We start from the raw sequence: 122,860 nt of genomic DNA, 5'->3' as shown, positions 1-122,860 counted from the left end.
ATTCTACTGATATATTTTTATACCATGAATGATGTTTCTGTTGCTCTTCACCACTTTATTGTAAACTCTGTATTGTTGGGATTAAAAAGACTTGTAACAGTTGGAATACTTACATTTGGTCATTTCAAGGCAGGGTGGATTGCCTTAGCATTTGTACATATGAATATATACAAATATGAAGTCATGTTCAGTGTCTTTTGTGGACATAAACCATGTATAGCAATGTTTTCCCTAGGTTTGTGGAAGACTCAGCTAGGTGCAGGGTTCATCATCTCTCCTCTGACCTTACCTTCCCTCCATTAATGACTGTGTCAGGATCCACAACATTTCCCAGTGACTTGGACATCTTCTCTCCTTTCTCACTGACCGCAAAGCCATGGACCACCAACAGATATCTTATATCAGCAAAATGAGAATATTGCAAGAGAGACTAGTGTGACTGAAGTTTTCCAATAATAAAAATGGTTTTGGCCTAAAAAAAGATGTTTTAGTCATATTTGTATGTGTTTGATTTTTGCGGATGATTGTAAATTATGTCCTAGTATAGTATGTTGAAAAAATATAGAAAAGACAGAATAGTTTGTCGAAAAAAGTCTTAGTGTAGTAAGTCAAATAAGTCTGGAAGAACATGCAAACTCCATACAAAAAGGTCCAGCCCAGACTGGGGCTCAAACCAAGTGCAGTCTGCAGTGCTTACATGGTGTTGCTAGTTGGAGCAGTGCTAACCACTGAACCAACATACCACCAAATGTTTCTGCTCATCCAGCGATTAATATTATTAATATAATTCAGTTTTGTTAACTAACATAATCGAAGGAAAGTTAAATGTACAACCCTAACCCTAAGTAACTGTGCCACCAAATAAAGTATGTTGAAAACAGTCATGCAATGGTGTTTCGAAAACAGCCATTACAAAGTCATATTATTGTATGTTGAAAAAAGTGATTAAAAAGTTATAGTATAGTATGTTGAAAAAAGTGATGAAACTGAGCTCTCTACAGCAAGGATTAACAAAGCCAAGTCATTGACTATAGACCTATGGAAAAACGCAGCAGCACAAGTATCAGCCCCAATGACCTCAACACCACAAGAGTTAGAGGAGAGCGACTAGGCAAGGTGTGATTTTTGTTTTCTTGTTTATTGGTTTGTTTTCCTCGAGACAGCAGAGGGTGGGGGTTGGGAGAGGGGTTTTGTTCTTGTTCTTGTATTTGTTTGTTCTATATGTTGTATGTTCAAAAATATAAAATAATAAAAAATGTATGTCGAAAAAAGTGATGAAAACGCCATAGTATAGTATGTCGTAAAAAGTCAAAGTATAGTGTGTGGAAAAAAGTCATACTGTAGTATAGTATGTCAAAAAAACTGATAAAAAATCATAGTATTGTATGTTGAAAAAAAGTCATAGTAAAGTATGTCCAAGACTTTTGTATGGACTTCATAGTATATAGTATAGTATGTCATACAAAGTCATAGTATAGTATGTCGACAAAAGTCATGGTATAGTACATTGAAAAAAGCCATAGTATTGTACGTCAAAAAATGTCGACAAAAGTCATATAGTTAGTATGTCATAAAAAGTCAAAATAATCATAGCATAGTATGTCAAAAAAAGTCATAGTATTGAATGTCAAAAAAGTTACAGTATAGCATGTCAAAAAAGTCATAATATAGTTTCTTGAAAAAAGTCATGAAAAAGTCATAGAATAGTATACCAAAAAAAGTCTTATTATAGTTTGTCGGGAAAAGTGATAAAAAAGTCATAGTATAGTATGTCAAAAAAACGTGACAAAAAAGTCCTGTTAGCTCAGTCAGTATAGATTTGGCTAGGGAACCGGAGTGTTGCTGGTTCAGGTCCCTGGACAGACCAAGACCAATAAATGTCATAGTATGTTGAAAAAGTCATATGACATGTCTTTTGTGTTATGTACATAAAATATTCCAAAAGAAAATTGTTGCTCTGTGGCATTCCTTCTTTGTTAGTATAGTATGAAATAAAAAGTCATAAAAAAGTCATACTGTAGTATAGTATGTCAAAAAAATAGATAAAAAGTCATAGTATAGTAAGTCGAAAAAAGACATAGTATAGTATGTCAAAAAAAGACATAGTATAGTATGTCGAGAAAGACAAAAAAAGTCACAGTATGTCGAAAAAAAGTGATTAAAAAAGTCATAGAATAATATATCGAAAAAAGTCATATAGTAGTGATAGTATATTATGTCATAAAAAGACAAAGTATAGTGTGTGGAAAAAAGTCATATAGTAGTGATAGTATATTATGTCATAAAAAGACAAAGTATAGTGTGTGGAAAAAAGTCATACTGTAGTATAATATGTCAAAAAAACTGATAAAAAGTCATAGTATAGTATGTTGAAAAAGTCAAAAAATGTCATAGTATAGTATATCAAAAAAAATCATAGTACTTACTTGAAAAAAGTCAGTATAATCAGTAAGTATAATATGTCGAAAAAAGTCATAATATAGTATGTCAAAAAAAGTAGAAAAAAGCCATAGTATTGTATGTCAAAACATTCATAGTATAGTATGTTGAATATACACTCATCTAAAGGATTATTAGGAACACCTGTTCTCGTTAATGAAATTATCTAATCAACCAATCACATGGCAGCTGCTTCAATGCATTTAGGGGTGTGGTCCAGGTCTAGACAATCTCCTGAACTCCAAACTGAATGTCAGAATGGGAATAGAAAGGTGATCTAAGCAACTTTGAGCGTGGCATGGTTGTTGGTGCCAGACAGGCTGCTCTGAGTATTTCACAATCTGCTCAGTTACTGGGATTTTCACGCACAACCATTTCTAGGGTTTACAAAGAATGGTCTGAAAAAGTAAAAACATCCAGGATGCTGCAGTCCTGGAGGGCGAAAATGCCTTGTTGATGCTAGAGGTCAGAGGAGAATCATCTCCTCTAAAAATAGGAATGAGGCTACAATTTGCACAAGTTTACAAAATTGGACATTTGAAGACTGGAAAGACTGGTCTGATGAGTCTCGATTTCTTTGGCGTAAACAGAATGAGAACATGGATCCGTCATGCCTTGTTACCACTGGGCAGGCTGGTGGTGGTGGGGGTGTAATGGTGTGGGGGATCCCTTTTCCCTTCAGAACTGCCTTAATTCTTTGTGTCATTGATTCAACAAGGTGCTGGAAGCATTCTTTAGAAATGTTGGCTCATATTGATAGGATAGGGTCAAACACGGTATTAGTATGGTGTTGCTAGGTGAGTGTAGTTATGGTATATTATGTCAAAAAAAGTATAGTATGTCATAAAAAGTAATAGTATAGTATGTCATAAAAAGTAATAGTATAGTATGTCAAAAAAAGTCATAGTATAGTATGTCATAAAAAGTCATAGTATAGTATGTCATAAAAAGTAATAGTATAGTATGTCAAAAAAGTCGAAAAAAAGTCATAGTATAGTATGTCGAAAAAAAAAGTCATAAAAAGTTATAGTATAGTATAGTATGTTGAAAAAAATTTAAAAAGAGACTTAGTACTGTAGCTCAGTCAGTAGGGACTTAGCTTGGGAACCGGAGGGTTGCTGGTTCACAGACAGGCCAAGTTAAAGAATTGTCATAGTATGTTGAAAGAGTCAGTATAAACAGTCTGTATAGTATGTCAAAAAAGGTCATAGTATAGTATGTTGAAAACAGGTCATAGTATAGTATGTTGAAAAAAGTCATTGTATAGTACGTCCATAAACAGTCATAGTATAGTATGTTGAAAAAGTCATATGAAATAAAATATTCCAAAAGAAAATGGTTTCTCTGTGGCATTCCTTCTTTGTTAGTAAAAGTCATACTGTAGTATAGTATGTCCAAAAAATAGATATAAAGACATAGTATAGTATGTCGAGAAAGACAAAAAAGTCACAGTATGTCGAAACATTTTTTAACCAGTAATAGTATAGTATGTTGAAAAGAGTGATAAAAAGTCATGGTATAGTATGTCAAAAAAAGTGATAAAAAAGTCATGGAATAATATATCGAAAAAAAGTCATAGTATATTATGTCATAAAAAGTCTAAAAATGTCATAGTATAGTATGTCAAAAAAAGTAGAAAAAAGTCATAGTATAGTATGTCATAAAAAGTCATGGTAAAGTATATTGAAAAAAGCCATAGAATTGTATGTCCATAAAAGTAGAATAAAAAGTCATATCATAGTATGTCGAAAAAAGTCATAGTATAGTATGTCAAAAATGTCATAGTATAGTATGTCGAAAAGTGTCATAGTATAGTATGTTGAAAAAAAAAAAGTCACCTAAAGGATTATTAGGAACACCTGTTAAAATTCTCGTTAATGCAATTATCTAATCAACCAATCACATGGCAGCTGCTTCAATGCATTTAGGGGTGTGGTCCAGGTCTAGACAATCTCCTGAACTCCAAACTGAATGTCAGAATGGGAATAGAAAGGTGATCTAAGCGACTTTGAGCGTGGCATGGTTGTTGGTGCCAGACGGTCTGGTCTGAGTATTTCACAATCTGCTCAGTTACTGGGATTTTCACGCACAACCATTTCTAGGGTTTACAAAGAATGGTCTGAAAAACTAAAAACATCCAGGATGCTGCAGTCCTGGAGGGCGAAAATGCCTTGTTGATGTTAGAGGTCAGAGGAGAATGGGCCGACTGATTCAAGCTGATAGAAGATCAACTTTGACTCAAATAACCACTTGTTACAACCGAGGTATGCAGCAAAGCATTTGTGAAGCCACAACATGCACAACCTTGAGGCGGATGGGCTACACCAGCAGAAGACCCCACCGGGTACCACTCATCTCCATTAAAAATAAGAAAATGAGGCTACAATTTGCACAAGCTTACAAAATTTGAAAGTTGAAGACTGGAAAATTGTTGCCTGGTCTGATAAGTCTCAATTTCTGTTGAGACATTCAGATGGTAGAGTCAGAATTTGGCGTAAACAGAATGAGAACATGGATCCGTCATGCCTTGTTACCACTGGGCAGGCTGGTGGTGGTGGGGGTGTAATGGTGTGGGGGATCCCTTTCACCTTCAGAACTGCCTTAATTCATTGTCATTGATTCAACAAGGTGCTGGAAGCATTCTTTAGAAATGTTGGCCCATATTGATAGGATAGGGTCAAACACGGTATTAGTATGGTGTTCCTAATAATCCTTTAGTTGAGTGTAGTCATAGTATACTATGTCGAAAAAAGTCATTGTATAGTATGTTGAAAAATGTCAAAAAAACTGACATGGTCCTGTAGCTTAGTCAGTAGGGACTTAGCTTGGGAACTGCAGGGTTGCTGGTTTAAGTCTCCAGACTAGACATATGATAGTATGTAGAAATGAGTTGAAATTTTTTTATAGCATGTCATAGTATGGTATGTTAAAAAAAATCAAAACAGAGACCTGTAGCTCATTCAGTAGGGACTTGGCTTGGGAACCGGAGGGTTCATGCCCCCAGAAGGACCAAGTCGAATAAATGTCATAGTATGTTGAAAGACTTGAAAAATCATAGTATAGTATGTCGAAAAAAGTCATAGTATAGTATGTCGAAAAAAGTCATAGTATAGTATGTTGAATAAATATATAGTATAGTATGTTAAAAAAGTCATTGATTCAACAAGGTGCTGGAAGCATTCTTTAGAAATGTTGGCCCATATTGATAGGATAGGGTCAAACACGGTATTAGTATGGTGTTGCTAGGTGAGTGTAGTTATAGTATACTATGTCGAAAAAAGTCATTGTATAGTATGTCATAAAAAGTTGACAAAAAATCATAGTATAGTATGTCAAAAAAAGTCATTGTATAGTATGTCATAAAAAGTTGACAAAAAATCATAGTATAGTATGTCAAAAAAAGTTGACAAAACGTCATAGAATAGTTTGTCAAAAAATTCATAGTATATTATGTCGAAAAAGGTCAAAAAAGTCATAGTATAGTATGTTGAAAAAGAGTCATTGTATTGTATGTCGAAAAAGTTATAGTATGGTATGTCGAAAAAGGTAAAAAAAGTCATATTATAGTATGTTGAAAAATGTTGACAACAAGTCATAGTACAGTATGTCGAAAAAAAGTCATAAAAAGTCATAGTATAGTATGTCGAAAAAAATTGAAAAAGAGACTTAGTACTGTAGCTCAGTCAGTAGGGACTTAGCTTGGGAACCGGAGGTTTACTGGTTCACAGACAGGCCAAGTTGAAGAATTGTCATAGTATGTTGAAAGAGTCAGTATAAACAGTCTGTATAGTATGTCAAAAAAGGTCATAGTATGGTATGTTGAAAAAAGTCATTGTAGAGTATGTTGAAAAAAGTCATAGTATAGTTTGTCGAAAAACTCATAGAATATTATATCAAAAAAGTCTTTGTATAGTTTGTTGGAAAAAATGATAAAAGAAGTCATAGTATTGTATGTCAAAAAAAGTCACAGTATAGTGTGTTGAAAAGACATAGACATAGTACTGTAGCTCAGTCAGTAGGGATTTATCTTGGGGACCGGAGAGTCGCTGGTTCAAGTTCAAGTCCAAGTCCATGTCGAAAAAGAGTCATACTATAGTATGTTGAAAAAAGTCAGTATAGAATGTTGAAAAAAAGTCATAGTACTTACTTGAAAAAAAGTATAATCAGTATGTATAGTATGTTGAAAAAAGTCACAGTATAGTATAGACATACTATACTATGAATTTTTTCAACGTACTATAGTACGTTGAAAAAATTCATAGTATAGTATGTCATACAAAGTCATAGTATAGTATGTCGACAAAAGTCATGGTATAGTACATTAAAAAAAGCCATAGTATTGTACGTCAAAAAATGTCGACAAAAGTCATATAGTTAGTATGTCATAAAAAGTCAAAATAATCATAGCATAGTATGTCAAAAAAAGTCATAGTATTGAATGTCGAAAAAAAGTTACAGTATAGCATGTCAAAAAAGTCATAATATAGTTTCTTGAAAAAAGTCATGAAAAAGTCATAGAATAGTATATCAAAAAAAGTCTTATTATAGTTTGTCGGGAAAAGTGATAAAAAAAGTCATAGTATAGTATGTCGAAAAAAATGTGACTAAAAAGTCCTGTTAGCTCAGTCAGTATAGATTTGGCTAGGGAACCGGAGTGTTGCTGGTTCAGGTCCCTGGACAGACCAAGACCAATAAATGTCATAGTATGTTGAAAAAGTCATATGAAATAAAATATTCCAAAAGAAAATGGTTGCTCTGTGGCATTCCTTCTTTGTTAGTAAAAGTCATAAAAAAGTCATACTGTAGTATAGTATGTCCAAAAAATAGATAAAAAGTTATAGTATAGTAAGTAAAAAAAAGACCTAGTATAGTATGTCGAGAAAGACAAAAAAGTCACAGTATGTCAAAAAAATGTTTAACAAATCATAGTATAGTATGTCGAAAAGAGTGAAAAAAAGTCATGGTATAGTATGTCAAAAAAAGTGATAAAAAAGTCATAGAATAATATATCGAAAAAAAGTCATAGTATATTAAGTCAAATACATGTCAGAGTATGTTGAAAGACTTGAAAAGTCATAGTATAGTATGTCGAAAAAAGTAACAGTGTAGTATGTCGAATAAATACATAGTATAATATGTTAAAAAAGTCATTGTATACAATGTCGAAAAAAGTCATAGTACTTACTTGAATAAAGTCAGTATAATCAGTATGAATAGTATGTTGAAAAAAGTTATTGTATGGTATGTTGAAAAAAAGTAATAGTACTTAAAAAAAGTCAGTATGATCAGTATGTATAGAATGTTTAAAAAAATTGAATTATACTACGTTGAAAAACGTTATAGTACAGTATGTCGAAAAAAGTCATAGTATAGTATGTCGAAAAAGGTCAAAAAAGTCATAGTGTAGTATGTTGAAAAATATTGACAAAAAGTCATAGTACAGTATGTCAAAAAAAGTCAACAAAAATTCATAGTATAGTATGTCATAAAAAGTCATAGTATAGGATGTCAAAAAAGTCGAAAAAAGTCATAGTATAGTGTGTTGAAAAGACCTAGATATAGTACTGTAGCTCAGTCAGTAGGGATTTATCTTGGGGACCGGAGAGTTCCAAGTCCATGTCGAAAAAGTCATAGTTTAGTATGTTGAAAAAAGTCAACAAAATGCCATAGTATAGTATGTCGAAAAAAAAGTCATAGTATAGTATGTCAAAAAAACTCATAGAATATTATATCAAAAAAGACATAGTACTGTAGCTCAGTCAGTAGGGATTTATCTTGGGGACCGGAGAGTACCTGGTTCAAGTTCAAGTCCAAGTCCATGTGGAAAAAGAGTCATACTATAGTATATTGAAAAAATTCATAGTATAGTATGTCGACAAAAGCCATAGTATTGTACGTCAAAAAATGTCGACAAAAGTCATAGTATAGTATGTCATAAAAAGTCAAAATAATCATAGTATAGCATGTTGAATAAAGTCATAGTACTTATTTGAAAAAAGTCAGCATAATCAGCATGTATGTCGAAAAACATAGTACGTTGAAAAAAGTCACAGTATAGTATGTAGAAAAAGTCGTAAACAAATTTGTAGTATAGTATCATAAAAAGTCAGAGTATGTCGGTATAAAAAAGTCATAGTATATCGAAAAAAGTCATAGTACTTACTTGAAAAAAGTCAGTATAATCAGTATGTATAGTTTGTTGAAAAAAGTCATAGCATAGTATGTCAAAAAAAGGTCATAGAATATGTTGAAAATAGTCACGAGTATAGTATGTTGAAAAAAAGTTAATAGTACAGTATATTGAAAAAATGTTGAGATGATGACGTGTTATTGGCTACTTGATTAATTCAGCAGACATAACATGTTTAGAGCTAAAACTCCATATATTTATAATTTATTACATTTTTCTCATACACCTTCAACTTTATGGGAAAGTTTACAGGGAACAGGATTTATTATACAAAAAGGTAAACGTTCACAAGAACTTACCCACGCCCCAAAATAAATTCTCTACTGTTGTCACATAGTGACACCCATTGTAATGAATTTCTTTTCCACGTAGTTCCATGTATTTAAAAACAACAACTGATAAGCCCCCTGAATGGCATTCCTTCTAGACTGACAAAACAAGTCAATATCTTCAGTTCCCAACTATACATACAGTACACAATCTTGCTCATGCTTTATCACATTGTTTGGTGGTACAAGATCAAATGTATAAGCGCTGCATTCATGCCACAGCAAAGTGACCCAAGGCCGACTTAGACATTTTGGTATTAGAGTTCACACTTGCTGTTCTAGGAAAGTGTGGGAGTGCATAAAACAGTGAAGCCTGAAGCACATTTAGTGAAGTATGCGTTGTTATCTGCTATTAGGCCTTTCTTTCCCAAAGCCAACCATGTGCCAAGCTGCAGGTTCTTTTAACTGACGGTCAAATAAATGAAAGAAAACCAGAGCGAAGCGGCAGCTGATTTGGAGTCAGTTTTACATTTCTCAGGTGATGGTCTCTGTTCAGCCCTCGAGGAACTTCACCCAGAGCAGAGAAACAAAAACAGCCAAGATGGATGTTTGCTGGTCGTCATGGCGACAGCAGGTGTGGCCTGTCAGTGAGCCTGGGATACGACGGTCTGGCAGCGCGGGCACAGGCAGTCTGCAGAATCTGCAGTGTAGCGGCGGCAGCGCGGGCACCGGGCCGCAGAGGTGGGAACCGCTGCTATGCTGTAGGCACTGTCCTCGCGGATAACACCACCTGACAGGACAGATACATACACACACATACTGGGCATTTGGGAAGTCATCGCTGAGTCACTTTTTGTCCACTATAGTATAGACCATCGTGTGTTGAGCAGAAACGTTTGCTCTATCTCTGACATAATTATACTGAGCCGGGCTGTTGCTTTACTGCTATAGTGGGCACAGGCACAGGGCCCTGACACTGGCAACGTTCTTAGTGACACCTGTGTTTGACAGAAGGAAATGTCTGCTGGGAGAAAGGACATTACGCAAACTCTACTGCACCGTTACATCACTATCTTAAGTGTCAACACTCCTCACCCTCCAGGTTGATCAGGAAGGTGCCGTGGCTCAGCAGGGCGTCTGGGGGCAGGTCACGGGGTAGCTCGCTGGTCAGGCTGACCCGCGCTACCATCATCAGCTCAGCCAGCTGGGAGGAGGTGGAGGTGGCTTCATCTTGTAGAGACTGGGAGGGAAGTTCAGGAGGGTATGAGTTTGTATTTAGGCAGTCCCTTTGAAACATGGGTGTAGCATATTTTATATATTTGTACTTATCTATTTATTATATATTGATAGTAATGTAAACGTGTTACATCACCAGGGCAAAATATGTTACGCCTCTTAAACCATGCTACAGTAAATGCCAGATCATTTATCAATGTAGTGTTATGTAGGCAAACAACCCATTGCAGACCCATTTAGTTGGCACGTTGGCCTGGAGGTGCATGCTCTAAAGGCCCGATACCGCCTGCCAGATGGAAGCAGGGAGAAGAGATGGTTTGAGGGGTGTGTCTAATGTTATGTATAATACATCATATATAATATATATTATTATGTGTGCATGATTCTAGCACTCTGCAACTGATGAGGTATAATGTTTGGAAGTCATCAAGCTTTGCCATAACTATTTCTATATTTATAAAAAAAAACTAATAATAATAAAAAAAATAGATTTTGACAAGTCAACAGTCATTTCAAGGCACGGTGGATTGCCTTAGCATTTGTACATATGAATATATACAACTATAAGGTCATTTTCAGTGTCTTTTGTTGACTTGTATTTACGTAAACCATGTATAGCAATGTTTTCTCTAGGTTTGTGGAAGACTTAGGTGCAAGTATTTCGCAGAGGGTTAAGGGGTCCTCACTAAAGAAAATATTAACTTTTTCAATAAAGAAATTTCACATCATTTTGGACTATTATTACCATATCTGTGTCTAAAACGTTGGAAAAGCTAGAGCAGAAAATGAATAAATAACTCAAAAAGCTTAAAGCTAAACTTACTAAAGAAGTCGACTGGGGACAAACTACAATCATTAGAGCTGAGAAAAGTCATTTAACTTTAGTTAGTTTTGATGCTCACATGGATTTTACATTCATTCCATTTAGGTGGTGGCTTGGGTGCTCCGCCTAAGCCTTAATGGTAGGGAAAACCCTGTATAGTGATTTGCCAACACCATTTGATTTACCTCCATGAGCTCGAACAGCAAGCCGGGTTCAATGGCAATAGTGAGGTCGTACTGAGCGGCATTTTTGCCTGGAATGGACGACAGGAAGGAGTCCCTGATGGCAGAGGCTCCTTCAACTGCTTCCTCCAATCCTGGACGCCGCCACACTGAGCTGCTTTTGATCCAGCCACTTTTAAACAATGTCTCTTCTTCTGCAGAAACAATTACAGTTTATGAATACATAGCAAGCAAACACATACTGTATATATAACCATATATATATTTTTTTTTTTTTTGACTGTGTGGTTGAAAACCCATGCAGTTATATGGAGTTAAAGTCGCAATAGCTTCACAACACAAACCAACAGACACATACCGTCATGCCCTGGTGCGTGTAGATAGACCTCTTCGGCTAGATGTGGCAGGATGGGAGCTATTGATCTGGTTACTCCATCCAGAATTTCCTCTAAAACGGTCTGACATGATCTTCTGCCTAGAGAGTCCTCCGGATCACAGTACAGTCTGATTGAAAGAGGCAGACATAAGGATATAGATGGAGGGTGGGACAAAGAAGGACAAAGAGATTAAGGAAGTTAAGGAAAAGTGAAGCCATTGGATAGAATACCAGCGCGGCTAAGCCAAATGTGGTTGATTTGTTGTAGCAAGCCTTTACCTGTCTTTGATGATGCTGAAATAAAAGCTGGAGAGGTCTCTGGTGATGAAGGCTTGGAGGACACGGATGGCCCTGCCGGCATCAAACTCACTGTAGGCGTCCGTCACCTGCAGACACACACAGACACACACAGACACACACACACACACACACACACACACACACACACACACACACACACACACACACACACACACACACACACACACACACACACACACACACACACACACACACTTCAGTGGCTTTCATACAGGCACCCTCGTTTCAGTCAGCAGCTGGTGCTGCTTGGACTGAGATGAACAAGTTCTACACCGAAACACACCTTGATGCTGTACTCGCGGAGCAGGTGCAACATGTACTGATCAATGTAATGCATCTCTTTGGGGTCCACCGCCTGCACACGTGGGTCGAAACCGTGCAGGTTGCCGAGCAGGAACTTCAGAGTGTTCCTTAACTGGGAGAGACGTAAGAACAGAGTGTGAACGCAGTGAGTATCATTTGTAGAAAATAACCATGTCACTTGTACCATGTCCTTACTGCAGTGGTACCTTGCTGATGCTGTCTCTGGCTGAGTTGAGTGCAGTGGGTCCGATCTGAACCTCAGAGAAGACGTTTGACTCAGCCACCCACCAACGTAGCACATCTGCCCCGTAGGCTGGCATAGTGGGGTCCTGAAAAGGACGGGACATGTGAAAAAAAAGTTCGTAGGAGAAACAAAACGTGCTTAGTATTTAATTGAGGTTAGGATGGTCAGTATTCAAAATTGCGTCTGAGTTTGAGTCTTTAAACAAAGTTAGTTATGCCTTACTAAGGGTCCTTTCAGACCGGAAAAAAAGCTATCCGACGATTCACCGCAGGGTTCATCATCTCTCCCCTGACCTTACCTTCCCTCCATTAATGACTGTGTCAGGATCCACAACGTTTCCTAGAGACTTGGACATCTTCTCTCCTTTCTCACTGACCGCAAAGCCATGGACCACCAGAGACCTACACACACAAACACACTTCAATGTCTTATATCAGCAAAATTCAAATATTGCAAGAGAGACTAGTGTGACTGAAGTTTTTCAATAATAAAAAAAATGATTTTGGCCCAAAAAAAAATGTTTTAGTTGATATTTGTATCTGTTGGAGTATGTCAAAAAAAGTCATAAAAAAGTCAAAGTGCAGTAAGTCAAATAAGTCTGGAAGAACATGCAAACTCCACACAAAAAGGTCCAGCCCAGACTGGGGCTCAAACCAAGTGCAGTCTGCAGTGCTAGCAGTGTTAGTTGGAGCAGTGCTAACCACTGAACCACCATGCCACCAAATGTTTCTGGACATCCAGCAATTCATATTTGTTATATAGTTTACTAGTTTGTTAACTGAGATCATCGGAGGAAAGTGAAATGTACAACCCTAACCCTGAGCCACCAAATAAAGTATGTTGAAAACAGCCATTAAAAAGTAATATTATAGTATGTCGAAAAGAGTGATAAAAAGTCATAGTATAGTACGTCGAAAAAAAGTCACAGTATAATATATTAAAAAAAAAAATCATGGTATAGTTTGTCAAAAAAAGTCATAGTAAAGTTTGTTGAAAAAAGTGATAAAAACGTCATAGTATAGTATGTCAAAAAAGCCATTAAAAAGTCATAATACGGGGGCGGCCTCTAGCTCACCCAGTGAGAGCTTCAACCCATGTTGGCTGAGACCTGCAGTGGCGTGGGTTCAAATCCAACCTGCTGCCCTTTGCAGCGTGTCATCCGCTATCTCTCTCCCCCTTTCATGTCTATCCACTTTCCAATAAAAGGGAAAAGCCCCCAAAAAATTATCAAAAAAAAAAGTCATAGTATGTCATATAAAGTATGGCATATCCTAAAAAGTCAAAGTATAGCATGTCAAAAAAAGTCATAGTTTGGTACGTATGTCAAAAAAGACAAAGATGGTATGATGAAAAAAGTAATTGTATAGTTTGTCGAAAAAAAGTAATGAAAAAGTCATAGTATAGTATGTCAAAAAGAGTCATAGTATGGTAGGTCGAAAAAAAGTCATAGTATAGTATGTCGAAAAAAGTGATAAAAAAGTCATAGTATAGTACAACGAAGTGCTGCTGAATCAGCATTCACACAATAATGGGAAATGTAGGATCAAGTGTTGGAGTTTGACCCACACTAAAGACCAAAAGTCAGAATATCTCTGTTGCTTCAATTTCAACCATTCTTTTTTCATCGGTCTCTTGTGAGTTTTTTTGTTTTGTTCTCAATCGACTTACCTGGATAAATAAAGGTTAAATAAAAAAAATAATAAAAGTTGATAGGTCACTCACTTGTAAGGTGCTTTGTTCTTGACGGCTACGCTGGTGAGCAGCGAGGACTGAAACCAGCCTCCAATCTGGTCCTTCCCTTCCACATAAGCATCTGCCCTGGAGTCTGACTCTGGAGGAGAGCAAGATGCAGAAAAATGAGAAGGAAAGTTAGTGCATGTGAAGACTGTTCCAGAGGAGAGAAGTGTCTAGAGAAACCAGCCAGTGTTAGTGAGTAGACTCAATAAACATGCCTTGTCCAAATAGCCTGTTTTATCTATGTTTTAACGCCAGATGGTTACAGATAGACAGCTATCTGAAAGGTGTTGCAGCCATGACATCACAGGCACAAAGAACGTTCAGCCTCATCTATCTCTATCCTGAACCAATCCACAGACAAAACAAATGGTCAAGAAATGCAGAGTTTGGGCCATTCCTGGAAACAGAAACAAACTGCCACAGAGAGAAAGAGAGGAGGAGGATAAAAGTGAGGTGTTGGCGTTCATTCTGTCTGAGTTCCTCGTAGTCTCCTACTTCCACGTTCGGTATATAAATACTCCTCACAGCATTTATTTTTTTTAAAAAGATGATTTTTTGGGGCATTTTAGGCCTTTTAATTCCACAGGACAGATAAAGACAGGAAAGGGGAGAGAGAGGGGGGGAATGACATGCAGCAAAGGGCCGCAGGTTGGAGGTGAACCAGCGGCCGCTGCGTTGAGGAGTAAACCTCAATATATGCGCGCCTGCTCTACCAACTGAGCTAACCCAGCCATGTCCTCAAAGCATTTTTAAATGCAGTATGATGAGTATTATCAATTCACTGAACTGGACTGAATGTCTATTTTTCAGTATTTAGACACTGGAGAGGTGCTGTGTTGTTCAGTGGTAGAGTGAAGATGAGAGATACTCATCTGGCAAAACAGATGTCTTAACTAACATAGGCATTAGAGAACGTTTACAAGCAGACTGAGACAAGAGGATTAAAAATGTCTGAGAAACACAGACAGAGAGAGCCAAAGGCATTGGAAGACAGAGGCAGCTGTGTTGGCCGGTAGGCAGATGATCAAATAACCTGTGACCCGAGGTTTGCGAAGAGGAGCAGGGAGCCAGCTGAGACGGGACTCAGGCTCCTCAGGGTCTCTGTCCATCTCCTCTGGAAACGACAACACAACCAAAACTGCGACATTGAACAGGTCCACCTCAGCAAGTCATTTCATCTTGTGTTCTGATTCCCAAGTAAACAAATGACATCTTCACCTAAATCATTTTCATCGGCCAGTCATGGGACCGGCCAACCTTAACACTAAAGCTGTGTATTGGCAAGAATCTGGCGATACGATATGTATCACGATACATAGGTCACGATTCAATATATTGCAATATATTTCAATACTGTGCGTAAGGCGATATATTGGGATTGTTTTAAAGTATAATTTCAGAAAAACTAATATTTAAAAAAAGACATGACGTTCATGAAAGTCAAAGAAGTTTACATTAGGTAAACAATTCAGTACATAGAAAATCAAACTGCCAGTTTGGGATTGTGGTTCACAGGTTCTAAGTGAGCTAATATTTATATGCTAAAGTAGGCCAAAGTTCAGCCATAGCTACGTCGTTAGCTTCTAGCAAAAAGTTAGGCTCGGTTAGGCACTGCTAGGCACTGTTAGGCAAGGACACTAGTGGTGCGTCTCACCATAGCCATCTAGCAGTAGGGGGTTTAAACACAACATAAACGTGAAACATTGTCTTACATGAATATTTTTGAAACATCGATATTTCGAGGAAAACTATGTATTTGTGATTTTGGGGTGAACTGTCCCTACAAATGTGGTTATCTCTGGCAGTGTATCCGCAATATAAATGTTTTCACTGATTGTATTGTCTGATGGTCTACTAATGTTGCGTTGCAGACACCTAGCACGGTGAGCCTAGTAATAGTATGCTGAGGCGGCACGGTCTTCTAATCCAGGTGTGTGGTCAGCAAACTACTGCTTTTGCTTACAATAAACTTTGCAAAGCAACTTAATTAGTAGACTGTGTAAGGCAAGTGTAAGTAGCTTTCTCTACAATAAAACTAATGAAGAGAGAGGTGATTAAAGGCATCTTGAAAGCTGGCAGTCATTGAACTGAGCTGGAGAATTAACTGCTGCTATTCTGAGAGCAACCTTGATGAGTGTCATTAGAGAGAAAGAAGAGTGAAGGAGCAACATCATCACATCAATATAAAAATATTTTTTAGTTTTTGTAGATTATCAAGACTGGATGAGAAAGCATCCGTTTTATAGAAGTAATCAGCAGTTAAAGCCTTTTGCAGCTATGGACATCAGTTTTCAGCAATCACACATACAGTACAGGCCAAATTTTGGACACACCTTCTTATTCAAATGCGTTTCCTTTTTATTTTCATGACAATTTACATTGTAGATTCTCACTGAAGGCATCAAAACTATGAATGAAACACATAGGGAATTATGTACTTAACAAAAAATTCCACTAATTAACCCTGACAAAGCACACCTGTGAAGTGAAAACCATTTCAGGTGACTACCTCATGAAGCCCATTGAGAGAACACCAAGGGTTTGCAGAGTTATCAAAAAAAGCAAAGGGTGGCTACTTTGAAGAATCTAAAATATAAGACATGTTTTCAGTTATTTCACACTTTTTTGTTAAGTACATAATTCCACATGTGTTCATTCATAGTTTTGATGCCTTCAGTCAGAATCTACAATGTTAATAGTCATGAAAATAAAGAAACACATTGAATGAGAAGGTGTGTCCAAACTTTTGGCCTGTACTGTATATCAGAAACTACCATTATTAATAAAAGGAAGTAATAGTGTATTAGTGTTCAGCTGAATTTACAGTCTTTCACAGATGCTGATTCCCACAAAATCAACTAAATCTATTTGTACTTAGTATGATGTGCATAACAGGACAGACTAATGTCATTTCAGATGTACCTTCCAGTACAGCAGCCCATGAAGCTCCGCTATCAAACCAGATGTCGAGGACGTCTTCTCCCCGAACGTAGTCAGTCACTGGACCTGCTTTACTCTAGATAGAGACACACACAAAGAAACGGTAATGGATGAATGACTGTAGTTGGCCAACAGAAAACTGATGACAACTGATGACAATATTAATAATCACATTTAACGCTACAGTGATTACTTTTTAAGTGAGGGCAGAAGAACTCAAACTCCTGACAAAAAGATCCGTCTTTAGCTGGAAGTTGTTCCACTACTGTATGTCCACCGGCTATTTGCTATACTTTTGTCTGCCTGCTGGGAAAGTAGTGTACAGTGGCTTTATCAGAGGTGTTAACCAAAAGAATAGCTTACAGGAGACTTAAAATGCCACAGTTCTGCAGAGTTGGGAGATAATTGTTTGACTTGTTATTGGATAATAAAACTATTGCTTTTAACATTTACACAGCTTTTTTTAAAGTGAGAATGATGCAACACGTTTTATATTACTTTGTGGTAATGTCTGAAGTTCTACCATGGACTACAGAGTCCACATTTTTTGTGGAAACAAATGCCTTGGTTACCTTGTTTAAAGCATTCTAGCGTGGTATAGTAAGCCTGCAGGAAGACTCAGCTCGATTTGTGCCAGTTCTCATTAATAATCAACGAGCTAAGCTGCTTGACTCTGATTGGCTAACAGCTAGCCAATGAGAGCCTAGCTATCGGCATCCTTTACCCAGCACAACTGGGCGAGCTCATGAATAGTAATGAGCTCAGGCAATATGATGTCAGACTGACCAGTTTTTGTAATTGGCCTGATTTCTCCGCTTATTTCTTTTCAGTGGCTAGAGCTGACAAAGGAGCTAGCAGTTCATTTTCACATTCACAACATAACACAAACACATATGGACCTAACATATTCAAAAAAAAATGCAAGTAAAAACGGTTTTGTGTGGCAGGGCACCTTTAAAGATGAACAGTAGAGAGGTAGCTAAGAATACAAATCTTCATTAATGCCAAACTGCTCTCAGTAATTAGTGTCTGCTCCTGCCAAAAAGCATTCAGAATTATAATATGCATCATATTAGAGAAGGATTACCCCTTACTAGGGTTGGGCGGTAATACGGTATACTGCGGGGTCTTAAAAATAGCAACGGTATCAGTTTCAATACCGTTATTAAAAAAAAAATGCAATGCACTTAAATAGGAGACAAGGATTAAATATTAAATATAATTTAAGTAATTATGTGTGGTTGTCATCACGTGACAGTGTGGAGGAGAAAGTAGGTTTTTGTAAGTTGTTGTTATGTTATTATCGTTTCAGTATTAGTGTTTGGTATTCCTTACCATGGCTAACATCATCTGATATATCACTAAGGCTGGTTCAAACCCACAATTCGTTCCTAACTTAATCTCACCCTCACATGCACACTAACACACATACAGTACACGGACCTTCTTGAGCACAGCTTCTGGCAGCAAAGTCTCAACAGGAAGCTCCCACCAACAGTCACTACCCTTTTCTTTGAAGAGCGTTGCTATATGGGACACTGTGTGTCTGCAGAGACAGGAGTAATAAATAACAATAAACTTTATTTATACAGCATTTTTCAAAAGTACTTTACATGGTTGAACCGGGAACAAAAACATGTCATGACTGCAAGAAAACAAAATCAACAATACAAAAAATAAAATGAAAATACTTAAAAGTAAAATAATGGCAGAAATGGGGGCATGTGGTATGTGTGTGTATCCAAGCATGTGTACGATGCAGTTTGTCTACATATGTGGTGTGCATCAGCTTACTTGTTGATGAGAGCCTCTCCAGTCTCTCTGTGGTAGAAGACTGGGATTGGGACGCCCCAGCTTCGCTGTCTAGAGATGCACCAGTATGTCCGTCTGTCCAGCATGGTCAACAGGCTGCCCTTCGCTGACTCGGGCAGAACACGCACCTTCTGCAGTGCCTCCTGGACAAACACACACACAGTGGGGGTTTCGAAACATAAACCACATCCCTTCCTAGAACCACCTTATGTGCACCAGAAACTGATTATATGTTTCCCTCGGCAAACAAAATAGGAGCTTAACAAAAACTATTCTGACCATAACATGTCTTCCAGCTTTACCTTGGCCTTGTCTTTAAGCGACGCCGTGTTGATGAACCACTGTTTGCTGGGCCTGATGACGACAGGCTGCTTCGTCCTCCAGTCATACGGGTAGCTGTGGACACACTGCTCCTCCTTCACTAGAGCCCCACACTCCTTCAGCATGGAGATCACTAACAAAAAAACATAGAGAAAGATATGAAAAACAACACGTGCACTCACACATCCACATGGGCTAAGTAAGTATCTTATTGTGTCATATATTATGCTGTACCTTTGTCAGTGCCTTCTCTCATAACAGACAGATTCTGTAGCTCAGGGCCGGCCAGTTCAGTGAACTTGCCGTCCTCATCCACCATACACTCCTTTGGAAGAAGAAAAACATGCAAACAGTTACACCACTACACAAAGCATGTTTAACCGCATCATGTCAGCCATGTCTCACTTTTTTCCTTGCTAAATGACTGAAACAATTAATCAACTATCACAGATGTCATTGTTTTGCATGGTGCAAAAAACACTTTGCTCATTTCAGGAAAGGTTGATATTTTGGAAAAATAAAAAAAGAAGAAAAAAAAAGGAACGTACCACAGACAGTTTAAACTGTGAAGCCACGCTGTAATCCTCCATGCCATGAGCTGGCGCTGTGTGGACCAATCCTGTTCCTTTTGCCATAGTCACATGATTGGCCGGCAATAGCAGCACTTCTTTGTCAGGAATTGTGGGATGTTTGCAGCTCCCACCCTCAAGTTGGGAGCCTTGGTACAGAAGGACAGGGGACATGAGCATGGTTACGTTTGTAACTGACAAGACACCTCTGTGTGTGTGTGTGTGTGTGTGTGTGTGTGTGTGTGTGTGTGTGTGTGTGTGTGTGTGTGTGTGTGAGACCTGTAAAGGTGGCTACACTATCCAGCTCTGTGCCCAGCAGCGCTGCCACGCTGGCTGTGCGCTCAGTGGCCACCAACAGCAGCTGAGAGTTATCTGCCCTCTTCAGCACAGAGTACCTGCAAACAGAAAACAAGGCACAATTGCCTTTACCACATTTGGTACCACATCACATTCGTGGCCTTGACCAACTGCCACTTTGCTCGTTTGAAAGCCATGATGTCTCTCTCTCATGGGTGGGCCAAAATCTCTGGGCGGGCAAAGCAGAGAAAGGGGAGGTAACCTTGCTCCTTATAACCTCATAAGGAGAAGATTCCAGATCGGCCCATCTTAGCTTTCATTTTCTCAAAGGCAGAGCAGGATACCCAGGGCTCGGTTTACACCTATCGCCATTTCTAGCCACTGGGGGACCATAGGCAGGCTGGGGGAACGCATATTAAGGTTAAAAAAATGAACATTTTTCATAAAGTGACATTTTTATACCATGGGACCTTTAAATATCAACCCTATCTGCCTCAGAAACCTAGTATTGGTCAGACTCTATAGAGCAATCAGGCAAATTACAAAACACAAAACAAGAAGAGTGTGCTGTTGCCCACTTAGCTCCTAGTAATCCTCAGGTACAGCCTAGATTAATGAGAGCTGAGCCATGTCTGCAGAGACACTTACTGGGCTTTGGGCATGTAGCAGACAGCCTGGTTGGCAGGAATGGTCCAGGGCTGGGTGGTCCACACCAACACAGAGACACCTTCCAAACCTGCTGAGGTACACAAACCGTACACCCATACACTGTTAATAGATTTCACACCTGGTCAGAAGTACAATATTTTCTAAATAGAATTATCGCCTAACAGTTGTATGCCTCTGCCCAATTAGTCAAGTTGCAGTTTACATCCATGTCTGTCCAGACTCATAGTATATGTAGTCAAAGACTTTGTAAAACATTTGAAGAAATTCCCTCCTGGGGGTTCCTGAGACATCATGTATACAAGAATGGAACGGACATCAGTCTGTACGTCCGCAAAAACGTAATGCCTCCGGCCACAGCCGGCACAGAGGTGTTTAAAACCTGTATGTGTGTGTGTGCGCGTTTGTATTACCTTCTGAGGCTATCCCCGGTGGCAGTGTGCTCAGGGGGAATGTGGCATAGATGGCTCTGCTCACATGCTCAGGGTTGTACTCCAACTCTGCCTCAGCTAAGGCCGTTCTATAGAGGCACAGAGACAGGAATAAAGCACACAACAGGAGCAAAAGCAGTTAACATATGTTGATCTAGAATATAATAGATTAACATATTGATGCATCTATGCAGCAACCTCTGCATAAGCATACTAACGCAGTACCTTGATGAAGGAGACCAGAAGACTGGCTTGTAGTCCTGGTAGATGAACCCCTGAAGAACCAAAAGAAAAAAATATATTAAAAATATGAAAGTGTCTGGAGAAAAATCAATAATATCCAAATCCCATTCCTGTGCTACTGTAAGTTCCTGTTGCTTTTACATTGTTGCAATAACAACTAATGTTACTATTGCCAACAACGGTTTGCTGAACAGCACATCATTGCCCACCTTGCTGTGCATCTCTTGAAAGACTCTCAGCTGAGCAGCCTCGTAGGCTCCATCATACGTGTAGTAACACTGGTCCCAGTCAGCCATCAACCCCCAGCGCTGGAAAGCAGCCTTCTGACGAGCTATGGCCCCCTCTGCAAACTCCCGCGCTGAATGGAATAAATGCATTACAGCAGGTGCAAATCTAATAACGGACATGTTCATCCAGTTTCTGTCCATCGTTACCTTTCTGTCTTATCTGCAGGGGGCCGAGGTCGCTCGGCCCCATCTCCCCCAGAGCCTTCAGCTCGATGGGCAGACCATGGCAGTCCCATCCTGGGATGTAGTGGACCTGCCGCCCCCTCAGCATCTCAAAACGGTTACGGATATCTTTCAGGATCTGGACCAAACAACAGTGAACTGAATGTTCATTTTGGCAGTGTTTGAGCGGTCATTGCCATCAGAAAGCTTAGAACTTTACAGCAGCGACTAAATAAATACTAACTAAATAACTAATAACTAAACTAAATAGTTACTGCAGGTGTCGACGGCATCCAAATATTAAGTCAGAATTATTTTTCTTTATAATGCACCATAAAGCGAAAAAAGAAATTACTGAAACACAACAAGCACACTGTTAACTAATCACCTTATTGAGTGCATGTCCTACATGAGGGTCTCCATTGGCATACGGGGGGCCATCATGTAGGCAGAACTCCTTCTTGGCCTTCCTCTCTCTTTGCCAGGAGTACAAATCTGCGAATCCACACTCCTTCAAAAGTAGAAAGTATTTATGTTTTTCATGTGACAAAAACAAAACTTTTGAAATTATTCAAATGGAGCTACCTGTAACAGTGCTTAAACATCAAGATAATGTACATAGCTAGATTTGAGTTGTGCAAATCTAAGTATGTATACACAGGCAGCTAGAGGGTAATAAGTCACTTATTATGCATCACCAAACCAAAGTCAATATTTAAGCCGTGATCTGTCAGTCGGGACATTATTTTCAGTGTGCATAACCTAGAACGGAGCCGGTCTGTTGAGGGGAAAGGAGGAAATAACTGCCTTTCAAAACACCTGAAGCATGCCGAACTAAGGAATGAACCCTAAAGAAATGTACCGTTAGAAGATGATAAAGGTCCCATGGCATGAAAATTTCACTTTGAGTTTTTTTTTACATTAATATGCATTCCCCCTGCCTGCCTATTGTCCCCCCAGTGGCTAGAAATGGCGATAGGTGTAAACCGAGCCCTGGGTATCCTGCTCTGCCTTTGAGAAAATGAAAGCTCAGATGGGCCGATCTGGAATCTTCTCATTATGAGGTCATAAGGAGCAAGATTACCTCCCCTTTCTCTGCTTTGTCTGCCCAGAGAATTTGGCCCACCCATGAGAGAGAGAGAGACATCATGGCTTTCAAACAAGCAAAGTGGCAGTTGGTCAAGGCTACCCCCCCTTCCTCTCCTCCTCAATAGCTACAGACACAGAAATGGCACATACTAAGGAAAGCTCATTGTGGCACTGGCTCTAGTGGCTGTAATTCTGCACCAAGGCTGAATTTGGGGAAAGAGACTTCCAGTCCACTAAGGTCTATATAAAAGAGACTTCAGATACAGTATTACACCACTAAGGTCTATATAAAAGAGACTTCAATGAGACTTCAGATACAGTACTAAGGTCTATATAAAGAGACTTCATTGTGGGGACCACTGGGTCTATAGTGGAGACTTCAGATACATTCTTAGGGGACCACTAAGGTCTATATAAAAGAGACTTCAGATACAGTGTTAGGGGGGAAAGGTCTATATAAAAGAGTTCAGATACAGTATTAGGGACCACTAAGGTCTATATAAAAGAGACTTCAGATAAAAGAGACCACTAAGGTCTATCAGATACAGTACTAAGGTTAGGGGACCACTAAGGTCTATATAAAAGAGACTTCAGATACAGTGTTAGGGGACCACTAAGGTCTATATAAAAGAGACTTCAGATACAGTATTAGGGGACCACTAAGGTCTTATAAAAAGGACCAGATACAGGGGGACCACTAAATATAAAAAGAGACTTCAGATACAGTATTAGGGGACCACATATAAAAGAGATTTCAGATACAGTATTAGGGGACCACTAAGGTCTATATAAAAGAGACTTCAGATACAGTATTTGGGGACCACTAAGGTCTATATAAAAGCATCCAAATAGAACCATGTCATGGGACCTTTAAGTAATGTGTTACAATGTGTACAGCTGTCAACGAGCAGGGGGAAATTTATGTTTTTTGTTTTTTTTGTAGAGGGTCGGCCTCTATCGTTCGTCGTACCTTCTGTATCTGGAGTTCTCGGTCCAGCAGCTTCTGTCCAGTCAGTTTCATTGGGAACTCAGTCCGGGGAAGGAGCACTGTGTCTCGATACAATCCCTGAGCAGGGACAGCCTCTGCGGGCAGCTGAGCGCTGCCTTCCCCTGAACTCACACCGCGGCTGGAGCTAAAGGAGAGAGCACGGTGGAGGAGGCCGCCTCCCCGGTGTGACCTCCGTCCCCATCTCGCTAGCGTCTGGCTTACTGCCGAGACCCGGCACAGCAGCATGGAGAAGCGAAGAAGCTCTGTGGCCAAGCAAAACCACAAATAAAAAGGAAAACTGTTTGGTTGTTTCTGAGTTGTGACAGTATGCAGTGTCGTGTTGTTATATTCCGCCCTTCGTGCAATGCTGTTTCTTCCGGAAGAAATTGAAGAGGGGACAACTACGGAAGCCCATTTGGACGAAAATGGCAAATCAAATTTTGGTCGAATCATGGGTCGAATTCATCACAGTGGTGCAAGCATAAGCTGTTATATGGGTGCAAGCGATTATTGCATACACCAGAAGACGCTATTTACCATCTATCTTCGAGGGGAAGCAAAATGGAATAGTTAGGCCTGTTTGAGTTGTTTTACTTTGAAGGTTTTACTGGAAATACACGTATATCATTGTTTCAATCTTGACCTCTTGACAGTGCTGGAGAATCTTAGTGCCCTTTATTTAGAAATAAAAATAAAAGGCACTAGAAAACCTGAGCTTTGACTGCCGTCTAGTGGTCAAAGTGAGGAACTTTTTTTTTTTTTTTTTTTTGGATGCTGTATTGTGTGAATGATCTATTATTATTGTGTTTTTACGTATTTGATCATGTGTTTTTATGTACTTTGATCATGTTGCTTTGCATGACTAGACTATGCACGGTGTCCAAGACAAATTTCCCAGTGATGGGACTAATAAAGTATAAAGTAAAGTAAAAGTAGAACTACAACTCCACAGTCTCGTAGGAAAAATACATTAGCACTGATTACTACTATTGCAGGTACTGGTATTATTACTGGTTATTAATAATAATTAACAAATATAAAATATATAATAGAATAAAATATAATGAAATGGATTTGACTTCTGTGATGTGTGACTTTTAGTGAATTAGTTTTTACTGCCCCCCACTGATGGTTATTTAACTCAACAGTCTTCAACGAGAAAATTACCAATATTATAATAAATATTAACACTGATTCTTATTAAAACAATAACAATAATTCATATTGCTATTATTGGTCATGTTAATTCTTATGGATGGTAGGCTATCCGCTCTAAGCACACGTACAACTAAACACTGAATATTAGCAACTCAGGGGCTGTTTTATTTTTAAGTTGTTGGCAAAATTGTGCGCATGTAAATATAATAAATCTTTACAGTTAATAAATCTTAGTGCTGGAGTTGACTTCTGTCTTGTGTTCTTAGAATAATGAGTGTTTGCTGCCCTTCAGTGGTTACAGTGGGGCACTCCATATTCTTCAGTGGGAGTCATACTGCTATTAATGTAAATTGTTAGAATTTTTCTATCAATATTTCTATTGGTTGTCATGTTACTACTTATGTTGATATTATCTCCATATATAATATACACTCATGGGTGAACAGAATATTAGAAACAGGCTTGTTTGGTTATTTTATTTTGAAGGTCTAACCGGAATTTTGCTTAAGCCGTGTCCGTCTTGACACTAGTAGGTTTGACTTCTGTCTCGTGTGTTTAGAATAATGTTTTCAGTAGGCTACCATCCAGTGGCCACAATGACTACAAATTAGCAAAAATCATACGTACAGGCCACAGAATATTTCATAGAAACACTTTCATTGTTAAATAAATAAATAAATAAATAAATAAATAGCCTATACTGTGATTGTGCAGCTAATGTTGTGCTGTGTTTCGGTTAACTGTTTTAACCTTAACTCACCAGTTTTGACAGTCTGCTGACAAACAGGAGCCTTTTTAAATATGAAAATGTTATCAAATGAATAGACTATTATCAATGTTAGCGCGAAAGTTGACGATTCATACAAACGTCAACTTTACAGAGACTTGTAACTTGACGTTGATAACTTATTAACTGCACTTTGCAAATTAGAGTCGTTCACGTGCGCTTAACTTACTAATAGTAGACTATATTTCCGACAGCATCTGAATTCAGCACGACTGCTACTACAGCAGGTGGTATGGAGTGGCTGATGATGTCACCAGGGGGTATAAAACGCACGGCTGCATCACTCCTTTCATTCATCCCTTTACTAACCTGAAGAACTGACCTGAGCAGAGCAGCTGTTGTTCCCACTCCACGCCAAGATGAATAAGATGTGCTTAGCTTACCTTGTGGCTCTTCTAGTCGTTCTCCATCTCGTCTCAATACAGGTTAGTTTTGTCATTTTGTTTTCAGTGTATTTATTTTTTTATTTTTATTTTTTTTGTCTTTTAACGGAATATCAACTCCAGTGTTGAACCGTTTCACCGCTGAAGTTGTAACCGACGGACTTTGGCTTCCTGACAAGCTCTATCACAGGTGGTCCGTCTTAACTGCGATCTAAATCCGTAGGCTGCGAGAGTAGCTCTGTAGGTAGTGGGCTAATTCTAAGTACTTTAAAAATTAACCCTAAAGGGATAGGATTGAGGAAATTTTAAAGGAATTGTGAATTAAAATTTTAATGTGATCAGTTTGACCAAAACCCTAAAGGCGAGAACTATCTCTATTTTCTAAGCAGTGTTATGGGTTGATAACCTTTCTTTTAAACTTGTTAAACTCTTGAAATTATTGGAGAGGCATGGTTTCCATGAGTTTGAGCCCTGCTCAGTGTAGGTCTAGGTGTATTTAGTGCTAAATGTCTGTAGGCTTGTTTTGAAATGAACCTGCTGTCTACATGTTCTTTAAGTTTGGGGAAATTTTTTTAAAAAAATTTAAAAAATTTGCGCTTGTGTTGCAGGTGGTGCAGGCCCAGACCACCAAACCTCCCACCACGACCCCGACTACCACGAAGGCCAACATGACTACTACCGCGAACAAGACCACCACATTTAACGGCTGCGGGAGGACCGACGCCTTCACGCTGCTGCTGCTCCCGCTGGCGGTTGCATCCTCTCTCCTCAGTTGGACCTAAATAACCGGACTGGTCGCTCTTCGTCCACTTGTCAACACGGCTGGGCTGGGCACGCAACGTTATTCTACGAGCAGTTCTTTTGAAGTCCCTTCTCTTCCCAACACCCTTTTTTGGATTACACCAAATACTTTCTGTAGCCCAGAGCGCGTCTCCGTTTTTACGCACCAACCAGAGACTATGTTACGTCCTGTTCTCTACGAGGACTATATGAAAGTTTCCGTTGTCGGGCAAAACACCGGTCTCGGTTTCTTGTATGGGGTGAATAATATTTGTATAGGCTAATACTTGTAGCAGGTATAACTCTTATGCCCACTTAAAAATACAAGTTCAAATTCTGGAAGTGTGAAAATTTGTTTTTAAATCAAATAAAGTTTTGAATATGTGACCACATGGATTTATGAGTTATTACAAGGTAAGCTAAGGAAAAGGTCAAACCAGGACTGGGTGCATTTAAAATATCGGTCTGCATTTGAGGTAACTTTTCTGCTCCATTACACCTAAAACTACCCTTGGAAGCTAAAGCCCCTAGGGTTATCTAGCTCTGCTTTTAAACTACGGCTCATCTGGTAGGAGCTGAGGTAAATTTCTCCATACTGACAGACTTGGCCCACAGCACTGGTTAACCTTGGTGTCCTGTCCCACAATTTTAAAGCGAAGCACTTTTAAACTTCAAGCTAGTCCAGTCTTGATTAAACCTCTCAATGTGTTAGTGGAAATCCAGCCTTGATAAACATCTCAATGTTTAAAAGCATAGTCAAGTCATCTGGTGGCTTCCGCATGCTAATCTGCCCTTTACGCTGAAATTAAAGAATGAATTTGATACGCTGGTCTTAAAGCCTTCTTCCACTTAAATGTCCAATGTTGCTTCACTCCATTTGACCTGAGGTGGAAAGTTCCTCTATGCTCTAAGAGTTTAACTCACATTTTGACATTAGTTTTTCAAGACTAACTATGCAGTTTACACAAGTGTGTGAACTTGGTCTGAGGGCACACCATTTTATAACGGACTTGTGTGAAGTTGGAGACTGTGTCCTGTGGTCTTTTGAAATGAGCAGTATTTGCATATTAGATTCTGGATTTTTCAATGTGAGGGGAAATGAAAGGATAAGAGATTAAAGTATTGTCCTTAAAACCTATAGTCATTCTCCCTTCAGTTGTTGGCCCATCAGTGAACTCAATCAACCCCCGATGTGAAACTTAAACCCATTTATCAAATAGGTACAAGAGTAAATAATGTCCTTGCTACACAAAGGGAGGATGTGAGTACTAGACAAATACAAAATACTTTAACAATTGACTTAGGGGGATGAATAATTTAAAGGTGGTGAGCCAGGCCTCCTCCACCTGGTGGGGGCTTTGCCATCAAAGGACCTCAATTTCTGGGAAAGACTGACTGCTGGAATTCACCTGTTTCCCCCTCCCCCACCCACCCATCGCTTTTCCCTCCCTCCCCCCTGTGCACCCACTCTTGATCTGTGTGGGAATTGCATTCCACCCTGACCACATGACAATGACTGTATTGTCCAGCTCATCTTATCTGCTCCAAAGCTAGACTCGAATCAGGACCTTGGCTCCATGAACCTGCCTCTCATCCCTCCCCCTCTCCTTCAGGTACTTCAGCTTCTTCCCCATAAACATGTGGAACTCCATCTCACCTGACCTCTCTCTATTTTTTTCTCTCTTTCTACTTCATAACCCAAGGCTAAAGAGGCCTGGCGGAGCACTAGCCACATTCCTGCAGCGTGGCCGCGAGACTTCAGCACCACTGGAGTGCGGTCAGGTGATTGAGAAAAGAGTTCTCCTTTTGTCGACCACCAGAGTGTGACCACTTAGGGCCCTCCTTCAGCCACTCCACCCATCTCCTCCCGCCCACCTGAAATGTAAGGAGAAACCTGAGTTAAGGTGTTTGTTTGCTGGTGGAGAGGGGGGAGGAGGAAGGACATGAAAGGGAGCAAATGAAAAAATAAGAATAGGGAGAGGGGGATAAGCACTAATAAGTGCTTTGACACCAGCCACTAAATCGGCCATGCTGCTTTTTACCATTGCAAACATCTTTCCTGAATGCTTTGAGCTCTAAAAGCAAGTTTTATCCTTCAACACTGATTCAGCATTCATTCCGTAGTGCCTCTATGGAGTGTGTTGCTTATCAATAAGTCAAAGACGATCATGTGCTGGAAATAGATCAGCACACCTTCACTGTGGCTTCCCAGCATGATTACAGCACCTGACAGCTTCAGGGAGGGGTGCTGTGTAGCTTGTACTTCTAAGTTGTCTGTTCCTTTTTAAATGAGCACTGTGGAGGAACTGAAACAGTGAACTCATTGCCGTAACGCCATGTTGGTCAATCTCTGTTTTATGGAAGTGAATATTTCTCAGTGACATGCTGTGTGAAAAAGATTTGTGAGTAACTGAGAATTTACAAATGTGTTCATGCTAAAAGCATAGCACGCCGATTGGTCAGATATTGATGGTGCCCTGAAAATAAACTTTTCCTCTAGTGCCACCAGACTGTCAAGGTTTTCCCCTTAAGCTGAGAAATATCTTAACATCTACTACATTGATTGGCACAAGAGAGTGAGAGAGAGAAATAAAAGGGCACCCACCACTGGAAACTTCAATGCCTTTTTTTTTTTAACATTTGTACTGTATGTGACAAAAAAGACTAACTTGAAAGAGAAGTAGTAAGATCATCCACTCTGTGCATGTGTGTGTGTGTGTGTGAGAGAGAGAGAGAGAGATATCTGATTTCAAAGCCTTCTGTGAGCTTAGTGGCTGCATGGAACGAAACAGGAAGCCACTCTTTGTTGGCTTTCATGTGTTCATAAGAATTTACTCGTCTTTCCATTGAAAACAACGGCCTACTGTATGTAGGCTACAACGCACCACACCACAATCCAAAGCATCAAAGAAGGAGGGTACTCTTGTTAAATTACAGTGACTTCACTATGTCAAAACGACATTGATGCTGACCCTGTGGTCCCCTTATCAGTCAGGTAGAGGTTGTAGAGATTTGGCACAGCATGGCAACAGGAACAACACAATTAAACCACACAGAGGTTGTACAACCTTATTCAACCTCATTATAAAGATATAAAAATCCCTTCACATATTACCTTTACTGTATTGATACAAGCCATCATGGCACACGTCATCGCTGCAGGGATGTTCAGATGTCACCACACCCTATGCAAATGCAATTGAGATTCAGTTCGAGGATACTAAACATTGAAGAATTCCCATGCACACGTATGATTTTTGACTGATCTTAGATTAGATTAGATAATACTTTATTCATCCCACAATGGGGAAATTCACTTGTACAAGGTAAGATTAAACACTGCGCTTACTACAAGCAGGTAGCGACACAGTGCCTTAACGGAAGACACGTAATCAGGAGGCGCTGGGTGTTGTAAGGCTCAATCGTGTGATGTTTCACATATGACATGTGGTGTTGTTAACCACCAGCCCCCTGGCATGCCCCTCATTCCATTTCCAGTCATTGTTGAACTTTGTGGGTTGTAGTCAAATGCTGCGTGCAAATTAGTCGACGTATCCTCTTTTCCTTTTCCTGTTTTTGACACCTATATAGTTACACACTGTACAATTACATTTCCAAGGCTCCAATCATCATCCAGATGAGTAACCGTTAATGACAGGGTTATCAATTGTCTGTTTACCGTGGCCACCATCTATAAATCAGTTTTTGCAAGTCATTCTACAGTATGTCTTTCCAACACATGAATGATACTGTGTGTGTGTGTGTGTGTGTGTGTGTGTGTGTGTGTGTGCATGCGTGCGTGGACCTGCTTTGAATGCTGTGCTATGGGTTCCTCATATTCACGAGACAATAGCTTTACATGTAGGACATGAAAATGAGATGTAGATGCTGATTTACATGCAATGTAAAGGCAGATCTGAATGGCAAAAAGGCTATTACATTAACTGGCAGTCGAAACCAGCAATGTCATGTATTCCATGACTGAAAATGGCACATCACAAAGGTGGAGAAGTTTGCTGAGAGTAAGATGAAACGATCGAAATGCCTGCACTGTGACCGCACAAAGCTACTGCCAGCAGCTGGTTAGCTTAGCTTAGCACAAAGACTGGAAATGGTTCCTTTCCTGCATTTAAATTTGACCCAATACATGTTGTGGAATAAGATTTTCAGTATTTTCCTCTTAAATAAACCTATTGTATAGTTGAAACCACAATCCAAAACTCTACAAACTATGGCGAAAACTCAAACAGACACAAGGATGCGGTAATAACAAACGTTCTGTCCGGATAAATGAGACTGATGTACCAGGAGTTGAGGCTCACAATTTCTTTGTTTGTCCAATTGTTAGTGAACTTTGAAGTGAATCATGGTGGAATTTGGTGTTTGTGATCGCATCTTTAAACTAGGCCACTAAATCAGCTTCATAAGTCTGAAGATTTGACCGACTTTGGAAACAAGCAGAAAATATGATAGTTGATGTCACATAAACTGACCAAACTAAATTTGTTGGGCGTGTCTTCCTCCTACAAACTCAGTGAGAAAGACTATCACGGACATGTGACATGGTTCAAGAGTAATAGAGTAATACAATATAGAATATGGATACAGTGAGGGCTTGTATAATCAAGATTGGGCAAAGCTCAAGCTATGTTCTGAATCCTCCCTACTCTAAAACCCACTGAGTTGTCACTCAGATCAGTGATTTACATGCTTATATACTGTCTAGTAAAGGAGACAGATGTGTGGGGCAATGGCCTATTGCATGAACCAGTTACATGCTACTGATATCCCCTCTCTTTTGTTAGAGGCATATAAAAAGTCTACAAGTAGTCCATCCATCCACACATCCATCCTTGCAGAGAACTGGATGCTATCCAAGCATGCACTGGGCAAGAGACATTGGCAAGACACTAGTCCATCACAGGGCTTACACATATAGACACACACGGAGACATGATCGACCTTGAGCGTCTTTAAAAGAATGCTGAGCTTATGCAACCAGAAGTTAATCTGTGGGAGGTGCAGCAAGATGAAGGAATCAATCTCTGTGTTTGGGAGATCTCTAACCCTGGGAACACCCAGCTGTGTCATTAATCCTCTGGTTTAAAGAGGAACAGGACCACACACACACACACGCACAAACACACAGTACCTAGATTGCTTTTTTGCAATTTAAATTACCCTTCTCAAGCCAACTAAAACATGTTTAGAAGCCCTCTCTGCTGTGGCGACAGCCTGTGTGGTTTTCTAAAATCTTATTTCACAAATACGGAAACCCCAAAATATGACACAAACACTTCTGTGCTGAGCATTGTGTACTTGTACACATGGTGTTATTCAGTAGACATATTATTTAATGTCTTGTTGTCAATGTCAAAAAAGAGCTTAAGAATGTATCAAAGGACCAGTGACTGTGATTATAGCCATATACTAATTTATAGGGACCCTGTTACCATGTTGGATTACCAGAATTATGTCTGTGGAAGAGACTTGGCTTATGTGAGTATGTGAGGAGCCTGTGCTTTGCTGAGATTTCATTAGCACGTCCTTCTCAGTCAGCCATGAGTGATGGCGACATTTGCGTAATGAACACGAAGACCCGGATCAAATGAGAGACACTGGAAAGAGCTGGGCAGGTGGGAGGGATGGAGCACGGATGAAAGAGAGCAGAAGGGGATGACACACAAATCCACACATCCAGAGAGGATAATGTCAAAGGAAACAAGAACCCAACATTGGCTCTTTGTGTTCTGCTGGGTGAAATATGGGAAACAACAAGAGTAGTTTGGGGTCCCCTGCTGGAGCTGCTCCCCCCGCGACCCGACACCGGATAAGCGGACGAAGATGGATGGATGGATGGATGGAAGAGTAGCTCAATATACTGTATGTTACTAAAAGCTCTACACTTCAGTGGCCCCACTGGTTTTCATGAAGTTCTTTTTTTTAGATACCCTTTGTTCAGAAGCCATTATCTAACTTTTCTTTCATGTTGTTACCATATATGACTCTGACCCGTGACACTTCCTTTGTCATAGAGGAGCAGAAGTGACAGTTTAAGGATCCTCAAAACTGTAAAAATGTTGCTATTAGTTCCATATAGTTCCACATTTTGGGAACCAGCTAGGTGATTAACATAGATTAGCATAAAGCACATGAAATAAGTGAAGTTCCCAAAGGTCAAACTATTCCTATAAAGATGAAACTCTAAATTGCTAATGCACCTACAGCAACACGGACACAAGCTCTAATTAGCCTCTTAAACCATTTTCCTAATTGTCTTAATGTGGCCTGCCATGGCTGGCTACTGTCCCAGATGCTTTGTGTTGTTTTCAGACAGAGTTGTCCTCTTTTCAACTGATGTAGAACAGGCTTTGTGCTAAAGTTAGCCGGCCTGCTAGCAGCATGCTAATTATACCAACAGTGAGCTGGGATTTGGGGATCCCTGGGCACTATACCATTTCTTTTATTTTAAATTTAAAAAAAATCATTCATTATTAACAACCTGTCTTATCCTTTCTTATATTAAGAAAAATATTAATTTGTAGAAAATAATTGAAACAAGATTATGTCAATTCTTTGCAGTGCACACGGATGTGGTCCGTTCAAGTGAAGTGATGCAATACAGTGACAACATTCAAATGATGGCAACATTGTTGTGTTAAAAGGAAGTATGACTGTTGCAATGTTAGCTTATGTCATTTTGGGCAAAACAATATTACTAAAACACTATAAATAAAAGTATTTAGTATAGACTGATAGAGAAGAAACATAGAAAGAAGTGCAATTATGAACATGCTATTTTAAAGATCATAACCTTTTGAACAGACCTCGTTAATGCAAACAAAAGACGCACAGCATTAATGTGAAGATACAATTGTGATCCTACGGTTTGTGTAAAAAAAAAAGAAAATTCAATTTTGTGCACTTTTTGAAAACTCAAGGTCAGGTACAGATTCCCACCAGCAGAGAAATGGGTCAGAATTATGTGGAGGAGTCAATTGAGACCCTGTAAGCACTCAGTGGAGCACCTTAGTTAAGACCAGTTTCTAGTACTGTAGTTGGCTGACTGGAATGATTTTGCTTGAGCTGATTCCAACACTAAAATATGGACAGTACTTCAGGGAAAGAGACAAAATGGGTAAAAGTCTGCTGGTGTCGTGCAAAGCCCTTACCCAACTCTTCTGCAATTTGTCTTTCTTTAGTAACACATACACTTGCAGAAAACTATACATTTCAATTTTCATGGACTCCATCTTGTCTGTTTCTCTGTGTTTGTGTCGTTGACCAAATGGACAAAGCAGCGCTGGACAACCGGCACGCTGTTATTGGCTGGGGGTTAACCACCCACGTGGGGCCCAAAGGATCTTTGCAGACGTCCTGCACACAGCAAAATAAAAAAAAGAGAAAATCAAGGCAGAGGGCAGGCTCTCTGCAGATAAAGACACCTCCCACACACTTCTAGTGGGTCATGAGCAGGGCCACACGGATTGTGTGGATTCAGAATTCCGCAGGTTTTTTAAAAATAAAACTAAAAATTTTAACACATCTCCACCCAAAGAGGAAAAACAGTCCGCTGAATTCCCCAGCTTTTCATTATGGGTCACCACTTAAAACAGTAAAAATAAAAATCAAAAAAAAATCAACAGATTCCTGTTTGGGTCGGGTCATAAGTGATGATTGAGAGGGATTACTTTTGTGTTACTCTATACATTGTTTTTTAGGAAAATATAAAAAAAAAAGACATAATAAATATCACTATCAAAAAAAAAATCACCCAACTTGCATATATTTAATAGCACCACCTTCAGACAACAAATACAGCAGCAGGTCACAGATTGAACACAATATCCCTGCATTTAAAATATGATACAGTCTATCACCAGTAGTAATCATGTTTCATTCCATCATGAAAAAACAAAAATGTCCTGAAAAGGCATCTTAAAAGCCAAGAATGTCCATCATAGTTGCACTGTAACTCCATTATGTGTGACTTTGTCAACAGTCAGTACCTTGTGTGCACAGTTCTCTTCATACAGCTGAAGTCTGCTCTCTTTTGGTCATTCCTGTGTCATGCCTGCCCTCGCTGGACTCTCCGTAGTGACTGATGGAGGGAAACCCAACCCTCTGCTCGATCCATTGGGAAACACTGAGCAGCTTCTGGTCTTGGAGCGCGGGGCCTATGAGCTGTAAACCAATGGGAAGGCCTCGTCTCGATAAAGCGGTTGGCACAGAAACAGCGGGGAGACCTGAGGTGAAGAAAAGTAGCGTTGAAGGAAAGTCCATGATAAGGATCTCAAGGTTAGTTACAGGTTAGTGTGGAGAGCGATAAAAGGTGGAACAAGTTGAACTGAATGTAAACACTCCTTTAAAGGAACACGCCGACTTATTGGGAATTCAGCTTATTCACCGTAACCCCCAGAGTTAGATAAGTCGATACCCTTCTCATCTCCGTGCGTGCTGTAATGCTGTCTGACGGCTCCAGCGGCATCAGGCCAGCACAGAACATCAGGTGAATGGTTCCAGTAATCCTACTGCTCCGAATAAGTGACAAAATAACGCCAACATGTTCCTATTTACATGTTGTGATTTATAGAGTCTGGCGTGTACAAAAATAACGTAACATGAGACACAGCCGTCTTCTAACTGTAAACAAACCGGGAACTATATTCTCAGGCGGAAGAATATAGTACTTGGGCGGAGTGATATGCTCGCAGCAAGCCTGTCTGAGAATATAGTTCCCGGTTTGTTTATTGTTAGAAGACGGCTGTGTCTCATGTTACGTTGTTTTTTGTACACGCTGTGACTCTATAAATCACAACATGTAAATAGGAACATGTTGGCGTTATTTTGTCACTTTTGTCACAATTGGGAGCAGTAGGCTAGTTGGAACCAGTTACCTGCAGGATCTGTGCTAGGCTAAGCTAACGCTGGAACCGTCAGGCAGCGTTACAGCACGCACGGAGATGAGAAGGATATGTATCGACTTGTCTTACTCTGGGGGTTACGGTGAATAAGCTAAATTCCCAATAAGTCGGCGTGTTCCTTTAAGGCTCTGAGGTACATTTTAATCTGATCTGAAATTACCATGTGTTGACCAGGTTATGTTTATTTTTCCCATCAGAGATTTACAAAGTAAAGAGAGAAGTAGTCAAATACTTATTAACTATGAAATATACTGCATGATCCAATGTGCCATTGTTCTAGGATGAAAAATAAGAAGAACTAAACTGAAGTACTTTTGAGTGAAAGCGCGTGTGTGGGTGTACCCATGCATGCATAATTATGAGTTTCTGAATCCTTCCACACTTCCTGTACATGCATAAACAGTTCTGCCTCTAGTTTCTCTCTGTACCTGCGAGGTTGACGGGCTGGGTGAAGACGTCTTCCTGCATGCTGCGTGTTTGGTTGTCTTCCTGTATGAAGTCGGCGTAACGGGCTGCATCAGTCAGAGTGGTGGGCGTCAGCAGCACGTCAACGCCTAAGCCGAACACGTGTTTGAAATCGTCTGCAATCAGCCGGCGGACTTTCTGCGCCTTTACAAAGTAGTGCTGGTAGTTCCTAGCAAAAGGAAGTTGAGGAAGCAGTCAGTTAGTTCTTTCTGTTTCAGGAAATAGCTTCTCTAATTTTTCTCAGAAAAGACAATATGGCAAACTACAAAATGTGCTAATAAAAAGGTCAAGGAGAAAAGGTGGCACACTGTCAGCTTGACACGGGTGTGTAGTTAGTAAATTAAATCAGAAGGGTGCACGCTGGTTCAATCTGTTGTCTTACTGTTTGAGCAGGAAGTAATTCCCAGACAGTATCCTCTCTCTCACTACATCGTTGAAGCCCTCATGTCGGCTCAAAGCATACATGGCCTCCGTCGAGCTGTTTACCTCGCTGCGATGGCCTGATAGGAGAGAAACGGAAATCAATAGCATAACCTTTTCTGATTTTGTGCTGTTTAATAATCAGATTCCCTGTATAAGCTAATGTGTGACATGGCACCTAATGTAAAACGCTCCACACTGCACCCTTAATCATTTATATCGTATACTGGTTCATACCGTATTCTAGGCCGTCAAAACGGGCCATGTTAGACGCCACCTCAGCGTAGCACAGGACGCGGTAGCACAAAATGGAGTACTGGGTGTGGGGCAGGGAAACTTGCTTCACCCGCGCCCCCGCCCTCTCAAACATGTCAGCAACACGACTCCATTGCGCCAAAGTTTCCTCAGACAGCCCCGGGGCGTGGTACTCCTGACGTACATTAAGAGACAGGAAAGACATGCAGCTTTAGGAAATCAATGTATTTGCGTGGACAGAGACATTTTAAACATCTTGAACCAGAACTATCTTTTCCCCTCCAAAGAATTTGCCATGATGATATTGCTGCTAAGACACATATGTACAGTACAGGACATGGATCAATAGATGTCATCTAAAAATCAGTAGATATACAATACAGGCCAAAAGTTCGGACATACCTTCTCATTCAATGCGTATCCTTTTTATTTTCATGACTATTTACATTGTAGATTCTCACTGAAGGCATTAAAACTATGAATGAACACATATGGAATTATGTACTTAACAAAAAAGTGTGAAATAACTGAAAACATGTCTTAAATTTTAGATTCTTCAAAGTAGCCACCCTTTGCTTTTTTATTAATAAGGGAAACAATTCCACTAATTAACCCTGACAAGGCACACATGTGAAGTGAAAACCATTTCAGGTGACTACCTCATGAAGCTCACTGAGAGAACACCAAGGGTTTGCAGCGCTACCAAAAAACTAAAGTGTGGCTACTTTGAAGAATCTAAAATATAAGACATGTTTTCAGTTATTTCATACTTTTTTGTTAAGTACATAATTCCATATGTGTTCATTCATAGTTTTGATACCTTCAGTGAGAATCTACAATGTAAATAGCCATGAAAATAAAGAAACACATTGAATGAGAAGGTGTGTCCAAACTTTTGGCCTGTACTATATAACAAAAGGCAATGTGTCAGGATTAAAAATAGACAGCATATAATATAGATATGATAATATTACGTAATATTGGTTCTGTGTTTTTCCCATTGTTGTTGATTTCTTTAAAATCACTTCCTTACTATACATTCTTTATATTTATACATCGTATAGTAGAAGTCTGTTCCACATCATAAGTTTTATTTCTAAAAGCTTGAGAATTGCAGGACTCTTCAAGTGTTTACAACTAATCTTGAATTAAAATTGGGATTTGTATAATACTGCAAGTATAAGCTGGCATCTACCCTTGAAGAGCTTGATTTTAATACAGAGCTTAACTCACCTTAGGGATGCCTACGCAGATGTTCTTGACATCAAAGTATTCAGGTAGCTCTGTCAGTGATGAGGGAGCAGGAACTGTTGTTGAGTCTCTAATATCAGTGCCTTGGAGGATACCTGTGTGACATCACGCAACCCAGGTTTGGTCAATCATTTTATGGCAATAAGACAAATGCACAACAATGTATGTAAATTAATTCCAGGAATGAAAAATAAGTCTTATAAAGATAGATTGAGAAAATTAAGTTTACCGACTCTCATATTTAGGAGATACAGAGGTGATATGATTCAGGTGTATTAGCTTGTACAGGGAATATATGATGTAACAGTTGGGCCTATCTTTCAGTTTTGGAGAAATAGGTATGAGACATGAGGGAATTCTTTAAAACTTTACCCTAGAACATGCCTGTCTGAAAAGACACTGCATGCGGTAAAATCATGGAACAAGCTTCCAGAAGAAGTTGTAAGTTCCCCTTCTATAAATTATTTTTAGAATAGGTTGGATGCATTTTGCCTGTCCAAAAGGTGTAATGTATAATTATAAAGCTTGTCAGTAATTTATGTAACTTATTTATGAATTGTTAGAAAATTTCAATCATGAAATGAATGTGTTTCATGAAAACAACATGTTAAAATGTGAATATATATATATATGTATGTATGTGTGTGTTGCTTGATTCTGGAATAGAGAATTTTATATCCTGTACCAGCAATATTTTCAATAAATTTAAATGTGGAACTGCTATACTGATTCATTTACAATGTCACACATTCTTTCCATTAAATGGATAGAGTCAAAAGGACCATGTGGAGTTTTCCTATAGACAAACACAAGCCATGGTTTGACTGCATTTGCTTCCTTTTGCAAGGCCAATTTGCATAGTTTATCCACCTGTGTGCTTGCTACAAACAACATCTGTTGTGCTAGTGCTTTTTAACCACATAAGTCTCCTTGAATTCAAAGCCCTTTTTGGAAAGAAAGAATGACCTGGAAATGTACAGTACATTGACCATATTTATACGCAAGACAAGTTTTTATGTAGGCCAAGATGATGTTTGACAACACTTTGGCAGATCATTCCTACCTAAGACGATGGCTGCATCACTGACACTGCGGGTCATAATACCAGGGACGTCCATGGAGTTGACGAGAGGGATGAGACCATGTCTGGACAGCAGACCATAAGTGGGCTTTAGGGCCACAAGACCACACAGTGCTCCAGGGTTACGAGTAGAACCACCTGTGTCTGAACCCAAAGCTCTGCAAAGTAATTACCAAAACAGGACATTTTGATTTATAAATCCCATATTATATCAAATCTTTCCTTTTGTATTCCTTTGTAAAATGTTTTTCTTTGTTGTGGTTTTCCCTGTAATAGTAAGTGTGACAGTGTTCGCTCACAAGTAACCAGTGAGCGAGGCCACAGCTGCAGCACTTCCTCCTGAACTTCCTCCAGTGATGACCCAGTCAGAATCAGGTGCTGCCCCTGTCTGCTCTCTGTAGGGAGCAGCATAGCTCCAGGGGTTTCTCACTGGACCGAAAGCCCCATCAGTACTGCCCGCACTGCCAGACAAATAAATGAGTAAACAAATAAGACGATGACAACCAGTAATCTAAAAAATGTGCAAGGTTCACACAGCCGTAACAGCTTCAAGCTATTTATAAAAATAGACTGCATTACCCCATAGCAAACTCATCCATGTTGGTCTTCCCCATGAGAACAGCCCCTTGGTCAAAAAGCTTCTGGACCACTGTAGCATTGTAGGGTGGAGTGTAGTCTGTAGCACAAGTGATGGTAGGTTAATATTGAAAAATATAAGACATAGTAACTTTCACTGTGGTTCAGACGGACCTTTAAGCATCCTGGATGCACATGTAGTCTTGATCTTTTCTGTGCAGAAGTTGTCCTTGACTGCAAAGGGGATTCCATCCAGAGGACCTTTGGGGGCACCTGAAGAAGAACCAGATCAGTAACACCTATGACTATACACAGAATATACAGAAATACACCCTTACGTGTCCACACCTTGCAACAGTCTGGTTTCTGCTTCTTGAGCCTGCTTCAGTGCCAACTCCTCTGTCACACTGATGTAAGCATTAAGATGCTGTGTCTTCTTGATGCGGTTCAGACACTTCCTACAAAGCTCCGTTGGGGAGATTCTTCCCTCCCTGAGAGCCAAAGACACCTGAAGAACAATGATGAAATACCAGTTACTCAGTTACTCAATAGACCCTTCTCACAGCAGACATGATGGCTTGTCATAGTAAGCACAGGTGGTACAAGTTACTTTAATAATGGCTACGTTCTGTTCAAGTGTGCCAGTAAGCCATGGCAATGAGACAGTGAGCCAGCATGCACATCAGACCCTAAAAGCAGCACACCTGTGCTTTATTTATTTATTTACTTTTTTTCATGCCTTACATGAAAAAGTCCTATTACTGAAGTTAAGTATAATTAGAAGGGACTTGTACTTTGATTATTTACATTTTATTCTACTTTATACTTCTACTCCATTACATTTCAGACGTTAAAGTTGTAGTTTTAATTCCATTTACTTTGTAGATAGACTTTAAATACAAAGATAATAGAATATGAAGGATTGCTACAGATAAACTACCCGACCGTGTATAAAGTGTTAAACATTAGCCACACCTTGACAGCGTTAAAATGCTGCTTACATATTAATGCATTATTTATATTCCAATACTAATGATAGATAATAGATATATAACTTTGAATGGGGTCATTCTGCACAATAAATACTTATTATTATAACTATGCTTGATACTTTAAGTACAATTATCTCATACTGCGTTTACTTATGGTTAAATAAACGTATTTGTACAACAAAAAAACGTATTTGTACATTTATCTAGGTAAAAGATATTTATATTTCTTCAACAGCTATGAAACACACTAAGATCATGTATCAGAGATTCCATATTTCACTTGGGCTAACGTTATTTATGAATTGACAGCACAAAATGTCTAATATTAAGTTAACCGTTGACACAAACATGGATAACTGAGCTCGAAGAACAAGCGAGTAGTCGTACTAACCTCCCTTATTGTCAGGCTGAGCATGTTTTCAGTATTTTAATGACAACCTTTCAAATTAACAACAACCTCTGTACAGTGTGCAGCACAAGCACGCCGCCATGTTTGTTTCAATAATCCACGTCTAACAGCGCTTTCTGTGATTGGACAGCTGCTGAGGAAACCGCGCTCTGATTGGCGGAGAGAGGCTGAGCACTGTGAAAGACACCGGTCGAGGAAGTAGAACGTTAAGAGAGAGGACGTTGATTTGAAATAAGCATAAACTTTGGAATTATTGCATTTATCGAGATGGCTAGTTAAGTTTATCTTAAATTTAGAATGTAGTCGTGGCGTATAAATATCTTAAATTAGTAATTTACTGTAGCATAGTGGCTGTACAGTTAGGATTATTCCTCTCTGTAAAAGGGATTTAAAGCCCTGCTAATTTACAGGTGCACTATTTTATTTATTTGACAATATTTAAAGATGAGTTCTGTGAGACACTTAGTGTACAGTAGGTGGTTGTTTCACCACACTAAACCACTAAGTGTGAACACTTCCAGACTGTTCAGTACTACCAGAAGCAGCATGACTATCATGCCTGCCTGGGTTATTGATAAATATGGAAGCAACGATGTGTTTCGGTTTACTAAAAATGCCAGTTTCCCCGTCATCAACTACCCCAATGAGGTCATTGTTAAAGTGCAGGCAGCAGGACTGAACCCACTAGATGTCAACATGAGAGGTGAGTAACAAGCTTGTGTACATGTGAACAGTGGCATCAGATTTGAACATGCAGACTGAGATCAAGAAAAGTGGTAGAGATTCTTGTGAATATGAGGGACCTAACAAAAAATTAAAATAAAATAGAATGTGAAAAGAGTAGGTGTAATAAGCAAATGCTTCAACCTACACCTTTTCGGTCAGTATTGATTAGAAATGAGTAAAGATGACACTTTTTTTCTTTCTTTCTTTTTTACCATTTATGTTATGTATGTGATGTGTATCTATGTAATCGAAATAATGACAATGAATTATACGAATAGATCCACATCTGACATGTGACTGCAAATGCACTAAAGAATGCAATATAGTTTGATTTGAGGTATTTTTTTCTTTCTGTGTGAGCAAAATAGATACTAAATCGTGAGGATGCAGAGTCTGAAAATGAATCATGATTCATGCAGCCCATCATTCTTCTCCCACACAGCCAGTGATCTTTAGGGGTTGCGGTGTGGGGGTGGGTAGAGAGGGTTAAACACTGATAGTTTTTGAGGATGCTAAGCGGAAATTCAAGTTTCACTGGCTGGATTGCACTTTGATTATAGCATATTGGAAGGTGTTATTTTGTCGCTGCCTGACATGCATGTTTGTTGAAACACAAAGCTAGTCTTATCTGATTTCTGTCTTAGCAATTTTTTTCTTTAGCGTAGTCTGTAACAAAAAACACAATACTAGATTTTTTTTTTGTTACTCAAAACTTAGCCAAACTTACTCCAAAGCAACCCTCCACTAGCTGTCCACCGTATGGCCAATGACTTCTTGGTTTTGCAGACGAATAGATGATATTTGGGGCAACCTCTAGTTTACCCAGTAGAGCGTGTAGCCCATGTAGGCTGAGTCCTTTTGCAGAGGCCCGGGTTCGAAACCGACCGGCGGCCATTTGCTGCGTGTCATCCCATCTTTCTCTCCCCCCTTCCTGTCTATCCACTGTCATATCTAATTAGGCAAAAAGCCCTAAAAAAATAACAGAATAGATGATATATCATATAAGATTCAAAATAAGTTCCTGATCCCCAGGTTACACTAGCTCCATCCATCCATCCATCTTCGTCCGCTTATCCGGTGTCGGGTTGCGGGGGGAGCAGCTCCAGCAGGGGACCCCAAACTTCCCTTTCCCGAGCAACATTAACCAGCTCCGACTGGGGGATCCCGAGGCGTTCCCAGGCCAGGTTGGAGATATAATCCCTCCACCTAGTCCTGGGTCTTCCTCCTCCCAGCTGGACGTGCCTGGAACAGCTCCCTAGGGAGGCGCCCAGGGGGCATCCTTACCAGATGCCCGAACCACCTCAACTGGCTCCTTTCGACGCAAAGGAGCAGCGGCTCTACTCCGAGCTCCTCACGGATGACTGAGCTTCTCACCCTATCTCTAAGGGAGATGCCAGCCCCCCTCCTGAGGAAACCCATTTCGGCCGCTTGTACCCTGGATCTCGTTCTTTCGGTCATGACCCAGCCTTCATGACCATAGGTGAGGGTAGGAACGAAAACTGACCTGTAGATCGAGAGCTTTGCCTTCTGGCTCAGCTCTCTTTTTTCGTCTGGCGGTGCGATAGATTGAATGTAATACTGCACCTGCTGCGCCGATTCTCCGACCAATCTCCCGCTCCATTGTCCCCTCACTCGCGAACAAAACCCCAAGGTACTTGAACTCCTTCACTTGGGGTAAGGACTCATTCCCTACCTGGAGAAGGCACTCCATCGGTTTCCTGCTGAGAACCATGGCCTCCGATTTAGAGGTGCTGATCCTCATCCCAACCGCTTCACATTCGGCTGCGAACCGACCCAGTGAGTGCTGAAGGTCACAGGCCGATGATGCCATCAGGACCACATCATCTGCAAAGAGCAGCGATGAGATCCCCAGCCCACCGAACTGCAACCCCTCCCCACCCGACTACGCCTCGATATCCTGTCCATAAATATTACAAACAGGATTGGTGACAAAGCGCAGCCCTGGCGGAGGCCAACCCTCACCTGAAACGAGTCCGACTTACTGCCAAGAACCCGACACAGCTCTCGCTTTGGTCGTACAGAGATTGGATGGCCCTGAGTAGAGACCCCTCACCCCATACACCACAGCACCTCCCACAGTATCTCCCGGGGACCCGGTCATCGCCTTCTCAAATCCACAAAACACATGTAGACCGGTTGGGCATACTCCCAGGCTCCCTCCAGGATCCTTGCGAGAGTGAAGAGCTGGTCCGTTGTTCCACGACCAGGACGGAATCCGCATTGCTCCTCCTCAACCCAAGGTTCGACTATCGGCCGAACCCTCCTTTCCAGCACCTTGGAGTAGACTTTACCAGGGAGGCTGAGAAGTGTGATACCCCTGTAATTGGCACACACCCTCTGGTCCCCCTTTTTAAAAAGGGGAACCACCACCCCAGTCTGCCACTCCTTTGGCACTGTTCCAGACTTCCACGCAATGTTGAAGAGGCGTGTCAACCAGGACAGCCCCTCCACACCCAGAGCCTTGAACATTTCTGGACGGATCTCATCAATCCCCGGGGCTTTGCCACTGTGGAGTTGTTTGACTACATCAGTGATTTCCGCTTGGGAAATCGACAACAATCCCCCGTCATCCTCCAGCTCTGCCTCTAACATAGAGGGCGTATTAGTCGGATTCAGGAGTTCCTCAAAGTGCTCCTTCCACCGCCCTATTACCTCCTCAGTTGAGGTCAACAGTGTCCCATCCTTACTGTACACAGCTTGGATGGTTCACTGCTGTCTAAGCAAATGTTGAAAAAAACAAGCCTACTTGCTTCCTCCTCAACCCCACATAACCACATACACCTTTTAAAGATGTATGACTAATTCTGGCACCCACAATTCTAGATATGGTTACTAAGACTGCCATGGACCTTCATTTAGATTTTAAAGGTCCCATGGCATGAAAATGTCACTTTATGAGGTTTTTTAACTTTAATATGCGTTCCCCCAGCCTGCCTATGGTCCCCCAGTAGCTAGAAATGGTGATAGGTGTAAACCGAGCCCTGGGTATCCTGCTCTGCTGAAAGCTCAGATGGGCCGATCTGGAATCTTCTCCTTATGAGCTCATAAGGAGCAAGGTTACCTCCCCTTTTTCTGCTTTGCCCGCCCAGAGAATTTGGCCCACCCATGAGAGAGAGAGAGACATCATGGCTTTCAAACATGCAAAGTGGCAGTTGGTCAAGGCCACACCCCCACCCTCCACCTTGCCCACCCCCTCTCTCCTCCTCAATAGCTACAGACACAGAAATGGCACATCCTAGAGAAAGCTCATTGTGGGACTGGTTCTAGTGGCTGTAATTCTTCACCAAGGCTGAATTTGGGGAAAGAGACTTCAGATACAATATTAGGGGACCACTAAGGTCTATATAAAAGAGACTTCAGATACAGTATTAGGGGACCACTAAGGTCTATATAAAAGAGACTTCAGATACAGTATTAGGGGACCACTAAAGTCTAAATAAAAACATCCAAAGAGCACCATGTCATGGGACCTTTAAACCAGTCTATAACCTCACATTCTAATAGTATTGGATAGAGTGGTGGCTCAACAACCTTCGGCCTACCAATCTAACCGCAATATTTTTGAATCTGATTCCAAGGCCCTATCACCACACTGAAACTGAACTTACTAAAACACCTTGGGCTTTAGGAATTTGTAATGCATATTTTCAATATTTTCTAACATTCTATAGAACAAACAATTAACTGATGATTTGAGAAAATAACAAGCAGATTAAAATAATTGTTAGTTGCGGCTACTGTTACTTGATCTTAATGTAGATTTTGACACCATTGACCACTGTATACCCTTAAACCAACTGGAGAAATACCGTGGTGTCTCTGATCTTGTCCTGGTCCTTTTTCTTTCTATCTTGGTTAGTCTATCTAGCCTTGGTTAGTCTATCTAGCAATATTTCAACATGTAGCATGTGTCTATGTAGCAAATGATCTCAAATGATTTGTAATCAGAGACTCTCTCCCTGTCAGGTGGCTATGGTGCTGCAACAATGTCTATGAAGAGAGATCCTCTGAATATCAAGCAGTCAGGCAGCGAGTTCCCTCTCATCCTGGGAAGGGATGTGTCTGGGGTCATCATGGAGTGCGGCCTGGATGTGAAGTACTTCAGAGAAAGGGATGAGGTAAACCGAGCAAAAAGCAGATGAAAGAGTTGAAAGAAAGAAAGAAAGAAAGAAAGCATGTAGACTCAATAACCGCTTCATTATACATACAGGCAGGCTCCTTGTTTACGGAAACAACTTGTTCCTCCTGCGCACATTGAGTCATGTATGAATAAAGGATAACTGTAAAGTATGTATTCATGGTGATGTAAACAAAACCATCTAGCTGCAGTTACAGTGCTTCAAAACACCTTGCAGATTAGACAAGAGACAAAAATCATTTAGAATATCGAGAAAAACACATAACCTGTGCTGATGAATCCTGATATTATATAAAGCTTTATTGCAGACACAGGTCCATATAACACATAATACAGTATACATAGTATAAAAAAGAAATACAAAAATACATAATTGCATATTAGCCTATAGGATATACAATAATACATAAAAAATGTATATTAACCTATAGGATATACAGGCTATTGCACCAATGCTGTCTTAACCTAGAAGTATATCTATAACAGCTTTTCCCACGGCTGACTAGAGCTTCAATTATGTTGTTCTCTGACTTGTCCAGGCGACACATGAAACTAAACATCAGTTTTCTTAAGAGTGCCTCACAGCTTGGCACTTTAGTGCCAAGCTGACAAACAAATGACTGGCACTGTGCCACCTAGGGACACGGAGAAGCAGCCTCATTGCAGCATTGTATGCTACCTTGAGCCTCTGCATACTCTTTTTCTTATAGTTAGACCACAATTGAGCAGGATATAGCGATGTGATGTAGGTTCTAAACAGAGAGCATTTCACAGAGTCAGAGCACATAGAGAACCTCCTTATAAGCATGTTCGCTTGAGAGTAAATTTTCCAGCGCTGCCGGTGATATGTGATGCGTTGATAGCAGAGTCAGTGGCTAATATTAGGCTCTGTAATGCAAAGTGAGCATCCTCACAACAGCGTACGCCTATTTGAGCACAGCAGATGACCTAGTTCATCCATTCCTGGCCACAGTGTACGCTTTGGCTCTACCGGGATTATGCACCGTCATCTCCGCATGGCTTAGAAACACGACATGACTCGAGTCTTTTCCAAATCTCAGCCCTTTGTGGTAGAGTAGAATTGAGATGCTGTGGAGTGTTATTAAACTGATGGATTCAACTTTTGTTATTAGCTGATTCCTGACTTGGGAGTATTTTTAATTGAGAATGTATTAAAGAAAGAGAATCAATCAACCAATGAATTAATCAATCAATTTATATTCGTCACATGAAATCTTACGAGGTACAATTCCAGTGAAATGTAATCCCATCATAACGCAGAATGTGGTTCCAGCATTTTAAAATCTAAATTCAGCAAAAAAACTGCTTTTATTTTCAGCCAACTTAACATGCGTAAAACTTTGTATGAACATACCGTAAAAAAATTACACTACTAAGAACTAAACTGAACAATGTTTCACAGACATGTGACTAACAGAAATGGAAAAATGTGTCCCTGAACAAAAGATGGTCAAAATCAAAAGTTACAGTCAGTATCTGGTGTGGCCATCAGCTGCATTACGTACTGCAGTGCATCTCCTCCTCATGGACTGCACCAGGTTTGCCAGTTCTTGTTATGAGAGGTTACCCCACTCTTCCACCAAGGCCCCTGCAAGTTCTGCAACATTGGATTTTGACAATCCTTTGTTCAGTGACACATTTCTGCTAGTCACATGTCTGTGAAACATTGTTCAGTTTAGTTCTTAGTAGTTGAATTTTGTTATATTCTTACAAAGTTTTACGCATGTTAAGTTGGCTAAAAATAAAAGCAGTTGAAAGTGAGAGGACGTTTCTTTTTTTTGTGTATAGTAGTGAGTGTATATTGGTGAAGCAAGACTAAACGCAACAGGTAGTTTAACGTAGACAGACATGACATAACAAATAGTGAGACAAGCATTACATTTAACAGACGCCATACAGTATGTGCAAGATGGGGTTGAGTTAGTGCGTATGTGTTCAATTGTGATACGGCAAATATGTGGTTTGTTTTACAGGAAGGAAAGCATGTATGTGCATTACAAATAGCTGGGGGTTTAGAAAAACATCTGATACGTTGTATTGGCATTTTCACTCTATTCATTAGAAAATGGAACAAACGATTGCTTGATTATTTGAGAAAATAATTGACAAAGAATAATTGATAATGAAACCAATTGTTAGTTGCACCTCTAATACACCGCACATGTCTGAACCTATGTACTTTCTTATTTCTATTTAGAATGATTCTATTTTGAAGAGTCCTTATCCTCAGCTGTCCTCAAACACCACAAAATCCCTTTATTAATATAAAGGGATTTAATATAATCCCTATTCCTTTTATAATTATTTCTTTTTTTTATACCAGGCACAGAAAACTAAGATAACTGTTTTTCCCCCTCCTTTTAGTTATGTATTTTCCTTTCAGTTTACAACCTTGTGTTTCACACCTAGTTTTCTTCTTGGATATGATTTAAGATCATACATTATGTTTAATGGCCTTTAAAGTTTGTGTGAAGGCACAAACTTTTAAATAGTTTTAGCACTTCATGAAGTCACACTCGGCTTTTTCTGACCAAACATTTGTTGACTAATTGAGGCAGCTCTAAAATAGAGAGTGACTCACTGTGTGACCTTACGCATGTGCGACTTTTGACTTGTGAGATGACTGCACAGTCTCTTCCTCCTAAACAATTGTGAACTAATTGTATAGAAATGTAGACACACAGTTGTTTATGTCTGAGGTTAATGAGTGTCATGTTGCCGTGTGTCTACATCAGGTGTGGGCAGCTATCCCGCCATGGAAGCAGGGCAGCTTGGCTGAGTTTGTGGTGCTGAGTGCCAATGAGGTAGGCTATTAATGCATCTGATGGACTATAGTGTTGCTTTGAGCTTATTTTAGTGCAACAGCAAGTTTCTCAATTTAGTGTTGAGGTTTGCTTATATCTCTTTATCAGTTCTGTGTATTGAGCTTGCTCATTGTTTGAATGTGGTTTGTTGCAGTTGCGTGCTTGATCAGTTTTAACTTCAGCATATGACCTTTTTTTTTAGTTTTCCTTCTAAATTAACTTACTGACTAGTGAAGCATGCAAATAAAAAAAACCCCCAACTAATTAAGGTATATGAAAATCAGGTCAATATTGTACAGTTGGGCTGGCAGATGCTTTGTTCATCATGGCTCAGCAGGTGTTGAGGCGGTCCTGCTTCTATAATGATTATAAATGTGTGTTGTGCTCAGGTATCCCACAAGCCAAAGTCACTAAGCCACACAGAGGCCGCAGCCATGCCTTATGTGGCAACCACTGCCTGGTCGGCACTGGTCAACACCGGGGGGCTCAGTAAGGACAACTGTGCCAAGAAGCGGTGAGGGAATGTGGATTAACACTGCTACACACACACACACACACACACACACACACACACACACACACACACACACACACACACACACACACACACACACACACACACACACACACACACACACACACACACACACACACACACACACACACACACACACACACACACACACACACACACACACACACACAAAATTTCCACTTCTTCATAATCCCTGTCCACACCAAAGATGCTCCCTGTCCTTTTGATCTAACCAATTATTTCACTCGCTGCTCCTTTTAAGCTAAGCCCCCGTTAGCCCGTTCCGTAATGAGCCTCTGGGTGATGTGCTGTGGTTCTCTGGCAGCGACTGTGAAGCTCCCTTGCACTGCACGAATGAACTTGACACGTTAAAGCCCAAAGTGGATTTGACATGAATCCTAATGAGGTTGTGGCTGTGCAACATTAGTGTCAAAAACATTGTTGACACATGCATTTTACATGTCTGCTTTTCCTCTTCCCCTACAGGATTTTGATCCTTGGGGGATCCGGGGGAGTGGGAACATTTGCTATACAGGTATGGATCAAAAGGAGCATGATGATGAGGCTGCACATTGTACACATCATGTAGCATTTTTAAGTGCATCAAGCTCAGAACAGGCTGCTCTAAATACAAACATATATTCCTACTCTATGGCAGCAGTGTAGAAATAAACAAGACCACTGATCATGACGTAAACGGTGTTATTATAAGAGTCTGTTTGGCCTGTCAAGTTTCACTGTGCCACACACCTTGTTTGGTGACCTGAATACTGTAGCTCACATTACACAGAACTAACGGTTGATCTCATTAATTAAAAATTCTGTGCGCTTCTTAAACATTGGGTAACAATCTGCTCCCTACAATAGCCCAAAAATGTATTTATTCGTTCATGTAGTTGTTTGGTAGTTAGACATAAATGATACAAACAACAGCTGATGCTATCATTTGTGTCCAGATGCTGAAGGTTTGGGGAGCCCATGTGACTGTTACCTGCTCCCAGAATGCAGAGCGGTTTGTAAGGGGCCTGGGGGCAGACCATGTGGTGGACTACACTGCCGGACCTGTCGAGGAGCCGCTCAGTGCTTTGGAGAAGTGAGAGAATCCCACACCCACATCTACAGTCATTTATCATTCATGTTGGTATTTAATTGGTGTTGTTCTGTGTATGTATCATCATGTATCATGACTTGCCGTTGTTACCAAGGCAACCCAGTCCTTCTAACTGCAGTCTGCATATCAGTGTGTGAAAACAGTGCACTTAGAACTTAATCACACACTGTAATCTCTTTATCTCTCTCCATTCCTGTCATCTGCACAATCATCCTTTTTTCTTTCCACACCTACTAATTCTCCATTTAACTTTAGTTTGTCTTTTATGCCCAACGACGTCACTACAGGTCAAATCTTTGGGGTCACTTAGAAATTTCCATTCCACTCCATTACAGACAGAATACCAGCTGATATCAGTTGCATTGCTTTTTTAACCAGGGCAGCAGTTTTCAGATTACATTATGTACATTATGTGCTTACATAATTGCAAAAGGGTTCTCCAATGTTTTCTCAGTTAGCCTTTTAAAATGATATCAGATTAGTAAACAGAATGGGCCTTTGGAACATTGGATGAATGGTTGCTGATAATGGGCAATGTAGATATTACATTAAAGATCAGCCACCCACTCAGATCAGCTGGTATTCTGTCTATAATGGAGTGGAATGGAAATTTCTAAGTGACCCTAAACTTTTGACCGGTAGTGTATCTTTGCTTGTGTTTCTTGTTTTCACTAACCCTACCCCTCTCCACCTCCAGATTTGACCTGATCCTGGATAATATTGGGGGGGACACGGAGCGTTGGGCGCTGAATCTGCTCAAGCCTTGGTGTGGCGCCAAGTATGTCACCCTCGTAACACCGTTCCTCCAGAACACTGACAGGCTTGGCATTGCTGATGGCATGATTCAGACTGCTGCCACAGTGGCCACCAAAGCCCTCAAGGTAATCCTACTAGAATTATACAGATGCAGTTTGATTAATTACATATTTATTGAAGAATGGACCGATTGTGTCCTCTTTTAACCTGAATTGATCCAAATGCAACATGTTGATCACATTGTACATTTTGCATGGATGCATCAGTGCTCACTGTTGCTGCTAGTAAGTGTTGTAAGAATAGGAGTATTATAATATAATTGGTTTGAAAAAAACATTCTTGAATGAAATTTAAAAAAACTGGAATTTTGGGTAAGCATTATTGTCATGCTTCTATCAACAGTCTTGGTCTAAAAATGCCCCTACAGAAACAAACTCATGACCACATCATCAGAGGATTCCGTTCAGTACAGTACATTGCCAAACGAATGCGGACACTTGCAGATTAAGCCCTAGCTACTCTAGTGGGGATTAATACTTTTCCCGTAAATGAGACATTTTCTCTTCAGAAGCACACTATCCTCAGAATCCCGGGAAATTGACTTGTTTTTAAGGTATAACTTTAGCTACAGTCAAAACGCATTGCACATATTTCAAGCATCACTAAATTCAACAAGAAGAAATATGCATACACTTATGGGTTCCCAGAACACCATTTATGTTAATCAACATTTAGAATGAAAATAACACAAACTTTGCATGCAGCTCTTCGCTATAGCTGCAAGGAATATGAAATGCCAAGTTAATTGCCGGTGATCTGTCTGCTGAGAACGGGCTCACGGAAGTGATATCTGACCATTTTTCGTTGTATAAACCAAAATAATTTGTTAAAGCAGGTCATTTGGATTTTGTCATTCTATTATTCCATATTCTGTTAGCGTTCAGAGGCTGCTGGAACGTGCAGACCTGGATTGCACCAGGCGCAGCTGCGCCGCGTTCGTTCTGGCTGCGCCGTGGGCGCCGGAGCTGATCTCCATCACTTTACTTGATGACTGTTGGTGTGTTCTTTTTGTCTTGTAATCGCGACGAGTAGCTCAAGTGTGACGTCACATCCATGTCAAAAAACGAATAACCGTGGGTTGTTGCGTTCTTTTTGTCACACAATACTACGAGTCGGAGAAAAGATGGATTCTATTCACCCGGTTATTGACATATTACACAAATATATTTCACAGTTTGATACATGAAAATTACGTTTTGATTAACGTTAACGTTAGGCTACTGCTCTGCTTTCTGCTCAAGGCTCGGCTTAAAGCCATTGTTATCATATAGTAACCGAGCGTCTCTAGCCAATTTCAGCTAAACAAGCTACAAAATAACTAATCAGGCGGTATTTAACTCTAATCAGACTGTAGCGACATGCCTATAGGTAGCAGTATACAGCGCTATGTGTACGACTTCTTCATTTGGTTACAACAACGACAAAAGTGCTTAAAATTGTAGAAAACCACAATGTTTACTACGTGTGATGCACGACGTAGCCATCTTTGAAAGTGAACTCGGGGTCCTCTGAGTTCAGACGACTTGACGAGTTGTATATATACGACCTCGGGGGCGTTCTTTTTGAAACTTCCGGTTCGTAACTCCGCAAAACGACTCGTAAATCAACTTCGGTGGACAAAAAGAACGCACCATTACATATTTCTGTAGTGATAAGTATATTCTGTACAGCCTATTTGGTTTATGCTTAGAACGTAAGTTTTTCGTGTTACTATATTTCTGGGGGAAATAATTCCGATGTGTATTCCCAAGATTAAACCCTACTAGCCATGTCGGGCACCACTGATGTCGGCTCCCAGTCAGCGTTCCAGTTTATTCCAGAGGTGTTGGATGAGGTTAAGATTTGTGCACGGGGGAATTGTTGTTTACATAGTTATGTTGTAACATGCCCAAAGTCTTCCTTTAAAGGAAGCAGCCCACAGCCATTTCTTCCAGGTCCTAATGTAAAGAGCACTCAGATTTTTTTTTTTAAATTGGCTTATAGCTGAAAATATTGTGTGGTAGCTAGATAAACTTCCAACACAAACAGCACAGCCAGAGAACTCCGTTGTGATTAGCTGGCCACATAGTCCAGTAATCTGATCTGAATAGCAGCTCTCATGCATTGAGGCAACATTGAGATCCGGATTTCCCTTCAGCTCAGGGAGGAAACCGTTCATTAGCAATACCAGAGACATTGTTATGTATTTCCAGTTACTATGGCAACAGTGTTTTTCAGTCAGTCTCAGTCGCCAGTGTAACTGAAACAACATTATTAATGCAGTACATATATAGTGTTACAGTCAGGACACATTTAGAAAATGACACAATTTACCCTACGCAGACACTGAACGCACTAGGCTCCAGGAGTGTGTATGTGGCATCCTGTCAGCGCATGTAGAGCAATGCTTGCATGCAGTGCATTTGTGGCTTCACCACCTCTTTCCACTCAAGTGTTAACCACACAATCCACAGTATGAACTGACTCAAATGTGTGTAGTTTATGTTCCAAGTCAGAACACCTCTATTTCAGTGATTGGTTACACCTAAAGCTAAATTTGTTTTCCCTTTTTAGGATGATGTTTTAAATAATAGACAGAAGTTGTAAAGGAAAGTTTGTCTACCTGTAGTTCTGTGGATGGAACACACACTGTTTGGGAGTTAAATCCTTAGATCTCTATACATTTTTATCTATGGTTAAATCACTAAGTGCACATAAGTGTTATGTGGTAAATCCAAAAGATTAGAGCTTAATGAAATTTATTTCCATTACATTACACTCTGTAACAAGGAAACTGTGTCTTGGCACATTTCTACCTGAAAACAGGATGTGAGGTTGAAGTAATGCGGGGAACTTCAGTTGTTCCAAAGTGTTAGAAAGTTTCTAAAGGCTTTGCTCGTAATATTTAGCTGTTCTGTAGTCTTGAAATGTATTGAAATCTAGCCAAAGTGGAACAGGTATTGGAACCAGGGGAAAGGGAAACCGGATTATCAGATTCAACACCATACATGACAATTTAAAATGGTTTTAGTTCTTTTAAGAGCCAAAATAAATGATTATGTTTAATGTAAAATGTGTCACTTGTGGTGACAAATCCAGAGAAAAATGGCCTTACCTCTAAGAAGCGTTTTAGTGTTTTTTAGCTTATTAATCCGCTCCCCTTCAACCCTGCTTCTAGCCACATCTGTTTTAAGCTTAAAAGCTCTGATAAACGTACTGTATGTAACCTGAACTTGCCCAGCACCAAACGGCAGATGGACAAAGTTAGCGTCTAGCAGGTGAACATAATATGAAGCACTTTCTCAGGAATTGGTGGAGACCAAAACAGAGCTGGAAGGAGAGAGAATATTGAACTTAAAGCTATAGTGTGTGTAGTTTCTGTCTCCCCCCCCCATGGGGAATTCTAAGTAGCAGTCAGTGACCGTGCACCGCCCCACCCCTCCTCCACGCAGTTGCTAGTAGCCAAGGAGGACACTGAGGATTAAAAAAACATGACGGACTCTTCAGAAGAGGTAATTATCTTCACTCGATTTTCTGAATGCGAAAGTCGCCAGGCGATACCAGTTTCTGAACATAGCCATACTGAGAAATCCAGAGAGAGTTGTGTGGAGCTGATAGTCTTAATTAGCTTTGTAGCAACTCATTTGGCAATGGCTTGAATGTAACGGACGTTCATTAATATCAAAAAGTTACGCACTAAAGCTTTAACTAACGCTGGCTAACATGTACATGCCAACTTTATGAGGTGATAAAGTCAGTGTTGTGTTTTGAGCATTGGCATTTTACAAATACTGTAGGTGTACATTGTTGTATGGAAAACTTGCAATCAAGGTGAAATAATCATTTTGTGTTGCATTATTTATTATTCTGTATTCCTCTTTTGGTCAACAAATCCCGTCGAAAGACTGTGGCACTAAACCTCAAGCTCTTTCGCTACAATTGAAGAATGACTAACAAATATATCGTTCCAAACAGCTCGGCACTTAAATATAAACATGATTAAAAGGTGCATTTGGTCAGGCTGTTCCTGGCAGTTTCAGTGCGGCTCATGGATGTGTTAATGGTCCCCAGACAATTTATCCTAATCACTTTTGTGATCTCGTGACTTTTCCTCTAATGTCATTGTGAGGTCAAAATTAAAAGATTTCCAACATTTTGTTAAAAAAATTAAATTAAAATTAAAAAACAAATGACATTCCCATCAGCCTCAGCTGTACTTTGTATTTATTGCTAATTAGCTAATTTAAGCATGCAAAGATGCAAAATGAAGATGGTGAACATGGTAAATATCACGTTTATATGTGAGTATCACGATGGCATGGTGACATTAGCATTTAGCTCAAAGTACAGTAGCACTCTGGACTTGAAATACTCATGAACTCAAAACTTAAGAAAAGGAGTTTGGATGAAGGATTATAACGGGCCGGGACAGCCCCAGAAAAATCTGCCCTTTTCTTTCTTAGAATAATGTGATTATGTTAAACCGAGGGGTTTGCCCCCGAGGTTGACAGAGGTAGGACATGAAACAGACTGTAAATGCACATCTTGGGGGAGGATCTGTTTGTTGCTTTCCATACAATACCATTTTAATGTAAAATTTCAATTTAAATGCGTCTAAATTTCTTCACTTCCTTTCCAGCATATAAGAAAGTGTTCCTCTACTCATCCTAAACCCTTTTCCCCTTCTTCTTCTTGCTGTGTATGTAACCAGATAGTGTTAATGTAGTGCCACACCTTAATGGCGCGTTAGAAATGCCACATGCCTGTCAATTCAATTTCTATGAAAATAGAAATAGAATAAACAGCCATGTAGCCCACATTGCCCCTCTTACACTTGAACTGTCAGTAGACTCGTGAAGGGATCAGCTGATTTTTTTTTTTTTTTTTTTTTTTTCGTTCACACCTTGTGCTTCAGACAATATAATATAAGTAAGACTAGGAGAGATGCGCTCCACAGGGAGGATCATTTACAACAACAATGGCTGTCATTCGCACTCACACTATCCCTCCAATCAGAACAAATTACTCAGACTGACAAGAGTTTTCCAGTCGCTGATGCATTGTTCCAGTGTTGATGACGGTTTTTATTTGGAAGTGACACGCAGTTCTCTCATAGAGCTGATGTGGAAAGACACATAGAGCAGAATGATGAAACCAACTCAAAACAATTACAAATAATGGGAGAGGGATGTACCTTGTGGTTTTATAGACCGGAAGATACAATACTGTACACCTCCAGGTCTTACACATCCTTGTTCCCTCATGCACACACTCTGTGCGCTTTGTACATAAAAGGAAAACTAGAGCGCCGACAGCTGGCTTGGTTTTCACAGTGTCCTCATTTTTAACTAAGCCTAAAGGAAACATGTTAAGTAACTCCTTTTTTATATCAAAAAGTCCCCCACAAACACAAAAACAAATACGCATTTTTCCTGTTGTCATGAGTTGCAGGAAATCCTACCCCGCTGTTAAAGGCGTAAAGGAAAATGTGCTGCATCTCCACCCATGAGACTCTTTGGATACAGGCCTAGGTTGAGTAATGTCATTTTGTATGCAAAGTAAGACTGATTAACATTTGTGAAGACCTGTCAATCAGAATGTTCTTGGCACACATTGAAAAGTCCACTAGCTGGAGATCCATGCCTGGAGTTATAACTGCTATTAATGTTTCTGTTATGACAGGAACTAACAGCACTGTGATCATGAAAAGAAAGTAGCGAGTTAATAAAACAAATGGCGATAAGAGGAAGTTTTTAGATGTTCCGCAGTAACGTAATCAGTTCAACATGACTTGTTTTTCTTCTACTTTAGGCCTTACTATCGGTCACTGGAAAGTTAAAATCATCATCCGTAGAGTTTCTGAAATGCACACAACAGTTTTAATCATGCTTCATGCCTGTTCTCTCATTCTGTTTTCTTGTAGCACCTAGTCAAAGGAGTTCACTACCGCTGGGGATTCTTTGCACCTAGTGGTCCTGCACTGGATGAAATAAGGGAATTAGTGGATGCAGGAAAGGTACGGTAATCTGATTTAACTGTTCAGGGACTGACACAGGACAGAATTCTGTTTCGTCCAGTTAGCTTAGTTAGGGTTTCTTTTAGACAATGTCACATGCCTACCAAAGAAATGTAGAATGTATTCTATAGGCTCCTTTTATTTGACTCCATTAATTAGCTGTGGTCATCACACAGCAGCAGGATTGATGCGTGTGTCTCCAAATTCCAAATTGAGATTTTTTTTTTTAAATCATTGAAGGAAATTGCATCAGCTGCTTACCCCACTGATATTGTAACTCACAACCGTTAAGAAACAAGGCCTGACCACTGGCTTCCTCTCTCTGCTCTCTGTCAGATTCGGCCAGTGGTGGAGGAGACGTTCAGCTTCTCCGAGGTTCCTCAGGCCTTCGAGAAGGTGGAGAAAGGGCACGCTCGTGGAAAGACCGTGGTCCAGATCAGCAAAGGGGGAGATGACTTATAGCGCCGACTCTTGTTGACTTTTTTTTTTTTCTGCATAATCCTGAAACAAACTGAATTAAAGGCATTGAAATGCAAGGTTAGGTTAGCTTATTGTATCCACAGCTGCAAACAAGGTACAAGAACAAGGCTATTGACTCTCGTTTCTGGGGGCTTTGAAGCTACAAATGTGTATGTAAGCATTATAGCTGCTGGTGTATGCTTTAAAATGTATTTTTTATACTCTCAATTCAATTAAAGAGTGTTTAGTTATGTTTGACTGGAACATGTAAGTATTTCCACGTACACTCAGTTGCCAGTTTATTAGGTACACCTTCCTAAAACTGATGCAGTCTAACACAACAGCCCTGCAAAAAAAAAAAAGACCTACCTTCGTAATGGTTTTAATGTGCAGTTTTTGTGAGAGGTGCTGATTCAACTGTAGGATCATTCTGATGTTACTCTTTCATACAGTATAGCTAATGATGGCCTTGATAACCTGTGAGTGAATGTGGCTGCTGCTTCTGTTTGGTATCACATTGCTGACATTTGAGAAATAGTTTGACTGGTTACAGCGCGTCCTCCATAGTGTAAATGTGTGTACAGCTTTTGTGGCAGTTAACATAATGAAATTGGGGCTCCATATTATATACAGTATAGAGGCTGGCAGTATGTGCAAGTGTAACTGTTGTGAAATGTATTTTACCATGGGTTCATGTAATTTTGTCCCATGTTTATTTCAGATGTTGGAGACTAGACTAAGAGAAAGTTCTTTTTTTAATTCTGCTTTAGTTGTGTTGTTTTTTTTTTTTTACACATTTTTGCTTAATTTTACAATGTGGTGGGCAATCATGTTATTTTGTGCCAAAAATCTAAATATACATTTGTCTATTTCTATGCACCAGTGGATCATACCACATGGTTTGCTTGCTCTGGTGAAATCAATTCAACCCCAAATCCATGGAAGATAGAATAGGCCAGTTAAAAGCCAGAAAATGACAGTGAATTTAAAGTTTTAGTGACTTTTTGATATTAATAAACATCCGTTACATTCAAGCCATTGCCAAATGAGATGCTACAAAGCTAGTTCCACAAATCTCTCTGGATTTTTCAGTATGGCTGTGTTCAGATAATTACCTCTTCTGAAGAGTCCATGTTTTTTTAATCCTCCGTGTCCTCCTTGGCTACTAGCAACTGCGTGGAGGGGGGGTGGGGGCAGTGCGCAATCACGGAAGGCTTGTATCATGTGGACGCGCCGACAGTTTTGTTGTCATTCCTTAGAATTCCTCATGGAGGAAACAAACTACACACTATAGCTTTCACATAAACAGGTAATTTCAATCTAAAGAAAGACAATGTTTTATTTTCTAAAAAAGATGAAAAGAAAATCACATTCTTTTTTCCATGTGTAACAGTTTGTTTTTTTTCTCATACATTCACATATTTACAATCAACAGTGTGCGGCATTGTCATTGCAGTCCTGCTTTAAAATTGAAGCCCAAATCTATACAGGTGATGCTTATGTACAACCTAATTCAACAAAGTACAATTTGTGTAAAAATGTAAAAACCTATCAAGTCCTAAAAAGATATTCAAACTTTACGATAGATCATTTTTGATCTACAACAATACAAATTAAACCCCTTAAGTCTACAGAAATCTTTGGATTGTGGACACATTGGACTTCATATTGCAGCTGTCAAAAACTATACATTCATATTGGCCAACATTGTGATCAGAAAACGGACATCGGAGCCATGTAGTCGAAAAGTACCATAAAGTGAAGAAAGGTATGCAGCATTGAAACAGGGCTGAGTTCTCACTACATGCAGTGAAAACAGAGAGGGGAGTCTTTGGTATATAGTGTTTGAAATCAAGTGGCTAAAAATAAGCAATATTTTTTACACTACTTGTTCATTCAACTAACACTATGATATTAGTTTAAATGTTGATCCAGTCAATGGTTACTCTCTTCAAGAAGGGTCAACATACCACAAAAAGGTGTGTGTGTGTGTGTGTGAGAGTGTGTGTGTGTGTGTGTGTGTGTGCGCCACAGGGTTCATGATGAGTTGGCAAGTCGAGGCTCATCAGATCACAGGATATCCAAGGTCCAAATTTGGTTCAATTTTCTCTCATCGCATGTGTTTAGGATCACTTGGTTCTTGTCATACTGATGACCACCTAACAAGCAAAAACAATAAAACACAAGTAAAAAAAAAAAAAATTTTTAGACTGTTGACACCAATGACAAGTCGGTCATTAAGGAATCAAAATAATGAAACCCAGTTTAGTACAAAATGTGGTTAAAGCAGCAATTATTTGACTACAGAGAAGTGTAGTGAGGGTGCTTGGTATTTTCTATCGTTGCACCTCTTCCAATACACCAGGAGATGGAGCTGTTGGTTCAGGGCTGACTGCATCTCGATCACATACGGACAGAGTTTGTTCCATTAAAACGTTACTTGACAAATACATGTTTGAAGTTAAGACTGAACTATCTGACCTTTGACCTCCAGGACCAGGCTAGGGTTGAGGTGGCAGCGCACTCGGCCATCTGGGGTGATGTTCCACAAGTGGTTGCCTTTGCCTCGCTCCGGGGCAACACAAAGCCTGCTGCCCTCCATCACCACACTGCCTGTGGTCTCCAGGCAACAGTCATCCACCAGCTGGAGACATACAGAGGGCATGGTGGTTGAGGATGGAGATGCATTGAGTAATTGAGCTGCTTAAAACAGTTTTTCTGAATTCAGTGATTCTGAATGTCAGATTCTTCGCTTACGAGAGTACTTTAATTAGTTGGTGGAACTAATTACACATGAATGATTACATATTCGTTAAAGAACAACGTTTTTTTTTGTGCTAAGAATCCACTCCAAAAATTACAATGTAGGTTTAACTTTCCACCGAACTTGAAACCTGTTGAGAAGTTTGAGATTTCCTGCTAACAGACAGACAACAAACTGGAATAAAAACCTAATAACCTCTTTGGCAGAGGTAACCACTGGAATGAATAACATCTGTTGGGAATACTTGTTTTTTCCTGCTTTGCATATTGTCTTGATCACGCCCTTGTTTTCAGGTACACAGTTAGCTTAAAATAACTGTGCCAGAGTTTTTTCATCACAACAGCCAACTACTGGAACGGTTCCTACAGAAAGTAACATCTGTTAACAAATTGATCACACTTTTTGTGCAAAAATGTAATATTGAGGGATCATGTGCGGCACTGACACAGTTACTGTAGGGAGAGTGAGCGCAACCACAAGACTGTCGGAGAGCAAAATACTAAAGATAATAAGGTGAATATTAGACTTTTAAGGTCATACTAAAATTAGTTGTAAACTAAACACTTCAGTATATCCTGAATGTGCTGTTTGAAGAAATTGTTTGCCCTTTTTTTTTATTAAAGATTAGTGTTTTGGGCATTTTTAGGCCTTTATTTTTGACAGGACAGCTTAGACATGAAAGGGGGGAGAGAGAGAGGGGGGGAATGACGTCGGCAAAGGGCTGTGGGTCAGAACCCAACCCACAGCCGCTGCGTCGAGGACTATACCTCTGTATATGGGTGTGCGCTCTACCACGGGAGCTACCCTTGAACCTTTTAAAGCAAATGTATCTCTGTCTGTTGTTCCCGTGGGCTTCACTAGAGCGTCCACAGAAGGTGTGGGTGACTAGGTGATTTGGTGTAACCCCTGACAAGTGGTTTTGCAGTTTTGTGTGGCGTGGGTATAATGTTGTACCTTGCAGGTAAGCTGCCCGTCCCGATAGAGCCAGACCTGCTCTAACCCTCCCGTCTCCTCCACAGCCTGAACCCTCATCAGCTTGATGTCCTCCACAGTTCCTGTCAGGGACATCACACATCCGGTCTCCCTGTTCCGCAGACGGAAGTACATCTGCTTCTGTTGGAGGAAAAAACATGTAAAACCACATGGTTAGATTTCATTTATGAACACATATGTCACCGTATTTTACAACTAGATGTAGGACTAGTTTTTTGATCTGACTTGATTAATAGAGACAGTGTTTTTATTTGGCATTTTATTTATTCCTTATTTTGTACTTCTTATCCATGTGAGAACTGAAAATAAAGAAAACAGAGACACTAACGTGATGTACCAGACTTAGTTTATTATTACTAATAGTCTAATATACTATTTTCTGACAGACTCCTATCCCTCCCTCCATACCTGGAGTAATGGACGTAGGGATCCTAATTGCTGCCTGCCGCTGAACTTCCACAAATCAGCCACTTCACTTGGCTGGAGAAGCAGCTGTCGACCGCGGTAGTTACCGCCTTCATACAACACCCACCTAGGGAGAGGACAGCCATGGGTTAGCCATTAGTTCAGTTTCACGAAGATGCATAGAAAGAAAAAAAAAAAAAAAGAATCACACACCAACAGTCTATATTTACATTTCAAGCTGAGCTTCATGATTTATGATACATTTGTGACATATCTTATCAACTGGGCGGCTTCCTCACACCCTTAACATGTTTACTGTTCTTAATGAGAACATGTCCAGTTCAAAAAGCTAAGCTAACACTATTTAAAGAAATTGCATGTGTCCCTGTCAAACCTTCTGCAGGAATATGAACATTGAAATGTTAACTGATCCTTTTGCATTTCCTCACACACTACAGTGGTTAAAGGTTAAAGAGCTTAGGTAAAAACTTTGCTAATTTGTAAATCCCCAAACATAACATGGTTGACTAGTTTACATACATTAAAGGTATACTCATATACACAACTAAAGAGCGGAAGTTATAGAAAATAAACATTTGTGTGTGCTTAAATAATAAATACCATAGTGTTTTAAATCAACTTAACATAACTATTAAAACATTCAAAAGTTTAATTTTATTCAGTTAGTATGTCTATGTTATGACCTGCCAATCAAGTCGAGATTAAAAGCAGGTTTTGAGTGATAGGGTTGGGTGAAAAAACAATAATATAAATATATAATTAATTAATTAGTTAATATAAAAGGCAGTGATGCCACGTAACGCGTTACTTGTAACAAGTTACTCTAATCTGACCACTTTTTTCAGTAACGAGTAATCTAACGCGTTACTATTTCCAAACCAGTAATCAGATTAAAATTACTTATCCAAGTCACTGTGCGTTACTATTTTTGTCATTTTCCTTAGTACTCGGGGAGTGAAGTCACGTATGCGACAAGTCACGTTTTCAGCATGTGGACAGTTCACGTGTACCACGCAGCGACACAAATGTAAACAACAATGGAGGGAGGAGAGAGATGCGCGTGTCAGTACCTGATCCGTTCCACCTGCACAATCCGTTCTGCGCATGCGCAAGATGTTCACGCATGCGCAGATGACCTGCCCGATCTGTTCCACGCTAGCCTCCACCCAAGCTAACAGCTAATTCGGCTAACTGCTAGCCGACAAATAACGCATGCGCAGAACGGATCGTGCAGGCAGAAAGGGACAGCTTGATTCAGTCTAAAATAACGTTAAGTCAAACATAATGGGAAAAGCAGGCTACAGCAAAATTAAGACTTTACAGTAACAATAAAGACAAGTATTGAGTGATTGTATTTTAAATGAGCAAAAGTAAAGTAGAACTGACGTAACAGCTGTTACATATGTTAACGTTTGTTTTGAAGTTTTATTTTGAGGGTCTTTTAAAAGTTTGCATGCTGTCTCAGCTACCGGTTAGCCGAATTAGCTGTTAGCTAAACTAACGTTAGCTTAACTGTGGAGGCTGACGGACGGCAGACCGCTACAATCAGCTAGCGGTTAGCCAAATGAACTGTTAGCTAAAGTAACATTAGCTTCCCAGTGGAGGCTAACGGCAGACCGCTATAATCACCTAGCGGTCCGCCCGAATTAGCTATTAGCTAAACTAACGTGAATTAGCTATTAGCTAAACTAACGTTAGCTTCCCAAACTAGGCTAGTTCCCGTGGAGGCTAAACAGATTGGGTAGTGCCGTATATCATCGTACCAAAGCGCATGCGCGAACATCTTGCGCATGCGCAGAACGGATTGTGCAGTTGGAACGGATCGGGTACTGACAGCGCGCTTCTAGCTGGAAATTAGGGCTGCAACAACGAATCGATAAAATCGATAAAATTCGATTGGCAACGAATTTAATTATCGATTCGTTGTGTCGCGCAACTATTACGCCACCTAGTCGCGGAGATAAAAAAAAATTTAGTTGAGCGCAGAGCGGAGCAGCGCGGAGCGAAATAAAAGAAAAAAGAGCAGAGCGGGGGTAGAGGAAATACGGAGAGAGACCGGAGAGACCCGTAACGTTGTTCTGAAACACTCGGCGGAGGAAGAGAAATCAGTACGACCCAAGTCATCCAAGGTGTGGGAGCATTTCACACTAAATAAATCAAAAACGTGTTAATTGCAAGATAAGCAAAAGCGACACGGCATGGCACAGGCGCACCACGGTGATGAGTCAGCACCTACAACGTAAACATGTTGGAGTCCTTGATGAGGAGGAAGGGAGTTCAACAGCAGGGTAAAGTCACTACACTATCCTACTTCTGTTCCGTTCTGAAGGGAGGAACGACCGTCCCTCCAGTAGCTCTTCTGGTGCTGCTGTTTACTTGTTATCCAGCTGACTAGCATGACAAGCTAGCGTTAGCTCATTAATAACCGTAGTAAAACAGGGGTGGTATAGTTTGCAAGACTAAGACACGGTTTTATTCACTCGCCTTTTTTGGCCCATTAATCTGTTGTCATGTATATATTATGTGCTTTGTCCCATATCAGTTATTGTTGACAAATATATTAGTGTGTGGTGTATAAATGAACTTAACTTGCACTTACTACAATGATGGTAATAATTTTATGAATAAGTGTGTGTGTGTGTGTGTGTGTGTGTGTGTGTGTGTGTGTGTGTCTGTATCTGCTATTTGGGTTACTTACCTTTACACAACTATTAACTAAAACAACAAGTATGTATGTATTGAGTTGATGTAAATTAATGCTTTTTTTTATCCGATTCCTCGATTAATCGAAAAATAATCGACAGATTAATCGATTATTAAAATAATCGTTAGTTGCAGCCCTACTGGAAATCCAGTCACTATTTAGAGTTTGTGCCAGCTAAAGACGGCAATATTAAGGTTCGTTGTACACTCTGTGCTGGTGGCGACAAAGTGCTATCTAGCTACAAAAACACTACGTCAAATCTGAAGAACCATTTGGAGTCGCAGCACTGCAGTCAAACTTACAGAGCAAGTCCCAGCAAGTGGAGCGAAGCAGAGAGCAGGAGGTCCCCCACCACCCAAACAACAAAAGCTGGACTCCGGTGCAAAACCAGTAAGTGGGGGAGAGTTGAAGAAGTTGGTCGGGCAGTAGGCCTACATTGTAGCGGAAATGCTGCCCTTAAACACGGTTGACTCGCTCTCTTTCGTGCCATAATAAACCAGATCCTACTACTGGCAACGCTGAGCTGCCTCACAGTAAACCGGTTGTCATTTTTATGTTGAGGCTGTAGGGGTGTTGTCGGCAGTTGCTGAATGTAACTAATAAAGTAACTTGTAATCTAACTTCGTTACTTTTAAAATCAAGTAATATGTAAAGTAACTAAGTTACTTTTAAAATCAAGTAATCTGTAAAGTAACTAAGTTACTTTTTCAAAGTAACTGTGGCAACACTGATAAAAGATAGCCATTTTGATTAACTGTGCCTTTAAAAAGATACCAAAAACATAATAGTGGAAATGTTTAAAAAGTGACATACATTCCTCCCTCCACCACCAGGGAGCGTATGCGCGTGTCCATGCCTGCCTGCAGCAGGTTCACAGCTCCATTAGTCAACACCACTCTGCGCCCTCTACAGCCCACCTTACTGAACAAGACGATGGAGGGCAGAGAAAACTCCTGGAGAAGAAGATCAGAACATTTGTTATTAGTCTCATAACACCATAACTAAAAATTCTTCCCTTTCTTTTTAAGATTATTTTTGTTGGGTTATTTTCTGCCTTTATTTTTGACAGGACAGCTGCAGACATGAAAGGGGAGAGAGAGGGGGGAATGACATGCAGCAAAGGGCCGCAGGTCGGAGTAGAACCCCGGCCCGCTGCGTCGAGGAGTAAACCTCTATATATGGGCGCCCGCTCTACCAACTGAGCTATCTGGGCACCCAAGAATTCTTCCTTTATCACCAACAACGCAGAGTGAGCGTCACAAAGGGCCCACATATAGTTTTTCATACAAGCCGATAGATAATACTCACATGTCCAAGGGTCTGTATGGAGCGGATGGTAGAGTCTGAGGACAGGAAGCCCATGGCCTCTGTGTTGGGGTATTCTCCCTCTTCCAACACATACATGTTCTCTGTGAACTGAGCTCCTTCATATGCCACAAATCTGACACAGAAAGACACAGGTACGCGCACACATTATTGTTGTCATATTGTTGTTCAATTTTTCCAATAACTATCATCTTTAATATCTATTCTCATCATAACACAACTGTATACACTCAGTGTCACTTGTATCACAGTGTCACTTGTATCACAGAAAAAAAGACGGGAAAATGGGTTAGTGTTTTCTACCATTCTATCATTAGGTTGTTTGTTATTGTCACTCTCAGGTGGAACTTGGGTCCCCCAAATGTTGCTAAGTTTATTCCATGATTCCAAAATTGTCTAACTAAAGAGATGTATGTGGAATATAAACTTAAAAAAAAAAAAAACAACAACAAAAAAAACGTTTTCATCTGGCAAAAGTCATTTTTTAGTTTGGTGCCAAATAAATACAGCATCCAATCTTCAGCCAGTCATGTCAAATCTCTATTACCCAGAGAGTCACTGACAGTTCTGGGTAGCGTTTGGTGCCTACCTGCCGGCCAGCACCTTACAGGACTTGGGTATGAAGTCCTCATCCAGAGCTGCTGCGCTGTCCTCCTGAGCCACCAGCCTTCCCTGGAAGTCTGGCTCAGAATACAGCTGCATCTGTAACACACACATAATAACGGAACTAAGCGACCCAGCCAGCACAGAAAAAAAGACGGGAAAATGGGTTAATCTTTTTGATATAAAGTATTAATTATAGGGATGATACCTTGAATCTGGTTGTTACCATCAGTGGGTCCTATAAACAGACAGGAGGGAGGTTTTAACATACTTGAACAACTTTGCGCTAACAGAGTTGTTAATAAAATGCTCCTTTGGCTGTTGCTACGACTTATTTCAAAAAGCTTAAACTTTTCATTAAAAATGGCATTCACTTAAAACATCAGACTCTATTTCCAGTGTGAAATAAATTAGCCAAATCCCACTTTTAACTGATCCTACACAACTTTTCTTACATGGAAGACCGGCTGTATGGATGAGATCTTGAAGTTCTGGGCCCCCCAGTCCTCTGGGCTTGCATACAGGCCTCTCTCCAGAACGTAGAGCTCTCCACTGAATCCAGGCTTCTCAAACGCCACCCACCTGCCAGGGAAACACAAAAAGTGACAGAAGTCTTTTATTAGAGACAGACACAGGTAAAGCTGTCTCTACATAATCTGATTGGTTATCTCATTAAATCACTGACTTCGGCTGTATTCTGTGCTACCATTATAAAAAGAGGAAGTCCATGCTTCTAAAGAGGTTGTAAAACCATTCAGCAGAGGCAGATGTAAAGTAAACAGTAGCACGTTGATAAGGTTAAACAAACTCACTCAGCTCAAACTTTCATCTGGCTGATTGACAAAAATCTGTTAACTAAAAAAACTTGTGCCTTATGTTTTAAAGGTATTATTTAATATAAATAACTGACTTAAAATGTGTTCAAACCCATTGTGAATAATTAACTAACATAACTTCTAATAAAACAAGCTGCACAGTAGTGTACCTGGATCGAGGCCTTTTTTTTTTTTTTTTTTTTTTGCAGAAAATTCATAAATAAGCTTGTAATGCATACATTTAATAGTAAACCAAAGATTGTAGGGCTGCAACTAATGATTATTTTCATAGTCGAATAATCGGTTGATTATTTTCTCGATTATTCGATTTAGTTGTTTAGTCTATAAAATGTCAGAAAATTGTGAAAAATGTGTTTCCCAAAAGCCCAAGATGATGTCCTCAAATGTCTTGTTTTGTCCACAATTCAAAGATATTCAGTTTACTGTCACAGAGGAGAGAAGAAACTACAAAATATTCACATTTAAGAAGCTGGAATCAGAGAATTTTTACTTTTGTCTTAAAAAATTACTCAAACCGACTAATCGATTATCAAAATAGTTGCCGATTAATTTAAGAGTTGACAACTAATCGATTAATCTTTGCAGCTCTAAAAGATTCACTCTTCTTATTCACATCATCAGTGTAAATCCTTACCCTCGAGAGAAGGAAGCTTTTGTCATGCTTTGTCAGACAAAGTTTTTTACAATTACAAAACTTTATGTCACATGAGATTATTCATAATTGTATCCTCTAGGGCTGTGTGTGTTTGTGTGTGTACAGTGACAGAACGCTTACTCATGTATAGAAGGTGAGGGCCACACGCCCAAACACTATAAAGGCATGGACAACACAGAGTCAAAATGTTTCCACTCCATCTTTATGCGTTTTAACTTTGTGAGTTATTGTTTTTTGTTTGTGTGCTTGACTTACACTCCACCCACGACGTTGACAGACTGAGTTTTGCCACTGTGGCCGACGTCCTCCATGCTGATGACGGGACCCAGCAGGTCCACGTTGCGCCCCAGTTCATCAAAGTGCCGCTCGCTGAACAGTTTAACGTGAGGGGAAAGGAAATCCTAGGGAAGACGATTTGGGGAAATTATTAGAAAGTAAAAAGCAACTTCTTTCATTTAAAGTTTTCACTGTCCAGGACAAAACCCTTGCACACAGGAAACAAACTCTTTTAGGTTTCCAGTTCATTAAGAATCCAGAGGGGCAGAGTGGGCAACTGTTTTAATGACCAGTGAACTCTAGAAGGTGGAGTGCAGAAACAACACAGCAATTGCTTAGTTGCTTAGTGCCAAAGAAACAAGATCAAACAACAAATCTTGCAGATCATCATTTCAATGTGTCAATAATAATAATAATGCGGGAGACACTCACTGTGCATACAGGCCGAAGTGACAGGAGCCCATCCTCAGATCCTCCCCAGTCACTGCAGTGAGGATACTCCCCCTCCTCCAGGATGTACTGCTGGCCTTCCAGGTCTGCCTCTTGATAGCCCACCCAGCTGCAAGGACAAGACAAAGACATATCACTGAAATGTCACAATTAGTTTAAGCCATCTCATGATTCCCCCCAGAAAATGCGTTAAGCCCGGTGGCAAGTTTTTTTTAATTTTATTTCATATTATTTTTTAATTTTTTTTAACAAGGCCAGTCACAGACTGACGGCCCTAGAGTTTCTGTAATACCAGAATCATTGAAGGAATCACAAAATTGAGAATTTAAAAAAGCTATACAACCGCTTCCATAGGGCCCTTCATTAAGTCAGTGCTAAAAGCTGACTGGAGATTTAAAAAATATGAATTACATCTAAGTTTCCAACCAACCCGCTCCACTGTAACTGTAGTTTAAAAAAACGTCTTAAAAATACATTTAAAACATTATTCCCAGTGTCGCTTTTATCTTAATCTTATTTGAATTTAAGAAGACAAAATATCCTAATGGTTGGCTGCCTGATGACGATGACCACTGTCCTGCATCTATTATCTCAACAGATACTTACAGACCACCAAGTATCTTTAAAGACCCCACTGTAGACAATGTCTTCTTATTCTCGTCTGGTTTGCCCGTTTCCTCCTCTTCCAGCTCTTCTTGCAAGTTGTACACATTGCTGTCGACCTCTAGGCACTCTCCATCAAAGTTGGGCTTCTCAAACACTAAGGCCTGGGTGAAAGAAGTTAAAGATGAGCTTTAGTTGTAAAGAGAGGCCTTAATGCTTTTACACACCAGCTGCGTGACGAATAAACAACACGAAAATGCGGAAAAAACTCGACTGCAAAGTTTTCGTACCTAAACCTTTTTGTACCGGGTAGCGATGCAAATTTGCGACAGTTGCGACGCAATAACATTTTTTTTTTTTTAAGATTTGCGCCAGCTCATCATCCAGGGATGATGAACTTGATCTCCTCCTCCTCACTCGACATAAGAGGAGATTTTGGGAACATCCCATTTTGATTTTATTTTTCATCCCAAGGTAAAGAAAGAGAAGAGTTCCAATGCGTCATGTGAGGACACCGGCTTGGCCGTGTCATCCTCCCCAGCTGCACCCTCTCGTCCAAAAACCGTCACATCTGGTTTCAAAAAACCAAGATGGTGACAATACATCAAATTTATATAGCTCTTTTCTAGGTACTCAAAGTCGCTTTACAGACCGGAATAAAAGATAATAACAATAAAGAAGATATACTGTTAAGAGCCTGGGCTAGCTAGCCAGGCCGTGGAAAGCCTTTGTCAACCCTATGTGTTGGGTTTCTATAAATAGCAGATATTAATAGATGCAACAAATGTAATGCAATGCAAAACAAACCTTGAATTCACGAGGATGCTCCACCATTATTGGTCCCTGTAATTAAAGGCAAACATTTGTCGGACCATGATAATGGACAAAACAACAGTAGAGTGGAAACATATCATATAGGTTTCATGTACTGTACCATTCGGAGAGGTCTGAGAGACCCGATGAAGGGCTCAGGGAAACCCCAGGACTCTGGGCAGGGATACTCCCCCACCTGCACCACTCCAACAAAACCTCCAAACCCTGGATCACTGTACACCAGCCAGCTAAAGACACACAGAGACATGGGAGAGAGAGTGAGGAATAAAGGGGGAGGAAGGAAAAGGGGGAGTATTGACCATTTAGGGCCTTATTTAGTGACTTTAGTGATAGGCAAACCTGTCTTATCCTGTTACACAATGAAGGGTCTTAATACAGTACTTTATCTCTACACCAGCTAAAAAATGTAAGTGCTAACCATCAATAATCAGCATCAGTTAAAACTATGACAAGCACAAACTTTATCCTGCAGATTGCATTTCTTCGTAGACGGAGAACAGATTTCCCATACAGCCCCAGAAAGCTTGTATCATTGTGATCTTTAAAACTAAAACTTTAGTAGCAGGGTTGCGACCAACAACAGCCCCTTTCACACAGAGATTCCGCAAAAGTGCCGCAACGAAGGTCTGCCGTTATGCTGGCTATGTTTATTCACAGAGAAACCAAGCAAAGGCCGAATAATGCCGCCCCAGTGTGTGACATCACATAGCATGCCGGCATTCCGGGAGAAAAACAAAAAAGTGTGACGTGTAACACACCAGCGTCTGCTCCTAGTGTGTGTGAGCTGAGTCGCACTGTTATTAACCACGCAAACCTTACCAGACCCACAAACAGCCAACTTAATGCATTATAGTAGCACAACTGTCACTAGTGAGAAGGACAAAGACACAGCACCCGCTGTGAGTATGTGTCAGAGAGCGAGTGGAAAAGAAGGTTGCCTATTTGCATGGCATGTTTCTGTAAGTTATTAATAACTTTGGCTACTCGGAACACTGCCTGTGGTTCAACTCATGCATCATACTGCATGTAGTCTCGCCATGGCAACAGTTCCTTACACAGACGTTAGTTCGGCTCTGTGACTGCCTCCGCTGGCTTAAATGCGCAAAGAACTCTGTCCCCTCATTCCATCTTTGGAACTGTTACACAGATGGTGAGGCGACTTAAAGGTACAGCAGTAGGGCGGGGCACCGAACGTCGATACTTTTATGGCACCGAAAAAATCCTATGAGTATCGAAAAATGATTTCTTTCGGTGCCAAATTTCGGTTCCAAATGCGTCTGAGCGCGTAAGCCCAAGCTTATCTGTCCTCTCTGCATATTGACAGAGAGTGGAGCTCTGACCGACACACACGCGCAGAGGTGCGGACGGAGCAAACTACGTCGGCTCTGCAGTTTTGTTGAAGTCACAGTGACACGGCAATGCCGATAAAGTGATTTCAAGTGTGGTTACAGTTTTTAAAACTTCACGCAGACAGCGTTTGCTGCGATGTGATATTAACAACGGTGGTTTCTGTGCCCTGATGACTGGCTGACAGGCTGAGGTTGTAAGGCAAGGCAACTTTACTTCTACATCACCTTTCAGCAACAAGGCAATTCAATGACATTCATTTGCACTTAAATTAGTTCTCCATTAGTTCAATGTTGACAACAAGGCAGTCACCAAGTTTATTGTTAAAGGTTTGTGTCATTATGCAGTTTGACCTAAAAAATCTTTGTAGTTTACATTCCTTTGCATTTTAGTTAGTTCAATATTAACCTGTACACAATGTCATTTGTTTATTTATTTATTATTCATAATATGTCCATGTTGTGGCAAAAAAGTTTTTTTTTGTTCACTTTTAAAGTTGGGATTGATATCAATCCTGAGTATCTGACTGGCGCAACCCTATCCAAAAGCACAACCAGTTTTATTAATGTTACTCTGAGTGAGCAGTGTTACCAGAATTTTTTTATTTTGATAACTGTTTTGATTCACAATTAAGGTGGAAAATAAAGGTTTTGTGTTTAATGTATTTTTGTTGATGTTGAAATGGATTTTAAAAACATATGGTATCAAAAAAAGTATCATTAAGGAACCGGTATCGAAACTGAGGTATCGAAATTGACGATGCCCAGCCCTATACAGCAGTCCCACCTTGAACAGGCTGTGTGAAAGGGGCTATACAAACTGAAAGATGTTTCCATAATGCAACAACCCCATTTACATACATACCTACATTCCCCATTACTTTAAATGAGTGACACAATAGAGCCTTTGGCTGTCAGCTGAACTTACACTCCAGAATGAACCTTAATGGAGCCGGTGGTCTGTGGAATCCCATAGGAGCCAATCTCTACAATGTCGTCACAGTAAGATGACATCCTCCCCAACCCGTTTACCTCTGCAAACAGGTCGATTTGGGGTATGCTATAGTCCTATAAACACAAAAATTAAAGTGTGTGAGAATTTCATTACAAATAAGGCCTGGTAACAGGTCATTTGAAATGTTTAGTGCCAATACATTACCAAAGTGTCTGAGTAAGATATAATGTTTGATGCTGTACTTTATGTAAAACAAAAAAAAAAGTTACAACTTTTTATACTTAACAAAAAAGCCAAACTTCCCTTATGTTGAATCTAAATATAAAAACTGCACCTTTACGAAATGCAGTCTAAAATTGGCAAAATTGGAATTAAATCAGAAACTGTCTGATCAAAGAATAACTGGAGAAGAGTGCAAATCTGAGCAAGCATTCGATGCCAGCTTTTGGTATTGGACATTTTTCAATAGTGCCACATTTCCTTTTCGGTCAATACCAAAAAAGTATTTTATAGTGTTTGAAACCTAGCCCTATATACAAATCCCACAGGGATTATATGAAGTGGGAAACAACATAACAGGCCAAATAGTTACAATAACAATATGGAAACAGTATGACAGACTGACAAATGAACAGGTTAACTTACTCTAACTGCCAACTGAATAGAACCTATGACCATAGGTGCCGTTGGTACAGGCTGACCCATCTGGTCTAGTGTCGGTGGTGTTCCCTCCTCTGCCCACATATTCACTAAGTGCTCTGTGGGACCTTCCTCAAGTGCGATGATACGACCCTGGAAGCCAGGTTTTTCAAAGAGGAGCCAGCTACAGAAAAAGAGAACTGTGTCATTACGTCATCAAAAATCGTAGAATGTGTTAGTTTATGGATCGCTTAAGGAAACAATAAACAGCCTCGAGGATTGCACCATTACAAGCTTACAGGGACAAAGAGAAACACAGAAAACAAGTGGAAAGGATCTCTTAGGAAGGCTCTTAAACATGGCCAGTGCAAAAGTGTCAAGTTCAGACATAATACCTGGATAGTCATCTACATTATACTGTATAAGCAGGTTTTAGGGAACTATATTTATGATCATCAGCATTCATGTTACACCTGCAGGTTTACCAAAGTCCCTTACCATCCTCTGATTACTCTGACTGAGATGACGGGGGAAAGCTTAATTGCGGTGGCATCCTCTAGATCACAGTAGAGTTCAAACGGCTGCCCTCCAAACTGAGCATGTTCATGTATCACAATCTGGATGAGGAAATAAATATATGACATTAAAATACAGTATGTAGCAGCAAACAATGTATTATTGACACAGAGAATTATAAAAATGCAAGTAAATAACATTTAATGATACCTTTCCAGGCCTTTTGTGAAACCCTCTTACTGCAGGTATCTGAAAAAACGTAACATTTTGATTATGAACTTGATCCTTTGCTGTAAAAAAATATATACTTTAGTCCTCAAACAGTGGAGCTAACTTCATTTGTTAGCCTATTCAGAGCCAAATCACTTCTAGGAATAAGAACCATTTCTTATCACCACCCGTCATGTTCCAAATGTGTTCATTTGAATCTTTTAGCAAACTATTTCAACCATGTATCTATTACTTTAAGGAAATTATTTAAACCATTCATTACTTTTTACTATCTATTTCAACCATTTATCCATTACATTGTGTTCAGGTGTTAAAGCTTACTCAATATATGGATTGTTTTTTTTAAGCAAATAGTAATTTCTATTTTATCAAATTATTTGAGCTACTTTAACAATCTTTTCACGTATCCCATAGCAACTGCAGAAGTACCCCCTGGGGTACAACTTGTTTGGGAATCCCTGAGGAGAATACACATTATGATTGGACAAAACTTAAATAATTGCCTAACAGTTGTGATGCCAAAGTTCTAAAGGGAGCGACATAAACGCTTGTTGTGTAGTAGGTAGGTATCATCCATGCACACTGTGTTCATCTGAACACAAACATGGTTTTTGCATAGTTCTCCTTTATTTGCATATTAGTGCAAATATCCTATTGTGACGTTGCAGTTGCGCTTTAAGCTGATCTAGGCAAAGATGTGTAAAATTCCAGACGGAGGACGTGCTCCTTTGACCTGTCCTCACTTGCAAATGATTCATTACTTTGTTGCAACAGCAGCAAAAAACAAAAGAACAGTTTATGGAACGGAGACATATCACCATGGAAATGAACTAGGAAATATCAATGTGTTGTGTAAAAGCCTAGCAGCCCAAAGCCTGAATGGTTCTGAATGAATGTTATTTCTTTTCGCTAAAGAATGTTAGTAATAATTCGAGGGGAAAAAAACAAACTGAAGCCAGAATAAAATAAAATAGTGAAATTCTTACCTTAGTCGTAGAAGTAGTGCGTCCATTTCTAGAAGTCTGCTGGCTGTTGTTGCTGGTTGGAGGCACTCCTGCAGGGCCCTTCAGGCTCCCATCCACATTGGGTACTCCTGCTGTTGAGGCCTGGTCTATCATGGAACCCTCAGGATTCATTTTAGTTTCAGTTGTCTGTGTAGAGCCCTGGGAGGCCTCAGGTTCTGATTCGTTCTTCTTGAGGTATTTCTCCAAATGAACAGGCAGCTTTATCTCAGAGAACACGGGCAGAGGAGGAGAGGAGTGGTTGGGTGCTGACTCACTACCTGTACCTATACCACCACCCACAAGTGGGCCTTGATCTACACCTCTCACACCCTTCTTATCTGCCTCAACAGCAGGCAGAGGTGAATCAATAACTTCCTGCTTTGCAAGTGAGAGCAGGCCCTGTTGTTGGTTAGAACGTGTGTTATTTGAGGCGGAGGTAGCTTCCTCTTTGGTCTTCCTGGAGGAACGAGGGGAACTCAGTAAGCTGGAGAGGATGGACATCCTTCCAAGTCGTGACGTCAGCTTCCCAGGCTCTTCTCCATTGTTTTGTCCCTCTTCTTTTCCTGCTTCAACGGGTGTCCCCTCGCTGACGCCATCTTTTCCTTCCACCTCATCAATTGATTTAATAGGGTCTCCTGATGTGTGCATGGCATTATCTTCTGCGCATTGTTCTAGGGTCCGTCCTTTCCTATCAGCTGCTTTTTGTTTAAGCACCATAGCTGGGGAAGGATCCCTAAAACTTTTGCCATTTTTTCTTAAGCCAAACTGGAATTCCTCTGGATCAAACGTTCTCTCAAAATGGTCCTCCTTGATGGCTGGCAGGGCAAAATGTGGAGATGGCGACTTATTACGAACATGCCTCTTTGGAGGCAGTGAGAATGGAATGCTGCCCTCCTTAATGCTCCTGATAAAATTATCAAAGTCGTCAGGCTCAAGAGATTTATCCTCACTGGCTGAGGCATTTAGTCTTCTCTTATGTTCTTTCTTCTGTTTTTGATGCATCACATCTAACCAGCTCGATGGGGATTCCTTCTTTTGCTGAATCCTTTGAGATGTTGAAGGTGATTCCGCTGTCGCAGAAAGAGACAAACTGCCATCGAGTGTCGGCTTTGAAGGCTTTTGTTGATCACTGAGGTTTATGGTTTTCTCTTCTCTTAAAGTCTGCAGTTTCTGTTTCAGATCACCATGTGTTTTTGTTTTTTCTTCATCATTCTTCTGAGCATCGGGGCTATTAAGTACTTTATCTGGAACGACAGTGGGCTTGTCTTTTTGTTCTTCACCACCTTTTCTGCTGGATGCGTCTTTTACAATAATGCGTTCCGACTCTTGCTTGGCATCTATCTTTGATGCTTTCATCTGCTGATCCTCCTGCTTTGTCACTTTGTTTTCAACTTTAATATCCTCTTTGATTTCTTTTCTTTCCTTCTGTTTATTATCAGTCTGACTAGCGGCAAGTTTCTTAATCTTCACATCTTCATATTTGACAACTGTGGGCTTCTGGTCCTTTTGGGTGCTAACTTCAGAGTTAGCATTCTCAATAACAATCTCATTCACCCGACTCTTTATTGGTGAACCCTTTGTTTCGGTCTTCTCTTTAGCTCCATCAGCATTCTGAGTTTTGCTGCTTACAACTTTTAGTTTTTGAGTTTGGCTTTCTGATATCTTCTTTGGAGCTTCTGGTTTAATTGTTGTCTCATCCACCAAACTCTTATCTGATGAATCCTTTGCTTCAGTCTCATCCTTGATACCGGCAGCATTCTGGGTTTTGGTGCTTAAAACTTTTAGTTTTTTATTTTGGCTTTCTGATATTCTCTCTGGAACTTCTGTTCTTACCATTCCCGGTTCCTGTTTTAGGTCAGTATTTGGTTGTTTGGATTCTGTTGATTTTCTTATATCTGGTTTGGTTATGTCTGCATGGTGATCTCCAGCAACTATGGACATCTGGTCTTGTACACCAACCTCACGGTTAACATGCATAATTGCAGTCTCATTTGCCAAACTCTTTATTGTTGGATCCTTTGTTTCAGTCTTCTCTTTAGTACCTTCAGCACTCTGGGTTTCACTACCTACTGCTTTTAGTTCTTGACTTGTATCCATTTGTAAAACTTCTGTGGTCTTGCCTGGATCTTTTGCTGTCTCTGGTTGCTCTTCTTGGTTAGCATTTGGAAATTTGGATTCTGCTGCTCTAGAAGCATTTTCCTTTGTTTTTTTAATGACCTCATCTTGGTCTCTAGCGATTAAAGTCTTCTGTTCCTTGGCTCCATCAGCACTCTGTGTTTTGGTGCTTACAACCTTTAGTTTTTGAGTTTGGCTTTCTGATACCTTCTTTGGAGCTTCTGTTCTCATTGTTGTTTCATCCACCAAACTCTTATCTGATGAATCCTTTGCGTCGGTATTTTCCTTGATACCGGCAGCACTCTGGGTTTTGGTGCTTACAACCTTTATTTCTTGAGTTTGGCTTTCTGATTTCTTCTCTGGAGCTTCTGTTCTTACCATTTCCAGTTCCTGTTTTAGGTCAGTATTTGGTCGTTTGGATTCCTTTGATTTTCTTATATCAGGTTTGGTTATGTCTGCATGTTGATCTCTAACAACTATGGACAGCTGGTCTTGTACACCAACCTCACTGTCTGCATGCATAATTGCAGTCTCATTCGCCAAACTCTTTATTGTTGGATCCTTTGTTTCAGTCTTCTCTTTGGTACCTTCAGCACTCGGGGTTTCACTACCTACTGCTTTTAGTTCTTGACTTGTATCCATTTGTAAAACTTTGCTTTCTGTGGTCTTCTCTGGAGCTATTTTGGTCTCTGGTTGCTGTTCTTGGTTAGCATTTGGAAATTTGGATTCTGCTGATCTAGAAGCATTTTCCTTTGTTTTTCTAATTTCCTCATCTTGGTCTCTAGCAATTAAAGTCTTCTGTTTCTTGGCTCCATCAGCACTCTGAGTTTTGGTGCTTACAACCTTTAATTTTTGATTTTGGCTTTCGGATATCGTCTTTGGAGCTTCTGTTCTCATTGTTGTTTTATCCACCAAACTCTTATCTGATGAATCCTTTGCTTCGGTATTTTCCTTGATACTGGCCGCACTCTGGGTTTTGGTGCTTACAACCTTTATTTCTTGAGTTTGGCTTTCTGATTTCTTCACTGGAGCTTCTGTTCTTACGATTTCCAGTTCCTGTTTTAGGTCAGCATTTGGACATTTGGATTCTGCTGATCTAGAAGCATGTTCCTCTGTTTTTTCAATGTCGTCATCTTGGTCTCTAGCAATTAAAGTCTTCTCTTCCTTGTGCCTCCTAACTTTGGAGTCAGCGGTCTTATTTGAAATCTCAGTTGGTAAATTCTTCTTTGATAAATCCTTTGTTTGGCTATCTTCTTTAGTAGTATTAGTTCCAGAGCTTATGGCGTTTAGTTCTGGAGTTTGACTCTTCTTAACAACATCAGCGTGTTTGTCCCCCTGATTTGCTTCCTTATCGCTGACCTTCTCATCTTTGGCTAGAACAACTTTGGGTTCCTGTTCATTTTTCTCTGTTGATGTCTTCATCTGCTGATCTTTGTCCTTATCACCACTGTCTGCATTTTCTTTTAAGACGATCTGACATTTCTGCTTTGTATCAACCACACTGGCTGTATTTTCATGGAGTGCACTTCTTGCTTGCTCTGCTTCTGTCATCTTCTCTTCCAGGGCAGCCCTAACTACCGTCTGTGGTCCCTCCACTGAGTCAGGCTGTAAATGTTTCTCATCTGATGATAGATCTGTTGGCTTCTGTGTTTTTGTAATGTCTTTCTCTGCTTCATTCTCGATAGTTATGCCCTTAAGCTCCTTTTTGCAACTGTTCTGTGAGTCAGCGCTTTCCACTGCTGCATCATTCAGCTTTTCATTTGGTTTTGAGTCTTTCTCCTGACTTTCAAATTCTCCTGCCAGTAAAAGAGGCTCTTTGTCCAGCTGATTTTCAACATTCTTGGGCATTTCACAAGCAGCCTCGGTTTGAATGTCCAAAGCCTTTGCTGGTTTCCTGCCAGACTCCTCTTTACTTTTCTCCTCTACCTCAAAATCTCTGCTTATTGTGGGCAATCTATGATTTCTAAGAATGATATTTGTGGTTTGATCCTTCAATAACGGTTTTTGCTGCTCTTTACGGGCCAGGTCATCAACTGAAACAGCAATGGAAGTGGCTAAAAGTACATCTTTTGGCTCAGCATCTTGGTCTTTTGAGGCCAATTTAGGAGGAAGACTATTTCTATTATTTTCTTTAGGAGTGACCTTATTTGTTTCTTCAAGGGAAACACTAAAGTGGGTGATTGCGTCACAGTGAGTGCTGCCAAACACAACAGGTTTGGTTGACATATCAGTTTCATTCTCATGAGCTGGTATTGTGTCCTGAGCCAAAACTGAAGAATTTGGCTCTGGAAGGCGTCTCTCCTGGATTAAATCTGGTTTTGTCTTACTCATTAGCTTGGTCTCTAAAATGTCTCTCTCTTTTACTTCTTCTGGACAAATCTTTTGTGAAAACTGTGTTTTCTGTTCTTGTGCGGTGCTGTCACTTTGAATTTGAGATTTCTTAGATGTAGACTTAACTTGTTGTTTGGTCTCATGCTGCCCTCCCTGGAAATCATTCTCAGTATCAGTAGCAACGTCTCTGCAAGCCAATACCACAGTCCTTGGGCCTGTAACTGCTGTAACTTTTACTGGAGTGTTTTCTGAAGTAATCACATCTTTTCTTTGTATTGGATGGATTTTTAAAATCTCCTCAGCTGCAGGGCTGGTTATGCTCTCCTCTAATTCCTTGTTCTCTTTTCCTTTCGGTTTGTTTTCACTGGTATTGGACTGATTGCCTGGGAGTTTTATGATGTGCTGTTGTTCCTCTGTAGATGGAAACTTGAATTTTAATCTGTCACCACTAGTATTGTCTTTCATATCTGCTATGACACTCTCCGATGCTTTGACAGCTGTCTCTGCATTAGTGTTCTGATTTGAGTCCTGTTTAGATGTGGATGTACTTGCAGAATTCCCAGTTGGTGAATGTTTTCTGGATTTTACTATTTGACTCCTTGTAGGAAGCTTGCTTTCAGATGACAAGGGATCAGCTGAATCCTTTACCGGACTTTTTTGGTGTTTGAGGTCGCTCTGTTTGGAGAGCCTCAATGAGACTGTTTCCTCTTGCTTGGTAGGAGGTGGAGACACACAAAAGTCACTCTCTTCTTGGCTAATGCTTCTTTTAGAGAGGTGTTTGGATAGTCTGGTTGACAGCATGCTTCCTGTTGGAAACACGCATGCACACAGTTTTAATACAACAACAAAACAAACTATCTTGAATGACGAAAAATGTCCTTGCCTTAAAGAGTATTTCCATAGTAGTTGCTTATTTGCTTTCTTGCCATGAATTACATGAAAAGATTGATTCCACTCCTATATCTGTGAGGTAAATATGAAGCTGGTGCTAGAAGATGATTAGCTTAGCAAGAAAACTGAAAAACAGGACAAAAAAGCCTTGATCTCTCCAAACATTAATATGCGTTCCCCCAGCCTGCCCATGGTCCCCCAATAGTTAAAAATGGTGATAGGTGTAAACCGAGCCCTGGGTATCCTGCTCTGAGAAAATGAAAGCTCAGATGGGCCAATCTGGAATCTTCTCCTTATGAGGTCATAAGGAGCAAGGTTACCTCCCCTTTCTCTGCTTTGCCCGCCCAGAGAATTTGGCCCACCCATGAGAGAGAGAGACATCATGGCTTTCAAACGAGCAAAGTGGCAGTTGGTCAAGGCCACACCCCCACCCTCCACCTTGCCCCCCTCTCTCCTCCTCAATAGCTACAGACACAGAAATGGTACATACTAAGGAAAGCTCATTGTGGGACTGGCTCTAGTGGCTGTAATTCTGCACCAAGGCTGAATTTTGGGAAAGAGACTACAGATACTAAGGCCTATATAAAAGCATCCAAAAAGCAGCATGTCATAGGACCTTTAAGTGGACGAAGCCAGGCTAGTTGTTTGCCCGTCTCCAGTCTTTGTGCTAAGCTAAGCTAACCAGCTGTCGGCAGTAGCTACATATTCACTGCCCAGATATCCGAGTCATATCAATCTTATCTTTTAATAAATTAGCACATTTCCCAAAATGTCTAACAATTCCTTTAAAACACAAGCAATTGTTAAACCTCAAGGTGAACTTTCAATGTTGATCTTTCGTTCACTGTCAACAGAGGGGCCCAATAAATTTGATATAATGACGATGAAGTGCAAACAGTACTAGAACGACTGATTTCCTATCTGGCATACAACATGTTGTGATCGTACTGTCTTACCTTTTTTGGGACTTCCAGGGAGCAGAGATGGTGTCTCACAACCAGGTCTCTCACCAAGAGTTACTTCTTGCAGCTTTTGGACCGTCTTGGATCGGTCTGAATCCGTCTGACCAGATGTCATTTTTTTATAGTTGGTGCCACTTGTTTTAGTTATCTCATCGTTATTCTTTCTTGTTGGAGATGAAATGGGCAACCGACTCTTTGATGCCAGGGAGGCATTATTCTCCAGACGGTTTTGCCCTTGTTTTTTTTACATCCAGGCCCTCCCAGCCAGTTGGGTGTCCTGTTTTAGTACTATTCTCCTCGTGCCCTTTCTCCACACCGTTGAACAGGTTTATAGAGTCACTGTCCTCATCTGACTTTTCTTTAATAAGCTTTGTTCCCGTCTTGTGTAATGTTTTTGTGGGAGAAATGCCTCCTGACGGAGCTTTCCCACCCTTGGCTTCTTCAAAACTGTGTTTCCTGCCAGCCTTGGTTGTAGTGACCGGAGATTTCAAAGCTTCTTTGGTTTTGGGTTGTTTCTGCAGTTTAGCAGTGAACGCTGGCCCGGAGGCATCGGTCACTGATGTTTTATCTGGTGTCACTGGTGATTTCACATCAGCATCTGATGCTGACCTTTTGGGGATTTTAGACTTTGAACCTGTTGGACTTGAGGGACCACTGGTGCTTTGATCTTTTAATTTTGGTAACACAGAAACTGTTTTATCATTGCTATGTTCCCTCTTTGGTGGCATATCACTGGGTTTCCCCACTTGTGTGCTCTCTGTGGAGGCCTTAGCCTTTGTTGTCACAATTTTGGCCTTGCTGCCAGCTGCTGAGGATGGGGTCTTTGCTCCACTTGCCGTGGTATGCCGACTTTCTGCTGCAGCTTTAACCCCTTGTTTAGAGGTTGTAGCCTGGTTAGTCCCTGGGTCTCTTAGCCCAGATCTCACCGCTCGGGACATGTCTGAGGTTGCTGAGGTATTTTCAAAGTCAGAGGCCTCACAGTCTGTTTTTTCTTTAACTATGGGTTCAGGAGTATTTGTGTCAGAGTGTGTAGTCTCATATGTTGTTGGAAATGGCTCAAGGTTGGCTTCCTTGAGATCCACATTGTTGTTGTTTTGGAGTCTAAAGGGGAGAGAGAGAGAGAGAGAGAGAGAGAGAGAGAGAGAGAGAGAGAGAGAGAGAGAGAGAGAGAGAGAGAGAGAAACATATTTTAGAGTAACCTTATACTGCATGAGCCTTTAAATAAGGAAAAATGAATAGTCCATTTCATTTTATTCTCCTGTTGGAATGGTAAAGTATATTCATGCAAGTAAAAGAACTTAAATGAAAAGTTTGACACTGAGAAATGCTTCTTTGCTTTCTTGCTCTGTTAGATGAGAGGATTGATACCGCTTTCACGTCTGTACAAAAAAAAAATATGTAACCTAATTTTCAAAATGTCCAAAAAAAACTTTATTATGAAGTTTTTGGTGTCTTTAAAGAAAGTTTAAATTGAGGCTTTATTCCATTTCTAACTTAAATGGTGACGAGAAACTAATGTTGTTGTGAAACTGTGTGGTGAAACTTCAGTTTTATAATAAATTATTATGAAGGTAAATGTTGCAAAATGTTGACTATTGTCACCCTTTCTTACCCCCTGCTCTGCTCTCTTACTTCCACAGTTACAAGTTTGTTTTGCACCACATTTATCGCAAAAAGTGTGCAAAAGTCAAGGCGCAGATTCGTCACTTTGTCATGCGAGAGAGTACATTTGTGAAGTTGCAGTGACCGATACGAGAGACTGCAATCACCGAGTTGTGGTTGTACTGGAAAATGAAATTTTTTTAAAAAAAGTTTGCAGCTGTCATTGTATTTATGTAAATATCAATTTACACATTTGTGAATATTTTCTTCTGTGACTTCAGATTCAACTCACTTGTGAATATTTTATACAAATGAAAATTTAAAACATACAAGTTTTGATTTTGGTTCCACCAGTCTTTACATCAAGTCTATAATCCCTCTCAATTTATTTACCTTATAAATACCCCCCCTGCAGTAGTTCTCAAACTGTAAAGCCAAGTCTCCGTGGTGTACTGTAGTCACACCACTATTCATTCTTTTGAGAGCCGTATCTGTATGAATGCCATGCCTTTTTTTCCATAGGCATGTGTCTAAGTGTAACGATGCAAGTCAAACATAAGTGTGCAGGCAGTCGCCAGTTGCCCGTCAGATTGTAATGACTTACTCAATCAGGTAGTGAATATACACCATAGGTAAACACGGCAAAGGTGACCTTCATTTCAATTGAAACTTGGCAATAAGAAAAATAATCCTGACTTCATTATTTCTGCATGTATTGTTTATTAAGTAACAATATGCTTTTTAGGAATTTGCAGGGTAAGCTATGGTACTTTATACAAAAATGTCACTGTTTTTTTATGATTACATGTACTGTACATGAATATTTCAGTGCAGGTTCAGCCCTTTATTGTTCTCCCCTGGTACAAGTGAGCTTGGGAACTCAGAGCTCAGGTTGCATGCAGGCTTAGCTCTCTTAAGCTGCCCTGCTTTTTGTTTCCTCCAGGATCAAAGGGGAATATTAAACCGTAACCACAGAAAAAAATTAAATAGAAAAAAAAGGTACTCACAGTTTCCTTTCTGTTGTTTCTGAAGTCTTTGTTGTCGAAACTCTGCCGAGCTTTTCTCCCGCTGGTTCGTTTCCATCCAAACTTGGCTCCGGGCTAACGTGGACTTTGTGGGCAAATACCTTGTGCTTCGAAGGCAGATTTACAGTCTTGCGTGTAACGCGAATTTCTCTCGATCTGCGTTTCTCCGGTTGTGAACTTTGCTTTGAGTCTATGCCAGTGTCAGGCTCCTCTGGCTGTGTCAACTCTCCTGTTGTCGGTGCCAAGGAGATGGAAGATTCTGGCAAGCTGCCACTGGACGTCAAAGTCTCGGAGGGGGTAGAAGCCCTTCTTTCTGCAGCGCACTGGGGGAATGAGTCGTCCTCAGCAATTACTGTGACAGGTATAGCCAGCACGGGAGGCGAGTCCGCTCTGAAGCCTTCCTCCCCTCGTTGAATTATATCCTTCTCTTTCTCCCCCTCCCTCTCCCCTTCCCCTTCTTCCTCAGCTCCCAGGTATGTTTCCACCCATATGGCTTTGTGGAGTTGGACAGGAGAATCTCCTCTGGGCACTTGCTCCTCTTCAGGTGACGTGCTAAATGCCTCTGCTGGAGTGTCCCAAGAGAATACCTGACCCCTCCTCTTGTTTTCCCTCACCATGTCCAGGTAGTTTTCATCTTCCTGTTGGGTCGAGATGAGGTGTGGGGTGGACGACTGAGAGCCTAAAGTTATTCCTCTCAGCACAGTCCTGTGCCCCTTCTCTCCAACCTTCACTGATGTTTTATTTGACGCTAAGCTTATAGAAGTCAAGTTAGGTGACTTTGGGGTCTCAGCTGCCTTGGAAAGGGGGCTGTTCAACGCCAACAGTGTGGTCCGACCAACTGCGTTATCCTCACTGGAACTCCCGGTATTCTTCAGGACACTTTCATCCAAACTGACCTGCAGCCTCTTGCTCACTTCCTCCATCAGTGTCTCTGCAAAGCCTGGTGTTGAGCTCGAATCAGCACTTGGATGAGTGGTAGTAGCAAGATCCAGAGTGGTGGGAGTCAAATTCCCAGAATTACTTCCATTGCTGGCTGTGCTAACCCTGCACACGTGCACCTCCCTCACGCTGCTTCGGCCACTGCTGTTACTATCTGCGAATGGGAGCTCTGCTCCGTCTGTCGACAGAGAAGCCACGCTTAAGGCGCTGGGACTGGAGCTGAGGGTGTCAACATACTCTGCTCCCGTTCTGTCTTCTCCATAAGAAAACCCTCTTAGTTCACTGTCTTTTCGAGAAGAAGTTGGTGTCTTTAGGCCATCCTCCTGTAAAGACTGGAGTGAATGTGGAGACAGGGGGGACGTTGGGGAAATTGAATCGGAGGCCTCTGAATGCCGCCTACTGCTGCTGCTCTTTTTTCTCCTGTGGCTGAAGAAATTGCTGAGGCGATCGAACACTCCCCTCTTGTCCTCCGAACTCTGAAAGAGGACACACAAGAAACTTAAAGATAGATAGGAAGATAAATATTGAGGTGGAGAGAAAAAAACACTTAAAGTATATTCTTCAACAGATATCTAGCCAACAGCTAAGTTAGAAAAAGAGAGTTACTTTACTACCATGACAAACGTGCATCACTTTGTAACATACGTTATAATGCTCGCCTAGCTGCTAGCGTGGCACGCCCTTAGACTCTGCTCCTGACTGGCTAGTAGTGCTTACCTAGCTACTGCGCATGTACGACTCCCAACAAAGATGGAACAGAAGTGCGATGCCTCACTCTGTAGCTACAACAGAGAGCTCAACACACAGGGTGAAAAGAGGAGCTGCAGCAATGTGCAGTACAACAAATACATGGTGTTTTCTGAAAATTAAACCCTGTAAACCTATTCTGATATCACCTCTAAATACAATTATGAACCTGAAAATGAGCATAATATGAGCACTTTAAGTTGTCTGATTCCTATCAAAACAGTTACATGGTACAGAGCCCAAAACTAGACCAAGCTGAGCAAGTTGAATGACAGATAGACAGAACTAGACAGATAAAAAAAAAAAACGTCTGATGCTCAGCTTAAGGGTCACTTAAGTTATCACAGCTACCAACTGTAATTAAACAATAAAAGACAACTCGAACAAAAAAGGCATGGTATAGTATTATTTACAGAGCTGTATAGTAACAAAGTAGAACTACTTCACTACTCTACTTAAGTACTAAAAGGCTGTATCTGTACTCTACTGGAGTATAATTTTTTTCTCCCACTTCCACTTTTACTGGAGTACATATTTTCGATGAATGAAATACTTTTACTCCGATACATTTTTTATGTGCTGCATCGTTACTCGTTACTGTCGAGACTGTGTAGGTTACAGTGTGTGTAGTTACGGCTACGTTAGTTACGTACGATAAGAACATAATTTACGTAAGAAATCCCCGAGATCGCGTTGCGTTTCTTTTCATTACGGTTGCCCGTTCAGAAGTCAGAGACGATTTAAGTTTGTACCCTTTCTATTTAGCCATTGTTGCAGCAGATGAAGCTGTTCCTGAGTTGTTTCAGTCAGAAATGAGTACTGAATGTTAAACGTTTGACCCTGTGATGTGAAGCTGCTAGTTTATCTGGATGTGGCTAGCTTGCTAACTTTCCTGTACATCACACATGTTACTAGCTAGTGTGTGATACGTTTTTTGGGGCTTTAATCGTTACTGTGCAGGAGAGGATGTTCATTTTACTTGCACAGTGTGATAACTGTACATTTTATTTCAGTATTTGTTAATATTTGTTATTTTTAATATAATATATTAATATTTGTTAATTCCTTTGGCTACAGCCTTAGGCTAAACATTTGACATACTATAAACAATATGATATTCAAACTTTTGACTGCTTTCTTTAATAACTAAATAACACAATTCTTGTACTTTTACTTTCAGTACTTGAGTAGTACATTTTAAAATAAACTACTTGCAATACTTAAGTACAAAAAATGTTGAATACTTTAGTACTTCTACTTAAGTGTGGTGCTTAAAGAGCACTTTTACTCAAGTCACTTTTTTGATAGAGCACTTGTACTTTTACTCAAGTATGGGTCTCTAGTACTTTATACATGTCTGATTATGTAATATTAAAGTGCGGTGTGAAACAGCCGCAGTGACTTCCTAGGGTTTTGGTAGTCAGTTACAAACAACATTGCAGTGCTGCCATGGCACTTTTTAACAGGATTTCTATCACAGCCAAGAAGAAGAAAACACCATGCCAACGTGAAACACACCCTGCGAAACTTTAACTGTAGTCACAGTATAAAGAGCACATGTTAGGACAAGAGCATGAACCACAGTGTAAAAAAGCAGCAGTTACATACCATTTTGACTTCCTGAAGTCTAAACTGTGAAATTCCTCTGATGTGCTGTGTCTAATTAATGCTCAGATCGTAAAGTTAAATATGAAAGCCAGTGTCCTACTTCTTCAGCAGATTAGATAGACAATAAATGAGTCCTCTCTTGTAAGCAGACAAGCAGTACTGGCGTGTGTGTGGGTGTGTGTATACACTTTGAACGTCCCAGCTCTGAACAAAGTGTCTGACTTGAGGGCATGGCCATTTGCATCACAACTACGGTACAGAAAGATGTTTCAGACGGCAAAAAAAAGCAAAAAGAATTCACAATCTGGTGATACAGAAAGGGTGTGGATACTATAGACCTGCTGGAGAAAACCCCACCCTTCCTCATTCTAAAGCTGGGTAAATCAATAGGACATCGGTTATCTGCTGCGCCTTTCTTCAAGCAAAATTCGGTTTGTATCAGTTAAGAGTCATTAAACCTATCCTCTAGGGAGAGAAACTGAACAGAAAAAATGGGTCAACGGTGCCCTGATCCAGTGCTGGGTGACTAAGTAAATACACGTGCAATCCAATTTGTATTGTATAACTGCTGTGATAGTTTAAATGTAAGCACTTTCAGTACGTTTTCTATAACTTAAAAACCTGTTTCGACACACTCAAGTGTTGTCAAACATTTACATTATGTCACTGAGCAAACAGCAGCTGAAAACAGCCTGTGGCCGGGTTTTCCAGTTCAGGTCTAAATAGTATGAAATGCAGAAACCTAACTGAGCAGCCTCGCTCGGATCGAGGATTGTTTTCGCTTTAACATGAAGTAGAAGCAGGGATACTGTACCTCCACGTCGTTTAGACTCATTCAAAAAATCCACTGTGTTGAAGCGGAGTAAATAAAATATAAAAAAGGCGTACATACAATTCTGTATCCTGTGTCCAGTGTATGTTGAAGTCTTGAATGGTTACCTGTCGTCCCTCTTAGCAAAGCTTTAACCAATTAGCTCTCCGCTAAGAATTTCTTCTTATATTTACTCATGGCAATGACAAATGCCAGGTAGGTAGAGCTCTAATACCAAGTGTGTGGATTATGGGCAACTTCCTTATCTGTCAGCCAAAGCTCTGCTTCATTATCTGATCTCAGCCGCAGGTAATGATAATAAAAGGCACACACAGGAACAACAATGTTGGTCTTAATTACACCATTTTTCAGACTCCATGCCAAAGTGTCAACAAAGCCGGGTGATCTTTTAGTTTTTTCAGCTTTCGACGCAAAGAAATTAGTCTTGGTTTTATATACACTCTATTAAAGATTCACAGGAGTTTAAGCCCGTCATATTTAAACAAACTCCAGTATCTCTTCTTAACGACTACCACTGACACAAATATTACTGAGAGCAGGTTTGAGTTTAAGGAAATAGCCCAGGGATAATGGAATCCCATAGGATTATGTGTATTTTATCTCAAAGGGGAAGCACACTTTCACACTCCCTAAATGTCTTATTTGAATCACCTACGACAGGCTAACTGGTCACTGAGTATTTAGCACTGTCCCCTGCAGGCAGAAATGAAAGAAAAGAAAAACAGTCCGACCCTGTGAGGTCATGGACTTGTGCAGCTGTTTGGAGAGTAAACTAGCCACATCCTTGAGCTAGCAAACAGCAAAACATACAATAAAAAAATAAACAAAAAAAAAATTGTAGTAAAGCTATAACCCAGTGTTTTCTCTCTCTTGCTAATCAAATTATTAGTATGTACATAAACTGATGAGAAGAATAGCTGTAACAGCAAAATATACAGCCCCACCTAAAAGCTTCACTGATCAAATCATTTTTTTTATTTATTTTTAATTTTGGTTCATTAAAAATTGGAATCTGACAGAAAAAAAAGCAGTGGAGGAAGTGTTCAGATTCAAAACCCCATACTGCAATATTAAAGTCCTGCATTGACATTTTCACAAAAAGTATTATTACATGTATTAAATGTAAAAAAAAATATTCAAAATGCAGAATACTTTATTATTTATTATATCATTGGTTTATTATTGCTGATGCATCAATATGAAAGCAGCATTTTACTGTTGTAGTTATAGGGAGAGAACTTAAACTAAACAATATATTCTTTTTATTGTATAAACAGTGCATCACATTTTTTTAAACTCATATGTTTTGTACATAGAATCTGTATCACTAACTAGTAACTAGAGTAGGCTACAGCTACACTATTTCCCTCTGAAATGTAGTGGCGGAGAAGTATAATGTAGCATAAAATGGAGTAAAGCACAAGTACCTCAAAATTGTACTAACACGTACTTGAGAATACTTAGTCACATTCCAACACTAAAAAAAGTTAGCTCTAGAAAAGTAACACGTGGTCTGCATTTATATAGCACTTTTCTCTTTTTTTTTCCACAAGGGTAAGGTCCTTAAAAGCAATGCTTTTATTGTGAAAGGAGTAATGATTTGAAAGCATTTTACCGTTGCTTGCTATAAATAACTATTACACACACACACACACACACACACACACAGAGGTGTTGTCAGTTACAAACATAGCCATGCTCATGTCCCCTGTCCTTCTGTACCAACAACAACAACAACAACAATCTGTAACATCCAAGGCTGAAAATAAATGTGAAAATGTGTTGCTAAAACCCACCTTAAAGAACTTTGAGGGGGAAGTGGGCCCGTGTGGCTGAGTCATGTCGAAGTTTATCATGGAGGTAGACTCAGAATAAGGGTCCCAGTCCGATTCAGTCCGGAAACTGCACTCTGTGGAAACACTCATCTGGTCGTAGCTCCTGGTGAAGAGAGGCAGGAAACAGAGAGAGAGAGAGAGAGAGAGAGAGAGAGAGAGAGAGAGAGAGAGAGAGAGAGAGAGAGAGAGAGAGAGGGGGATGTTATGTCATTGGCCTTTGTTTCTCCTCTCAATGTACAGTGCTTATGTTTCTACTGTACTATTTTCAACAATATTCCTTGTCATGACAAAAATTATGCCAGTTTTGATCTCTTTGAATGTGTACTAGTTTTTGCACCTATTCAAACATTAAGGTGCAGTGTTGGTCTAGTCCCCAGTTAGGTGCACTGGCACTTCTAACTGCTCTTAGCTGCAGTGACGTTTCCCATTCTGCCTTTGCGTTGAGTTGGAAAACAAGAGCTGGAGACGGACAATATGACATTTACGGACAACATTCACTCCCCAGCGGCAAACCACGCACGCTGAGCAATTAGAGTGCCATTGAGGATTCTAGAACACGTGTGAGGCATGAGGAGGTGCATCTATTTTAAAAGGAGTGTCTTTTTTTTCTGCAGCTGAAGTTAATCAGTTGCCACAAAGTATTTACAGACGAATCACACCCAGTCTGGAACCAAAAGAGTCCTCTGAGCAGCCAGCAGTCTAATACAATGACAGAAGGATAGACAACATTCCACCTTAAACAGAGGTGCTAAATTTGAACATTTAGCAATGCTGAACTGTCTGAACTGTGTCTACAAGATACGGTCACGTGACATTCATGGGTTCAGCTGCACGAATATGGCAGCCTGCAGGTGTGATGTCACTAATTCTCCCAAAGTACATAAAAAGGTAAGAGAGGACTTATTTCAGCATAGTTTTAGTATTTTTTTCCGATAGCTTAAGCACTATTTTGAAAGGGACTGGTTTTTCAAAACCCTACACACAATTAGAACGCCTCAGACCCTTCTGCAAAATAAAACACTCTTGCACAAACTATACACTAATAAAAAAAAAAATTGTTACCATATGAAACACACACGTTTCCTATGACTTAATTCTGTTTGAACCAGTTACACACTGCTGTTGCTAACCTAAAACACTTGGGACCTTTAAGCGAAGTGAAGCAATTCTACTTCACTGTGATTAGAGTACTGTAAATGAAATACACAGAGAAAGTGCAAATATACAACAAGTTCACCAAACACTACACCAGACCTATGCTGCAGACTGAGGAAAATATAATTTATTTCTCTCCAATCAGTCAACATGTCAACGTGGAGAATCACCACAAAACATGGAGAATCACCACAAACATGTCCCAGTTACTACAGTAGTGTGCATAACGGTGTTTGGTGTTTGAAGCCCCCCAATGTTGTCTTCCAGGCAGCACTGCCTGGAAGGCACTAGGATTAGGCAATGGTTAGGGTTAAGGTTAGGGTTAGGTGCCTTGAAGTCGACGTCGGGGCCTAAAATACCATTGAGCGTGCATAACGCTGTTAGCTCAGCAAACAGACAAATGTAAAATACTGTATCCAGTACAGGTTACAATTACATAAAAAAAAAAAAAAGAACTGAAAATACAGTACCGAACATACTAGACTCACCTGCTGCATTTTTATATAGTGCTTAAACCTGATTGGTGTGTCATGTGTTTGCGCATCTGATGGCTGTGTTCCATAGGTTGGCTCATAGTTGTGGTATTTTGACAGTCAGTGCTTTGGCATTGCAAGGAAGTGACATTATGATATAATTCTGTGTCTAATGTATACAAGTGTGTTTAGTGTTTTGCAAATCACTGTGTGTATTGTTTTGCAAAAACAGTGTGAGGTTGACATTGTGCTTATAGTGGTGCACATATGGGCCAATGTTTTGCTCTGTGAGTGTAAGGTTTTGATAACTGTGTAATTCTTTTGATTTCAGTGTGTAGGCAATCGGTAAAAACTGTAAGACATAATATATAAGCAATATGATAGCATATTACTGCCACCTGTGACACTCATTTGGCAGTATTCCATTCAGCAGCACCATGTCCCCAGCCACAACTTTGCAATGCAGTGGTTCCCCACAAGGGGACAGAGCTAGATTGGTTTTCAAGGAATGCTGTGTTCAAGACTTTGAGGTGAGGCTGTGCAGTTGATGACTGCCTGGTATACTGACAGAGGAAGATATTCTCACTAAGAGGAGATCAACACCCAACTTTAAAAAAAAAAAAAAAAAATAGTTGTTTGGTGTAAAAACAGGTATAGTCATGTACTTTGTGAAGTCATGTTAAATAATAATAATGTACAGTATGTGGATTTTGAATTGGTCTATGCTTTTAGAGTTCAAACAGTTGATCCAGAGGACTGGATTAAAACCTCATAATGATATTTGCATGGACTGATAGAGATATGTGCAGTGTATCATAGTCTTGTTCATTGGTACACTTGAATTTATTAATGAGGTTGTGGTGTTCTTTTGCTATATGCAATGCTTTCCAAAAAATTATTGCTTTAACATCGACAGACCCTACATGCATTCACTAAGACAAGGATTATAGTAAACGGAGGATGAGGGCTTTGTTTTTGCATAAAGTGTAAAAAGTAAAGAAATAATAGAGAACATCTTGAGATCACACCAGCCATTGCACGTATATGTGTGTGTGTGTGTGTGTGTGTGTGTGTGTGTGTGTGTGTGTGTGTGTGTGTGTGTGTGTGTGCGTGTGTGCGTGTGTTACAGCTTCCTTGCTCAAACTACACCGATCTTGGAACTCTGCATTTATTTTGATCTCAACTTCACACCTGCACAGTTTTGTGACTCATAGCGTTTGTACGCTATAAAAAGTTGACAAAATCTGTCCGCAGGCAGACAGAATATATTGACACCTGACAATGAACTCAAAACTGTGGTAGTTTCCGTGACAGTATGTGTCACACGGTCACATGGTGAAACATTACAAGCGTCGCTGTCACTGCTGGTAATCACATAGGAAGAATTAAAAAGGGAAGAAATGGCCTATATGTCCTTCTTAGTAAAATGAATTAAAAAAAACATTCAATGTATTAGAAGTGTGTTGATAAAATAAAATAATTTGTTGATGGACATGCTTCATCCTGTCTATCTAGATTTCCTTTTTTTTTTTTCTTAACATTCTTCAAGGAACAAGCATAAACCTGTTGCTTTCAATCAAATATGGCCATATGGGAATTCATATTACACCAGAGCCTGATCATGCTGATACATGTAGGTGAAGAGTAACAGGCGACAGCATCCACAACTCTTACCCTGGATTAATGCTGTATCATCAAATGTTACAGTTCCCGCGTAGATGCCCCCAGCACGTGAACTGATTTATAGTCTGCCCTTTGATATCAGTACAGTAGACACCCTGACAGTCTCAGGCTGTGTCATGTTTTCACTTGGTTACAAAAACAGTGTGAGGCTGACATTGTGCTTATAGTGGTGCATATGTGGGCCAATGTTTTGCTCCTTGAGTGTAAGGTTTTGATAATTGTGTAATTCCTTTGATTTCAGTGTGTAGGCAATCGGCAAAAACTGTAAGACATAACAGCAATATGATAGCATATTATTGCCACTGCCTGCGTGGCTTGAGCGTGTAGTTTCTGTTGCGTGTCAGTTGCGTGGATTTTTCTGTCTTTGCACACCAGAAACGTGTCTGACGTGGTGCTGCTGCTGCTAGCCTTGTCTGGACACATGTAGGTTTCCCATTGATTTACTGCACTCAAGCAGTAGTATACTTCACGTTAAACATAAATATATACTGATTTGATTACAGCAAAGACAACGTCAGCAGTATTGACTTACTGAATATTTGAAAATCAATAATTTTTTTTATTGTTTTTAAATTACATTTATATCTGCATTCATGTCTTTTCCTATTCTATTTGGAAACACTTCCAACACGCTTGCTTGTCGCGTGAAAAATAGGCGTCGGCCCTATTTCTAGCATGCACGCGTTTTCGCCGCGGCTCGAGACATGCGTGTCACACAGGCAGTGTGTAAGCTCTAACCTGTTAACATGGGAGCCGAAATAAAAACGGACACGCCACGCAGCTGACACGCTCACGCCACGCATCATGTGCGTAGCCGGCCTAAGGTTTGATATTGCATATTTTCCTCATATCGTGCAGCCCTAATAAGGATACAGTTAGTGAAAATGGTATTTGTGTACTTTTTGTAGTAAGACTAAGAAAAGTAGTTTAAATGTCGCGATTAGTGATAGACCGGTCCGTTTTTTGTTAGTTTGCAGATTATATGTATCTGCGTTTTATTTGCCTGATAACCGATAAAGTAAAATAAATAAAAAGTGTGGTATTTTGGCTCGGCTACAGCTCTGTGTCTGTCCCTCTGCTTCAGTTTCACTCACCGCTGAGTCTGACTTAATGTCCCGCCCCCCCAGAACACTATCTGACTGTTACTGTGTGTTATGTTGAAAGTTTCTCATTTATTTAATAATTGCTTAAGTCATTAAATGATTGTTTAAAACAAAGTTGTGTTGGAGTTTGTAACATTCAAAAATCTTAATTTTGTCTTAAAGATTTTCATTTTCACTGTATATGCATATCTGTTCCAAATATCGGTTATATATTCACTGTATCCTACTAGGGATCGACCGATACTGGTTTTTCAAGGCCGATATTGATTATCAGTAGTTAGTGAAACAGATAACCGATACTTGGAACAGATATGCATGTACAGTGAAAATCTAAATCTTCAAGACAAAATTAAGATTTTTGGAATGTTACAAAATCCAAAAGAAAAAAAGTTTGTTTAAATGCTTTAAGCAATTATTTAGTAATTATAAACTCTCAACATAATAAACAGTAAAAGTCAAAGTCACAGAGGGACAGACACAGAGCTGTAGCGGAGCCAGAGTAGCGCACTTTTTAATAATTAACTTTATCGGTTATCAGGCAAATAAAAACGCCAATACAGATAATCTGCAAACTGCCAACAAAGGGCCCAATAATCTATCCCTATTTAAATGTACTTTTGTACTTTGCACACAGAGGCCTAAAACTGAAAGAACTGTCAACTTTAGTTCAAAGGATATTGGTGCAATTAGAAAGACAACCTGACCATGCTTTGTTTTACAAAAGGGGTTGCCCATGTTTCTGCTGCACTGCTTTGTAAGCACCTGAACTTTAAAGGTCTCATGACATGGTGCTCTTTGGATGCTTTTATACAGGCCTTAGTGGTCCCCTAATACTGTATCTGAAGTCTCTTTTATATAGACCTTAGTGGTCCCCTAATACTGTATCTGAAGTAGGGCTGGGCAATATATCGATTTTATATCGATATCGTGATATGAGACTAGATATCGTCTTAGATTTTGGATATAGTAATATCGTAAATGGCATAAGTGTTGTCTTTTCCTGGTTTTAAAGGCTGCATTACAGTAAACTCATGTCATTTTCAGAACTTACCAGACTGTTCTAGCTGTTCTATTATTTGCCTTTTCCCCACTTAGACATTAGGTCCACATTACTGATGATTATTTATCTAAAATCTAAGTGTATAGATATTTTGTTAAAGCACCAATTGTCAACTCTAGAATATCGCCGCAATATCGATATCGAGGTATTTGGTCAAGAATATTGTGATATTTAATTTTCTCCATATCGCCCAGCCCTAATCTGAAGTCTCTTTTATATGGCCTTAGTGGTCCCCTAATACTGTATCTGAAGTCTTTTATATAGACCTTAGTGGTCCCCTAATACTGTATCTGAAGTCTCTTTTATATGGACCTTAGTGGTCCCCCAATACTGTATCTGAAATTTCAGCCGTGGTGCAGAATTACAGCCACTAGAGCCAGTCCCACAATGAGCTTTCCTTAGTATGTGCCATTTCTGTGTATGTAGCTATTGAGGAGGAGAGGGGGTGCAAGGTGGAGCGTGGAGGTGTGGCCTTGACCAACTGCCACTTTGCTCGTTTGAAAGCCATCATGTCTCTCTCTATCATGGGTGAGCCAAATTCTCTGGGTGGGCAAAGCAGAGAAAGGGGAGGTAACCTTGCTCCTTATGACCTCATAATGAGAAGATTCCAGATCGGCCCATCTGAGCTTTCATTTTCTCAAAGGCAGAGCAGGATACCCAGGGCTCGGTTTACACCTATCACCATTTCTAGCCACTGGGGGGACAATAGGCAGGCTGGGGGAACTCATTAATGTTAAAAAACCTCATAAAGTGCCATGAATCCTTTAAAGTCAGATAAAAGTGAACAAAAATATATATAATAAACACAAACCAATAAACAGTGAGGGCTGGGTTTTAAATCTGGACTTCACGGCTTTCCGTGAAGGGAAAAAGTGTCCGCTGCACTCTGTAACCTTTGACCCCTAAAACACATCCAGGGTGTATGTTTCAAAAGTTTTAGAATGCCTGAAAGCCCAAGTGGTTGAAGGCCAGGTGCAATCTTTAAGATTATTTTTTGGGCATTTTTTTCAGCCTTTATTTTTGACAGGATGGCACGCAGCAAAGGGCCGGAGTCGGACCCGGGCCCACTGTGTCGAGGAGTAAACCTCTATATATGGGCCAACTGAGCTATCTTGGCGCACGACCAGGTGCCATCTTAAAAACAGTGATAGCTCACTGTGAAAGCATTGCAACCTACATCCTTATTTGAAAGAGCCTTTGGGAATAACCCCTGACCCGGTTAAAGAAAAGTTGCAGAATCAGTTGCAAGTCTCCCCAGCATCCTGTCAACATGCAGGCACAAACCAGCTCCAACTTGTCTGAACCTTCTCGGTGTTGCAACGCAGACAAAAGCTCCACTGTTGTAAGTGCAGAATTTAAGAAAATTTAACAAGGAATGTTTGATGTTATGTCTTTACACCATGGCAACTGACATCATTCCTCAACTATTTGTGGAGGTAAAAATGTATCTTTTAGAAGAAGATTTGATCTCATATTGGGTGTATATATGGAAAAGTAGGTGTGACAAAAAAAAAAAAAAAAAAAAGGTTTTTAGGAAAGCTGAGTTGGCTGCCTGTTTTTAAGCTTCATCTTAGCTGTCACCTTATCTTAGTAAGTCTCAATCAATCAATGGAACAATCTGTAGAATATTCGACTACTAAAATAATTCATAGCTGCAGCCCTAAACTGTACCTATGTAAGCTAAATTAACTACTACCTAAGAGCAGGAATATGCATGCCCAAACCTCAAACTTAATCAACTGCAGGTTTTCAGCCAACCCAGAGAATAACACCACACAGATTCAACATGTTTGTGCCAAGAAAAGGTTATGAACGCACACTCAGCGTTCATTTCTCAGGAACAAACAGGTAAAACTAACAGGTTTCATTGAGCATGGCAGACCTGCAGACCTGTGTAGAACTACTGAATAAACTCAAACAAGGGACGGAAAGGATTCAACTACCGCCTCTCCTTTGAATCCATCTTGTTCTAAGAATATTATAAATCCAGATCACACTGAAGAAGGGCACTGGATCTGACTTCTGTACACAATAGGAGCCGATGGCTGGACTGCTGCCTTACGTACGGTCAAGTTTCCCAATAGGAAACTTGGAGCTGAGGTACAATGCAACAAAATGTAGAGGCTCATGCTGTGCAATGGGTCTATTTTTTTCCCCTTTCCATGCTCAGACAACACAACAGTTGTGTGTGTTGATACAGTATAAGCCTGATGTTATGCAAAGCAACGAATGATACAGTTATAATCAATACCCTGAAGTGCAAATGACAAGATGTAAACAGGCTCTAACGTGGCTTCACACTATGAATCGAAAACAGCCGTTGTTTGTGGAGTTTTTTTTGGGAGTGCCTGGAACAACTGCTGCAGGGCCGAGTGTTTGCCAGATGCTGGGCGGGTCTGCAACAACCAGTAGGCTGCAGCCACTACACTTCCACTCCAATAACTGGCATGATGGTGTGCAATGGAAACCAAGCCAACATGTTTGGGAGTACTTTCAAGTGTTTCCCTCAACTGCAAAGTGCAGACATGATGCATCTTTTGAAAAACTTGCACCAAACTATATTGTACTTGCAGTATAGAGCCAACTGCATGTGCATTCCAGCATGCAGAAAGCAGAGTGCAGTGGAAGTAATAAAATGCATACAGAATATCATTGTTACAATCTCCTTGGGGAAGAGAGTTGGGATGTTGCCACAAGTACAAATGGATGACAATGTTACAATGGCAGCTCATAATGCTGACATGTTGACTTTGGAAGAGGAGGCGGAAGGCATCTTCCATTTTCTCTGTATCACTCTCTTTCCCATGTTCTATTTCATACTCGCTTAATTACTTCTCATTTGTATGGAAACCAATTTGTCAAAACAAAATAATCAAGATAATGCTCATGGTAAGTCAAAATGATGAGATACCAAGTCAAATATGGAATTTTTAAGCTCATATAGATACTATATTTTACAAGATTTAAAGAAATCTAATACTTTTGACTTAGTAATTCTCATAATTATGACTTCGTAAGTCAACATTTCGACTTACTATAAGTATTATACTCAAACTTTTCTCATCCCTAATTTTTTTAATGATTGTTTTTTTAAGGCTTTTTTTGGCCTTTTTTGATTAAGATAGGATTAAAACAGGAGAGGGGCTAGAGAGACTAGGTACATGCAGCAAAGGGCAGCGGGTCGGACTTGAACCCAGGCCGCTGCGTTAAGGACTGACCCTTAGTACACGGGGCGCACACTCAACCAGGTGAGCTACCATGGCGCCTCATCTCTAATACTTAACATTTCTTTCCTGACTGCATTGGGCTTCCATATGTAGAAACTCTCTAAAGAGGATTATAATGCAATAATGTGGCACAAAGTTTTTATGTTTTCTCTATATGTTCAGAATGCATAACTTGTTTCTTCAAGTTGTAAGATCATACTTCCTCACAGATGAATAAAAATACTAGATGTATTCATGCCTTAGGCACCGTTTTGTGTTTCATGCAAAAATAAAAGAGCTGGAAGAGTAGAACTTTGATGCACAGAGGTTCAAAACAGCAAGGCAGATGAGCATGTTTTTAACCAAAGCTGACTACTGTGCTCAGTGTGCTGCAATAATGATGAACTCCAATATCCTTTGAATTCCTTTAACAATAAGAACTTTCTTTACCATGGAAAAACTTAAGTCAGCCCACAGTTCTTGCCTAATCCCAACTGGACAGTGCTTAAAACACTCCTTTTCCAGTGCTGGAGGCTTGTTTGTGTGAAGACTGTGTGGCTGCATGAAAGTGGGCTTGTGTGTACAGTTTGTTGTATATTAGCGTCTGTGTCTAAAACCCACCAATGAATACAAACATACAGCTTCAATAGCAAGTTTTCAGAGAGTTTCAGGACCGAAGCCAGGTCATGTTTACTTTAGGAACACCTGTTTGCTGCTCCTTCACCTTGAGTTTGATGGCTGTGTCTGAAGGCCTACTTCGGCACAAAAGAGTAACAATGGGGAGTGTATGCTGGAGTTAACACCCAGCGACCATCGCATGTCAAAGTGTATTCAGCATGCAAATACTGACTGACAGAAATAGACATTGACATTCAAGTCAAACTAAAATATGCACATGTGCATATGAATAAGCATTATTCAACTTCTGCATTCATCTGCAGCTAAAATGGCTCTAATGGAAACACTCCCTTCCACAGAATAAAAGCAAACACAGTGGCTTCAAAGCCATCAGAGTACAGGTCATGTATTTAAACAAATCAACGACTCCAGGTACAGGTGTTTCAGGTTTCTTGCAGTCGGCGTGGTCGGGGTGCTGTTGACGGCGGTATTACGCAACTGTGGCCGGGGCGACTGCGCAAGGAAGGGTCTGCGGAGGTTCTGAGCGCAGAGCAATTTTTGTAAACAACGCGGTTGCAGTGATTGACTACAAAAGAAAAGAAAAGTCTGTTCTTGGGGCCGCTCGGACCGCTTTTACCGACCGCTCCGACGACAAGAAGCATGAAACCCGCTTAAAAGTCACAGCTGAGGGTCTGAATGCCAACATTTGAAAATATTAGTCAGAAAAAAAATGATCACTCCATCCAAAGTTACAAACTTAAACAGTCTCCAGTCTATTTTATATTTTAGGCCGTAAATATCACCCGGGTTTATCCAGCCATTATAACATTATCAACCCACATGTAACATCAAGGCAGGAAAAATAGCTCTACTTTGTCCTCACAGTAGTAACACATATTTAATAAGCTTGTGAGAAGCTGGCTCAGTTGCAGCTGTACAAGTGGTGTTAGCTGTTGTTGGAGAACAACTTGTGGTAGCTGCTATTTTAAAATCCACCTATTATTATTAAACTCTAGCTTTGTCATTGGACATGAAGACTGATCCAACTTATCAGGTGACATTCATTTGTTCCAGTCAGTCCTGGTTCATCAAATAGCAGAATAAACACATATTGATATGTGCACAAAAATCTAATGACTTGAGTTATTTAAGTTCAGGTAGATAATCAGAGTCTGGTCTAATTATCTCCAGACCCTAGTTTAATGTGGCCTCACATAGCCAGAGTCCAGCTTTCCAGAACAGTTTTCATTATGACAGAGAGTACTGACCCCCCTCAGACAAAGCAGATTAATGGATGTTCACAGTACATGTGATGGACATCAAAGATGATAAACTGTAAGTTTCACTGAATCAAAAATATGCATTTCGTGTTTATGTGTTCAGATTTGACCAAGTTATGACTCTTTTTTTACACAAATTGTGGCAGTTGGGTGCTGAGCCGTGTCACAGCCACTGCTGCAACTGCTGACCACGTTGATAACCTGACAAATCGATGGACAATAATGATAACTTATTTCTTACCTCACCTGCATCTTGGACAAGAGATTCCTGCCTGTACAGTATGTTTTCTGAGCACTGGAGCAAAATGGCTGCTCTTACCTTACCCATAATTGCTTTGGGTATATGAGATATCGACACACGAAAAACACATAAATGCACGGTGCATTGTTAAAGTGAGGAATTCTTCCCTTAAGCCGAGGGCTAAAGCTTGATTTATGGTTCTGCGGAGGCCCCATGCAGAGCTTTCGCCGTTGCCTACGTAAATGGCCTGAAGTTTATACTTGTGCGTTGGTGTGTGTGTCGAGCCGGCGTGTGTGTGTGTGTGTGTGTGTGTGTGTGTGTGTGTGTGTGTGTGTGTGTGTGTGTGTGTGTGTGTGTGTGTGTGTGTGTGTGTGTGTGTGTGTGTGTGTGGTAGAGCAAGGTTCGGAGCGAGTAGCGACTCTAGTAGTGAGAGAACGAGCGACATAGTGAGAGAAACAAAGTGTCTGCTTTCTGACCATGGTGGACCAGGAAAAGTTAAGCCTCTCCTTGATTTCATGTCGTTTATGGAGAAGGAGAACCAGGAAATGAGTCGGGGGAAATGCAACGTTACCCAGCTACGGCCGAGGGACGTGCGTCACTGCGACGCGTAGTTACATTTTTCGAAAGGTGCACATCGGGCTACGGCGTAAGCTTGATTTATACTTCTGCGCAAAATCTACGGGGCTATGTACGTGGAGATACGGACCCTACGGTGAAAAGTCGCGGCGGCTCAGCCATGGCTGGGTAGTGTTGCATTCCCCCCCCTCCCCCATGTCCCACCGTGGTCAGAAAGCAGACACTGTTTCTCTTACTATGTCGCTCATTCTCTCACTACTAGAGGCGCTACTCGCTCCGAAGCTAATCGCTGTCCCTCTCTACCACGCGCGCACGCTCCGGCGAAAGCTCTGCGTGGAGCCTCTGCACGTATTAGGGCTGGGCGATATGAAGAAAATCAAATATCCCAATATTTTTGACCAAATACCTCAATATCGATATTGTGGCAATATTGTAGGGTTGACAGTTGGTGCTTTCACAAAATATGAACACAGTGAGATCTGTGATAAATAATCATCAGTTGTGTTATAATAACTATGTGGGTTAAGGCAAATAATAGAAGAGCTTGAACAGTCTGGTGTGTTCGGAAAATTACATCACTTTACTGTAATGCAGCCTTTAAAACCAGGAAAAGACAACACTTGTGTCATATCAGGATATTACGTTATCCAAAATTTAAGACTATATTCAGCATCATATATCAATATAGCATCGATATATTGCCCAGCCCTAGTCCGTATCTCCACGTACCTACGTACATAGCCACGGCTTAGATTTTACGCAGAAGTATAAATCAAGCTTAAGGAGTGAGCACAAACCCCTGGTCCACAAACGGTTTGGTTTAAATACCTTGAGCGCTTCCGCCTCATCTAGCTTTAGGGCAGAGCTGTCAGTTATAATCAAGTAGAGGAAAGAAGACGTTAGGTAATTAAGATCCTCTGCCCTGTCAATCACTACGGAGGGTGGCAACAAGACAAGAGACAATCATTGAGAAACCTTTTGCTCATTAAGCCAGAACAAAGGTTGCAGCCTCTACAAATTTTACTAGTCAATAAGTGGTTGTGCAAGTGGTTATATATCACAACAGATCATGTGTTTCAGAACATAAGACTGAACAGCAAAAATGTGGACATCACAGATGCAGGATAATAACACACAACTATTCTTTTGGGGTTTTTTTGTCGACCATTTCCGTAAAAAGAACCACCCCTTCTTAAAGCTACATTGTACACACAGTCTAAGAATTCCTCCCATCTAGCGGTGAAATTGTATATGACAACCAACTGAATATTACTTTCTAGCCCCTCCCATTCCGATCGCGTTTTAACTCCTACGGTGGCCAGATTATTCCAAGAAGTACGACTTTGTCCGTGAGTGTTCCTTCAAGTGTAATAATAGTTTTACGTTTTTGTTATTTTGGTACCATTTCATTGCTAACATCAGCTATCTGGTTCCCAAACGAATGCAAGCTAATGTTAGTAAAGTATCAGCGTGATCCTCCATCTTCAGGCTTTCCAATCTGCCGGCAGATCAAGTAATCGCCCCCTGGCATTCGTCACGGTGCCACTAAATGCGTGAAAGGCGGAGGAATGTCCCTCTTTGGCTGATGTATTTTAAAGATTGAGGCGCAACATGGCAGAATACACATGAGCGAATTGCTTGTGTGTATTCTGAATGGCAGATTCTACGCTTACAAGAATAAATTGATTAGTCGGTGGAAGGAATTACACATGAATGAGCACATATTTGTGAAAGAACAAAGGTTTTTGCTAAGAATCAACTCAAAACATTACACAATGGAGCTTTAACCTACAAATCTGTTTCAAACTTTATGGAAAGAAATTCCCTCTCAACAGTTGAAACACCACATTTCACAACCTGCTCTCTGGAGCAATCACCTTCACATGTGAGGGAATTCATTCGTTTCCTCTCCCAACCCTCCCTACGCCAAATAGGCTGGTTACCGGTTTCAAGGTATACAGAAAAGTGCACTTCAGAAATCCCTTTCCCTTCCAGTGTGCGATGTGTTTGAAAATAAAAAACAGCGTGTTAAATTTTTACCCAGACATGTCAAAAACAATAAATGTTAAAGCTGTAATTGCGATACTGCAATACCTTGAAACCATGATATTTTTGCTGAATCATATTGTCTGAATCGGCCCATGCCTAACGCCAAATGCCTTCTTTACCCTGCCGGCATGCCCTTCTTCAACTGCCCTGTCCATCCGCAACATCGGTCTATCTCAGGACTTATCTAGACCGCACCTAACAGAGCAATGTTCAATATTAGATATGATTACCCTTAACAAACATCTGTAACTGTGGCTGGTTGGTTGAACATGTGACAAAAATTCCCCTGTTTAAAAAGCTATTGTTTTGTTTTTTTTCCAAGAAGGCAGAACCTGTTTAAGGCCCCCAAAGGTTTGGCAGTGTTGTTAAAGTAGTTACCATAAACAGCAACCCGAGAATCAGCAGTGAATCATCCTACTTATCATCTGATCTTTGAGAAAATTCTATTAGTCAAATGTTTTGCTGGCTAACTCACTACTAAACCAGCAAAAAAAAAAAAAAAAAAAAAAAAACAGCAGAGAACAGGTATAGGGACGAACTGGATCACAAGCAAAGGAAAGGTAGATCTGTTGAGACGTGAAGAACGGCAAACCACACTTTTCGTTCATGTAAGATCCAGTGTGTCTATACTAGCTAGGGCAAGGTATCGTTTACAAAATTACAATACCAGCACCAATAACTTTACCAGTACCATTAAAGTGAAACAGATACCTATAGAATACCTCATTTGATAACTTTTTTTTTTTACTTAATTTAATTAACACTGCATTAATTAGTTAGTTTAGTTTATTTTGAACGTTTAAAAAAAAAATAATAATAACTGATTATTATAACAACAACCATACAAACTGTCCTGTTTTTTTGCTAAATGTGGGTATAAAAAGGATTGAATGCAGGTATTGTGCGACTGAAGAAGTTTCAATACTACTTGGTACTGGGTTATTTCAGTCGATACAGTACCCTAAAAAGGTATTGAGTACCAATACCTGGCCCTAATACTGGCTTTATATACCACACTAATGTCTCGACTAGATCCAAACATTAGAACTAGAAGTCAATAAAATCCAGTTAGCCTCTCAGCATGGCCTGTGTGGCGACCAGCGCTCTCGGTCTTCTTTTATGAATACCTGTCTATATATATATATTTTCTATGTACACCTGCTCATTCACATGCAAACAAAGACTGGCTGACCTGAGCTGTGGCTCTGATAGAGATATATATATATATATATATATATATATATATATATATATATATATATATATATATATATATATATATATATATATAGATATAGATATATATATATATATATATATATATATATATATATATATATATATATATATATATATATATATATATGACCTGAGCTGACCTGAGCTGTGGCTCTGATATATATATATATATATATATATATATATATATATATATATATATATATATATATATATATATATATATATATATATCAGAGCCACAGCTCAGGTCAGCTCAGGTCAGCCAGTCAACAGCTTCTCAGAACACGTTATGCACACCAGCACTTTCATTTTCAAATACAGTCTCCTCCAAATCCGACAACACCCATCTGGTGGATTCAGCTGTCGTAATGTTTATAGGTTACTACATCCTTAGTCAGTTCTATCTATAATGTTACTGTGATGAGAAGTTGATAGTTGAGAATAGGGCTGGGCGATCATCAAATATCACGATATTTTTGACCAAATACCTCGATATCGAAACGATATTGTAGTGTTGACTGTTGGTGCTTTCACAAAATATTTAGGCCTACACAATGAGATTTTTGATAAATAATCATCAGTAATGTGGATATAATGACTAAGTGGGTAAAGGCAAATAATAGAACAGTTACAACAGTCTGGTAAGTTCAGAAAATGACATTGCTTTACTGTAATGCAGCCTTTAAAACCAGGAAAAGACAACACGTTTGCCATATTACAATATTACCATATCAAAAATCTAAGACGATATCTAGATATACTCATGGCCCTGTGTGAAAAAGATTGCCCCCTTGTTAAAACATATATCAATATATTGCCCACCCAGGCCTGATTATTGGCTCTAGTTGAGAAGTGGTTGTATGATGTCATTTCAAAACATTCGAGGACAAACCCTTTCATTTGTCTCGTTGCTGCTACTATATGAACTCTGTCTAAATGGCATAGATTTACCAAATTAAATAAGAAAATATCAATCAGATTCCTCGTTGCTTGGTGGAAAAGAAAAAAAAAAAAAAACAGTACAAACAATAAGGGCTGGTTTTTGCCCCAAGACTTTTGGGACAACATTCTGTGGACCGATGAGACAAAAGTGGAACTTTTGGAAGGTGTTTCCTTTGCATCAAACTCATTGATATTATCTTATGTTAGGTAACTTGAGGCCAGGGATGGTGTGGCACTAAAAACTGAGTCGGCAGCCGAGCCCACTGGGACTGAATGAGCTAAAACACTGAGGGTTGTGGTATTTTAAAACGATCTAAACAATTCTGCAAAGATGAGGGGCCAAAATTCCTCCAGGACGTGAAAAGCGCCTGGCGCGCTTGGTTGCAGTTGTTGCGCTAAGGGTGGCCCAGGGTTTAGGGTCCAAATAAACACTTTTGCTTTTGTGTTTAGTTTGTCGGCAGAAAAAAAAAAACAAACATGGTCTGTACTACGGGCGCCCGGCTCTAGTTGATGGTTCAAAAAGTGTTGTACTTATGAACTGTCTAAATGGCATAGATTAAATTCATAGGTGGGTTTTGGGCGTAAAAAAAAAAAAAACATGCAATAAACCAATCAGTGTCATCTCCCATTCCCTTTAAAATGCCAGGCCAGGGTTTGGACCTTCGGCGCATTGCTGATTATGGTGGCGGATTTGCACCGTAATATTTTTATTTGTAATCTTTTTTGCATGTTTGTGTGCTGCTGCCAGCTTCCCTTGGCTGTGTGTGTGTAACAAGCAAAGTGTTTGTGTGCTGCGCGCCCTGTGTGTGTGTAATACAAAGCCTAAAGCCTATTTTTACTAATTTGCTGTTAAAATAAAAATTAAATGCTGGGCTGTTAACTTTAGACCAGGTTTTTGTTGGTCAATGGCACGATCACTTCCTGCTGCCTCAACATAGCCATACGCCAAGAATGCACCTGAACACACCTCCCTGTAAGACCAGCATTTTTTTTTTTTGCTATTTAAAAACGATGTGGGCGCTGGATGGGAAATTTACAACTGCGTCGGTCTAAAACTTGCAAAGACAGTTGCGTCGGGCTTTGCGCTGTGCCGGGTGCAAGATAGGGCCCTGAATCTCTATTATGACATTGACAAGGGAAACCTATGTAATGTGGATCTGGCACTTCACGGTCGATGAATGGATGGAAATGAATGGAACAACATTAATTGTACAGTGTAGTTCAGAAATAGGCTATGTGGAATGGGGTTGATAACGTAAATGTTTTTTTTTATTTGTTCAACGTGATTTTTTTTTTTTTTAAAGGAAGTGACAGAGTTAACTAAAATGTGTATTTAGAGTATCAAAAATTAAAAAGGCATCAAGGGCTTCCACAGATTTTTCTTGGAGGTCTTTTTTGATCTAACAGTTTTTTTAAATGATAATTTTGCCAGTTGTAGTTTGTATTATGCTCAGACTAAGGTCTTGTGAACTTTGGCTTCTTTCATTTAATGAAGCTGTGTTCAGAAAGAATGCAAAGCCAATTTTCACCTCATATTGTTCGCACAAATTTGGCCACTGGACCTTTTATGCATTCCGTGTTTGTAAACCCCAAACAGCCAATGTGCCAACTACACAGGTTTGCCAGAAACCTACTGTACATCATTTGTGTCATGTGTCTCAGGTCTACGGTAATCCAAAACAGGGTTTTCCCCTCTTTAGTTCTAAAAAAAAAAACAAACAAAAAAAAAAAAAAACATTCTTGTCCACACAAGCACTGTTTTAAAAAAGAATCCCTGTCCAATGAAAACGCTAAAACACAATGATGCGTTGTCAGAGCACACCAAACTAACAGGCAGCAATATAAGCATATCCTATATTCTAGCCCTAAAGCCATCTTGGCTTATCACGCTAAGAAGAAGAAGAAGAAGATGTTGGCGTGAAAAAGAGCTACTACCAGTAGGCAACTTGGCTGCAATGGCACATCAATAGCCTGTAGCGCATTCGGACGCCTCTGTTCAAGGTCAAGGTAAACTTTCCTCCTGCTCCTCGATATAGTGGAAGAGCAGCTGAACACGTCAAAAGTCTTGTTTACGGTTAGAACCAGAAACAGTTTGGCTATTTCCCACCATTGCACAAAATGCCACCTCATTAGTGACGGCTCACAAAAGGAGATCACATGGTACATTCTGATGTTGCAGGCCAAAAACTCGGCTTTCCCTGTCTGCACAACAACAACAACAACAACAACAACACTAACCTCCCTGACGGGCCAGATTGTTTTTTCACACAGAACTATCTGAGAAGTTGAGAAATAATTGTGCAATGATGTCATTTGCAATTGAGCGCTCTAAAAACCCAGGGAAAACCATGTAGGATAGCTATCCCTATATCAACAGCATGAAATATCAGGGCCTTCAGAGACTAATAAAGAGAATAATCTTAAATGAATATGGGTTAAAGAAAAAATGAGATAATCTTGGTAAAACTGGGCTATAATACATACGCATCTATTGTACCCCGCAAACCTGAGTCATGATTACCACATTCATATTTCATGTTTAAACCAATGAAAAAGCAAGGTATGAGTGATTGCATTAAGCGTGATTTACTTGTTAATTCCTGCATTGCTATGTGACCACCGGTGTTGTGCAAAAAAAGGTTAACTTGTTCATTTTGGCTTTTACAAATTCCACACCCTGACCCAAGGAATTGTCTAGAAACTGCCGGGGCAGGAATTTGCAGCCTGTGCTGAAGGGTGTGACAGGCTGATCTAGTCTGCTAGATTAGATTATTTTGAAAGACTGCATGAGAGCTTTCACCTACTGTTCAAACACTTTGGTTAAAGCCATCCAGTGAAATGGTTATCTTTTTCCACATAATCCCACCAGACATTTTAATATTGTTGCAGTAACACGAAGAAAGGAGAAAGTATGTATCCTCGCACCTAGGCACTCAAACAAGCAGTCCACAAACAAACTTTTTCTAATCCCTCAGTATTATCAGTGAGTTTGAACAGGCTGTACTTTCCCTGAGTACATCAACTATTTCAAGTGTTATACTAGTCTGATTCCAGCAAGACACAGGCCTCGAAATATAAAAGCGCTGTGACATAAATCACATCTGTCATTTTGACAAGACAGAAGAAACATGCCTCAAACTAAAGTGATGTCATTCTGTTGCAAAAGAGCCTTTTTCACTGATAAGCTATAGCGTGTTGTATCTGTTTTTTGGTACCGAATGTAGGGCAAATGCCTGAATGGTCCCGGTGTGTTTGTTTCCTCAATCCTGTACAAACTAACTCAGCAGGCCATGCAACTCGGTAATAGAGAAGAGATAGAGAGGTTTACTTTCTTGAAGACGTATTCTAAAATTGTACAAGTGTCTAACTGCGTATCAATCACTGCTCAGGCACACGCATTTATTCTCCCTCGTGGGGGGAGGGGCTTAGGAGACCATTTGGGCTTTAGCAGAAAGTGAGGAGGGACTGAGAAGTTGTCAATGTTCAAAATCTTTGGCTAAATCCTGGATTTTCACAATCCTACCTACGGCACCTTTAACGATCACAAAAATAAAATAATGGAAAAAAACAATTCTTTTGGACATTACGTTTTGCAAGTAAACTTATTTTGTCTTGTGTTCTGAATGGGGGAGTTCAAACGGGAAAAGTATTAAGGGAAATTTCACAGTTCAAAGTGTTCTCACTGTGGATTTGTTTAACTGTTTCACTGTTTTCAATAAATGCAATAAAATAATCATGATTATTATTTTTTCCATAATCGAGAAGCCCTACTAGAGACCATCTTGCAATGGGATCACACCAGCCGTGACGCCAAACTGGGCCCCCGATCACCCCCTAGATTCAAAAGCTCTGCTATAACACAACCAGAGATATAGTATTTAAGGGAGAGCTTACATGGTATACACAGCATTGGCAAAATTTTGACAGTAGACAAATTGACATCATCAATATACTGCATGAGAGTAATAACAATTCTCGCCTTACACGAGCAGGAAACAGCAAATGTTTGGTATTTTTGCTTGAAAAATTATTTTGAGAGTTGGCGAGTGTCCACGCACATGTACGGAACCTCGTGAATTAACCTGCAACATGTCAGCTGTTTGGAAATTATTCAGCGTGTGTGCAGAAGATAACAAGTTTGCAATATGCAACACGTGCGAGGAAAAATAGGGCGTGGAGGGACGACACCAAAAGTCAAATTTTTTTAGTTGGATATTGGATGTGAAAACAAGGAAATGGTTCTAACATTGCACTTTAGATGTGTGTGAATTTCCCACACCAGGAGTAATTTATATAGTTCTATTTTATAGTGATCCATTATCTGGTCAAAAATTGTTCCATGTTCTGTGCAAAATGTTCTATTAAAGAAAAGATAGAAAATAAATATTTGCGTGTGCTGTAAAGTGGTTAGAAAAAATTCAATCTGAATTGGCTAAAATTGGTATTGGCTGGCCTAACTCAAAGAAAATCAGAATTGGCCTATATAGTTGTAATCTGTGCATCTCTATTTATAAGTAAATAGAGAACATTAATCTGATGCATAACAGCTCCAGTATTTCAAAATGTATACACGGATTAAGCTAAGTGGGTAAGACATATAATTAATAGTGCATGCTAATTGATATGAGTCAGACGTTTATGTTTTTGCGATGTGTACATGTTTTGTCCCCACTCTGTCTTCTGTATTAGTCATTGACTTCTCAGTGCCAGACAAGCTCAGACACAAAATCAACTTCATTGAGCCACATATAATTGGACGGAACAGGGAAATGCGTAACACCTGCACCGCAGGTTTTTCACTTCAGCATTCAATGATATGCAATGCTTGCCCTCCTCATATCACAACGTCAGCGTGCGTTAACCTGACAGCAGACAATAACACCTGAGTCAGACCAGGCAATCAATCTCAATTCATCAACAAACTGTCTTGGATGCATTTGGATCTAAATAGAAGAAGAGAAAAAGAACTGGAAACATCTTGGTTACATAAAGTACTGGAAATGTCTCTGTCATTATTGTGACCAATTGAGGTTAACCAGTTTTTTTTTAAATCTTGAATTTATCCAGGGAAGAGTGACTCAGCATTTATATTTACTGCTTCACAGTGACACAGTTCCCCCCCATTCCCACGAAGGAGCTGCCACAGTCTTGCACTGTTGGCCAATGAACAGAGATTGAAGGGGTGGGGGTCAAGTGCTTTGCCCAACAGAATAGGGTCAGTCTGTGCTTTTTTCGCATTCACTTTTAACAACTTCCTACTAGAGGTGGGGGAAAAAAAATACTGTATCGATACACAGACGCCAAGTATCAATCTTTTATTATATATGTGTTGGTCAGTTTCGCAGCAATAAAATTGAAGTGAGATGAACAAACAGAGAAATGTATCTTTTTAGATAAAACAGATGTTGACAATGTTTTCTTTTGGGGACATAATTTGAAATTTGGAAAAATATTTTAAGTTGGAAAAAAGGTAATAAATTGCAATATTTCGCAGAATATTGCAATATCTTTAAAATTGCAATAATATTGTATTGTGACGTAAGTATCGTGACAATATCGTATCGTGAGGCCTCTGGTGATTCCCACCCCTACTTCCTACAGAGTGAAGGCCTAATATGCCAAATGAAATATTTGAGCTTCATTAGGAGAAGCAATACAACAGCATCTGGTGTTCTGCGTGACAGCTCAAGTGCACGCCCTCCTCTCTGTATCGGTTTACCTCTCTGCAACTTACAAACTTGACTAACCTAGCTCCACCACAGTTTGTTTTCAAAAATGCCAGGGGGGGTAAACAGTCGCTCAGCAGTGCTTCCTTCAGTTGTCAGCTTGTGAAATATGGTGCACTGGTTTCCAAAGTGGGGTCTAACGACTGTCAGGGGAGTTTCCAGGGCCCATAGATTCAATATTACATTAACTTACATTTACATATCAGAAGTAAAAAAAAAAAAAGGAGGCCTATGATTTATTTATTTTTTTGCACCAGTGTCACCCAGCCTCCCGAGTAAACAATGATTAAAATACAATTGGATATATATCAATATATGAATGGTCTTTAGACCCCTTATCAGGGTCATTGTTGTCAAATTGGACAACAGTGACCCTGTGACCCTGATAAGGGGTCTAAAGACCATTCTTTTTACTAAATGGGGGATTGTGGCCTATATCTATGGTGGTTTGCTAATTCAAAACTATTACATTGTCACAGTTAAAAGTCCACAATGTTCATGTAGACTAGCTTAAGTTTTTATGGTATTCATATTTAAGTATCAATACGTATGTTACACTTAAACCATGGCCTTAAAAAACGGGGGGAAACATCGTATTATGAATTAACTTGTTTTTATCTTACAGTTGTTTGTTGAAGCTGCCCAGTTCATCAGTGAATAACACATCTTCTCCTTCTTCTTCCTTGCGCTTGGATTTCTTCCGTCTCATCTTGAATGACAACAGCCGCTTTCCCTTCTTTTCTTTTGGGGGAGCGGGTGCAACATCACCGGCCAGTGTGGCGTTGAGTCCCGGGCTGAGAGGACCGGGGCTCGTCGGTAAAGTCGATACTCCATCTTTGAGGGAGTCCGACGGTTTCAGGTCCTTGCTTTCTTTATCAGGTGATTTTAACTTAAAAAAGCTCTTCACTCTCAGGCTGTTGGACTTACTCATGGTGTCTGAAAACAAAGTCCCTGTTGCGAGAGGGAGAAGGAAAATGAAACCATGAGGAAAGTTGTCCTACTTATAGCCGACCGAGGAGTGATTCACCGGGATAACCTGCAGAGCGAGTTGCCGAGACGAGGCGCGAGGGATTGGGACGTGCCCACACCGGTCGCGCGTGCCATCAGGTAGGAGAAACGTGCTGCAACAAAGAAACAAAACTGCACTTCCGACTATTACCTTCAAAATAAAATCCGACTATTACTATTGTTGATTTATTTTATATAAGTTTTTTGATTGGGCGCCTGGATAGCTCAGTTGGTGGAGCGGGCGCCCATATTGAGGTTTACTCCTCGACGCAGCGGGCCCGGGTTCGACTCCGTCCTGTGGCCCTTTTGCTGCATGTCATGGACTTGTGTATATGTCAATGGTCATGGACCTTTTTCCACAGCAGACATGTTGACTTGTCATAGTAGGAAAAGCACAGCTGAAATTGATAACCTTAACATGGCTCAGTTCCATCAAGTGTCCCAGTAAGCTATTTCAGTGAGTCAGCATGCACAATACCAGGACCTCTCCTAAGTGGAATGCAGCCATCATTAATGGGTTTGAATACACCTGTGCTTTTTCTACTATGACATGTCAACATGTCTGCCATGATGAAGGTCTATTCCCCCCTTTCTCTCCCCTTTCATTTTTTCAGCTGTCCTGTCAATAAAGGCCTAAAAATGCCCCCCAAAAAATCGTAATCGTGTGAATTATCAAAAGGGTTACTGCTGAATCTTCTGTCGCAGGATTTTTTTCCGACTCTACTAGCCTATAACTCTCCTCAAGTTGCTAAAATGCCCAGGCCTCAACTATTTAAATGTCCTTGACTATTCTACTTACTATTCACTACTATTCAATCAGAACAAGCAACCAAAGTTCAAAGAGTTGAGTGGGCTACTCCCTTAACATGAAATGAATTAACACAAATAGGGCCTACACTGCCCCATGAATATGCAGTTAAACTTGTTTCAGATAAAGAGGTGCTTCTATTAAAGGAACCGAGTGTGAGCTGCAGGCATGATGAGGTCAAAAAAGAGGTTTCATGGTCAAAGGAGGAAGAAAAACTTAGAGACAGGCAAGGCTGGATTGGATAGGGGCCTCGAAGGGGTCACCGCTGCCACTGATAGCCATCAGTAGTATCTGCTGTACAAGTACCAAGTCCCCTTCAAGTACCCACAAGTACACTGTCATATCATATTCAAACCAGTCATTGATTCAAACAGGAAGCATTATTTGTCAGATTTATCAGTTTTGACTTGACTACTGGGTCCACTGACGGTCTAGGACCTTCCAGCATCTGCTCCACGTGTCCTGTGTGTGATGAGAACAGGTTCAAACCAACTTCAACAAAAATGTAACTAAAGGGGTTGAGTTTGGTGTTTGGTGAGTGTGTATTTTAAAGCCCTTTAAGTTAAGCAAGGGGCAATGTTTTGAGTGTTTACGGTGACAGACCTGATTTTTGGCATCCGTGCATGACAAGCATATATTCCATTACGTTATTCAGCTGTATATTGATTTTAGTTGTGTTATTTTCTCACACACAAGACATGTGCCACGTCAAATTTGAGGCGTTACACTTAAAAAGCTTTTATTTTGAAAGCAAACATTTTACTATCAACTTCTTGCTTGATGCAGCAAGCTTTTGAATCCCGCAACACAACCTTTCCAATTTAGTCTGATGCCCTCTAACTACATCTTTTCAATCTGAGTAATTATAAAGCTTTTGTATTTGCTTATGGGTGTGGATGTATGAGTTATGCTCTAAATTTAAGAGAGCGACAAACGTTCAGAAAATCATGATGAAAATTATGATAATTAGGGTTTTATCTCAATTTCAACGTACAGTTCCTTACACTCACCATAAGCTGTTAAACGTGTATTACTTTAAGAAAAAGTTTTTCTTTGTCTCCTCAAAACACCTTAAACCAGCAATTAGTATCTGGAGATCTAAAGATTATATCATTAAGCTTTAAATGAGGCCCAAAAGATTGAATGTACAAATAAAATCTAAGTTGAGATCGTTTTACCCTCCACTATATCCCTGCAAATGGTGACTTGAAAATAACATATTAGATCTAGCATTCTGTTCATATCAACTAATTGTTAGTTAGGGTGAAAAAAAATGTCTCCAACATGTCTTAAAGTTCTCAAATCTAACTTGTATCCACTGAAATGACTCTATCTGCTGGTCATGTTGAGGAAAAGCAACTACAGTCTATATTATTGTCCACATTACAGTGTAGTCCATATTTACTTTTCAAACACAGAACAAAGTCAATGCTCCAAAAATATCATGTTGTTAAAGATGTATAAGGCTAAATTGGGGTTAACAATAATAGAATACCAACTTAAAGCTACACATTTGAAAGCAGAAAACCCCAGTATAGGCAAAAACAAATGTAAAAAGTTATTTTAAAATAGCATCAAACCAGAAAATAAAACACAAAACCAAGATGGCCATTGAAATATACTTATATAATATAAGTTTTGAATAAGGGAAAGAAATTCTCCGCAAAACCAAACTGAGGTTTGAGGGCATGAAGACAGAGAAATAGTTTCTTGCGTGTGGGATGTCTGCACGAATGAACCAGACAGAAAGCGAGTGAGGTCGGGCATCAAACGTTAATCTTGTTAATCTAACTCTATTTGGTCTTTTATTTATGATATGAAAGACATTTGTCACTGTACAGTATCTCTGGGAGACTTGTTGTCTTCAAATTGACAACAATTGTGACGGCATACTCAGTAGTTGCCCACAAAAACAAATAATTTGCGTTTAAGCATGAAAGTTGGCGGGGTAGTTGCTGAGACTGTGAACAATTGGGGTAAATCAACAGGGTGGCCGCGGGTCCTTAAAAAGTCTTAAATCACTTTTCCTAAAAATAAGGCCTTAAAAAGTATTAAAAAGTCTTAAATATGTTTGTCTCATGTCACCGCGAAAATGCAGGCAATCTGTTCTGCCAGCCAGGTCGAATATTTTTTACGCAAGGTAACGTAACCCCATTTGTACATAACCTATCCCCTGACCAATCGGCTATCCTAACCTTAACCTTAACCGAGGTCAAATGCCTAACCCCTACCAACCGAGCTGCTTCGTGGGCGGGTCTTGGCGTGGCCATAGTCAGTGGGATTTGCAATTTTGCCGCATACAGGTAACACAGCAATGGTTGATAGCTACCTGGAAACATGGGGAAATGGAAGTTCAATTACAAATTGCTTGAAAAGAACGAGTATTATTGGTTAAGGTCGGTGCCTGGAAATGTTTATGAAGTGAACTGCGTTATGCGTCGGAAGAATTTCAAACTTGGCAAACTACGTACTACGTAAAGGCTCGCCAGCAGACCGTAATTGCTAGTTTCTGCTACACCATTTCTACCGCTAGTGTTGAGAATATCTAAAAGACGTGTTCGTTCTGATTTCTGGAGGAATGAGGAGAGGCTGGGGTCGAATTGAAAGTTAAGCAAGAGGTTTAATAAAACAACACGGTGAAAACGACAGTCAAAACACACGAAACACTGCAAGCAGCAGACTGCAAACATGATTCCCCTTGTGGGGACACAGATTGCAGCCATGCGACATGACAAAACAATACACTGTAACCAGCGGACTACAGCAGCTTCCCCTTGCGGGGTCACAGGCTGTAGTCCCGTGACATGACAAAACAAATGTTACACTGCAGCTGACAGCAGACTGAATCCATGCATCTCCTTGTGGAGTCACATCGAAACAGTCCTGTAACATTCCCCGGATATACATTTATTCCCCTACATCTGGGTGGTTTCTCAAATGAAATCTTCCCCTATTGGTCAGATGTCTCTCAAAAGAAAAGTTGTATGTTCCCAATCAGTGTCTTGAGGCTACACCCGGTCACAGGATCTTACTGAGACGGTGTCAATTGTTTCCAAACTACAGCAATACTCGTTATTTGTCTTAATCACATCTGGCTCAACTGGCAATGGCTCTCAAAGTTGTTTAAACAATAAGTCTTTCTAGCGCTTTTACATTTATGCTAGCAATGACCTAATCAATTCTTTAGAAGCTTGAGAAGGTGTGAGCCAGACAAATGTTGATTAGGCTTAATCAGTATTGAAACATTCCTTCACTCAGTTACACAACAGTTTACATTTTTTAAGTTACATTTTTTACCTTAAAGTACATTGTTTTCAAAACGTAAGCATAGTTTTAACTATTTACTTCAACACTAGCAACGATGTCAACGCTACAACGCTGGATGTTAGGATGGGAAATCCACAGCCAACAATGCCAGCTGACCTTCGAGCAATTTATGGCTCTATGCCAACACTCCGAGCAGAGGTGAGTTGGGTGCTGAGGACTGTGACATGCCACAATTCCTACAGGTCTAATGACGGGATTGAAGAAGTGTTCAGAGCAATGTTTCCAGATTTGGGGCTTGTACAGTCATTTACCTGTGGAAAGGACAAGACCAGATACGTTCATTAACATATATATAAGGATATGTTACGCTAAATTTGGACTGGCGCCATATATCAAAAAATAACTCATCACCTAAGTCCAAAAATGCGGTGCGTTTGTAATTATGTTCGACAAGACACTGAACCAGACAACCAAAAGCAAACAACTGGACTTGCATGTGCGTTATTGGTTAAATGACAAGTGGTGCTCATAAGTTTATGAACCCATGATAAGTTGACTAAAAAGAGGAATACACAAATCATCTTTTGGAAATTGATCTTAATTCCTTAATTAAAACACTAGGAAAAGTCCAACCTTTAAGGACACCAATTTTCTTTGTGAATAAATAATGTATCGTAAATAAATAAATGCCCTTCCTTAAAATACAGGGGGCACAAGTAAGTACACCCCTATGTTAAATTCCCATAGAGGCAGGCAGATTTTTATTTTTAAAGGCCAGTTATTTCATGGATCCTCAATTTGGCTGTTTTTAATTAATTCATTTTAATTTGTCTAATTAATGTGTAGTGCCCTATCCATAGTTGTTATTCACTTGACAAATCAGTAAAGCTTAACTATATGATACACAACATACAAGAGGTTAGTTAATAAATATATTTATGGCACACTTACTTTGAAATGCTGAAGTAGATCCTGGGCAGTTGCATGGCCCATGAACTGCTCCATATAATCTTGACTGGACGTGGTCATTTAAACAATAACGCACATGCAAGTCCAGTTGTTTGCTTTTGGTTGTATGGTTCAGTGTCTCGTTGAACATAATTAAACGCATTGCATTCAAGTCTTAAATTTTATTTAGAAGTGGTCTTAAAAAGTTTTAAATTTAACTTGTTTATACCTGTAGCCACCCTGATCAAGCAATCTTGGAGCAAATCAAAGCATTTGCTTGGAAAGCAACAATAACCTCCAAATGTGCATTGAGAAAGCAAGGGGGGATGTCCCTGCATGTGACATCAAAAGTAGGAAGATCATTGATGTTGTGTGTGTGTGTGTCTGTGTGTACTCACAGACACAGAGAATCATCATTCTGCAAGGTAGGTATGTTCTGAACAGAAAATATTAGCTCCAAATCCTCTGCTGGATGATTTTCGTTTATCTGTGTTTTTTTGCCCCCGACGGTGCCTTTCAGGCAGCGTTGGGGTTATGGTTACTGGTTATGGTTAGGTTACTGGTTAGGGTTAGGGTTAGGATTAAGGTTAAGGTTAAGGTTAGGGTTAGGTGCCTTGAAGGCAGCGGTCGCAGCGCTGCCTGGAAGGAGCAGTTGGGGGCAAAAAACACCATCAAGCATGATTTTCTTCAGTTTTGGCAACTGCACAATGTATTTTACTGTGTCTGTGTATTGTTTATTTGGTAGCATCTACGTGTAGAACTGTAATTTAATGGGCTGTCCTTGTTTTAAAGCTTGAAACCGCACTGATCATTGTCAAAGATGTACGTACAGTGACTGATCTGTTTTCAACCTTCAAAAAAATTGACGACTTTTACTTGATTGATTATTTGATAAATATTTTCACAGTTTCAGTGTCACAGATGATGCATCACACAAGGGGAACACTTTTACAGAACTATCAGTTCTGTAACATTTGTAATTCATATTTACAGAACAATTGAAGTTCTCAAAATGCACTTCAACAAAAGGCTCACCCTTTTCTCGTTCTGATATCTATCCCACACAGATGTGTGCAAAACCTTATACCTTCCTCATCTTTTAGTGCTACTGTACCATACTAAAATAATCTTACTATTGTTTATGAGAAGTAAAAGTGTTGAAACAAGAGATATCAGGTTTTTGAAGAAGTAAGTTGAAGCTCAAGTTTCTCTCATGCTGCTATTTTCATATAGGAGAAACCATGTTTATTTCTGTGCTATGCTGTACGGGTGTATCCCTGTAATTTAATGTCCATCAGATAATCCTCCTGTTGTCCTCGGTTGAAATTTGACCCATTTTCAAAAAGTTTTTATATCAGAAAAAAAACATTTCAACCAAATTTTCAACAACAAAAAGCAACGTGGATGGTTCTCTGCAACGCTCTTCACGAGTAAAATAAATGATCAGTTCGCTACTTTCATTGAATTTGGGTGTTTAATTTTATAGCATTTCCAAAACGAAGACGATAAAAGAACGCTGGAAAAAAAGTGGAAAAAGCTTCAAAAACGCAGGAAAAAATAAATCACACAAAAATGTCAAAAGGCGAAGAAAAAATTGATAATTGATTTAAAAAAAAAAATATGAAAAAGTGACAAAAAGGTCAAAAGGTTGACCCAGAAAAACAAAAAGTTGCGTGGTTGACGGGAAGACAACACAAGTGTTGAAACGGAAAAATTCTACTGTTCTAGTCTCACGCAGAGAAACTCCTTGATCATTTTCTTATACATTTTTTGATGATCGGTCTTTTGCTGTTCACTGACCTTGTTACAAATTGGTGGCCTTCCTACACACTTGCTGATTCTCGCTGATACAGCTTTGATGATAAGGATCTTATCTGATCCAAGACAGACAGAGCACAAAGTGCAGCAGCTGCAGCTACCCATTGCATGCGTTCACTTAAATGTCTAATGGGTCTGAAATTGGGTCATTCGTACCCAGAGGAAGAGCTAAACTAGAACAATGGCTTTTATCCTGTCGACAGGCAACAAAAGCTGCGATGTGAGATTCACCCATACCCAAACACACACTTTGCACTAAACTATCAAAATGATGTGCTAGATTTTTGGTACCACTTTCCATCTGAGGGCTTTCTTAGTGGTTAACAAGTGAGGACATGTTACTGGTCTGTTTGGTAACAACTACACAAGTTATTGACCATTCGGAAAGCCTTTATTAGTAGCGGATGGAGTATTCAGATCTTTTACTTACAGGTGCTCTAAGTGATGTGACACGTTTTTTAGGCTACAACATTTTTCATCACATACAGAAAACATCTCCTCACTATCTGCTAGCTACCTTTAAGTAAAAAAAAATTGAAATATTATTTAAAATGCTCCATTACAAGTAAACTTCCTGTATTCAAAAAAGATTACTGGCAAGTAACTAAGTACATTTACTAAGTACAAGTACTGTAGTTAAAGGGCCTGTACTTAATATGGCAGTAAACAACTATTTGCTATGTAAGGATATAGTATAGAGAGTAGAGTATTGGCGTCCTGAGCAGAGAATGAAGTCAAGTTCCCTCAGTGTGTTCTAATCCGAGCTTATCTGGTCTTTGTTTTGATAACCGATCTGACAGTTGTAGTTACTGGTTACTCAGCATGTTCATATTATTAAAAGAAAAAATTATAAACTAATACATGATGTAAAATTGTAGATTAAGCTACCTGGCAGTATACAAAAAAATAGTGAATTAGCCCCAGCTTTACTGACAGTGAAGTGATGCTTACACATTCATGCATCAATAATTATAATCCAATAATAAACGGTAATGTATTTGATTCTGAAATGGGCCATTCTGCATAATGAATACTTTAACTTTTAATATTTTCAGTACATGTACTTTTACTAAAGTAAAAGAATGAATGCGCTGGGGTATTGCAACTTAGACTTAATTAAAATATCTAAGTACTTTTCCTTCTACTGGAACTAAGTAAAGATACAGAAGAATTATTAGCAACAATGTATTCATTGTATAAAAAGTGAAAGTAGTTGGACCTCAACACCACAGTAGTTAGAGGAGAGCGACTAGGCAAGGTGTGATTTTTGTTTTCTTGTATATTGGTTTGTTTTGTTTCCCCTGAGACCGCAGAGGGTGGGGGTGGGGGCTGGGAGAGGGTTTTGGTTCTTGTTTGATTGTATCTGTTTGTTCAAAAATATAAAAAGAATAAAAAATTGATCATAAAAAAGAAGTGAAAGTACTTATTATGCAGCAAAACCCTTTCAGAGGCTTAATAATACAAATGTACGGTATTATTGGATATCATTACTTAATGTTACAATGTCAGTGTGTAGCCAATTTGAAGTACTTTATAGCAAAGCATCATAGCTGGTAAGTTCTGCGTGTAATATCCTAATGTGAAAATGACCTAGAAGCTATAGGAGTCAGATAAATGTAGGGGAGTAAAAAGTACAACATGTCCCTTTTGAAAGGAAGTGGAGTGGAAGTATAAAGTAGTATAAAATGAAAATGATTAAGTAAAAGTAAATGTATTTCGTTATATACCACCACTTTCTTGTATAAAGTAAGCAGTATTAAAATGTAGTCTCGCATTGCCAGACCTTCCTCCGCAGCGCTGCAGAGGAGGGTCTGGCGAGAAAAACGTGCTCTGGTTTATTGGCATTTCTTTTAACCAATCACAATCGTCTTGGGCGGTGCTTAGCGCCGGATGGAGCCACGGTGCCGCTGCAAAATGGCTTCGGGAAGGAACTTGTTTTGGTGGAACGTTCCAAGGTTGTTTTAGTCGTGCAACAGAAATCTCAGATTGGACAGACAGTCTAGCTAGCTGTCTGGATTTACCCTGCAGAGATCTGAGGAGCAGATAACCATAGTCCTCAGAAATCCACCGGAGTTTAAAATTCCCAGACAAAGAAAGCAGAAGGTAATAGACATCCGGCCGAATAGAGTGACACCAGGCAGAATTTCCGGCGGCACCGGAGCAATCCTGGTAGTGGAACGTCGTATAGACACCAAATTTGTTTGGGAAATGTTGACATTTTGTAGTATTCCCCTAATTATTATTAACTTCCCTATTATCAATTGCTTTATTATTTGTTCAAATTGTCATCTTTTCTTTTCCAGATCAAAAACATGGAGTCGACGACTTCAGACTATTATTATAATGGTACAGAAGATTACTCAGATGAACAGCTCTGCAACCTGGACCCTAACCCCATGGAGGTCATCAGCCAAACGTACATCCATTCCATCATCTGTGCCTTCGGCCTGATCGGCAACGCTCTTGTAATCTTCACGTACACATTCTACAAGAGAACCAAGACGATGACAGACATCTATCTCTACAATGTAGCTGTGGCAGACCTGATCTTTGGGTTAGCTCTGCCGTTTATCATATACAACGAGCAGCACAGTTGGTTAATGGGAACCGTGGCTTGCAAGGTTCTGAGGTCAGCCTACAGTGTCAACCTCTACAGTGGCATGCTCCTGCTTGCGTGCATTAGTGGCGACCGTTACATTGCTATAGTTTGGGCGAGAAGATCTTTCGGTGCACGCGCTCGAACCATGACCTACAGCCGCCTTATCTGCTCAGCTGTTTGGCTGTTTGCTGTGGCTTTAACACTGCCCACACTCCTCTACACTGAGATCTTTGAAGAGGAGAATTTGCAGACTGGGGCTGTCACTGTGATGTGTCAACTGTCTTTCAGCACGAATGAAACCGCGAAGCTAGTGAAGGTTGTGGTTCCCAGCCTTCAAATGGCCATTGGCTTCCTGCTGCCTCTGTTGGTGATGGTGTTCAGCTACTCCAGCATTGTGTTCACCTTGCTGAGAGTGCAGAGCAGCCAGAGGCACAAGGCGGCCCGGGTGATTTTGGCAGTTGTTGTGGTTTTCATCGTGTGCCACCTCCCCTACAATGTGGCTCTGCTGAACCACACCCTGTTTCTTTTTAGGAATCGGGGTTGTGAGGCAGAGAAGATTAAACTCCAAGTTCTGGCCATTTCCAGGAGCCTAGCCTACCTGCACTGCTGTCTCAATCCCATCATCTATGCCTTCATTGGGATGAAGTTCAGGAGCCACTTCCGGCAAATAATATTGGACTTATGGTGCTTTAGCAAAAAGTACATCTACAATGCTCGCTCGTCACGCGGGACATCCGATGTTTGCATCTCGGGCCGCATGTCTGTAGATGGCTCCAGCAACGTGGCATCATTCAGTGCATGACACTGCAGTGGTACAAAGCCTTTACAGGGTCTGATTAGAAATGGCAACAATCGGGTGCCCGGATAGCTCAGTTGGTGGGGCGGGTACCCATGTATAGGGGTTTGGTCCTCAGCGCAGCGGTCCCGGGTTCCGCTCCGACCTGCGGCCCTTTGCTGCGTGTCGTTCCCCCTCTCTCT

The 122,860-nt window shown here is 40.1% G+C and overlaps 6 protein-coding genes and 1 long non-coding RNA gene across 17 annotated transcripts in view; 3 read left to right on the top strand and 4 right to left on the bottom strand.

The window, feature by feature from the left end:
* Positions 1-8,796: 8,796 nt before the first annotated feature.
* Positions 8,797-26,063, bottom strand: iars2 (isoleucyl-tRNA synthetase 2, mitochondrial). Of its 6 annotated transcripts, none has more exons than XM_028565720.1 (25): positions 26,040-26,063; positions 23,908-24,188; positions 22,237-22,359; positions 21,834-21,987; positions 21,609-21,757; positions 21,382-21,431; positions 21,139-21,245; positions 20,708-20,798; positions 20,042-20,157; positions 19,742-19,911; positions 19,428-19,518; positions 19,175-19,326; positions 18,855-19,015; positions 18,504-18,606; positions 17,043-17,136; positions 15,154-15,234; positions 14,106-14,214; positions 12,682-12,784; positions 12,346-12,468; positions 12,120-12,251; positions 11,795-11,901; positions 11,498-11,643; positions 11,143-11,333; positions 9,994-10,138; positions 8,797-9,688 (listed from the first exon to the last, which is right to left on the bottom strand). In XM_028565720.1, the coding sequence occupies exons 2-25, from the start codon at positions 24,169-24,171 to the stop codon at positions 9,543-9,545; spliced, it is 3,108 nt and encodes a 1,035-aa protein (XP_028421521.1). In that variant the 5' UTR covers positions 24,172-24,188; positions 26,040-26,063; the 3' UTR covers positions 8,797-9,542. The 6 variants fall into 6 exon arrangements, with proteins under 6 accessions (XP_028421521.1, XP_028421520.1, XP_028421517.1 ...); XM_028565719.1 differs by lacking the exon at positions 26,040-26,063 and adding an exon at positions 25,844-26,029; XM_028565716.1 differs by lacking the exon at positions 26,040-26,063 and having other exon boundaries at positions 23,908-24,574.
* Positions 26,064-26,148: 85 nt separating this feature from the next.
* On the top strand, positions 26,149-27,425 carry LOC114546719 (uncharacterized). The gene is made up of 2 exons (XR_003691078.1): positions 26,149-26,295; positions 26,862-27,425. It is a non-coding gene; the product is annotated as an uncharacterized LOC114546719 (long non-coding RNA).
* Positions 27,426-34,808: 7,383 nt separating this feature from the next.
* qrsl1 (glutaminyl-tRNA amidotransferase subunit QRSL1) lies at positions 34,809-41,545 on the bottom strand. The gene is made up of 11 exons (XM_028566213.1): positions 41,389-41,545; positions 40,354-40,513; positions 40,180-40,278; positions 40,009-40,105; positions 39,729-39,890; positions 39,412-39,587; positions 38,331-38,443; positions 37,080-37,272; positions 36,805-36,922; positions 36,386-36,591; positions 34,809-35,279 (listed from the first exon to the last, which is right to left on the bottom strand). The coding sequence occupies exons 1-11, from the start codon at positions 41,410-41,412 to the stop codon at positions 35,062-35,064; spliced, it is 1,566 nt and encodes a 521-aa protein (XP_028422014.1). The 5' UTR covers positions 41,413-41,545; the 3' UTR covers positions 34,809-35,061.
* On the top strand, positions 41,469-58,381 carry rtn4ip1 (reticulon 4 interacting protein 1). The gene is made up of 9 exons (XM_028566214.1): positions 41,469-42,109; positions 46,120-46,271; positions 49,048-49,116; positions 49,506-49,630; positions 50,138-50,186; positions 50,608-50,744; positions 51,460-51,643; positions 57,481-57,573; positions 57,910-58,381. Exons 1-9 carry the CDS (start codon positions 41,851-41,853, stop codon positions 58,033-58,035), a joined length of 1,194 nt encoding a protein of 397 aa, XP_028422015.1. The 5' UTR covers positions 41,469-41,850; the 3' UTR covers positions 58,036-58,381.
* A 961-nt stretch (positions 58,382-59,342) lies between these two features.
* crybg1a (crystallin beta-gamma domain containing 1a) lies at positions 59,343-81,699 on the bottom strand. Its single transcript, XM_028565508.1, has 20 exons — positions 81,487-81,699; positions 75,176-80,445; positions 74,169-74,207; positions 73,941-74,059; positions 73,449-73,626; positions 72,777-72,916; positions 70,603-70,729; positions 70,476-70,511; positions 69,672-69,832; positions 69,048-69,174; positions 68,595-68,740; positions 67,304-67,430; positions 67,057-67,086; positions 66,835-66,947; positions 66,228-66,360; positions 65,733-65,872; positions 62,198-62,321; positions 61,751-61,909; positions 60,514-60,676; positions 59,343-60,191 (listed from the first exon to the last, which is right to left on the bottom strand). Exons 1-20 carry the CDS (start codon positions 81,605-81,607, stop codon positions 60,103-60,105), a joined length of 7,542 nt encoding a protein of 2,513 aa, XP_028421309.1. The 5' UTR covers positions 81,608-81,699; the 3' UTR covers positions 59,343-60,102.
* Positions 81,616-112,539, bottom strand: LOC114546604 (probable serine/threonine-protein kinase nek3). 2 transcript variants are annotated; one of them, XM_028565509.1, is made up of 4 exons: positions 112,058-112,539; positions 90,042-90,183; positions 84,102-85,534; positions 81,616-82,593 (listed from the first exon to the last, which is right to left on the bottom strand). In XM_028565509.1, exons 1-4 carry the CDS (start codon positions 112,363-112,365, stop codon positions 81,705-81,707), a joined length of 2,772 nt encoding a protein of 923 aa, XP_028421310.1. In that variant the 5' UTR covers positions 112,366-112,539; the 3' UTR covers positions 81,616-81,704. The 2 variants fall into 2 exon arrangements, with proteins under 2 accessions (XP_028421310.1, XP_028421311.1); XM_028565510.1 differs by lacking the exons at positions 90,042-90,183; positions 112,058-112,539 and adding an exon at positions 87,414-87,539.
* A 2,934-nt stretch (positions 112,540-115,473) lies between these two features.
* The window catches only part of ccr6b (chemokine (C-C motif) receptor 6b), a 7,979-nt gene continuing 592 nt past the window's right edge, over positions 115,474-122,860 (top strand). Inside the window, exons 1-3 of one of the 5 annotated variants that reach the window (XM_028566100.1) lie at positions 115,474-115,553; positions 116,607-116,715; positions 121,587-122,860. The exon at positions 121,587-122,860 is cut by the window's right edge and continues 592 nt beyond it. In XM_028566100.1, the coding sequence (XP_028421901.1) occupies positions 116,641-116,715; positions 121,587-122,684 (1,173 nt within the window). In that variant the 5' untranslated portion in view covers positions 115,474-115,553; positions 116,607-116,640 and the 3' untranslated portion in view covers positions 122,685-122,860. Of the gene's footprint in view, positions 115,647-115,892; positions 116,180-116,583; positions 116,716-117,882; positions 117,891-121,586 lie in introns of those variants that run through there. The other 4 variants (XM_028566098.1, XM_028566099.1, XM_028566101.1 and 1 more) reach the window with 4 other exon arrangements.

The sequence above is a fragment of the Perca flavescens genome, chromosome 20 (genome assembly GCF_004354835.1).
Source record: "Perca flavescens isolate YP-PL-M2 chromosome 20, PFLA_1.0, whole genome shotgun sequence".
Taxonomy (NCBI): domain Eukaryota; kingdom Metazoa; phylum Chordata; class Actinopteri; order Perciformes; family Percidae; genus Perca; species Perca flavescens.
The sequence above is the reverse complement of the archived record's forward strand: the minus strand, read 5'-3'. Positions and strand labels throughout refer to the sequence as shown.

What these genes read in the sequence shown, in the direction of transcription:
- iars2 (XM_028565716.1), bottom strand. Translation starts at nt 24,378, where the DNA reads ATGATTCGACCAAAATTTGATTTGCCATTTTCGTCCAAATGGGCTTCC. An exon ending in TCCGCGAGTACAGCATCAAG is followed by an intron (nt 11,902 to 12,119) that starts GTGTGTTTCGGT and finishes GTGTGTCTGCAG; the next exon opens with GTGACGGACGCCTACAGTGA. An exon ending in CTTCCTGATCAACCTGGAGG is followed by an intron (nt 9,689 to 9,993) that starts GTGAGGAGTGTT and finishes CTGTCCTGTCAG; the next exon opens with GTGGTGTTATCCGCGAGGAC.
- qrsl1 (XM_028566213.1), bottom strand. Translation starts at nt 41,412, where the DNA reads ATGCTCAGCCTGACAATAAGGGAG. An exon ending in TTTTGACGGCCTAGAATACG is followed by an intron (nt 36,923 to 37,079) that starts GTATGAACCAGT and finishes CTCTCCTATCAG; the next exon opens with GCCATCGCAGCGAGGTAAAC. An exon ending in CCAGCCCGTCAACCTCGCAG is followed by an intron (nt 35,280 to 36,385) that starts GTACAGAGAGAA and finishes TCTTCACCTCAG; the next exon opens with GTCTCCCCGCTGTTTCTGTG.
- rtn4ip1 (XM_028566214.1), top strand. Translation starts at nt 41,851, where the DNA reads ATGAGTTCTGTGAGACACTTAGTGTACAGTAGGTGGTTGTTTCACCAC. An exon ending in TGGGAACATTTGCTATACAG is followed by an intron (nt 50,187 to 50,607) that starts GTATGGATCAAA and finishes ATTTGTGTCCAG; the next exon opens with ATGCTGAAGGTTTGGGGAGC. An exon ending in AATTAGTGGATGCAGGAAAG is followed by an intron (nt 57,574 to 57,909) that starts GTACGGTAATCT and finishes GCTCTCTGTCAG; the next exon opens with ATTCGGCCAGTGGTGGAGGA.
- crybg1a (XM_028565508.1), bottom strand. Translation starts at nt 81,607, where the DNA reads ATGACATCTGGTCAGACGGATTCAGACCGATCCAAGACGGTCCAAAAG. An exon ending in CCCTACGTCCATTACTCCAG is followed by an intron (nt 61,910 to 62,197) that starts GTATGGAGGGAG and finishes TTCCTCCAACAG; the next exon opens with AAGCAGATGTACTTCCGTCT. An exon ending in CCTGGTCCTGGAGGTCAAAG is followed by an intron (nt 60,192 to 60,513) that starts GTCAGATAGTTC and finishes TTTGCTTGTTAG; the next exon opens with GTGGTCATCAGTATGACAAG.
- LOC114546604 (XM_028565509.1), bottom strand. Translation starts at nt 112,365, where the DNA reads ATGAGTAAGTCCAACAGCCTGAGAGTGAAGAGCTTTTTTAAGTTAAAA. An exon ending in GGCAGCTTCAACAAACAACT is followed by an intron (nt 90,184 to 112,057) that starts GTAAGATAAAAA and finishes TCTCTTCACCAG; the next exon opens with GAGCTACGACCAGATGAGTG. An exon ending in GAAACAACAGAAAGGAAACT is followed by an intron (nt 82,594 to 84,101) that starts GTGAGTACCTTT and finishes TCTCCCCTTTAG; the next exon opens with ACTCCAAAACAACAACAATG.